This window comes from Nelumbo nucifera, chromosome 6, assembly GCF_055504915.1.
Source record: "Nelumbo nucifera cultivar China Antique chromosome 6, China Antique-T2T, whole genome shotgun sequence".
Classification (NCBI taxonomy): Eukaryota; Viridiplantae; Streptophyta; class Magnoliopsida; order Proteales; family Nelumbonaceae; genus Nelumbo; species Nelumbo nucifera.
The window spans coordinates 2,797,164-2,941,342 of record NC_142654.1 but is presented as its reverse complement, the minus strand read 5'-3'; the positions used below and the strand labels follow the sequence as shown (position 1 = coordinate 2,941,342).

Sequence of the window (144,179 nt, the reverse complement as noted above, 5' to 3'; positions counted from 1 at the left end):
ACATAGACTTCAGCGTTCCTCCCCATCTTATCCTTGAATACTTTATTAACAAGATGCTAGTAGGTAGCTCTTGCGTTTTTAAGCCCGAAGGGCATCACCTTGTAGCAATATGTACCATGTCCGGTGATGAACGAGGTCTTCTCTTCATCTTCGGGGTGCATCTTTATCTAATTGTATCCGGAGAAGGCATTCATAAAGCTAAGCAATTCATATCCTACAGTGGCATCAACAAGATGGTCTATTCTTGGCAAAGGAAAACTGTCCTTAGGGCAGGTTTGGTTAAGGTCTGTAAAGTCAATGCAGATTCGCTATTTCCCATTAGCTTTCTTAACCAAAACCACATTCAACAGCCAATTAGGATAGTATACCTCTTGGATGAATCCGGCGTCGAGTAGCTTGTCAACTTCCTCTCCTATGGCCTTTCATCGCTCCGATGCAAAGTTCCTCTTCTTCTGCCGAACCAGCCTAGAGCTCAGATCCACGCTCAGCTTGTGAGTAATTACCGAATGGTCAATTCCGGGATGTCAGCGGCGGACCAAGCAAAGACGTTGGCGTCAGTTTTGAGGAAACTTACCAATTCAAATAGGCTTTCTAGGGGAAGGTTGGACCCAACACAAATTGTCTTCTCAGGCTCGTCCTCGTCTAGCAGAACCGAGATGAGGTCTTCGGCTGGTTGGCCTTAGTTCGCCAGCTCCTCCCTGAGGTCGAGGCCCTCAAGCGGCAATGCTTCTTTGTTCTTGCCCTTTAGTGCCACCACATAGCACAAACGGGTGATATGTTGATCCCCCCCGAACGACTCCGATGCCATGCTCGGTTGGGAATTTGAGGGCGAGGTGGTAGGAGGACATGGTGGCTCACAGTGCGTGAAGGGTTGATCTCCCCATGATTGCATTGTAGGGGGAGCCGATCAACACGAAAATGAATTCCATCATCCTCGTCACCTGCCGAGGCTCGGTTCCTATCGTGATTGGTAGGGTGATCTTTCCTTCCGGCCTAACAACATTATCGGAGAAGCCGACAAGTGGGACGTCGGCAGGCTGAAGATGCTCTGGTGCTATCTTCATCTTTTCAAAGGCTTCGAAGAAGAGGATGTCTACCAAGGAGCCACTGTCGACAAGAATCCTCTTAACCAGAAAGTTAGCTACTACAACCAAAATCACCAGTGCGTCATCATGGGGGACTGTAATCCCATTAAGGTCTGCGTCCGTAAAGGAGAGGTCCTCATGCTTTTTTGGCCTCTTGGGGGCTGGCCCTCAGATGTTCAACCGCCTGGTGTAGGCCTTGCGGGCCGAAGCCGAGGCTCCACCCGAGGCTGAGTCCCCGTCGATGACTCCGACGACCTGTTGGTGTTGGTGCTGCTATTGTTGTTGCTGCTAGGAGGACAAAGTGTCAGCTTCACCTCCGACGAACTATTTCAAGTGTCCGCAGCGGATGAGGGACTCTATTTCGTTCTTCAACTCATAGCAGTCCTCAGTGTCGTGGTCGACGCTGCGGTGAAACTTGCAGTACTTTTTGGGGTTCTCCCTCTTGGGGTTCCTCTTCATCTTTTTTGGCCACTTCATGAACTTCTCCTCGCCTATTTGCATCAGGATCTAGGTCCGGGAGGAGTTGAGTGGCATATACTGTTTGTAAGCCGTGGTCAGGGGCCGATGGCTTCCTGTTATCTTTGTCGCCATCGTCGCGACGATCTTCATTCTTTCTTTTCTTTCCTGAGGGCCCATCGTTGCGTTCGGTCTCCTTCTCCTAGTGGTCCCCGGCCAAAGTCTTTCGGCCGCAATGTACTTCTGGGCCTTTTTGAGGAATTTTAGCTTCGTCTTTGGCGGGGTCTTGGCGACAGAGCACTTGAGGGTGGAGCCAGCTCCAGAGTCTGTTGATAACAGCATGCATTGAGACCATGGGGTCGAGGTTCCTGACCTCGATTTCTTCTTTTTTAAAGTGGACAATGTAAGACCACAAGCTCTCACCTGGCTTTTGTTTAATGGACATAAGCGAGACGACACTCTTCTAGTATCGTCTGTTGCTGATGAAGCAAGTGAGGAACATATTGGTGAACTGCTCCCACAAACTGATTGACCTCGGGGGAAGACTAGAGAACTAGCGGTGCGCTGCCCCCATGAAGGTGGCCTAGAAAGTTCGGCACATCAAGGCGTCGGAATACCTGTAGAGTATCATGAGTGCTTAGAAACTTTCCAAGTGGTCGTCAGGGTCCGAGGAACTGTCGTACATCTCCAAAGTAGGAGCCTTGAAGTGTGGAGGGAGAGGCTCCGAAATGATTTCCGGGGTGAATGCGTCCATGCGGCCGGCGGAGTTGTCGTGACTAGTTGAAGCATTGGCTCGGCTCTCCTTGACTTGGCGGAGCCGTCAAATCTTGGCTCGCAACTCGGCAAGCCCCGGATCAGTGGGGGTGTGGGCCCCGCTTCTATCTTCATGGACTCGGTGGATATTAGCTCGGATTCCCGAGTACTCTAAGACCAGGTCGTGTGCTCCTATGCGGGCGCAACAATCGTTCAGAACGTCTCGGAGATCCGAGATAGGAGGTGGAGTGGCGCGACGTCGGCTCTCGTCCCAGGAGCGAACTCTGGGGCGACCAAGGTGTACACCATCGTCCTTGGGAACCTCCCTTTGGCGGAGGTGGTGTTGCTTCGAAGGCTGGTGACTGTCTTCGAATCGAGCAGGCACTTCTTCCCTTCAGCTAGGAGGTCGAACATTCCTCCGAGGTGAATTGGGGGGTCGGTTATTGCCCGACTCAGATTGCTCGACCAGCAAGTTGTTGCCCTAGCCGAGGGCTAGGGGCTCGACGTGCTTGCGTCGGCCTTGATCCTTTGACACCCCAGCGGGGCGGTCGCCTTGAGAGGGACCTCCTGCTCGGGGGCAGACTTCTTCCACGCATTGAGTGAGGCGGTCCAAACAATCAAGGACAACCTGAAATTGCTCGTAGGTGACCAAGTTCTGGTTATTCTTGGTTCTTCGCACCATGGCTTTTGAACTTAGGAGGGCTTAGAAATTATATATATTTTTTGTTTTTTAAGGAATCATCTTAGCGACGTTTCCATAGACGGCGCCAAATGTTGTGGCTCGGATTGGCCAAGGGCAACGAGGTAAATTCACTCCCAAGTTCTGAAGGTTGGCCGAAGGCTTTGAGGACTCCGAAGGGAAGTAAGCTGAGGTCAAGGACTATAGGCCGAGGTGAGGTGCTCCCTTCTGAGTACGGTAGGAGCCGAAGACTATAGGTCATTGTCTCGGTAACAAGGTTCCTGAAGATCCAAGGTTCTGCAAAACAAGAGGTGTCAGAGGCCTCAGGTGGAGACTCGAGGCGACAACTCCAATGCTCAAGTTAGTACGAGGTGTGAGGTATGAGTAGGTGCAGACGAGGCCTCGACGGTAGTCCTCGGATGCACTGGGTCCCTAGGAGTAAATGCTAGGGAAGCAAGGTAGGTGCTGGGAGTAAATGAGAGAGTTGTATCAGAATTTTGGAATCTTAATCCCTTGTCAATGAAGAGTTACCTCATATTTATACTTGAACAAGCTGGAGGCAGGTGAAAATGAACGCACCAAATGAGGGTCGTACAGAGTCAGGCGACAGGTCCTTACAAGTACACCTAACTGCTCCACGGTTGGCTCCGTACGAAGGCAGTAGGGCTTCCCCCCTGCTGTGGCTGGCGCTGTCAGGTGTTAATGGGCTGGGCCTCCCAGTTCGTAATGGGCTGGGCCTGGCTAGCCCACATCAATGCTCATATCTATACAAAAATTAATATGGTTTTGGTGTTGAATGTTTAGTTGTTTGCTAGAGGTCGAAGGTTATTTTTGTGACTCATAGGTGGAAGTTTCATATAAGTTATTTTCCGGTCCTGTTTCATGTTATGAGGTCATTTTTGGTTTAGTTTATAAATAATGTATGGCACGGTTCTTTTATCATGAAGCCATTTACTGGGTAAGTGAATTTATTTGTATTTCTCAGGAAACACTTAGCTACGTAAGTCTTACCAGTGTTATTTTGATCGAAGCGTTTTCAAGGTATGTTAGACAAGGACCTTTTTTAGGAGATGACTATCACTTACCAACTTACTGTGAGATCCGCAGGAAATTGGAAAAGGAACATGAGATTATTGGTCAACGGGAACCACAATCCCATTAACCAACCCCCCCTCCTCCCCAGCAATGTTTTAATCAATATACGACAACTAGATGGAGGCCTTGCAACCAGTCAGGTAGATGCCTCACCAGCAAGCTATCAACTATGACTTCGTACATACTATTACGGCCCCGTGAAACTGAAAGTGTATATCATGTAGTTGCTGTTTTGAAAACCTTGCAAATGCAAATCATCGTTTATCATTATCACTAGTGCAAGCGAACGGTTTGAGATTCGGAATGAGTAGGGCTTCGCATTGAAGTGATTGGCTAACAAGACCAGGAGAGTAAGAATTTCACGAATCAAAAATTCAAAACGCCACTAATTTGGAGTCATCATGGCAACTAAATTGAATATAGATTCATTCAGATTTCCATGACACTGAAGCTCGCTGCAAATCAAATTTTCTCTAGGCGTGTACTGTGGAATCAACAGTGAGTTACATTTATCAACAACCTATGCTTTTGAACTCTGGGATTATATAACCATCAAAGGACACGAGCTATACTTTTGAACTCATGCAAACAAGACTGAAGTATCCTCTGGCGCTTGTGAAGGGATGTTTGTTCGTTCTGAAGGGTGTCAATTGCACCAGGTGCTACGAACATATCCATGAACTTCTCATCATTCACAGCAAATAAGTCTAAGCTGAGTGCCACCACGAGCCTATCTCGACTATGCCCCCACATGAAACATAAAAGAGAAGTATCAGACTGAAGTATTAGTTATAAACTTATTTGTGATGAATACAGCATGAAAATGACAAAAACATGGTGTAGAAAATTTGTATTGTGAAGTGCAGAACATTGCTATCCATCAGTTTCAACCTGGTGCTTAAGCTAAACCAGGAACTTTATATAAATTCTGGGGTACAAGTGTGCATATGCAAGTCCTAAAGTTTTCCAAAAATCTTACCAAGGAGTTAAAAATCCAGAATTCATAGTAGATGTCACACTTCGCTCAACAAGAATTTCTCGTATTTTGGCAAAATATTGTGCAGCTGCAGAACAAATATCTGAATAAGCTGAGCCTGCTCCAGAACCAATATCACCATTGACAACAAGGAGGCCTACACCACCACCATTTTGTGCCAGATGATTATCCTCCTTGCTTCTGTTGGGTACAAGTCGTTTTCTCCCTCCAACCTCTATGTGGTTTCCATGTCCTTTCTTCTTGTCTTTCTTTTTAACTCCTGCATGAACTACATCACATGGCTGATCAGGAGGTGTATCAGGAATAGTCATTTCAGTTTCCTGGAGAGCTTCTCTGGATAAGGTTCTTTTCCCTGGAGTTGTTTGCTGAGAGCCCCTTTCTGGAGGTATATTTTCCTGATCCCTGCCTGTTGTTTCATCTTGGAATATTGGCATGCCATCAGATGGTTCAAGATTAAAAGAAACAGCAGGAGTAGGATTGAATCTGTAGATAGAATATGGACCTGATCCATAACCACCTGAGAAGTCATTTTCATAGCAGGCCTGAGAATATGGGCTAGTAACTGAATCAAGGTGGTGGCGGACAAGTTGCTTGCATTGCTTGGCAACCTCCACTATGAAGTTATTGTAGGAGTGCCTCAAGGCAGCATGAAAACCAACATACCCATCCATATCTCTACGCTTCCTACCACCTGCTCTCAGGAAGACACACCCATTACATGAGCCAGTAGTTCCAAGAAAAGAAATGTAAAACAGGGACAAATTGTTGAATGAAGGACTGAAGTCATTTCCCATTTCCCATAGCCACCATCAAAAGGCTGAACAAGATTGTTGAAATTTTGCTGAAGATTGTTAGTTCTTAATAGATGGACCTAAGGTTCTACCAAAAAAAATAGATGGACCAAAGGTGGTAAATTTGCCTTACAAAATTGAATGTAAACCTGGAAGAGTATAGCTATTTGAAAATTTGCAATGAAGGAGAATTGGGATTTTAGCTCTAGCAATCTGACATTTAGCGTTGTGCAGTGGTTGGTCCAAAATTGAATGTACAGGGTTTTAAATCTCGAATACTAGGGTTTTAGTAAGCAGAAATTGAAGACCAAATTAAATCTAATAAGAATATGAAATTGGATTGAAAGAAATAGTATATATAGTGACTATAGTCTTTCACCTTTTATATATATAGAATTGGGATTTGGGCATCATGAGAGGTCTTAGGGAAGGGGAATTATTCACTGTCTCTGACCTTTTGTCCTTGCTCAATAATATTTTTCATGATCACTCCTGCTTAGAAAGTAGAATTTGGTCTCTCTCTCTCCCACCGGGTGTTTTCCTGTGCATCTTTTTCCCATACTCTTGTGCAGCATTCTAGCCCTGGCCTGTCCTTTCCTGCAAAGGAGGTGTGAAGCAAGCCTGTTCCTCCTAAAATAAGGGGTATTTTGCTGGGAAGTAGTCCTTAATAAGATCAATACTTGTGACATGCTGTAGAAGAGAAGGCCATCTCGGTATCTCTTCTTGTGGCGAAATATAGAGGGAGAGAAAAGAGAATTTTCTTTATTGATTATAAAAACATGTTGAGCATACAACTTAAATAAGAAAAGATAGGAAAGGTAGACCCCTAGAATCTCTCGCAATCAGGGATTGACTAAATCTTTCCCTTAATCCTAGGATATGACTTTCCTAAAATTATTCAAATCTAATCCTTCCTAAATTTATTCAAATCTCTTAATCAATCAAATCCTATCTTTCTTACTTTAACCGACACTCCCCCTCAAGTTGGTGCAAAGATATCTATCATGCCCAACTTGCTAACTTGAAGCTCAAATGGCTGTCTCAACAAGCCCTTAGTCAAGACATCTGCAACTTGTTGCGTGGTTGGCACAAACGGAGTGCAAATTATTCCTTCTTCAAGCTTCTCCTTTATAAAGTGTCTGTCAATCTCAACATGTTTAGTTCTGTCATGTAGAACCGGATTATGAGCAATGCTAATAGCTGCCTTGTTATCACAATACAATTTCATAGGAAAACTCATTGGTCTCTTAAGATCCGCTAGAACCCTCTTTAGCCAAAGAACCTCACACACTCCTTGAGCCATTGATCTGAAATCAGCCTCAGCACTACTTCTAGCAACTACACTTTGCTTCTTGCTTCTCCAAGTAACTAAATTGCCCCAAAGAAATGTGCAGGACCCCGAAGTTGACCTTCTATCAATAATCGAACCTGCCCAATCCGCATCTATATACACCTCAACCCCTGTCTTCTCATTTTTCTTGAAGAAGAGTCATTTTCCTGGTGTGCCTTTTAGATACTTAAGTATTCGATACACAGCTTCAAGATGTTCTTCGTACGGGGAGTGCATAAATTGACTCACCATGCTCACAGCGAAGGCAATATCAGGACGTGTATGTGACAAATAAATCAATCTTCCAACCAACCTTTGGTATCTACCCATATCTACTGGAACCCCATCTTTAACTTCTCCAAGCTTAGCATTAACTTCTATCGGAGTGTCTGAAGGTTTGCAACCACTCATTCCAGTTTCTTTCAAGAGATCTAGAATATACTTTCGTTGCGAAACCACAATGTCCTTCTTTGATCTTGCCACTTCCATTCCAAGAAAGTACCTTAGCTAGCCCAAGTCTTCAATCTCGAATTCCTTGGCTAAGCTCTGCTTCAGTCTGCTCATCTCTTCAATATCATCTCCAGTCAAGATTATGTCATCAACGTAGACAATCAGAACCGAAACCTTGTCTTTGGTGGATTTCTTTGTGAAAAGAGTATGATCAGATTGTCCTTGACTATATCCTTGACTTTTAACGAACCTTGTGAATCTTTCAAACCAGGTTCTGGGAGACTGTTTAAGTCCATATAGAGACTTTTTTAGCTTGCATACCTTAGTTCCAAACTTCTCAATAAAACCAGGTGGAGGCTCCATATATATTTCTTCCTCCAAGTCTCCATTCAAAAAGGCATTCTTCACATCCAGTTGATTCAATGGCCAGTCAAGATTAGCTGCAACAGATAAGAGTACTCGAACTGTATTTAGCTTCGCCACTAGAGAAAAGGTCTTAGAGTAGTCCACTCCATATGTCTGAGTAAAGCCTTTAGCTACTAGGCGAGCCTTGTATCTCTCCAAGGATCCATTTGAGTTGTACTTCAAAGTAAACACCCATTTACAACCAGCAATTGTCTTTCCATCCGGCAAATCCATTTTCTCCCAAGTAGCATTCTTTTCCAAAGCTCTCATCTCCTCAAAAATAGCTTATTTCTACTCAGGAACATTTAGAGCCTCCTGGATACTGTTAGGAATGGATACACTAGACACTTGTGAAATAAAGGCACAATATGAAGGTGAAATATTTTTGTAAAATACAAAATTTGACAGATGATGTTTTGTACAAGACCTAACACCTTTCCTAAGAGCAATGGGAAGATCAAGCTGACTAGAAGAATCAGAATTACCTGGAGGAATATTTTCAGGAATCTTTGAAGAATTATCATGAATTTCATGATCCAACCTCTGATCAGATTTTTGTTGATGTTGCGGAATAGTGCCTCTCCTTTACTATGCTAGATATTCCCTTGAATATACAAGGCCTTTATACTGTTTCGCACGCATCTCTGTTGTTTCAGCTTTTTCATTTTGATATGGCATTACCAAAGGTTGTTCATTGGTAAACTCAACATTTTCAATATTTAATTCATTTGTTTCCACTAATTTTGTATTTTCTGCTTCACTTTCTTTCGGTGACCTGTTGTGAGGAACATCATTATGGACAAATTCAAACATTAAATCAGATTAGTGGGATAGCCTACAAAAATACATTTATGTGCTTTTGGATCAAGTTTTGAACGTTTGGAATCATGGTTATGAACAAAGGCCACACTTCCAAAAATTTTTAAGAGAATGTTTGTCACTAGCCGAGAGTTTGGAAAACAGTCAGTGAAAACCTGTATGGGTGTTTTAAAATCCAAAATTCGTGTAGGAAGTCTGTTAATCAAATAAGTAGCTATTAAAACGGCTTCTCCCCAATGATACTTAGGAACTTAGTTTTAAAACTTAGAGCTCTAACAACTTCAAGGATATGTTTGTTTTTCCTTTCAACCACCCCATTTTGTTGAGGTGTATTATTACACAAACTTTGGTGTATAATTCCTTTCTCAGCAAAAAAATTCCGTAATACATTGTTAAAAAATTCCTTTCCATTATCACTTCGAAAAATTTTAATCTAAGTCTGAAATTGTGTTTGAACCATGCTGTAGAAATTTTTAAACACAGTTTCAGCATCATATTTCTCTTTTAAAAGGAAAACCCAAGTGACCCTAGTATGATCATCAATAAAAGTAATGAACCAACGTTTTCCAGAAAAGTTATCACTCTAGAAGGACCCCAAACATCACTATGAATCATGGTAAATGGTTTTGATATTTTATATGGTTGAGACAGAAAAACAGCACAATGATGTTTTGCTAATTCACGAGATTTACACAAAAAACTGAATGATTTTTATTCATGAATAACTTGGGAAATAGATGCCTTAAATATTGAAAGCTAGGATGTCCTAATCGATAATGCCATAACAAAATTTCACTGTCACTAGAAAGAGAGATAGAACTGAAACAAGTCTGTCGGTCTTGCCTTCCAAAGGTTGATCCTTTATTAAAGAGGTAGAGGCCACCATCCTGTTTAGCATCCCCAATCATCTCCCCCAAGGTTAAATCCTGAAATTCACAATGAGAAGACCAAAAATTAACTCGACAATTTTTGGTTTAGAGAACATCTTTAAGGTTTAGAGAAGGAGAAATATACATTGTTCCTTTCCCAACAACAGTAGCAAAGGAACCATCTGCAATTTTAACCTTTTGATTCCCTGCACAGGGTGTATATGAAGAAAAGAATTGCGAAGTGCCAGTCATATGATCAGTGGCACCTGAATCTAATATTCAGGAGCCATTAGATTTGGTACAAGCAATGGCTGCAGTGAAAAAATTACCTGACTGAGCTAGAGAACAGGATGGGTTAGAATTTCCTAACGATTGAGATTGAAACATTTTATATAAGTGCTCTATTTGTTCCTTTGTGAAAGGAAGAGACTCTGAGGATGTTTGCTGCCCTGGATCCGAATTGCTTACTTGAAACGCGTGGACATCTCCCCCTGACTTGTTGTCACTGCCTGATTTTTTCTTCCAACCCGCCAGTTTCCCATGCAGCTTCCAGTAGGTTTCCCGAGTATGCCATGGCTTTATACAATGATCACGCCAAGGCCTCTGCTTTCCTCCTCGTCTGTCTCCTTCTAAGTTTGCACCTCGGGCCACAAGAGCGGACCCTTCATTCTCTGTTTTTGTTTCACTAACATTCTTCAACATCACTTGCCGCCGTGCTTCTTCTCTACACACTTCTGAAAAAACTTCTCTTATAGTCGGCAAGGGCTTTCGCCCTAAGATACATCCTCGAACCTCATCAAGTTCTTTATTCAAACCAGCCAAGAAAACAAATATCTGGCCTCTCTCTATCTTCTTTTTGTATCGAGCACTGTCACTCGGACTTTCCCATTCTTTTTCTTCAAATAAATCCAACTCCTGCCAAACAGCCATCATCTCATTATAATAAGTTGTTACTTCACGTTCACCTTGTTGCATCTTCCACATTCGGGTATTCAGTTCGAACTGTTGTGAATGATTGTCCAAATCCGAATAGCTTTCCCTAACAACTTCCCACACATCGTGAGCCGTCGACAGGAACATGAATGGTTTTCCAACCTCCGGATCCATGGAGTTGATCAACCAGGCGATAACCATCGAACTTTTCAGAACGCCACTACCTGTACTTTGGATCATCAATGGCTGGCGGTTTCACTTCGCCGTTCAAATAGTCGAGTTTCCCTTTGCCGTCGATCACCAACCGCACGAACTAAGACCACTCAAGATAATTTTTTCCATTCAATTTGTGAATGGTAATTTGAAGAGAATTCTCAGAAATAGAAATAGCCGCTGACTGAAGACGTCACACCGCTGGTAGCATCCGAAGAGGCTGAACCAGAGCCAACCATGGCGGCCTTAAAATTCATGATCGAACCCTAAAGCTCTGATACCATGTGGCGAAATTTAGAGGGAGAGAAAAGAGAATTTTCTTTATTGATTATAAAAACATGTTGAGCATACAACTTAAATAAGAAAAGATAGGAAAGGCAGACCCCTAGAATCTCTCGCAATCAGGGATTGACTAAATCTTTCCCTTAATCCTAGGATATGACTTTCCTAAAATTATTCAAATCTAATCCTTCCTAAATTTATTCAAATCCTATCTTTCTTACTTTACCGACACTTCTCTTATATTTGTAACCTTTGAATTTCTAGTGGTGAGTCTGCATTCCATTTACTAATTGTTTGTGCTTATTTATCTAGTATTTTTTTACCCAATGGTGGCCCCAGTTATCTGGGGTCGTGGGAGGGATAGATTGGATATGATCCTAACCTTTGGCATTTTTTACACAAGTGGCTGCTCTCATACTCAAACCCGCTTTCTCACGCTTGCCAGCCTGTATATCTGGTATTTGGAAACACGCTTGCCAGCCTGTATATCTAAACATTTTTTCTTCTTTCTTTGGTTGCATGACACCTCCACAAAACTTTGTGGAACTTTTTTATCCTAGCTTCCTAAGACAGCCTACAAGAGGAAGAATTTCGTGGAGAGCTACTAGAGATGTTGTTCTTTGGATGTTTGAGAGGAAAGGAATAGTAGAAGTTCCCAAGACAAGGCAAAAACTGACAAGGGCATCATTAAAAACAATATGGTGAAAATTATGCATTGGGTGAAAACAATGAAGTTTTTCAAGGAGTATACCATGGACGATATTTTTAGGGGTTGGTCAGTGGTGGTAGCTTCATCCACACAGAGACCTCTCTATGAGGAATGGACTCCTCCAGCATATAATAGACTTAAACTAAATTTTGATAGCAGTTCCAATGGAAACCCGGGTCCATCAGGCATAAGTGGCATTTTTCGGAATCATGAAGGCAGATGTATAGCACTGTTTTTGGGACCAATTGGCCAGGGTGGTTCTTTGAGGGCAGAGATTTTTGCTTTGGGCAAGGGTTAAGGATTGCAAAACAGCTAGGCTACAAAGACTTAAGTGGAAGGTGATTCTTCGTTAGTTATTAATTGGATGATAGTAGAGAACTTGGGTGCAGATATGCTATGAGGGAGGTGAGACACCTAGAAATTGAATCGGTAGGTGGATCAGAAGATCAGAAAATGGCATGGCGGGTACACTTGCAAAACAGGGGGTGACTGGGCAGAATTGTTCTGGGCTCCTTTATAATGATTATAGTGTTTTATGCAATCTTGAACTTTGCGATTGTACTGTTTTTATATTAATTTAATAAAGTAACCAGTTTATTTATCAAAAAAAAAGTATGTTTAAACAACATAAGAAAATCCAGGGATTAAGAGATTAAAGTCTAAACCATGATTTAGAAAAGCGTGGGATCAGGTTCATAATGAATCATAAAAACAGCCATAGGTAGGAAAAACTGGGGTTTAGAGTAATTAGGGTTTGGAATAAAACATTGGATCACATTCAAAAGTAAATCTAAAAGCTAATCTAATGTGATGCTGAAATTAGTTCTAATATAGACTAAGATCAGAGATAAAGAAGTGAATAGATACTGCACTATGCAATAAAAACCAAGTTTGAAACATTAGGCTGAGTGATTGATTCAGAATTCTAAGCAGCTGGGTGCTCATTAGAATATGATCATGGTGGCAAGTTAGTTATCATACAAAGCACTCCTCAAAAAAACAAAAAAAAAAAACTCAAACAAGCAAACAATATTTAAATATCACACCAACCAAGCCTAGTAAATAGTGGAAATCACCACTATGAAGGGGAAGCAGCTTCTATAATTTCATGAATTTTATTTTTCTGAATTTACTAACCCAATACAAAGCATTTTACATGCATAAATGAGAGAGATAGATGGAAATCCAATTGTTTTGCTAAATAAAACTCTTGCAAAAACAAATCTATCAAATTCCAACATCTATTGGTGAGCATTGCACAACAGATAGTCCTATTTTAAAAAATAGCAAGATTCTGTTGTAGAAAAAAGTGGTGTATGGAATTTGGTATGTTTTGGGGAAATTCTGCCTTTTCTCTGATACATGAAATTTTCACACCAAGAGAAATGTAACGCAGTTGGTTTTTGACAGGGACAAATGGAGCTATGTGTAAACATGGATTTTAAAAGATTTAAATGATGCAAAATTGCATGTGGGGTGTGTGTGTGTGTGCGTGCGTGGGTTTTTTCAGTTATGATCAATTTTTAGCCTCCCTTGATCTAGGGATAGAAATAAAATTGCTTGAGGTTTTGGGAGCCAAAGAGGAATTCATGATGTGATTGAAAATTGAATCCTTGCTGACTTGTATAGCTGACCCAAATAGTTGGGACCACAACTTTGCTGAGAACCAATAGATATAAAAGTCATGTAGAACATATATTATATTGTGTTAAATATCTCCATACTCTCTGAGGATTCACGGTTGCGATGGCGTTCAACAGCAAGTTCAAAAAGGTTCCTCAAAACAAATGCAAGTCGATCACAGGCAGTTTCCAGAAGAGAGGCAAGCCATGATCGAGCAGTTGCGCGTGCTATATCTGCAGCTGCCTCCATTACTCCTCCACCACCACCCTTTACAGCATGGGCAAGTAGTATGTTCCCAACCTGCAATTGGAAAACAAATAAGTTTTCTACCCATCAGATGCTAAATTATATCATCTAATTTCCAGTTAGAGGAAAGCTACATTTTGGATAGCTTACCTTTTCCTTTGACACTGTTGGGCACATTATGGAATACGAAGCACAACGGAATTCATGCATGACCCTCTCAAATGCAGCTCCTCCATGGAGCCTTAGGGAAGAATTGGGAGGTTTTATATCTGCAATGACACCCGGCCAGCTCACAAGACCACTCTCCAACCTTTCTTCTTCTGTAGTTTTCCCCCATTGCTCTGGGGCAGGATCTGTTGCTCCATCAATCAATGCTCCCTTCACCAACAAAGGGAGACATTGTTCTATATTACTGTGAATATTCTACTGAAATGCTCAATCAAGGATAAAACAAATGATGAAAAATAGTGTGCATCATATTACAGACCACATGACTGCTGATTGAAGCTGCATGCAACATTGCAGACCTCCGGAGAGAGGCAACATCAGAAGTAGCCTGTATATCAGAGTTTATTCTCTCCAACTCAACAGTGACTTCACTGCAGCGTCGTTGAAGTAGTGCAAGAGTAGCTGGTGCAGCTTCTTTATACCTCTTCTGAAGCTCAGACTCCAGGTACTCCTTCAGACAGCCAAAACCAATGAAGGGCCTGAACTTTTCTTCATCAAATCCTCCATTGATGTTCTCACGCATATGCTGGAGGACTTCATTGTCGACCTGAGATATTTGCCTGCGGAATTCCTCATTTGTTACCATGCCCCTGTCCTTTGGCAGGGCCACAAAGAAAGGATGAGTGTTCTCCCCAAGGTAACCGCTAGCACTTAAATACTGATCTAATTCCCTCCGATCAGTAAACTCCTGCATGTGTTAAGCTTTCTTTTATCTTACCATCAACTATGACTATATATTCTCCACTTCATATCAAACTCAAAATTTGTTTATCTATTCCTCATAAAATAAATCACTTAGTTTACCTTGAGTCTATTATCAAACTTGGAGACAACAATGATTGTCCGCCTAAAGGTTGGATCAATTTCACGAATGGCATCTAACCAGAGTGATGAGCACCATTCCACACTACTTTGCTGAAGGAACAGGAGAAGACGATGAGGAGGACTTGCCAACGACTTCACCATTGACAGGATCTCATCGGGTGTATTCTCTGGTTCCCCCTTCTTTGCCTGCAAATAGATTTCAGCTTGTTAATCAGAGTGGAAATCACAGATGCCAAGTTATTAAGGGTCAAAAATGTTCAGAGAGAGAGAGAGAGAGAGAGAGAGAAAGAGAGAGAGCACCCTCCTTAAGGACAAAGCCAGGAGTATCTATAATGGCGAGATCAGGACAATGAGCATATTCTGCTCGCATGACAATTGGCTTAGAAGAAACCACAGTTTTGGTCTTCCTCAGATGTGCCTCTGTTCTGGACTTGATAAGATCTGCAACTGTAGATCCCAAAACAAGTAAACTTCCATATTCTTCCGAGTCCTCCTCCTGCATTCATTTGGTCAAGGTTTAACAGATACATATGAGGTAAATGATGAGGGAAAACATTGAACTACTGATCCAGGGAAAGAAATTCCAAAGAAAGAAAACAGAAGGAAGAGTAAATAGAGAAGAATCACACGGTCACTTTTGACCAAAGCACACAATTAAATTAAACAAGTGGCATACTGGCACCTACAGATCCATGACATCATTAGAGTTAAAATAACACTGTTAATATCCACACTAACAAACTAAAATAAAAATCTGAACAGCAAGAGAACTGACTGGATGTGACCAAATTTCAATATCCTCTAAGAAGGACCGGAGAAGGGATAAAAACAACTAAGAACCACAAGTTTAATGGAAATGAGTCAGTTTTATGACCAAGATATTAATGTTTTAGCATTAATGCCATTATGGCATAAACGAAAAAGAAAGTTGTAAAAAGTCAAATATTAACTGGATAAAGTTTGAAAATCCGGGGAAAAAACTTGAACATCTTCTTATGATAAGAAAAAATTAAAAAAAAAAATGAAACAGAAAACTAGGATTCTCAAAATCCAAAGTTCACACTTCAACAAAAGATTGAATAAAGCAAGCATTAACACCTAAAACATTATTATCGTATAGTTAACAATTGAACGAAGAAGAAAAACAGAACAAATATTTAAGTTCAAAATATCTTTAACACCTGAACGTTAACCATCCTCAAACTTCAAAGTCCACAGTTCAGGGGAAAAAACAGAACATGCATCAACTTATATCATTAATTCTGAAATGCAGGAAAAAGGAATAATCATCATCAATTACCATTGATGCAGATGAGATTGTAACATGATATCATGATGAAGTTAGCATCACGATCAACATCCGTGGCGTCATGAACAGTTCAGCACTAAAATAAATAGTTATGAAACTCAACAAAAAAAAAAAAAAATTAATGGAGTCTGGATCTAGATACATTCAAGTGCGAGATCCGGAGAAAAGAAACAACTAAGAACCATGAGATCCTTGAAATAAGATTATTCGAGAAACTCTCCGCATTCACGACCAAAACATTACTTTAACATTCATGACAGAACATAACAGTAAAACTAACATTTCGCAGCTCCGGAACATAGAAAACAAGAAAATAATCGATAAAGAACCGGTAAGAAAAGAAAATAAGGAAGAGAGGACCTGTAATCGGCAACGAGGCTCCACGGCGGAGGGATCGTGGAGCATCTGAATGATGAGAGGTCTACGAGTCCCCATCTCGACCTCGCGAACGTTGAATCTGAATCCGAGGAGAGCTTCAAGAAGGGAGCTCTTGCCATCGGACTGACCACCGAGGGCAACGATCTCCGGTATCGGGAGCTTCTCGCCGAAAGCCACGGCAACTGACTGCAGGCGATTGTAGGCCTCGAAGCGCGACTTGAACTCGAGAATCTTGGAAGTACTGGAAGAAGCTTCGACGGCGAGGGAATCCATGGTTGTGTGCGAACCGCGAAGCGGAAGTCGGAAGAGAGAAGGAGCAGTGAGAGTGAAACAGAATACTGGAGAGTGGAGATTGTGGTGTTGTGAAGAGAAATGGAACTTAGTTAGAGCTCGTCGATTTAAATGTAATAAGCGACGTTCTCGTTTTTCGCAGTAGTAGTAGACTAGTAGTAGTGATCGTTTGAGATTGTCGACATTCCGAAAGTTTGCTTGCATTGGAATTTTTGTTCTTTCGCTTCTTCCCGCCCGTATTGTGGACACAAAGAGCGCGGAACTGACGTGTTTACTCGTGATTGGTAAGGTATCCTGTTGTAGACAGTAGTGCGAGCAGCAAACCAGGAATGGATACGCTGCGCACTTTACATTCAATCGATTCACCACAAAAAATCGATTTTTCGGTTCATGTAAGTCGGTATTTTTACCAAACGTAGCTTTACAGCTTTCGAATTCGGAATTCCTCGGCTCATGTAACTTCAAAACTCAAAAGCGGTTGCATGAAAACCCTTCCGAACGGATACAAAAGGTGCTACACACTAAATTTAGGTCTACAAATGGATCTGATCGAATTGATTTTTTATTAAAAATCGATCGAATTGAATATATTTGCTTATATTCGAATATTGCCGATTTATGTTGATTTATGTCTACCCGTGTAATGCACGGGAAAATTTGAAAGATTTAATAATTTTATTTTTTATTTATTGTTGATTTATAAAAAATAATTATTTTTAATAAATTTAGTTTTATTAATAATTTGTATATATATTAAAATTGGTTCCACCAAGTGAGTAGCTCTCTCCTTGCTTCAAAACCCCTTTCCTAATTTTCTATTTTTTTGAATTTTTTATTTTTTTAATTTCACATAATTACCCATTTAACAACCATAAAGAAAGAGGGATTTGCTTTTCTAATGTTTAGCCAACTGGCACCACTTCCTCCTCAATTGTCTCTAATTCCTATTTATTTCCTAAATTATTTCTAACTCCTATTTATCTTTTAAATTATCGCTAATTTAGTAGAGAGATTCTCTCCTAAACTATCTCTAATTCCTATTTATCCTCTCCCCCACTTTTTATCTACATCCATCTAAAGAAAATTCCAATTAAAAAAATTCAGAACTATTTAAATATTACAATAAAATTATATACTGACTTTAAAATATTTATTCAAAACATAAAAAATAAATATAATAGATGTAATAATATTCATATTATTAATAATTCTATATTTTACAAATTCATCATGAAATTATGTAGTAACAATATAAATTATAATTTTATGAATTATTCAATTTAAATGTTATTCAAATAATAAAATTTAAAAAATAAAAAATTATTTAAATACTTAATAACTAAATATCTTAAATAACAAAACATTAAAAATATCTAAATAATTATATAACAAAACATTTAATATTATGTAAAAACATTAAAATAAATAAAATTCAAATAATAAGAACTTTTAAATTTTGTATATATTATTTAAATATTTAAATAACAAAATATAATATGACTAAATTTTAAATATTTAAATAACGAAATATAATATATTATTTAAATATCCTAGGAGTACTTCGAGGTAACCCTTCTCAAGGTTGCCTTTGGGCAGTTTTCCTGCCTAAGTGTTGGAACGAGCTGGTTATCCTAGCTCGCGAGCTGGGATAGACTTGTCTTGGAGTATTCCCTTTCAGTAGCTCGGGGGACCTCGAGCTCGCGTTGTAGCGAGCTCCCCTTATAGCGAGCTATGGTGTAGCGAGTTGCCCCTACAGCGAGCTATGACGTAGCGAGTTGTCCTGCAGGCTCGTTACTTAGTCGCAGTTAGACTGCGGTGCTGAGTTGTTTGCTCGTGCTGAGTCAGGTCCACGTGTCATCGTCTCAAGGGGTCGGGTCAAATCATCCTCCATCAATTGCCCCCCACTCCTCGGGCTAAGAGTGCTACCTTAGCGTGAGGAGTTCATGAAGTGGGACAGGTGGATTTGACTGAAGTTCAATCTTGATTGACTGTTCGCATTAAATGCGTGCGCAAAAGTCAGGAGATTTCTGACGCTTCGAATGCTGAGAAACACGCCGAAGCGGCTCTTAACTCTGGATGTCGTGTAGCCGTCATTACCTCAATCATGGGAGACGTGCAGCCAGTCACATTTCCATTTCAAAGGATGTGTGGTCAGCTTGACTGTGAACCGTCAGATCTACCTCAATCTAGGCTGTTGGTCTAGGGGCACAATGACTATAAATAGGAGGGCCCCCATGCCTCATTTTTCTTTCACGCTAACTTGTTGTCTTCAGATTCTGAGGTCGCGCATCCATCTAGTCTGCCCAAGCTCTTCTGTTCACACCGTTTCATCTTTTCGATGAGTCATTCATTTTGTCAATCATGTTTGAGTATTTGTACCATGTTTATCCCCGGGACGGTGACCAGGATGACGATGCACCCTCGAGCTCGGGGGGAGCAGGCTCAGGAGGCCTCCGGCAATGTGGCTTCTACCTCTCGGGGCAGAGAGCCCGACACCTTCGGTCCCTCCTCTATGACGATGGGGAGACTCAGATCTCTAGTCCGCCATTTTCACCTTCCCGGGGACCTTATCTCTCCCCTATGGTAACTTTCCTTGGGAGCATGGTCCCAATGATATAGTGATTTTCCAGGAATAGCTCGAGGATGTCCTGCGTCTTCCCCTGCACCCCCTAATAGTGGAGGTGTTGAATCATTTTAGCGTCACCATTGACCAGCTCCATCCCAACGCCATCCGGAATGTAGTTAGGACCATTTCCTTGTGCTATGAGTATTGCCTCCCCCTTGATCTCGATATCTTTTCTTCCATTCTCTGTATTAAGAATGCCACTCCCGGAGCACTTCTGGAAATACATTCTTATTACTTTTCTCCCCGTCGCTGCTTTAAACTTCTGCACGACCTGCCGAACAGGGTTCTCGCTTGGAAGCGTGACTATTTTGTGGTCCATAACCCCGAGGGGTGGCCCTTCCCAACTTCTTGGAGGGGCGCCATCCAGAACCCCGAGGCTAAGTTGGACTCTGAAACTCGGAAAACGCTGCTGTTCTAGGCAGTTGTAGGCCTTCTCTGTTCAGATTACTTGACCGAGGAGAAACTCGCGTAGTGCCTTGTGAAAAATATATCATGTGTATACATATATTTTCTTTTTTTACTGGACTAATACCTTGTGGTTTTTGGCAGCCATCATGGCTGGTGTTGACGCGCGCCGCCTTCTTTCCAGCAACCAAAAGCGTAAGGCTAAGAGGTCGCGTCCTGACCGAACTCCCACTTCTGGGGGCACTGAGCTCGGGTCTGCTGAGCCAAACTTTGTTTCTCCACCGCCTGAAGTTCCACTGGCCCCATCTGAAGGTGGCCTCAAAGAGGGCGAGCTCTCGAGGCAAGGGGTGATTCCTCCCGGTCCCTCGCGCCCATTCCCCTACCTGCAATTCCCAGTAGGGAACTGGGAGGGTGTCAACAACTACATCGTGGCTGGCCGAAAGAGCCGAAGGGCAATCTGCCACGAGGAGGTCGCTAGGTGGGGGGAGATGGAGCCCAAGGCGCTCGCCGCGTTTGCTGCCTCCCACTGTATGGTGGTAAGTAATCTTTTCTTTTTCTTTTCGTTCTTTCCCTTCTTTTGTTGTTCTCTAACCTTAGCCTCTTGTTGGCAGGTGAACACCGCCATCCACGCCATGGCCCTCCAAACCAACATCCACTCCAGCGACGCTCGCAATCAGAGGGCCATCGTCTAGAAGCTCCAGGGCGAGCTCGACCAGGCCCGAGGCGAGCTCCTTTAGACTCGCAAGAGGAGCAAGGCCCAGGAGCTACTCGCCCGTGACCAAGAGGCACAGATCGCTAGGCTTTCTGAGGAGAGCGCGCGCTACAGGGAGGAGTTGTCGAGGGTGGCAGCGGAGAGGGAGCTCCTTCGCTAACAAGTCCGGGACTTGGAGTCTACACTTCTGGACCGAACTTGAAACTTCGACACCATGGTGGAAGCCGAGCGGGCTAAGGCAGTCTAGCACTTCAAGGACTCCCATGAATACCACGACCTCCAAGTGGAATATGGCTCGAGCTTGTACCGCTCTATTCAAGCTCTGCCGCTGGTTAGTCCGAAAGAAGTTCTTTGGGTTCAACCTCAACGGCATCACAATGAAGGGCCTGGCTCCCGAGACGGCGGACCAGGCGGAGGAGGAGGAGCCCGACTCCCCGGAGGATGAGGACGAGGTGGAGGAGGTGGACTCTTGAGGCTGGCGGCTCTGTTTTTCTGCTTCTATGACTGACTTCTGATGGTTCCCGGGTGCCAGAACCCGGTTTTCAAAAAATCTTCTTCTTGGGCAGTTGTGCCATTTTATAAATATTGTTGAACTTTCCCGAGCTGTTTAGCTCGGGTTTTTTTTCTTTTTATGAAGTAGTAATGGAATTTTTCTTTTTTCTTCTAAGTATGGTATGCTCTTTTATTTTTTGCCAAAGCGATCTCATCACTCGAGCTATTAGAGCTACATGCCCGAAATAGGATTTTTCGGTAATCGTTATCCCGAGCTATTCCTTAGTGTTTTAGGCATCTTTATAGTATAGCGCGAAGTAATTACAATGCATGCCCGAACTGTATGTTTGTAGGTTGTACCTCATCTAGTCCAACTAATAGTCTACCCTTGGAGTTTGCCCATGCCATTGAGGCAACTGGGTCTCATTGCGCTGAGGTCATGTTAGCTTGGCATTTTGGCCCTTAGGCTTTGAGAGTGACGCATGGTCTACTCAATGGTTACAGGTAATACTGTCTTAGGTTGACAATATTCCATGCCCGAGGTACTTGTTTCCCTTAAAGGGTTTCGAGCTCGTGTGTTCCTTCCCCGAGCACCCGTTTCACTTGGTAGAGTCCCTCCCAATTCGGTCCGAGCTTGCCAACGCCGGGCTCAAGTACCATAACTTTACAAAGGACCAGGTCACCGACGTAGAGGTTCCGCTTCTTGACCTTGGTGTTATAGTATCAAACTACTCTTTGCTGGTAAGCTGCGGTCCTAATATATGCAAGGTCCCTTACCTCATCGAGTAGGTCGAGATTGGTACGTAGCTCATCTTCATTTGCCTTGTCATCATATGCTTCCAGTAGTAGCGAGGAAACCTCAATCTCAGCTGGGATGACTACCTCGATACCGTAGGTGAGGTTGAAGGGAGTCTCTCCTGTGGCGGTCTTCTCGGTGGTTCGGTAAGCCCACAGAACACTAGGTAGCTCGTCTGTCCATAGTCCTTTAGCTCAGTCTAACCGTGCCTTCAGTCCGCAGAGGATAGCTTTGTTTGTGACCTCTGCTTGACCGTTTGCTTGAGGGTGTGCAACCAAAGTGAAGTTCTGTCGGATCCCCATGTCTTGGCACCAATTTTGGAATTTGATGTCCTCGAACTGCTTACCGTTATCAGAAATCAATACCTGAGGTAACCCGAAGCGGCACACTATGTTCTTCCAAAAGAAGTTCTAGACGTTTCGGGCTGTCGCGAGCTCCTAGGAGTACTTCGAGGTGACCCTTCTCAAGGTTGTCTTTGGGGCAATTTTCCTGCCTAAGTGTTGGAGCGAGTTGGTTATCCTAGCTCGCGAGCTGGGATAGACTTGTCTTGGAGTAGTCCCTTTCAATAGCTCGGGGGACCTCGAGCTCGCGTTGTAGCGAGCTATGGTGTAGCGAGCTATGACGTAGCGAACTGTCCTACAGGCTCGTTACTTAGTCGCAGTTAGGCTGCGGTGCTGAGCTGTTTGCTTGTGCTGAGTCAGGTCCACGTGTCATCGTTTCAAGGGGTCGGGTCAAATCATCCTCCATCATATAGCAAATAATAATAATAATAATAATAATAATAATAACAACAATAATAATAATAATAATAATAATAATATTATTATTATTATTATTAAATTTTGTATTACATTTTTATCATAAATAAAAATAACCTTTATTTTAACAATTATGTTTATTTAATATGATGAATATATAACATCAGAAATGTTCTCGAATGTTTTCGACAAAATTCTATACATTTTCATTTTTTGTGTTCTATCTTGTTTTAAATATTTATTATTCAATTATGACATCATGGGTTTCTTTGAAAAGTTGGATTATTGATCCACCATCTAGATAAAAAATATATATTTGCTTTTGGATTAGTTTTAAATTAGGGAAAAATATAGTCAGAGGCACCTGTACATTTAAAATTAGGCTACAAGTTGGTCCTTAAACCAATAAAACTCTGACAACCAACTTTACCTTTCAAATTATAAAAACCCTTGTCATGTCATCAAAGGCTTATATGGTTGTTGCCAACATAAGACTCTTAATTCATATTGGACACAACAAAAAGCTTATACAAAAATTGCCCTTTAATGTTGGGTGATTGGAAAAATTAAAAAAAATGTTTTTAGTCACACTCTCTCTCTCAATCATCTTTATCTGCTCAACGACTTTGTGATTTGAAAATAAATAAAAATGGTTTTTGGTATCTATATTTATGTTCTCTATATCAATTTCTCTCATTCTCGCTCTACTTATTGTTCTCCCTTAATCTCTTTCATTCATTTTCTCAATTGATCTCTCCTTTTTTAATTTCTATCGTTCCTCCTCAGTTTCTCTCCCGCTCCCACTCTCATTGTTTTTTCTTCTTACACACTTATATAGTATTAATCAGATTGTATAAGAGATCATGAGACCAATATGGTATGGTTCAAAAATCATTACACCAATTTGATAAAAATTCAAAAGAAACTCTTGGCTATGAAATTTAAACCAATTGGAGAATGATAGAAATTGAGAAAGAGAGAGAGAGAGAGGTTTTGATTTGGCTACAGACCAAAGCTGAAAGAGTGGAAGAGATAAAGGGAGCGGAAGATCGAGATATGACTATGAGAGTGAGAAAGAAGGGAGGAAGATCAAGAGATAGATGAAGTGGGAGAGAAACTGAAAACCTATTTTCGGTATAGGTTTTTTGTTGTGTCCAACATGGACTAAGAGTCCCATGTTGGCAAAAACCACATAAGCTTCGATGACATGGTGGGGTTTTTTTATAATTTGAAACGTAGAGCTGGTTGTCAGAGTTTTGTTGGTTTTTGGACCAACCTGCAACATAATTTTAAATGTACAACCAACTTTGACTATAATTTTCCCTTTAAATTATATATTTCATTTACATTATATAAAATATTTTTATTTATCGCACTTAATTTTTCTTTGTTTGTGGTATCATTTGACTCAATACACTAACCCACCATCTAAAAAGAAAAATAGTTTGATTTTTAGGATGACATTAAATTTTGTATTACATTTCCATCATTGATAAAATTATTTTTTATGTATAAAACTTATTTTTGTTCAATATAATGAATGCATAATATTAGAGATGTACCCAATATTTTATTTTTTATAAATATATAACATTAGATATGTGCTCAAAATTTTCTTTAGCTTTTTTTTATTTCTGTGATTATTTGTATTTTCGATTATTAAAAAAATTATTATTTGACTATGACATCATTTCGTTTCTAGTTAGATTTTAAATTTAGAATTTCATTTTCATCATTAATAAAAATACTTCTTACATTTCATAGTTATTTATTTTAATTTCTTATTATTTAATTATGGCATTATTTATTAATCCATTTGACCCCAAATGGTCGAATTTCTTGCCCACCACCAGAGGAAAGAAAATGGTTTTGTTTTCAAATTACTTTTCAAAGTATTTATTTTTATACTATTAAAATTAATATTGTGGATTTAATTACAAGAGTTTAATGATGAGAAAAATATATCTTAAATATAGGATTTAATTAGTGGAATAGGAAAATGTTTTTATTTCTAATTGGTTTTAAATTTTACATTCCATTTTCATCATTAATAAAAACATTTCTTATTTATCATACTTATTATTGTTTAATATGTATGTTAAAAATGTTCCCAATTTTTGTTTAATTTCTATTTTTTTCCATTTTATCTATTTTTTAATTTTATTATTTAATCGTGGCAACATGGATTGACCCATTTGATCCAAAATGATTTAATTTCTTACCATCACCTTGATGGAAAGGCTATTTTTGTTAGGTAGGTTTTAAAAGTATAAACTTCTATGTTATTGGAATTATTAATTTATTAAGTATGAATTTAATTAATAAAAGTTAATGATGAGAAGAAATAAAAATGACTTAAATATATGATTCAATGAACATGAATGCAAGTTAATAACTTAAATATTGGATTTAATGAGAGAGATTTTAATGCATTGAATATCTTAAAATTACCTATTTTAAACTCATTTAATATCAAGAACCGATTATCCTATTTGCCCTCACTTTTTATCAATAAATGTAAATATAAAAGGGTAAATTTTGTCCTTAGAAAATTACAGAAATATTCTTGAGGCCATCAGTGCTTTCTAAAGTAGTATAGATTTGTTACACATTAAATCCAAGATTTCAATTTATTGTATTAAAGACCACACATAGTCTATTTATTTTTCATTTATTTACATTTTTTTCACAAGGTGCATTCACCATCAAGACCTTAACAATGTTAAAGATGTCGTTTGTGACATATCATTTTATCATTGATTCACATTTTTCACTTCATTATATAGTTCATGCACCAAAATTTGTCTTTGATTAGATTTTTTTTTTCACTTCTTCCATCTAAAACATCAAGACAACTGCCAGCAATCTATCCCCATTCTAACACAGACAACCAAATTTAGCTATGTGCAGGCTCAATGGGTGCAAATGGGGTCGGGTTAGCCCAAGCCCAACCAGAAAAAAAGTTGGGTTGAGCCATTGGGCAACCTGAACCTAACCCAACATATCTTTAACAAGAAAAGTGTGTTTATTGAAGCATTATATTCTCAAGTATTATTGTTCCACGAGCATGATCCTCCATTGATATCTTTGGAGCCATTAAGGCCCCGTTCGCTTTTTGGTAAGTTACTTATCTAGGTAAATGCACTTACCTAGGTAAGTGTTTTTTGGTAAGTGTATTTACCCATGTTCTTTTATTTTTTATGTAAATAAGGTAATGACCATTTTAGCCATAAAAATTAATTATTAAAAGGGGTCTTTTTGTCCCATTCAAGTGTTGGCAACCTTCCCCCTAGGTGGGAAAGTTATTTAACCACCTAGAGATGAGTATCGCTTACCTAGGAAAATAAACTTTCCTTGGTTCCCACATAAATCTAAAAAAAGAACATGGGATTCTTGGTCACTGGGAACCAAAATCCCATTGACCAACTTTCCCCCCTCAAAATCCCAAAAAAAAGGAATGCCCCCTAAATGGTGATATTATAATTTGGTTTTGATACTATTGCAATGTTTTATTGTTGGGAGTGGATCTGGCTTTCACAATGAAATGATTGAAACCATTAAATAGAAGGGATTGGGAAACAAGACAACTGATCCCATATAATTGGGATAAGGCCAAGGTTCAAAATATTGATACACCAATACGTCGATAGGGGCATATCGGGCAAATCGATACCTTTTTATTTTACATTTTTTTTTAATTTTTTTTCTAAACCAGTTCAAGGGGGCTGGTTTAGAGCTCATCCACCCCCCTAAACCGGTCAGGCCCCCGATACACTCACTGTAGGGGTGTGTGGGAGAGGTCCCAGAATAATACGTATCGGCCAATACAGGCCGATACATGTCAATAATTTGAACCTTGGATAAGGCATATGGATGGATGATGATTACTTAGAACATAGTTTTGAGTTTCAATTCTCGCACATAATATACCAGACTTACCAGTTTCCCAAGAAGGAAAGTAAAAGCTTATATTATGAAGCTGCATGAATTAATTTAAAGGAGGTTTTCTTAAGTTTTGCATGTATAATGTGCTTTGGCCCGTCTAGTTTGCATGACTAGGGGTTTAGAATCGAAATCTGAATAGATTATTCCGATTCCAACTATTTGGTTGGGCCGAATCGTATTCCTATTTTTGCTGAAATGGCATTATCCCATTTGAGAAAATGGTCATTCCTTACCCTTCCCTTACAAAGAAAACCTCATTCTTGCTTATTTTAATTTTCATTTCATTCCTATCTAAATCAAACAAATTATAGGAATAGACCATTCTAATTTCAATTAGAGTTACAAACCATATGGACCCTTAAATTCTTAGTGCCGGTTGGGAGGGATTCTTCATTTCTTGTGTTTCAAGATGTACTCCACATGAAAAACGCAGAAGCTATGTTCTGTAAAAATCCGGAACACAGACGTGTGTTTTGAATGCCATTTTTATGGCTATTGAGTGAAGTTACTCCAAAGTAGCATATCCAAAACAGGCATGCTCAACCACCACTGCTTTTCGGTAGGAGTTCAAATCAGCCCCCTACAAAATTGTCCCCCACAATGTCCCACAGCATATCCCCGCCGTGTATTGAGAACATCTCTCGATGATATACCAGAAATGATGATGTCTTCACTGGGAGATGTTACCAATACACCGCAGGGATGTACTGTGGAACGTTGTGGGGGGCAATCTTGTGGGTGGCTGATTTGATCTCTTTCGGTAGTGGCTCAATCAGCAGAAGCCCTCTTAAGTGGGCTCTTTGGCTATATTTGTTTGTGGTATAAACTCCGGACATGTGTTATATTGCACTCCGGTTAGATTTGACAAGTATTTGGTAGCGATGTTAACGTACAAATATAAAACTCCGTTCATTTAGCGTCTGTTTGGCATTAATGCCGTTGCTCCAGAAAACACGATACATCAGCATCATGTCTGAAAAAATAGTGCTCCATGAAACGCCTATTTGTTTGGAACCATTTTTTATAAAAAAACAATGTTCCAAGTCACACATTGGAAATCGAAAAGGCATGGTTTGGAGCAATGTCAAATTTGGCATTTTCTCATATTGCAACTTGTTGCTGCCAATGAGAACGTGATGTGGCAGTGACATGGACTTCCTATAATGGGTACCAATGCTGAAAAATATACATGGAGCATTGGTACCAAACAGGAAGTGTTGTTGCTGCTCCAGTAAAAGTCTTACCTGGCATCAATGTTTCCAAACAGAAAAAAACACCATTTTTTGAGAAAACGGTGCTTCCAACCCACACATTAGCAGCACCGTTTTCTTATATGAAGTATCAATGCCAAACATATACTTAAGTTTTTACATGAAATGTTTAACACTGATTTTTTATGTAAAATTTTTACCTTTTTGTCCCCATTTACACTCTCCTAAACTGGATCATGACTAGGGGAGTCCACGGTTCGGTTAACCAAACCATGGACATTTTTTACAAACCGTACCGGTCCTACCGGTTTTTTAATTTCTCCAAACCAAAACCGAACCAGTCCTATCAGTTTTTTAATTTCTCCAAACCAAAACCGAACCGGTACCACTGGTTAAGCGGTATGTTGGTTTCATTTTTTGACCAGTTCAGTTCTTCGATTTTTTATATTCATAATACATATTATATAAATATATGTATAATACTATATTATAAATATTATAAAAATATATAATATATTTATAAATACAATACATATATATTTATATATAATATATAGAAAATATGTGACATATATTTAAAATATATATATATATATATATATCAGTCGGTTCGATTAACCATCGGTTTTTTTAGGGTAACCAAAAACCAAATCAGTTCGATTTTTTAAAAATACCAAATCAAAACTAAACCAATTGATTTAATTAATCGCATTTTCCGATTCAGTTTTCTCGATTCGATTTGATTTTTCGGTTTTTCATGGACACCCTAATCATGACTATATTCCATAGTGTAGAATGGCATTTACACCGCAAGCAATTGCAGTTTTAGAATTCTCAATTTATTATCGACTTGAGTTTTCTTTCTTTGGTTGTATTTAATTACTGTTGGGGTTGTTTTTTAGTCCACGTTATGTGAACCCATGGGTTCACAGGATGTGTGAACCCGTCAACCAGAAATGGCCACGTCGTCGGGGCGAGTAAAAGGCAACATTAACGGCACTTTGGCCAAAATCAGAGTTTGCTTGCCTCATTTCGAACTCTCTCCCTCCATTTTTTTCATTTGCCTCCACCGAACTTAGCACAGCAGCATCCACAGGCGTCTGTAAATATGTAAGCCACTGACTGCGAGAGGGATATCATCCGGCGTCCGTTTTCAGGCCTTTCTTCTTCTTTTTCTTCTTCTTCTTCCAATTATCTTTTTCCTCTTCTTATTACAAAATTAATGTTGTTTTTTCCTTTCTATTTTCAACAGGTCGAAAAACCGCAGCTCACACCGGCTCCTGTTTCACTGAACGAAGAAGAAGAAGGGCTTGAAAACGGACGCCGGACGTCGAATGATATCCATCTCATTGCCGGTAGCTTCCGCATTTACGAACGCCGGTATGAAGTGAGGATGCCGGTGAATGCTGCTGTGGTAGGACCGGTGGAGGAGAACGAAAAAGTGGAGGGAGGGAGTTCGAAATGAGGACAGGCGAACTCTGATTTTTTTTGTCTTTTTGTATTACCTTTTACTCGCCCGATGACATGGCCGTTTCTGGTTGGCGGGTTTACTCATCCCGTGAACCCACGGTGCGAGCACGAACTTGGCCTGTCTGAAAGCTGATCAACGATCTGTCTCCGTCCAATCCACACGCTTCTGTGTCAGAGTATATTGTTTCAAGGGTATAGATTTCGGAGAAAGATCTGCTACGTCCGTTGGTGGGCTAAAGCCGTGAATCACAGCCGTTAGAGTTGAATGTGGGGCCCAAAATACATCCAAAGGCCGTGATTTCAGGTTTTAGCCCAAGGCTATGTCATCGGGCGTAGCTGATAATTTGAAAGGGATTTTCAAAGCGGGAAATATGCTGACGTGGTAGACCCAGAGAACCGATAACCTTATCAATGAAAACCGGGCGGAGAAGAAGCCACGTGGGACGAGCGTGATGAAATGGCAGCTAAGATCTCGAATTCCCACCTCTAATCAGAATCCTTCTATCTACTAAGGACTTTGCTTCCTCCCATCCTCTCAAAACAGAGTACACTCGCTACAAGCCTACGACAGCTTTTCCTACATCGAAGCCTCCTCCCTGTAAAAAATTGCAGAACACAGACAGAAAACAGAGATGGCATCCACATCCGCGGTTTCGATGGCGATGCCATTGACTTCTGCAAGCCACAAGAGGGTATCCATTGGTTCAGAGGCCTTCTTGAAGCCGTTGCCAGTGAGGCCATCAAAGGCCATGGCGACCACAACTTCAAGAGCCGGGTCCAAGCTTCAAGTCCGAGCGTCGCTGAAGGAGAAGGCTGTGACGGGATTGACAGCTGCCGCACTGACCGCTTCGATGGTGATCCCAGAGGTGGCCGAGGCTGCTGGATCTGGAATCACCCCATCTCTCAAGAACTTCTTACTCAGCATTGTTGCCGGTGGAGTTGTGCTTAGCGTTATAGTTGGCGCTGTCATTGGCGTCGCCAACTTCGACCCCGTCAAGCGGAGCTAAAAATTTAATCGAGAAAAACAGAGGAGCAAAGTGCGAGATTGTGAATTGCTGGTTCGTTTTTTTTTTCTATCTACATTCTTCTTGCACTGCAAGTTTAAGTAAAATCTCTGTATCTTCATCTTTTGTTCATGTTGGTAAAATATGTACTTTTCTAATTTGATGGTTAAAAGACATGATTTCAATAACCCATATCTCCAAATATCCAGAGAGACGGAAGGATCGTATTTTATCTATGAGTATCCTTTCCTGCGATTATTTATATTATTTATTTATCGGCATTGAGATCAAATCAGCCCACCGATTCAGAGGGATCGGTTTAACGCCCAATAACCCTATGAATCAGTGGCTGACACGATACAATCCCTGGGGCGTATCAGGAGGTTATCAGCACGATACATATCGATACTTTAAACCTTGTGTCCACCTACTGTAAATTTCCACATAAGCTAGATTTGGAGAGTAGAGCATTTTGCCATTTCATTTGTGTACATATATAATAAGGCATTACATGAATATGATTATTAGCCTATTAGGAATATTGAGAATGGAAATTAATGGGAAAGAAAGGCAAACTCTTCAGCATCTTGCTTTCTGAATGTGTTATGCAAATACAGCACAATTAGCAAATGTGGATAAATGAGAGTTATCATCATTAGAGTTAAAAAGATTTCAGTAGACATAAGAAAAAACTTGAGAAATGGTTATGAGAAAGGAAAGGAAAAGGAACTACATTCAAGCATTGAGGTGAGAGGTCTCTGGGTTGCAGCCACACATCTTTCATTTCATAATAGAGATGTGTAGTGATACAATTCGTAGAGCGTTAATAGGAAAAGTGAACAAGAAACCCGTTTTGTTGTTATTCAGCCATGAATCCAGAAACGCCAACCTTACAACTTCTTTGCTTTTCATAAAATAGCACCAGTTGCCTACTTTATTTGGTAGTAAATTCACAACCATGTAATAAGAAGGGACCGACTACCGAGGAGAGAGTACACTTAATTACAACTAATCGACCTGTGTGATACAAACATTGAGGCTCCACCCTTGCAATCCAACACATGCAAGCTTGCTATGCTTCTTGTGGTCCTTATTAAGCACAATATTTCCTCGAATAACGCTCCTTGTGTGTTCTTGCTAATTAAGCTCAATTTGGAAGGAATATAAATATAAATTTGTAGAGTATAAAATCTTACATTTTATATTATTTAGTATATATTTGTACTGTATATATTAATATTTATACTCTTTCTAAATTAAGCTTAAAATCCAGACTTTTTTTAAGTGTGAAAAGGGTTTGAATTCTGAAAATCCAATCCACTAGAAGGGATGCAGCTGTACTTAGGCAGGTTGCTCCCGCTCCATGAACTTGAGTAGACTTTCAAGAAGTAGAATTCTCTTTTATTTTCATTCTATTACACACAAAATACTCAGCTGTAATTGCAATTCTATTAAGAAAAAAAGCTTTCCTAAAAACCTGGAACTGTTGTATCTGTGATGCAGAGGAATTAAATGGTGGTCTAGCCCTGTTTTGGAAGATTGATGTAATAAGTAAGATTCTTTATGCTGATAAAAATATTATCCATGCAAAAAATAAAGGATGTAAGGGGCAGCTCTAGTCTTGTTCTTTTGTTTACGGGAAACTCAATAAACAGCAAAGGAAAACCTTCTTTTAAAGATGGAAGAAACTGGCAAGTTTAATTAAGGGTACCTGGATGTGTTGTGGTGACCTGAACCTAGTCTTCGATCCTCAAGAAAAGGAAGGGTGAAGGCCTTGTAGATTGCCTATGTGAGGACAAATAAAAATCTGCTGAATGATTGTGGTCTGATTGGAAATCTGTAGTCATAGCTGCAACCACACCTGATCAAATAAAAGGGAGGGAAATAGAAATATCAGAGTAAAATTTGACAGAGTCCTTTATAACCAACCTTGGAAAGATCTTTTTTGAAGATGCTCTTGTTAAAGTTCTAATAACCCTCATGTTAGATCATTTACCAATTTTGGTAAGTAATGAAAAACCTTCAAGTGGAGAAGAAGACCTATCAGAATGGGCGAGATGTGGCTAAACCTTGAGGATTTTGAAGAGACCATGGAGAGGAGTTGGACTAAGACTCAATCTGGATAAAACCAAGATCAACTTAAAAAAATAATTGATAATCTTCAGAAATGTTTAAAAGTTTGAAATAAAGAAGTCTTTGGAGATATAAGGAAAAATATTGAAAGGCTCAAATTGGAAATAGAGACAGAGCTAAAAATAAGGAAGTCCAAAATAGGGTAGAAACAAATTTAGGGATCTAGGTAAAAAGAGAAGAACAAATGTGGGCCAAAAAATCAAGAATAACTGGTTACAATATGGGGATAAAAATACAAAGTTCTTTCATGCCATAACAATGAAGAGGAGTAGGATTAGAATTACCCAATTGGAAAAGGAACCAAGTATCTGGGTGGACACTAAGGAGCAAATAAAGGAAACTTTTTATCAGCATTTTGGAGAAATTTTTATATCTTCAAACCCACACGATTGTGAAGAACTTTTAAGTAGCCTCAAGGAGTGTAGGAAACTGTGGACCCCACATTAAGAGTACTCGTGTGGCACCCTGAGATGTACTTAGATTTAATTGATTAGGATCAGTTTTCCTAGTAGGATAAGTTTTATCCTATCTTATCTAGGATTAGTTTTATTTTAATCTTATCTTTTATTGCCATGTAAGCATTAAAGTTCTTTTACAATTAGGAAACTATGCATATAAATTAAGGAGTGGGGCTGCTATTTAATACACACCAACCACTCTCTTTTCTAAAAACCTCTCTACAAATTTTCCTTCTCCATTTCTCTACTTCTCTTTTCCTCTCCTCTTATCTTTTCCTTTTCTTTTCTGTTCGAAACCCAAGGCTGATTGTAGTCTTATACGACTACTTGGTATCAGAGCACTCGATCTAGGAAATCTCATGTGGAATTAATTCAGTTGACCACATGAGAATTAATTAGGGCTGGAAGCTTAATTTTTTTTTTCCGGCTAATTCTTGGAGGTTACAAGGAGCCTTCAGCAACTGTCCGAAGATCGGAGGATGCTCCTTGTAATCAGGAAGAATCGGAGAAGAATTGGTGATCAAGATTAGGTCTTTGATCAAGATTGGAGGTGTTGATCAATTTGTTTCTGATCAAGATTGAAGTTTTTTAAAGAGGATTCTCTCAAGATTAGTTTGTTTTCAGAATTTTTTTCTGAGGTTGATCAGAATCAAGGTCAGTTCTTTGGAGCAAGATTGAAGGTGACGATCAGAATTTCTAGAAGATTTTTTTTGGATCAAGATCAGTTCTTCTTCAGAAACTTCTGGGTAAGATTTCATCCTTTTTTGAGGTCAGCAGTAAGGATAGCTTAATCTGAGAGGTACGGTTATATAGCTGAAATCCAGGACTGTTACTGTGTCTGGATAAGAGTTAGACTTGACTTTTGTGATTTAAGCTTGGTTGATATCAGATTTCTATTCTTTGTTATTCAAAGACCCAGTACTGCTGAATCTGGTTTCTGCTTCTAGATTTACTTGTTTCATACCCAATAAACTGATTGTTACAGTAATTAGAAGGTGGTTTTGATTAACTCCTAACCAAGAATGGAGTTTAAGAGCCAGGAGGAGGGTGTTTTTGGTTCAGGTAACATGACTGAGAACACTTTCCATATTACAACTATTAAGTTTGAGGGATCAAACTATTTAGAATGGGCCCAATCAGCCACAATGGTCATTAGGGGTAGAGGAAAACTAAACTATTTGTTGGGGGATATGAAGGAACCAACTAAGGAGGATCCCACTTATGCTAAGTGGATTCAAAAGAATTATTTGGTGATGACATGGCTATGCAACTCTATGCAGCCACACATCAGCCGAAACTACTTATGGGCAAAAACAACTAAGAAAATTTGGGATGTTGTGAAAGAAACGTACTTTCAGCCCCTTAATGTTGCTAGGGCTTATGAGTAGAAATGTGAGGTTAAAAATCTCAAGCAAGAAGAGAAACATGTCTCTATTTATTTTTCAACCTTAAAATCGCTGTGGTATGAAATTGACCACCTTGAAACAATTGAATGGGAGTCAGAATGATGCACAAACTTACAGAAAGCAAGTTGAAATTAATAGAGTGATTGAGTTCCTGGCTGGTCTAAATTCTGAATATGATATTGTGAAACAACAGTTGTTGACAAGAGACAGTGCAACTCTATCCCAGGCCTATTCCCTAGTGCACAATGAAGAGATTAGGAGAAAAGTTATGCTACAACAACAACCTTTCGAATCAGCCCTGGCAGCAGTTAAGCCCAAATCTGGGGGTAATAATGAAAGGGATATGAAGAAGGAAGCTAAGAAGGACCTAGTATGTGAGCATTGCAATAAATATAAACATACTAAAGACACTTATTAGAAGTTGCATCCACATCTAGTTCCAGCAAAAATCAAAAACAAAAAGGGGAATGCCAATATGGTTGTCAACATTGATAATACAACCTCAAGAGGCACTCCTCTACACACCCTAGCTGTTGTCCAAGATGCTCTAACACAATTGGAAAGTGAAGTTAGTAACTCAGTCTCATCTCCTCAGCCACCATCAGCTCCTTCAACCTCATCCTTTGCTCAATCAGGTAATCGGGCCTTAGCTTATCATGCTTCAGCTCTAGGTAAAACAGAATATTCTTGGATAATAGATTCAGGAGCATCTGACCATATGACTGGATTGCCATCACTTTTCTCTACCTATCATTTATCTTCTAGTAAATACAAAGTGTCCATTGCTGATGGATCCCTTGTTCCTACTTTTAGCAAAGAAGACATCAAGTTATCTAATGCCATTTCCCTATCCTCCGTCTTGCATGTTCCTAAGCTTAATACTAGCTTGCTCTCAGTTAGTAGCATTACAAAAAAAAAAACAGAATTGTTTAGTAACATTTTTTCTGGATCAATGTGTTTTTCAAGATCTGGAGACAAGCAAGGTGATTGAGACTGGCCGTGAGACAAATGAAATCTACCTACTTGGAAGAAGTGCTCATCAAGAAGATAGTGAAACTAAGAAATCCTTTGTTTCTCAGTTTGTTGATCAGGTGATGCTTTGGCATAATAGGCTGGGTCATTTATCCTTTCAGGCTTTGAAGAGTTTGTTTCCTAGTTTATTTGAATATGTTCAGATGTCTAGTTTGAAGTGTGAAAGTTGTGAGCTTGCAAAATATTACAGGACAACATATTCATTAAGTAATAACAGAAGCAATATTCCTTTTGAAATTGTGCAAACAGATGTTTGGAGACCCTATCATACCATAGCCATGGGGGGGTACAGATATTTCATGTTATTTGTTGATGATTATACTCGGTTTTCTTGGGTTTACCTTATACGTTCTCGAGATGACGTTCCTGCATTAACCCGGATTTTTCATCAAATGATTTTAACCCAATTTGGGGTTAAAATTAAAATTTTTAGATCCGATAATGGAAAAGAATATTTTGCAAACCCATTAGCCTCCTACATAATTGATCAAGGGATTATCCATCAAAGTACCTGCCCACATACACCACAGCAGAATGGGGTTCCTGAAAGAAAGAATAAACACATCTTGGAGGTAGCCAGAGGCATTATGTTTACCTCAAATGTGCCTATACGTTTCTAGGGGGATGTTGTTTTTACAGCTGTTACTTCATTAATCGGATTCCCTCATGGGTTCTTGACATGAAAACTCCATTTACCCTTTTATACCCTGATAAAGAATTGTTTACTATTCCCCCCAAAACCTTTGGGTGCACTTGTTTCGTTCAAATCCTTGGCCCTCATTATTCCAAATTTGATCTCAAGGCCTCCAAATGTATTTCCCATGGTTATTTCCAAACTCAAAAAGGACATTGCTACTATAAACCGACTTCTGGAAAAAAGATTGGTCTCAATGGATGTCACCTTCTTTGAGGATAAACCCTATTACCCAAGGGTTTCTACTCAGGGGGAGAATAGTGAAGCCGGGAGTAGCTCATTGGAAGTTCTTTTTCCAATCCCATTAAGTGAATAAGGATGTAATGGGGAAGGATGTCAAAGGTGCAAGGATGTGAGAGTCTATCATAGACAATGAACACAGGTCGATTTTGGACATCAGCAATGCAGGCCAGTCGCAGTCCCCTCTGTAAATCCAGATCCCGGTACCACAATAGCCCCAGTTCCTTCTATAGATTCAGATCCAGGTACCACAGTAACCGCAATTCTTTCTGTAGATCCAGATCCAAGTACCACAGATACTACAGATGAGAGACATCCAACCATGGAGCCTTCACCTTCATTTAGTGACCTTGATATCCCCATAGCAGCCCGTAAAGGCAAACGCTATTGCACCACAACTCACTACATTTCTCAGTTCCTATCCTATGATCATTTGTCTCCCTCCTACAAGTCTTTTCTTTCATCCATTGCTGATATTCACATTCCCAGAACAATATAGGAAGCATTGGAAGTACCGGAATGGAAAGATGCAAAAAAAGTAGAAATAGATGTCCTCATCATAAACAATACTTGAGAGATAGTTGATCAACCTAAAGGAAAGAAACCGATTGGATGTAGATGGGTATTCACTGTGAAACATAATGCTGATGGTTCTGTTGAAAGGTATAAGGCCCGATTAGTTGCAAAAGGATTTACTCAGACATATGGTATTGACTACTTAAAAACTTTTGCACCAGTAGCAAAGATGATCACTATCAGAGTACTATTATCTTTTGCAGCTAGTTACTCTTGGCCATTATATCAGATGGATGTTAAAAACGCCTTTCTCAATGGAGACTTGCAAGAAAAATTTTACATGCAGTTGCCTCTAGGATTTTATGGTACGGATACAAGAAATGTTTGTCGGTTTAACAAAGCTCTATATGGACTAAAACAGTCCCCTAGAGCATGGTTTGACATAGTTAGATGAGCCATTGATATGTTCGGATATGTGCAGGCTCAATCAAACCACACCTGTTTATTAAGAGAGTAAGTTCCTCCCTAACCTTGTTTGTCGTATATGCGGACGATATTGTAGTAACCGGGAGCGATACTAGTGAAAATGAGTTTCTTAAGCAATTGTTTCACCAAGAGTTTGAGGTAAAAGATCTGGGGGAACTGCGATACTTCTTGGGCATTGATGTAGTTAAATCCAAGCATGGGATTTTTGTCTCTCAACGAAAGTATGTTCTTGATCTGTTAGAAGAAACAAAAAAGTTGGGACTTAAGCCTACGGACACACCTATTAAACAAAACCACATGATTAGTGCAGAGGGTGGAGAGCCTATTAAAGATAAAGCTATGTTTCAACAGTAAGTTGGAAAGATTCTTTATCTTTGCCTCACAAGACCTCACCTCCTTGCGGTTGAAAGGATATTAGCATATTTGAAGAGGTCCCCAGGCAAAGGCATTTTGTTCAAGAAAAAGGACCACATGAAGATAGAAGTCTACACAGATGCTGATTGGGCTGGGTGTGTTGATGACCGAATATCTATCTCTGTATATTGTGCCTTTGTAGGAGGTAATCTGGTCTCCTGGAAGAGTAAAAAACAAAGTGTTGTTTCTCGTTCAATTGCTGAAACTGAATATAGGTCCATGGGAAATGGTGTGGCTGAGAGGAATTGGGTATTGTTTATGAGAAACCCTAATGTTGTACTATGATAATCAGGTTGCCATCAATTAGCCCGTAATCCAGTACAACATGACAGAACTAAGCATATCGAAGTGGATCGGCATTTTATCAGAAGAAAGGGTTAAATCTCAAGAAGTATGCTTTCCTTACACCACCTCCGACATGCAACTTGCAGACCTTCTCACCAAGGCTGTTTCAAGAAAGAAGTTAGAAGATCTATACAAGTTGGGAATGACAAATATCTACTACCCAACTTGAGGGGGAGTGTAGGAAACTGTGGACCCCACATCAAGAGTACTCATGTGGCACCCTGAGATGTACTTAGATTTAATTGATTAGGACCAGCTTTCCTAGTAGGATAAGTTTTATCCTATCTTATCTAGGATTAGTTGTATTTTAATCTTATCTTTATTACCTTGGAAGCATTAAAGTTCTTTTACAATTAGGAAACTATGTATATAAATTAAGGAGTGGGGCGGTTGTTTAATACACACCAACCACTCTCTCTTTTCTCAAAACCTCTCTACAAGTTCTCCTTCTCCATCTCTCTACTTCTCTTCTCCTCTCCTATTATATTTTCCTTTTATTTTCTGTTTGAAACCCAAGGCTAATTGTAGTCTTATACGACTACTAGGAGAAGATTTCAAAAGAGGATAAGAAGTATCTAGAAAAAGACATAAAGGAGGATGGAATCAAACCAGCTTTGTTTCAAATGGCTCCTCTAAAAGCTCCTCGACCTAATGGTTTTCAAAATCTCTTCTTTCAAAAGTACTGGAATGTGGTGGGCAATGACATATTCGGTGCTATTAAGGAGTTCTTCAAAGGAAACACATTTCTGGTGATTTCAACCATACTTACTTAGCCCTAATCCTTAAGCTCAAGAGCCCAACCTATCCAAGCCAATCCAGGCTCATTAGTCTCTGCAATACAACTTATAAAATCACAGCCAAGGTGCTGGTGAACCAAGCCAAACCTTTGCTCAATAAAATCATAAGTGAAAATCAGAGTGCTTTTACTCGAGGGAGATTAATCCAGGACATCTTAGTGGCTCATGAGATCATTGACTTCATGAAAAAATCAAAAGGAAAAAAAATCTTGGATGGCCATGAAGTTGGACATGAGTAAGGCTTATGATATAATAAAGTGGGCTTTTCTTGAAAAACTCATGGGAAAAGTAGGTTTTGGAAGTAAATGGAAGTGTAACTTCAATTTCCTATCAGATCCAAATAAATGGAGCACCATGAAGAAATATCTGACCAGAGAAGGGCCTTAGATAGGCAGACCCTTTATCTCCCTACCTATTCCTTTTTTTGCTTTGAAGCTTTATCTGCTCATCTAAACCATCTTGTTTTGCAAGAAGAAAAAAAAGGAATCAAGCTATACAGATTTTGCCCTGTGATTTTCCATATCTTCTTTGCAGATTATAGTCATTTCTTCACTAGGGCAACCCATGATGATAGTCAGGTTCTCCTTAAGCTTCCCATTGGCATGAGCTTCGATTATTAAGGGGGCAAATAAGTTTTAATAAAATCAGTCCTAACCACCATTCCAACCTATATGATGACTTGTTATCTATTGCCTAAACTGTTTCTAATGAGATGGACAAGGTTCAAAGGAAATTTTGGTGGGGTGTCTCCACGAACTAGAGGAAAATCAACTGGGTGAGTTGGAAAAAAATAAACAAAAACGAAAATAATGGGGGCTTAGGCTTCAGAGATCCATACAGTTTTTAACTTAACGCTCTCGTCCAAACAAGCGTGGAGGATAACAATCTACGGGTTAGAATCATTAGAGCAAAGTATCTGAGAGGGAAATTTACTAAACGACAATCAGTCAAAAAGAGGCTCCTCGGGTTGGCAAAGCCTACAAGATGGAAGAGAGATTCTTAGGCTAGGAGCGTGTTGGGATGTAAATACAAGTGTAGAAGTCAAAATATTGAAAGACCCCTAGTTGGAGGATATTCCAAACTTCAAGGTAATGGGTCCTAAACCCCCGAGTCCTGGCCCTTCCATGGTTAATGAGCTCATTCACCAAAACAGGAGGTGTTGGAAAGTGGATTTATTTAGAAATACATTCCCAGAGGCAATTGCGTGCCAAATTTTCAAGATTAATCTAACCCAAGGCAACAAGCCAAAAGTCAACTTGTACCACAAGCTCTCAAAATGGCCTAAACAAGAAAAGGTGCTCTCAAGTTTAGATCAAGAAAGAACTATTAAGCTTTTTTGCTCTGCTAATCTGAACAATTTGGAAAACTAGGAATACTTCTATTTTTGAAATTTCTAAACATTATCCTAGCATTACATTTGCAACTTGCAACAGGGCCCAGGAGGAGAGGACTAAAACTTTGCTACCAAGATGGCTAAATACTTTGCAAGCTCATGATAACCCAGATCAAAAATTTTTTTTGGCAAGCTCCCCTAGAGAGCATGTTAAAAGTTAATGTAGATGGCATTTTCAAAGGGCCTGGGGTAGCAAGTTACTGACTTGTGATCCCTTTTGGCGCTTCATCAAGTTCTACTCCTCTTCAAGCGAAAGCAATGGCCTGTTTAAAAGAATTTGACAGCTCGATTCTAATTAATGTTCTCAAGTCTAAGGATCCTTCTAGGCTTCTACTGTCAGGGAACCCTTTTTTATCTATAATGATATATTATCCTATTGTAAGAGGTCAGTCCCCTCTCTTATGTAAATAGGGAAGGTACGGGAGTAAAAGGAAGTTGGGGAATTTTCAGAGACGACGCCATTCTGGCTAGTCAACCGGTTAGAACCCAACAAACTCAATTGCAATCCTTTTGTGTCTGTTGGCAGTGAAATATAACGGTATAATTCATTGACACAACATTGACATAGAACGTGACATGGAGTAGAAAGTATCATCCAAATTTCAAATAGAACAGCATGCTTCCTGCATCGCTTCGTTGAACCGTAGTCGAGACAGGAGAAGAGCAATGAGCCAGGAGAAGAGCAAAGAACGATGAATGACATCAAGACGATTTACCAAATAGTCGAGACAACCGCATATAGGAAAAAGAACGGACACAAATTCCATGCTGCTAACGCATATTACTGTAAACAGAACCACAGGATAAGACGACAGATTAACGCTAATCCGCACCGTAGTGACTTGTTGCAAAGAAACTTACTATAGACAGACTGCAGAGTTTACACATGTAACAGGTTGGTGGGATGCTTCTAACTTCTCCATAATGAGATGCACATGCAGAAGAAAACACGTCTACCAAAACTGTACTCCATCAATCCATAATTACGACTTCCAAAAGTAAAATAGAATTACAATTCAGGAAACTTATGGTTTTGTGTTGTAGGGTGGCAAGTATCCAGAACTATTTCGAAGACTTACAAGCCATATCTTTTGAGTAACCTAGAAAAACAACTCTCCAAGTGCAGAAATTACAAGATATTTCCCTTGGTACAAGTAGTGCAGCCATAATGCATTTCAAGCAGCTGCAACCTCGATATCAGTTGCTAGCAGTGAAGGCTTAATGTACTCCTCTTCTTCCTTGGGGGTATGTATAGTAACAAGATCAGGCAAGGGTGTTGTAGGACCCTGCTTGCCCTTCGGATCCCAATCGAGCATAATTTTGACTTTAATACCAAGAACACCCTGCACCAAATAACTAAATATTTGGTCAAACCGATAGTCTCGGGTCCAAATATGAAGATAATTGTAATGATAATTTTCCTTCCTAAATTTAGATGCCAAAGAAAAATCACCTCTAGACAAGGGTATTGTCAATGAGAACGAAAAATTAATTGGGCTCAGTTTGGAAACAGTACAATTGCAAATATGTACAGCATAAATACATACAAAATACAAGGTTTTGCACTCTACATATTTGCATTTGTGTGTACTACTTCCAAACTCGGCCTTGGTGTATGTTTGATAACATATTCATTGTACTCCCCATATTCTATTTCTGAAATAAGCCCTTCCAGTTCACTTACAGTTTCTACCTTTCAAGCCATTTCTATTAGATTCTTCAATTATTAAATTTGATTTTTTCACACAAAGTATACAACAAGATAGGTTGTGTTGCTGGTGCACGCTAGCCACTCATCTGGGTACCAAAGACCAAACCCATAAACCCACAACAAAGACCATACTGACAAGTAACCTTTTAGAGTGTTCTGTAGTGTAGATGAGAAATTGATGGACAGTGGACTGATTCACTGTAACAGGGACCAATCCACACATCACAACAGCTGTTATGGACTGTAGACCAGACCAAACCACAGTAGCATTCTATAGGGCATCGTGTGGATCAATCAACACCACACTTTTTAATTTTGTTTTGATTTTACTTTATTCAGATTCATGTCTTAATTTACTTCATGCAATTAAACATTAAGCTAAAATTTGAAACAAAAATAAATAGGTCAGAATTTACACTCAAATCACTTGCAGTGATATGGTTCCTGCATCAATGCAAATTTATTTGCATTGCAACCAAACACAGCCTAAATGTCTAATTTTTACAATTTATACAATAAACAAATTGAAAAAAAAAGGCTTTGGCAATAGAATATTAACTAAAAAATATTGATTTCAACAGAAATGGTAATAATATAACTTAAAAAATAAAAATTATTATTTCATTATTGAAAATATTTAAAAAACAAAATAACAAATTATCGCAAAAAAGCACAAAATCAAAATATTTATGCAATCTAATAATCTATTGGTTCATGTACTAGTTGTGGGGAATGTCCATGCCCAGAAAAGAGCTTTAGCAAAGGAGACTTCCCTTTGAGGTGGAGCACAACAGCAAATGAGGTCTCTGGCGGTGGAGAATGTCCAGATAACGTTCAACAGTAAAATGCTGCAGGGTTTAAGCCAGTGTGTGATGCATAATATAAAAAGATGGAGTGTGGACAGACCACTTCCACGAGAAATTAGTGTTGCCAACATTTTTGGGTGTGGACAGGGCCAATCCACGATATAGTGTGTAGACTGGGACCATCCACGCCCAACCAAACCAGCAATGATCACCCAGTGGCAGGGACTGAAACAGTCCATCACTCCATCCACAAGATGTAAACACATCCAAACACAGCCTTAGTCCTGGTTGATGTGCAGACGATTTATTCATTTCAACTGATAGGTTGAGAAGTCTCAGAGGGAGTAGAAATGCATTCATGCACTTTAATTTCAGAATAAAAATAATTGTAGCAGCAACACTACTGAAAGCATAATACGGTCTGTTTTGGGAATGGTGCAATTAGTTGCATTGTTGGTAGGGAAAAGCTGTCATAATCCAAGGAGAAGACCAACCCCAAAATGCTGTTTTGATTGGTCAATAACATGGCTACACCCAATTCAACACTTCACCTAGGTACAATCTAATGCTAGCTACCTCGACTACTTTATTTTTGCTTTCCTTGGGAAGGAAGGTGAAGAAGAAACAAATGGCAGAGCTTGAAATTATTGCAAAACCAAGTATGAGCAATGAAAACGAAAGAAGAAAGTTGGCAAAGCTTACCTGTCTAAGAAGAACATGTCTAACAGCTGAATCAATATATTCATTGACAGGCTGACCAGAAGAAATCATGTATCCATCCTTAAACTTCATTGATTTGGCACGTTGAGCCCGAAGCTTTCCACTGACAATTACCTGAATGTAGTAGAGGATACCAAGTTCGGAATTGCAATTAGCATGACAAATAGCCAATATAAGAAACAGCTATTGAAGGTTTGAAGCACACCTCACATCCCTTCGCCCCACTTTCCATTATAAATCTCAGCACACCATAGCACGCCCTAGGCAATAAGAGAACAGAAGCGAATCAGTTTATGAAGAGAAAACTACATGTTAACAAAACATTGTGACCTCCATAAACCAGAATACAAATGTCTCAAGGACAACATAAGCACATTGCAATTCAGATGCGCTGTAAATATAGACCACGAGGAATTGAAAATGTAGTAAAAAGGAAGAAAATATAAATACAGAAGTACCTCTTTATAAAAAAAGAGAGAACTAAAAAGTTGTTTCAGAACCAACCATCCATGCACAGTGATAGGAAAAATGTTATCATAAGCACTAAAAATTTATGAAATGGCAGGCATATTACACAAGCCAGGAACTTGCCTACAAGGAAATGGTGACATACAAAACAACGCTTTAGTGAAACATAGATCTGTTCAAACATTATTTGAACAAATGTCTTAAAATTTATCAAACAATTAGTGGAGCAAGGTAGGCATAAGAGAAGTACAAGGTATGAAGTCTGCTAGTAGGAAAAAAAATTTACAAAGCACGACAAAAAAATTATTTTAAGGTAAAATTGCATAAAAAAAATGGTAAGATGCAGCAACATCTTCAACTGGAAGCATCTCCAAGAATAAAAAAATGAGACCATGCCAACACAAAAGGCTCCAAAATAGGAACTTTTGATACTACATAAATGAATAAACAATAGACAAGGAAACAAATAGAATAGATACTTAGATAGGGATATACATAGTGATGTAGGAATATAACCCATACTCCTTGTACTTGGTTACAGTGCAAGGAGCCTAACAAACCCCATTAGATACTCAATGTTCGCATTGATGTGATGCCTCCAGAGCCCATAAACAGACTGGAGAAAATAATCAATGCTAACACCACAGAAGGCAGGAAATTTTACAATGATTCAAGTGTTGTATTAATTAAACTTCATTTAGCCATTTCATAATAAACTAATATGTATTCAATTTTCTAAGTTAGTTTGCAATGAAGGATTACTTTTATTGTGCCACCAGGTTAACTCAAAAACCTCTAACGAATCAAGAAGTTTCAACCACCAAGTTCTTTGGGTCAAATGCAGCAAAACCTGCAACTCAGGATCACTGCATTGTGAAAGGAGTTGAGTTGGGGCGAGGGAAAAGTCTTGGAAGAAAAGCATAAAGGAGGCAAGAGTAGCACTAAATAGACAAAATTTACTAACATGTAGATAACTAAAGCCAGATAAAATGAACTGTGTGCTGACATTTCATTCATAATTAGCTTGTAGAAACTGTATTTATATAGTCATCTTCCGACACAAAATTGGTAGCAGAATAACCTATTTGCTTTATAGATGACCAAAGTGGTAATGGATATATAGCAAATAAAAGATTAAAAAGAACACAAGCAGCATTTCCAGATGGAAAGAGAATGGGCCAAATAAAGTAAATATACGTGTAATCATTTCATGTGCCCTCCCTATGGTAACTACATGAACAATTAGTCATTTCACGAGGATGATGATATGAAGGGACACCATTCGTGTAGTCATCTTCCGACACAAAGTTGGTACAAAAACAACCAATTTGCTTTGTGGATGACAAAATTAACGAAAACTGATTTTAGTAGACAAGATCCATGAACGGGAAGCAAAATTAGACAGGCAACAATGGTATCGTCTAATCTTTAGTAATGGTATTATGATCTTTAGATTGATAATGTCACAGACCACAACCTAACTAAAGGCTAAAAAATACGAGAATAACAGTTCATACCTAAATCACGCAAGTGACATGCATACACAACAGATTGTTTGGGGTTGGATACTTATAGTAACAGTACAGCATTGACAATATTACATATTTACATATTCAACGCAATAGCTAATGACAATTATGTACCACTGGGGGTGCAATTTGGCACATCCATCAGCATATTGAGCATTGCAAAGTGCATAGAATGTCAGATAATGATTCCTATCTATAGAATCGGCAGCAGGGAGATCTCCCATTCACGCTAACATCAATGGAACACTTAAGAATTATTCCTTGAAATTTGTAGCATGGATGGAAACACCAAATGTTGTCATCCTCAGACACGAGATGGATAATGGGATCCAACTCGCTGTAAAGATGACTTGGAGAGATGGAAAATGTGGGGTAGGAAACCAAAACACTCTAGAAGATAGTTTATGGAGTATTAACATCGACAGACTCCCTGATTAGTAAAGTAGTAATGGTATAGAACTGCATACAAAGGATAACATATACCTCCGAACGGCAAGGCCACCCAAAAGCTTGTAACGCAGAGATTCGGCCTGAGCAATGGCGCATAGACCTCTGTTATTAACCTTCTCAGCGTAAAGTTCCACACTATTCTCCGGGAACTTAAATCGCTTCTGCACGACGGAGGTAAGTTCCCTGATCCGTCTGCCCTTTTCACCTTGAAAACATTTGCCAAAACCCTTAACACCTAATCATAAAACTGAAATCATCAAAGCCAAGACAGAAAGTAACAGTCACGCAGTTACCGAGAACGTTCTGGGTCCGAGTGGCCCTGATAATGATCTCAGTGCGCATAGGCGTTACCCTGACCTCGACACCGGAGTAGCCGTCCTCAGCAAGCTCTCTGGTGAGAACCTCATTAAGCTCCGCGAAGAAAACTCCGTCAGCAACGAACTGCAGCAAGAAAACAAAACAGAAGTAGTCGACATCAGAAACACTGCAAGTCCCATTTAAAATAGCACAAAGAATTGAGATTCGGTGAAGAAATAGATCGAAGAGCAGAGATCTATGAGAGAATAAGTGAACAACCTTTCGCTTTTTGCTCATTTGAGTCGCCATTTTTTTGTAGAATTTAGAAGAAAAGCAACGCGAGTTGCTGAAAATTTGATCCGAACAATTGTTCACGTTGTTGCTCTGCAAAACCCTAATTTACTAAGAATTTATAGGGGAGTGGGAACCTAGTCTTATTTCTTATGACCATTGTACCCATGCATGATGTATGGAATCAGTCGTGTCCTTCTCGGCTTAAACCGTTGGATCGGGGCTTCCTAATACAGGATTGACCATTGCTGAGTAAGAGGATGCCTTTGAGTCATTACACACAGAGGGAAAATAGGTATTTCCAATTTTGATCTAAAATCTCAGCCAATCTAATAATTTTCCTCGGTTAGAGATTCCAATCCAACAGCGTTAGTACAAAGAACTCGAACTCGTAAACCATAGAAGACCAAATGCTAGGACGCCAGGTCGTGTCGCTCACGACTCCAGGATCTCCTGCGAGTGCCCACATGAATCCTACCATCTGCCCACATGACACTATTGTTGTATATTCAGAACATCTCCCATGAATTGTAATAGGTAAATACACGATCCTTGTCTCAAGAGAAGCTCGGCAAGAGAGCGGTCTCGGCAAAAGAGCAGTGATCAAATCTCAGGAACTGTGTATGCGTTTTTTTCCTTGGACTGAATAGAGAAGAGGAGGAATAAGTAATGGAGAGCTTGGAAGCTGGATCCATGGAGAATCAGCCAAGGATACTGATCAAAAACTCAGAATAGAAATGTGGACTCTATGCCAAGGTAATATCTGACAAACCTCTAAATGTCTCAAGATTTATAGAATAGATCAAGAGTTTGTGGTGGTGGGTTAAAGGAGTACCCACTCATCCTGAAAGAATATCTGGATGTGGTAGTACCCTCAAAAGTGGAGATGAATACCATGGATGTTTGAGTGAGAATCTTGAATATTCCAATGGGATACAAAACAAAAGAAACTAGAGCTATCCTAGCACAGTCTTCAGGGGAAGTTTTGGAGATAAACTTTGAGGAAGACAGAAGGAAGAATGGAATATGAGAACCGATTTGAATGGATATGGGCCATGGCTAAGAGCTAGAGTTGGGGAAGAGAATGATAGATTTCTGAATATTGATAACAGAAAAAAGAACAATGGAGAGAGAACAAGATCAAGCTGAGCTTAAAGCCTTTCAAAAGAGGTAAGTCGTGCCTCACACTCCAAGCTTTACCTAATTTAGCAGGTGAGAGAGAGGGTACCGAAAATCAGAAAGGAAAACAGGTTGCCAAAGACAGGAAGTCAGCAGAAGAAGAGTTGGAGGTGTCCTCAGAAGTAAATGCTCTTAATGAAGAAGAGACAGATGTCGACAGTCGAACTGATTTATGGGGAAAGGGGAATGATGAAGAATCTGATATGGGTTGGCAGCACGACCCAAATAAAAGGCACCTCAAACCTAGAATCAAACCCGGGTCTGGACTCAAATCTGGACCCAAACCCGTACTCTCTCCTGGATCCAAACCTGGACTCCCTTCTGGACTCAAACCCGGACTCCTTTTTGGACCCAAACCTGGATCCCTCTCTGGACCAAACAAATGCACATGAAAGAATAAAACCATCGATTGACGAGTTCAATAGAGAAAAAAGAGGGAGAACACCGAACCAGGAGGGAGAAGCAATAGAACAATCCAACCGAAGGAAGAGAAACCAAGAGAAAGAGGATCAAGGATTGGAAGGTATAGAAAGGGAGGTTCTTAGTTTTTTCAAGTGCGACATCAAGCAACAAATGTCAACCACATCTAACTGGATCTGGCAGGCAAATTGCGAACAGGTACTTCAAACTCATGATTTTAAACCTACTTTACTCCATGGTTTCTCTGATGAGCTAGCAATAGATAGTTATAAAAATACCAAATTTTTTCTGAACTCAATATAGCACATATTTAACTCCATGCCGTATGAATCGGTTCACAAAAGAAAGGGAGGAAAAAAACAAGACAAAAACAAAACACACTAAGAAATAAATGTTTAAGTACAGAGATCAAAGAAAGAGCTTGTTGTGGAGAGTAATTTTTAACAATCATTCCAAACTCCAAGAAAATGAACAAAAATGCAAAGTCAATAGATATGGGTGTAGGGGGGAAAAGAAATGGAGATGCCAAAGACCTATGCTTACTCACTTTCTACAGGAAAAAAATTGTAAACCCAAACTATGGAGGCAAAGATTAAAAAAAAAAAAAACACCCAAATCACATAGATTTTGATTGATCAAAAAATGTAGAAATTGTTGGGCTTGTGAGAATTAACCCAGAACAATTTCCATTGTGGAAATGAAAGCTCTCTACTAGAACTGTCAAGGTGTGGGATCCCCCTTGACAGTTTGTTCAGCAAAAGAGGCTTAGAGGAAAAGTAAAGCCCAAATTATCTTTCTGAGTGAAATTAAGTGTAGTCTCTTAGTGTGTAGGAAAATTTTCAAGTGCTGGAAGGATTGGAATTGTTGGGGTGTAGATGCTAGGGGTTTAGCAGGAGGTCTGGCCCTTTCTTGGGATGAAAGTTTGACCATTCAAGTTCTAGCAACAGATAAAAATCCAATTCACACCAAGATAACAAAAGCAAGTACTAATAAAGAATGGAATTGCACTTTTGTTTGTGGAGAGCCAAAAAAAAAGCAAAAGAATACAATTCATTCAAAAGTTAAATTACTTAACAGATAAAACTGTAGGATCTTGGTGCTGCATTAGTGACTTTAACATGCTTTTTAACTTGGATGACAAAATAGGGGGAAAATCAATAAAAATGAGGGAAATTAGGAGGAATAGGACTTTCATGCATAACTGTGACTTGGAAGAAATCCAGAGCCTAGGCCCAAAATATACATGGAACAACAAAAGGAACAAGGAAGCCAATGTTAAAGAAAAACTTGATAGGGGCCTATGTAATACAGAGTGGAGAGAAAATTTCCCTGATGCAAAAATCATAGTCCTCTCAAATCAAGGATCAGACCATCTTCCAATATGCCTGGACACAAGCCCAATAATTTTTAAAACTAGGAAACCATTCAGATTTGAAGAAATGCGGCTTACCCATAAAAATTGCGAAAAGGTTATTAAAAAAGGCTGGACTGAGAAACATGATGACCATTCAGATTTCATTGTCCCCAAAAAATGTGGAAATTTAAGTAGAATTCTGAAAAAATGAAACAAAAAAGAATTCGGGAAAGTTCAATTGTGCATGGAAAATCTGAGAGGGGAGCTCAATTTAGAGAGGGGGGAAAATGGTCCAATTATGATCAAGAAAAAGTAAACCAAATTGAAAAACAATTAGATGAGTGGATAAGAAGGGAAGAGATAATGTGGGCACAAAAAGCAAAGGTTAATTGGATTAAATTTGGGGAGAGTAATACAAGGTTTTTCCATAATCAAACAATTAGAAGGAGAGCAAAAAATAGAATTTTAAAGCTAAAAAATGAAACGAGAGAATGGATAGAGGGACAAGAAAATATCCAAAATATTATGGAAAATCATTTACAAAAAAAATTATTCAACTTCTTGTTCTACAGCTATGGAAATAGCTCTACAAGGCATCCAATCAATTATAAAATGAAGCAATCAATGAAAATCTATAAAAGGGTGTCACTAAAGAGGAGATCAAGGAAGCCTTGTTCCAAATGGCTCCCAGAAAAGCCCCGGGACTAGATGGTTTCCCCAATCTTTTTTTTTTCAATCCTTTTGGGAGATATTAAAGGAAGATGTAGTAAGGGATGTGAAATGTTTCTTTCACTAAGGAGAGATAAACAACAGTCTCAATTTAACCTTCATAGCCCCAAAAATCAAAAATCCAGAAAATGCATCATAGTTTAGGCCAATCAGTCTCTGTAATTTTGTGTACAAGATAATTGCAAAAATTTTAGTAAACAGAAAGAAACCAATTTTAAATGATATCATTTCAGAAAACCAATGTGCCTTTATCCTGGGGAGAGTCATTTCTGACAACATCTTAATTGCTCATGAAGTAATGCACTATATGATTCATACAAAAGCAAAAAAAGGCTTCATGGCAATTAAGTTGGACATGAACAAAGCCTATGATAGAATTGAATGGGATTTCTTGAAGTTAACTATGCAGAAAATGGGCTTTGGTAACAAATTTATTTCATGGATCATGAAGTGTGTATCTATAGTTACTTGTCAAGTCCTAGTAAATAGTTCCCCATCAAGAAAATTTTGCCCCCAAAGAGGTTTAAGACAAGGATATCCCCTATCTTCGTATCTTTTCCTCTTGTGCTCATGAGTATTCTCATCCATCATTAAGCAAAAAGAGGTCCAAAAAGACCTATCTGGAATCAAAATCTATAACCAAGCTCCAATAGTATCTCATTTGTTTTTTGCAAATGGCAGATACTTTTTCTCTAAGGCAAATCTTAAGGAAGTTAGTGCTCTGTTGGAAGCCATCTCCCTGTATGAAAGAGCCTCCGGGCAACAGGAGAATTATAAAAAAATTGAAGTTTTCTTTAGTAAAAACATGCATCCCAAATTTAAAAAGATGGTTTCAAATGTGCTTAAAGTTAAAAGAGTAAACAAGCCTTCTATATATTTGGGAGCTCACCCTCTTGTTCATAGGAAAAAAACCAAAATTTTCAACACCTTTTGGAGAGGGTGTCAAGCAAAGCCAAAGGTTGGAGGGGATCTTTGCTCTCTCAAGAAGAGAAAGAAGTCCTCCTGAAGTCTGTCTTGACTACAATTCCAATCACTATATGTCTTGTTTCTTACTCTCAAAGAGCATTTGTAATTATTTGACAAAAAGAAAAAAATCTTTCTATTGGGGAGATCAAGAAGGAAAGAGAAAAATAAGATGTGTAAATTGGAAGTAGATATGCAAAAACAAAACAAATGGGGGGTTAGGTTTCAGAGATCCCAGAGCTTTTAATCTTGCTCTTCTTTCCAAATTAGCATGGAGGCTTGTTTCTGATACTACAAGTTCATGGGCAAGAATTTTAAAGAAAAATATTACCCGGACCACCCCTTCATTCATGCAAAGCTAAGAAGCCAGCCCTCATGGGGGTGGAAGAGTGTCCTAGAAGGAAGAAAAATTCTAGAAAAAGGAATTTGTTGAAGAGTGGGTAGTGGAAGCAGTATCAAAGTCTAGGAGAATCCCTGGATACCAGACATAAGTGGGTTCAAACTAATAGGACCCAAGCAACAAAATAGTGAAAACCTCTGAGTGTCTGATCTAATAAACCAAGACAGTAGAAGATGAAATGTTGAATTGATAAATTCCATTATGCCTTCTGCCTTTGCCCAAAAAATCTTAGACATTGAGATTCCATCAAACCCCTGGGATGACAAATTAATTTGGATAGGTAGTAAAAATGGAAAATTCTCAGTCCGATCAATTTACTATCTAGCAAAGCAAATGCAAGAAGAAAATTCAGAGATCTCTGTAGAATCCATGCAAAATAAAAAAATTAAAGAATCTTGTGTGGAGACTTCTAATAGAACCAAGAATCAAACAATTCTTATGGAGATGCTGCTTAAATGCTTTAGCAGTCAAAGAAAGTCTTGTTAAAAGAAGTTTAGGAGATTCTAGTATTTGTAAAAGATGTGGAAAAGAACCTGAATCCATTCTTCATGCTTTGCTAATGTGTGATAAATCTAGATGCATCTGGATGGGCTTAGGGGTTGGTATCAACCCAAGCTATGGTCAAACCTTCCCAATATTCAAAGATTGGCTAATGCATATCTTCCTTTAATTAGGCAAAGACCAACTAGAAAAACTAGCAGATATTGCTCTAACTTTATGGAACATATGGAAAGACAGAAATTTGTTTTTATTTTGAAAATGAAAATTCAAATCCCTTTGTAGTTATCTCTCACATTTGTAGGTCAATAGCAGAGAGATATCATCTTTGGCAGCAAAGATCAGGAGGCTCTTCCAAGACTATTCAAGGAAAAAAAGAATTATTTTTGGATTCCACCAGATCAGGGGTTTATGAAAATTAATATTGATGGTGGTTTTTTGGAGTCATCTAGACAGGCTTCTTTTGGTTTCATCCTAAGGGATCATTTGGGTTGCTGTTGGGGAGCAGCTTATGGGCCATCTAAAGCTTCATCACCTTTGATTTCATAAGCTAAAGCTCTCTTAGAAGCAACTGATTTTGTAGACAAGCTAAAGAAATATGATCTTTGTATTGAATCGGACTATGAATATTTAGTAAATTTGATAAATGATCTTGAAGATTGTGAGGACCCGGATATCCTCTTCTATTGCAAGGACATTAAAAAATTACAACAAGAAGAAATTTCAAAGTTCAATTATGCCCGAGGGAAGCAAACCAAGCAGATCATTTTGCAGCCAAGTGTGGTTTCTCTAGATGTTTTGATTCTAGTTGTGCAAGTCCTTTTTGTCTTTCAAATGTTGTTAATTTGGATTTAAGTTTTTGTGGTCGTCTGTAGTAGCTGTGTTCTTGAGTAGCTTGGTTGTCTTTCTTTTTTGTTTTTTTTTTTGTTTTTAGTTTTCTTTGCTTGTCATAGATGTATCTCTCTTTCTCAGTTTTATTGAATTGTTCTAAGTTTATCACAAAAAGAAAAGTAATAGGTAAATACCGTAGTTGTATATTGAGAACATCTCCTATGAATTGTAATAGGTAAATACCGTAGATGTTCCCATTGTACAGCTGTAGTGTTATATGGGTAGATGTGTGTAGGATTTTCATGGGCAGGAGATGTGAGCTTGTCGCTCAATGGACCCTTCACCTAGGGGTGAGCATAGCTCGGTTGGAAAATCGAATAACCAAACCGAAATTTCGGTTTCGACTTGATCGGTTTGGTTAGTTCGGGTTAACGGTTTGGTTCAGTTTTATTAAGATCAGTTTTCGGTTTCGGGTATGCTCTTTAAAGGTTTGGTTAGCTGAACTAACCAAACTATTGGGGGTAAATAAATAATTAGCTAATTACATTAGGGATTAGGCGAAAACCCAAAACCCTCGGGTCTTTGTCTTCCTCTTCATTAGTTCTTCTTGTTATTGACTTCTCTTTGTCAGTTTGTCTTGAGTCTTCTCTAATCTCTTTGTCTTCCTTCCTCTAATCCTATCCTCTTCTCTAATCTCTACGTTTTTGGTTTTCCTCTTCACTTTTGAGTACTTACTGACTGAATTAGTGAACTGTCTTACTCTTCATTTTTTCATCCTCTCTTCGGTCTAGCATTGGCAGATTGGCAGTTTTAGTTTGGCACCACCGCACCACTTAGTAGCAACCGCAGCAGTGCCGACAAGTGATACTTCGACGGGTGGCAACGACGACTCTGCAACTCAGATACAATATTTTTTTTGTTTATTTTTCTTTTTCCCTTTTATTCATCATTAACCAATCCCCCTTGTTAAGTTTATATAGTTTTGTCTTCTCTTCGTCCTCCCTTCGGTCTGGTAGGTTGGTAGTTCTTTTTTTTTTTTTCTTTTTCCCCTTTGTTACCTACTCAGCTACCCCAATTGCATTGGTGACCAGTAGAGTAGATTACTGTTCGGTTACAACCGAACCAACCGAAATAACCAAAACAAAATTTCGGTTCGGTTTTAAATAAGTTTGGTTTCGGTTCAGTTTTCAAAAATAGTAATCAATTTTTAAAACTTCAGTTTGATTTTTAATCGAACAAACCAAATGCTCACCCCTACCTTCACCCTTACGGCATCATTCATTTGAGTTGGGATCTCCTGCCAACTGAACACATTCCAAGAACATGATCTTGCACCGCTTATCTCTCACTCACCTCGAGATGGAACGGGATCTGCTCCTCACACTTGGGCGCCTCACATGCACATCCATCGTGCATTGGGAACATCTCCCATGAATAATAACTTATAAGTACGGGAGGTGTTCTCAATGCATGATAGGATGTGCGTGTGAGGTGCTTTATGTGAGGAGCAGATCCGGTCTCCCTTGAGATTGGGCCACCATAAAAGTGGGATCCACTATGTATGAAATTTGTGGCGATGATGTTGGGAGGATGTTGGGAGGATGTTGGAAGGTGATTCCAACTCCATACATTTCTAACATCAGAAATTTATCTTAATTAGAAGTGCTTATTTTTTCTCCTTTTTTCCTTCTTCTATTTTCTTGGTTTAATCCAAGACAAATCTGGTTAGTATTTCCTTTAACGAAAAAATATGATCCAAATAAATTTATATTGTTTTGAATTAGTCTAGGGAATTTCAAAAAAAAAAGTCTAGGGTTGAGGCTATAAGTTAGATTGGTTAATTTGAAGAATTTCAATTTACATTGAGGTAGGTAAATTGTAATTCACGTTATAAAACTTGAAGAATTTCAATTTGAGGAGTTTTATAACTGTCTTCTTTTGAAGGGTAGTTTTGACATTTTCAATAGATAAATGATGGTCGGTTAACGACAAGTTTTGAATTAGTCTAGGGAATTTAAAAAAAAAAGTCTAGGGTTGAGGCTATAAGTTAGATTGGTTAATTTGAAGAATTTCAATTTACATTGAGGTAGGTAAATTGTAATTCACGTTATAAAACTTGAAGAATTTCAATTTGAGGAGTTTTATAACGTGTCTTCTTTTGAAGGGTAGTTTTGACATTTTCAATAGATAACTGATGGTCTGTTAACAACAAGTTTTGAATTAGTCTAGGGAATTAAAAAAAAAAGTCTAGGGTTGAGGCTATAAGTTAGATTGGTTAATTTGAAGAATTTCAATTTACATTGAGGTAGGTAAATTGTAATTCACGTTATAAAACTTGAAGAATTTCAATTTGAGGAGTTTTATAACGTGTCTTCTTTTGAAGGGTAGTTTTGACATTTTTAATAGATATGTTTTCAATAATTATTTATAAATCTATTTTTGTTTTGCTATTTAACGGTTAGTTGTCAATAATTATTGGAGATTAAACAACTATTATTTAACAATTGAAATTTAATTTATTGTATTTTTGTTAAAAATTTATTTTTAGTAATTATTTATTTTTATAATTTATTGACTAACATTTATTAGAGATTTGACTATTATTTGAGATTACACTATTTATTGAATAATTTAATATATTTTCTGCATTTATTATATTTTTATTAGATATCTATTGTATTTTAATTATAAATTTATTTTCAATAATTATGTATTTTTGTTATAATTTTTCAAAAATTTTTGGAGATTAAACTATTGTTATCTATTAGAGATCATACTATTAGTTTAGTCAAAATTAGGAGTGCTCAATGATTGGTTAAGTTCGGTTGCAGGCTTTGTTTTGCCAACCAAATCGACTTGGTCAGGTTAAGAGTTTATCACATGAAATTGAGTAACCGTTGGTGAAAACTTGCCAACTCAGGTTGTATCGGTTTGGGTCTTTTTTGGATGGGTTTGTTTGTTCAAAAGATTTGAACTTAAAAATTAAATTTAAATTTAATAAATTAAAAAAAAATTATGATATAAAATATTTTAGACTAAGAAATATAGGAATTTTCCACTTTTCCATATTAAAAAATTATATTTAAAATATAAAATATTAATATATATCAATGGTCGAGTTAGTTTACAAGTGGCCAAACCAAAACTGACTAACTTGGTCGGATTGGAAAATTGCTAAACCAAAGACAGTTGAAAATACTAGAAAATCAACCAACTTGGATTGAGTTCGGTCGAATTGGTTATTGAAAAGTTAAAATATAAAATAATTATATACTCTTATCTATTTATATTGTTTAGTTTTCGCTTAACAAAGCCCGTGCATTGCACGGGTCCCCGCTAGTAGCATATAAAACTTGTATATGTGGAAAAACACAAAGATACCATTAGGGATGGCAGTTTCCCCCATAAAACTGGGGCCTCACCCTGCTCTGTCCCGAATAGGGCAGGTTTTCCCCAACCCTAAACGGGGACAGGGAAAATGTTTTTGTCCTCGAACTAGGGATGGGGCAGGGACCGGTTTTGTATATTATTCCATGAACCCGCCCTAAACACGAAGATAGAATTAATAAAATATCTCTAGGTTTAATATTGATATTTAAAATATCTCTAAGTTTTTCCTAAATTCTTAAAATCCTAGAATCCCATAATTCCATTTTTGAAGTACCCCAAAGTATTATAATTCAATTCCTAAAATACCCCCAGATTCCTATATTTTATGTGTACATTGTCCACAAAATAAATAATTTTTAAAAAATTGCCTTGAAGCGAAGAAAATCCAGGAATTATCCATTCCCGATGGAGAGTGGATGCCCCGCCCCGAACCTACCCTACCACTAGAGACGGGGCAGGAACAAGACAAAGTATCTTAACACTATTGAAGGGGGTGCCCCATCCCAAACCCGCCCCATTACCACTCCTACATACCATATGCTAGACACTATTGATGTACATACTCTGCAACAAATAACTTTACCAGCAAAAAATAATCAGCTCCATGGCATTTCATTTCGGGTGGTCACATAAAATGGTGTAGAAGGAAAAGCACCTGTTAAATGAGAGAAAACCCAGCGGAGAAGAAATAGCAACGTTACATTTTATGTAAGGGACAATTCATCAATGTTGCATTTGTGAAAGCTTCCGTGGGTTATTGAACCCCAAAGTCTATACAAGATAAACAGATAATTTATTAGCCACCATAGCTCCTTCCATCATCCACCAATCAATGGGAGCCCCTTGACCTTGTGGAGAATCCCACACTCACACTCCCCAAATTTCAACCGGTATCATTGGCTATTTTTGTTGTTTGCAATCGAAGATGAGTTAGAGTCCAAAACCATCAATGTTGCATGTACAAATATGACCATATCAGTTTGGATATGCATCTATAATCCTTTTAAATCTCATGAGTTAAAAATGAAAAACTAAAAAGGATATTGGTATTTTTTAGGGTATATTACTGGTAAGTATACTGTACTTTTGAGATAGTAACACTTAAAATATTTTATACTTTCAAATGCAACACTTAGGTAAGTACCCCGAACTTTAAAAACAGACACTTACGTCTATTTATTAATATTCCGTCAATTAAACATTTTATAATATCAAAATTATCTTCCTCATATATTTTAGGATCATTTTGCCCTTCTAATGTATAAACCCCAATTTATAATTTTTCATTCTTAGCTATCAACTACAGCAAAAGTGGATGAACCATTATAATAGAGAAGGGGTTTCACTCTCAGGTATGATTTTTCTTAGTTTTGAAACCTTATTATCCTATTTTTTTTCCATGAAATCATACTTTTTAGATCAGTATATACTTAGATTTCAGGATTCATTCATTCTCATGTGATTAATATACTTAGATTTCAGATTTCTCACTTCAATTTACTATATTTCTTAGATTTTTTAAGAGAAGCTTCCAGAAATCAGTTCTCTCGCCTAAGAAAATTTGATTTCTTGGTTTCTCACTGCAATTCTCAGTCAGAATACTTTCTAAGAATATTTGCACATAGCTGCTCTTGCCCTTTTCCTGGTTTCAACTTCTCTGGACTAAGTCAACAGTCACGTGGTTTTCTTCTTCCCATGCAACACGAAAAGGGTGGAGAGGCGACACCTTGCTTTTTCTCATCTGGTGGTAATGGTTGATCTTCTTCTCAGGCGGCGGCAATGGTTTCTTCTCCCTGCGGTAGCAGTGGTATCTTCTCAGGCCGTGACAACGTTTCTTCTCAGTGACGGCAACAGTTTCTTCTCAGGCGGCGACAATGATGTTCTTCTCAGGAAGCGGCGACAAACGGTTTCTTCTCAGGCTGGGCTGCAATTTCTTCTCTGGATGAGCAACAATACTACAAAAAAATATATTTCATACTTATATATAGCGGCAGTCGTTTAAAACTGCAGCAAAAAACATTTTCGACTGATGAGTTAGGGCTCCTTTTCTCCTCCCCCACCTAAATAATTTTCTTCTCGCTCTCTCTGTGTTTCGCCCTCTCTCCCTCTCTCTCTTGCTCGCTTGTTTTTACCTATCACTTCAAGTCTCTGTTGCTACCTGCGTGAGTGAGTCGATCTTTTGGTGATGAAGGCTTGTTCAACCCGAAGAAAGTATTCAACTTGATAATCTGAAAATTGTAAGGTTTTTTCCTTTTTGTTATTCGTATTTTTTATTTTCTGTAGTTCTGATTAATTTTAATAACATTCTATGTTAAGAGTATGGTGTAATAAAGTAAAGTTTTAGTTCTTGCATTAAAGTTTCCTTTGTGCCTCCAACCTTGAACAAATTTAGGGCTTTTGGTTTTGATTGCGGCACTAGTTAAAGGAGAAACCCAATATCAAGAAATTTAGGTGATGTTCAGAATTGTGTATATCTCATGGACGGGATTGGTCATGTCCACACCTTAATATAGTTTGGACAGGTTTCATCCACACTCTAATTTCTCATCCATGGCAAAATCTCGTGGTTAGGGACTGTTCATACTTGATTTTTGATCCCTTATTTCACACTTTCTTTGAAAGGCTACCCTATTGTCTATTTCACATTATAATATTTTTGTCAATAAAATATTAATTATTTTACTTAATTTTTTATTTTTTTTTTTAATTTTATGTTTTATCAATAAAATTATATTTAAAATATTTAAAATATATTTTTTAAAATTTTAATTATTTTACTATTGTTTTTATAAAAAAATAACATTTTTGGCTAATATTAATTTATTGATGCATTTTTCAATATATTTATCATATAAAATGCAAAAATTAGATATTTATGATTAACTATGTAAATCAAGGTTTTCGAACCGCCGTTGACCTGGATGGTCAGACCGTTCAGCCTGGGAACCGTCTAGGCAAGCGGTTCCGTTTTACCCCAAACCCGGTTTTTGGCCAAAAACTGTTGAAAAAACAACCTGCTGACCTAAAAGGTTAAACTGTTGACCAATTCAATGGTTTTTTACCATTTTTTATTTTTAATTATTTTTATTCTTTTAACTTGTTTGTCAGAACGGGTCGTCTATTTGAATCGGATGGTCAGACTGTCAACCCAAAAATCGATGGCCATAACAGTTCCGTTTTTGAGTCGTTTTTTTCAAATGTTTGATACATAGAATCAAAAAGTGTGGTGTGGTGTGGACTGGTCCACACTACACCTACAAAACACCATTGTGGGTGTGGATTGTCCACAGTTAAGAACAAATGTAGACTGTGGTGTGGTGTGGACTAATCCCTGCCACAGGATGTGGTGTGGACCAATCCACACCCACCAATTTCTCATTTACACTATAGAACACCCCCTTAGGCCTCGTTTGTTTAGCGCTATCACACTTACCTGGGTAAATTCACTTACTAAAGTAAGTGTTTCCGGAAAGTTTATTTACCCATGTTCTTTTAATTGAAACTTACCCAGGTAAATTTCACACTCTAATTTACCCATGTTCTTTTGTCTCACCAACTTTATAGGGTAAGAGGTCAATATGTTACACTATTACCAAAATTACCCTTTTGGCCTAAATTAACAAAACCAGATAATAAAACCGCTGAGATGAAATTTTTATGAGCAAAACTAGATAATAGAAAGAGGGAAAAGCTCAAGAGGTTAAAATCTCATAAAATAAAACCTGACCCAACATCCAATCTCCAGACTTTCTCTTTGAATTGAAACCCAAAACTTCCCGAAACCGAATTAACACGGTACATGTACAAAAAAATGAAAGAAAAGAAACCATTACGGAGAAGCCAGCTCCTTAAAATCCATATAAACTCCTAAACCAAACCAAACAACTCGAAAACCTAACTGATCTAACAAAGTTTAATAAAAAAACAACATTCAGCCATCAATCGGATGGAAACTCGATAAATTAAACATCAAATACAAGAACATTTACTAGTTCTTACAAAAGCTATGAGATTTGCGATTTACCAAAAGCTAACTGATCGAGCTCGAAAATTCCAGGAATTGAAGAGAAAGTAAAGGCCTGGAGGTGGAGGGGACGCCGACCTTTGCTAGCAATGCAAATGCCCTAACTTGTTGACAATACAGGGGATATTTTCAATTAATTAAAGCACCCCACAATGGGTTTTTCCCATGTAAGTGGCCTTTAAACTTATTCGGTGTTTGAAATAAGACCTCTGTTAACGTTGTTCAATTGACCAGGCTCTGAGTTTGGCAGTGTCATGCTCTAAGGATTTGAATCTTGACTCCTTGATTTCTTTGTTGGGAAGCGGAGGCTTTAATCTAGATTTCCACAAATTGGAAAAGATTAAGAGAGGTTCTTGCAAGGGAGAAGGCGTGATTCAGATTGAATCAAAATTTGGAAAGATTGTTGTGGCCAAGGGTTGTTCTTTGGAAGTTGGGCCTGAGAAAGCTTGTAGGTGTTAAGGCAAAAAAAAAACAGCTATCAGCTCTGGTCTAATTGGTGGGGGAGGGCAGTGTGTCTATGCTTGGTTGGAGGGAAGAAGCAATGGAAGGACCAGTGGAGTCGGAAGCTTTGGAGGTCAAACTGGGGCAGACAGAGGATCGTAAAATCTTCTTTCATACTTGCACATTTATTTCTATCTAATATATTATAGCAACATTTTATCATGTGACCAGGGTCCTTCACTTTGTAAGTTTGTGCCAGAAACTATCTTGTATTGACATGTCAGACATACTTCAGCACTTTTATTTACAGAAATGACTGGTTTTTTAGAACTTGACTCGAGTTTGTTAGGATAGGGTAAGGCTCTAGGTTGGCTGAGAAAGATTTTTATAGACTTGGGTTCAAATTGCCTTGCTTTGCTATTACACCGTTTCTTCAATATGACCATTATCTAGGTTTATTGTGCACCATTGTTTGAGAATTTTATTTGTTGTCATATTTTAATTGCATGAGAATTTTTGTATCTTGGGACACCTGTTACAAAGACAGAACTAAAGCAAACAAATGTTGTCCAGTTCTAGAAGATAAACATGCCAGAACTTTCCTAATATCGTCTATTTCACACTTGTTAACAGTGTTTCTCTCTGAACTCAAGATTCTTCTTTCTAATATCTCTCACTCTATTTATTTTTTACACAATATTTTCATCATGTTTCAAGAAAAATATTGAAGTGTCAATCCAATCTTGGAAGAAGGTAACTAAGAGTTGCACCACGAAAACTTTGATTAAGAGAAGCCTCGGCTCCAATCATGGCATTCAATGTTGTTTCAGGTTATAAAATTAGATTTTGGATGGTTCATTTCAGGTTCAATGTTCATTTTTTTGGGTGATGAAATTCAAGTCTCTCTGGTCATTCTAAATATTTGTCTTTGGTTTTGTGAGGATTTGGTTCAGAACTAGTTGGAACTTGGTAAAAGTTACTCTTCATCAAAATCGAAATTTGAAAAAGTTGCAGTTACATTATCACGTAGGTATTAAGAAATTCCTTTCTTTCTTATCATTTCATACTATAAAAATCTATATTGTTAAGAGAGAGAATGCACTACTTGAGTGATGTGCTTTAATAGGCAATCTACTATGAAACGATTGGAATGGTGGAAGAAAATCAACATGCTATTTTCATGGCAAGGCTTAGAAGAATCCAAGATGTTCATGGTCTCTACCCCCAATTTGACTTGAAGATCTTGCATCAGGTTTCATCTCATTTGTTATTAATAATTTTAAAATGATATGGCAATGACATAAGTTGGTTTCATATATTTCAAAGTTTTAGAACAGGATTGAGATTTATGGAAAGGTCTATTAATGATAGAAGTGAATGAGTTAGCTTCACATCCATTAGACGTTCCTTTCTTTTTTGTTAATATTTGGTGCTAATCTGTGTTTAGAGTTTTATTTAGAGTACCCCATATTGGAGTAAAGACATCCAGGTCTCTATGTCTTTTCAACCCAAATTCAATAAGAAATACTAAATTAGGTTCATGTGTCTAAGTTTTCATTTGAAATTCCTAGGTGTGACAAATAATGCACTTTCCTTGAGTTCGACTAATGCAGCAAAACCTGAAGTTGGTGGAGTTCCAAATCATTTTCTTATGAAATTCCTGGGTATGTACTTTGCATATATCTCTAAGGTCTATTGATAAATCCTTCATTGTCAAAGTCAAGCATGTGGTTTCCTTTTAAATCTTTCCCTTTTGAAGTTAAACAGAATTGAGCTTGTAGATTAACAGTCAGCCAGTTTGATGATGTCTCAGACTTTTTTTTATTGTAGAAAATGTCTGAAATATCAAATATCACTTTCCCATGATATGAGATTGAGGGCTTGAAATATCAAAATGCAAAAGCTCTAATAGCTACAGGGTGCTGGTTGATAATAAATGAAAAAATTCATTAGGGAACAGGGGATTCCCATAAGCAAATCATAAAAGAAACTGTAATTCTTCATCAAGAATTTGAGGATGCGTAAACTCTAGCTCAAACTGAGGATTTTTTTGATACAAGGCTACAGATCTGGACTAAACCTCCACCAGGTTTCATTAAAATAAACACATACGCAACTTATAGCAATTCTTCGTCAAGAATTTGTTTCTAGACACTGAAAATGTTGAATTTAACTATTACACCCTGCTTTGAGCTGTTTTTGTCATACTTGAAAGTCACTTCATAGCAATTTAATATATTCTATATTCTGCCTCTACTTTTCATACAATATGATAAACTTACACGTGCCGCTATAAGTCTAAGCAGTCAATCCACATTTTAGTGGTAATCATTTGATTTTGCTAATAGTTGCAAAAACTGCCGCTAAAAAGACAGGGCATTTTGCCAACCGCTAGTACCATACTTCTTTTGGTGGCATATCTATATATTAAATTACATAAAATGTGTATAAACTTATTTTATACATTATATAATATAAAATATTATATATAATATAAATTATACATGTCATTTTATAATATTTATATATAAAATATATAATATAATGTAAAATAACATGTATACATATGTATGCATTATACACAAAATGTGTAAGTTTAAATATATGCGGGACAGGTCAGGCTCGGGCCGGGCTTGAAGTATTAAGCCCAAGTTTGGTCCTAAAATTTGCGGGCCTGATGTGGGCCTGGGCATGAACACAAAACCCAAGCCCAAGCCCAAAATTTCTGGGTCGTGTTGAAATGATCACCCCTACTTGACGAGTTAATTTGGTCCTGATGAGCTGACCTGACCTATACGAGTTGATTTGACACCAATTCATAACATGCATAAACAACACGAGGTCGAGCTAATCAAAACATATATGCGAGGTTCAAAGTATCGGAACGCCAAGTGTATCAGAAAGACAATTTTAAAAGACGTATCGAGATACGCATTAGATACACATGCGTATCAGAGAAAAACTAAGATACACATAGATATGCTTGGAAACACTATAAATACTATAATAAATTATAAAAATACATTAACAACACTAAATATAAGGCTTCAATGAGGTGTATATTAGTATATGCATTAAATTAATACATTTTAATGGTTTTATGAAGAAATATATTGTAGCTAATTATAATTTCATTAAAAATCCTATGCTTAACTATAATCTATAAATTATAATTCTTAAGTTTTAATGTTTTATGGGATGGGAAAAACCAAACTATTCGCCACCGGTTTCGAGTCGACGGTTCGACTGTTTGATTCAAATGAATGGTCCGTTCTGACAACAAAAATTACAAGTAAAAAATTATAGAACCGTTATGGCCACAGGTTTTCGGGTCGACAGTTTGATTGTCTGGTTCGAACGGATGACCCGTTCTGACAACAAAAATTACAAGGAAAAAATTGAGTGTATGAGGTCCATTAAGCACTATCATACGTGTTATATCATTCGAGTGCGTGACTCATACGACCTGAAAATGGAACCGTTCTGGCCATCGGTTTTTGGGTCGACGGTTTGACCATCTTGTTTGAATGGACGGATGACCCATTTTGATAACAAAAATTTAAAAAATAAAAAACGGCCAAAATCCATTGAATGGGTTTAGGTCGACGATTCGACCGTCTGGTTCAAATGGACGGATGACCCGTTTTGACAACAAAAATAATAAAAAAAAGGCCAAAAACCATTGAACGAGTCGACCAATGGGTCGTTGACCAATTCAACGGTTTTTGGCGAGGGACTAGGATTGGGGTAAAACATAATTGACTGCTTGGACGGTTCCCAATTAAAAAAATAAAAAAATGGCGGTTCGACCATCTAGTTCAACAGATGACCCGTTCTGACAACAAAAAATTACAGGAAAAAAATTGAGTGTATGAGGTCCACTAATCAAGATCATACGTATTATGTCATTCGAGCGTGTGACTCATACGAACCAAAAAATGGAACAATTTTAGCCACTGGTTTTCGGGTTGACTATTCGAACGGACGACCCATTTTGACAACAAAATTAAAAATAAAAAATAAAAAATGGCCAAAAACCATTGAATGGGTTAATGGGTCGACGGTTCGACTGCTTGGGTCAATGGGTCGTTGGTCGATTCAATGGTTTTTGGCCAGGGACCGGGTTTGGGGTAAAATGGAACCGGTTGTTTGGACGGTTCTCGGGTCAAAATGTCCATCCGTTCGGGTCAATGGCGATTCGAAAACCATGATTTTTTGTGTTTTTGGATTTTCACCATTCAAAGGTTTCTTCTATTGCTGGCTTTATTCGAGCGTGTGTGGTATGTTTTTTTTTTTTTTTTCATTTTCTGCTTTTTTGTGTTTGGTCTTCTTCTTCAAGATCCTCCAAAACGGTCTAGGGTTTACCACCATTTTATTTCTTCCCTTTTGTTTTTTCTTTGGGTTTTCTTGTGCAATATTTTTTTTCCTTACAAGACGATTTGCTTTGTCTCTTTCTTTGATTGCATGTATGTTTAGCTCCATTTTAAAGTGGAATTTTGAACATGATTTTCTAAGTTCTTTTCCTTGGGGTTTCTAGTTTGGTGGATTTACCATCAATTTTTTTTCTATGTTTAAGGTCACTTTGGATTTATCTTTCAAGGTTTTGGAATCCCTTGCAATGTCCACCCTTCCCATGACTATGACTACAAAGTTATTTTGTCTAATTATTGACATCTAGAGAAAATGACTTGAAAATTGAACCATTCTGTCCACCTGCTTCCAGGTCGACAGTTCGACTGCCCGATTCTAACGGATGGCCCATTCTGACAACAAAAATTAAAAAATTAAAAATAAAAAATGACAAAAAACCGTTGAACGGATCGACCGCCTGGGTCAACGGGTTGTTGACTGATTCAATGATTTTTGGCCAGGGACCAGGTTTGAGGTAAAACGGAACCGATTGCCTGGACGGTTCTCGGGCCGAATGGTCCTACTGTCCGGGTCAACTGGGAGTTCTCGATGTAAAACAAAGGACAACTATGAAGTAGAACTCAGAACTATCTCTATATGATTGTATTAATTCTTTTATATGAGGTGCTTTGCTGAAACAATATTTAAAAAACAAACACATGATGATCTCTTTTAAGTCTTTATATGAGTTCCAAGACTTTGATACTTCTAATTGCAAGTTTTTTATTAAAAAACCATTGTCTTTTTTAACATAGCAAATAACAATGTTACAATTCCAGCCCTTGCGAAGCAGGGGCCCCTCTGCTAGTTATTTATTATTATTCATTTCCAAAAATTATAAAAAATAAATAAACATTATATAACATATTAAAAAAATAGTTATTAAAGAAGAAATTTCAATTGCTTTGTGCATATGATGGATCATCCATAGAATTATAATATATTCAATCATTGTGATCAAATAATAAAATATAATTAATTAATTAATTTTTTAATTCTAAAAATATAAAAATAAAAATAATTATTAAAGAATAAATTTCAATTGTTCTGTGAATATGATAGATTATCCATAGAATTATAATATATTCAATTGTTTTGATCAAATGATAAAATATAATTAATTAATTTTTAATTCTAAAAATATAAAAATAAAAAAAAATATTAAATAAATTTCAATTGCTCTATGAATATGATAGATCTATATCAATATAAATATATTGAGCTGAAACGTGTACCTAAGAAGGCTTGAGGATGAGAAAAATGAAATCTAATAGTATTTTTTGCCTTTTTCATAGGAATTACAAGAATGCCACTCTCTCCTACCAACTCCATATCTCTCTTGCTTTTTTTTTTTCTTTCAAATTACAAGAATTCTACTCTCTTTCCTACCAACTCTCTCTTTTTTTTTTCTTACAAATTACAAGAATGCCATATTTCTCTCTCTCTCTCTCTTCTTATAAATTACAAGAATGCCACTCTCTCTCCAACTGAGGGAGACCTCAGCTCGACATCTTGGCTGCTAGGGAACCTTCAATAAAAGGTAGTTGAGTTCGAGCTGAGTCGAGCTCGAACTTCTGAGCTCAAGCTCAAGTCTCTAATTCGAATCGAGCTCGAGCTAGATGACACCTCGACCATTGAGGGAGACCTTGGCTCGGCACCTTGGTCACTGAGGGAGATCACGGCTCAACATCTCGACAACTGAGGGAGACCTCAACTCGACACCTTGTCAACTAATGGAGACCTTAGCTCGACACCTCGCTTGCTAGGGAAACCTCAGCTCGACACTTTAGCAGCTGAGGGAGACCTCGATTTTGCACCTCGACAATTGAGGGAGACCTCGGCTCGGCACCTTAGCTGCTTGAGAGACCTACAAACAAAGGTAGTCAAGCTCGAACTTTCGATCTTTTGACTCAATTCAAACTCGAGCTCGAGCTCAAGTCTCTAATTCGAATCGAGCTCGAGCCTGATAGTTTACAAGTGAGCCCCTGCAACGCAGGGCCCCCTCCGCTAGTAAATCTATAAATCTAAAACATATTTAGTTTGTATAGGCAGAGAAAAAAATTATATTTCCAAATTTTTTGTTAATTTATATTTTCCTTAAATATCTTCATGAAATTTCCATAAATCTACTAATAACACAAAAAAAATTATGATTTTGAATGTTAGAAATGTAGATCAACACAAATTTAAACATTCAAGAAAAAAAAAAGAAATCACAAGATATTATAAAAAATTGAAAAAATTACCTAGTTTTGCCATATTTTTTCAAATTTTAAAAAATCTTTAAAAAATTAACGATTAACACTTGTTTCTTGCAAACTTTTGCAAATCTAGCACTCTAGGAATGAAGTTTGGAGTTTTAGAGTCATTTGGGGGTGAAATAAGGCTTATTTCGGGGAAAAGAAGCTTGCTTTTCCCCCTTTAATTTTTTTTTTTAGTTTTTGGCCATATCTTTTTCATTGATACGCTACCGATACGCTCCCGATACACCTCCGATACGGGTCTGATACACATATCTATTTTTCAAAGATACGATACGATACGCCCCGTATCAGACGTATCATATCGAAATTTTAAACCATGCATACACGCCAGACACTTTAGCACATGGAGCTCTCTAGCTTTCCTTACAAATTTTCCAACTCATCACATGGAGCTCTCCAACTCTCCTTACAAGTTCTTCGGCTCATCACATGGAGCCCTCCAATTCTCCACCAAACTCTTATGCTCTCCTTACAAGCTCTCTTGCTCTCTTCACGAGCTCTCCTACTCTCCACACAAGCTCTCACCTCATCTTACTAAGTTCTCCGGCTCACCTTTTCTTCCCTTGGTGTTACTAACTTAATCATCAGAGTCCACGCCCTTGGGATACCACGTGGGGCCTATGACGTTTCTTTTGGTTGCAGGTCTCCCTTAGCAACAAAGGTCACACCCTACGCCAACAACTTTCCATCTTCGCCCTTATCACCAATTTAACATCAACAATTATAATGGATAATACCGTTATAGATAGTAGAAAATTGTTTGGCTCACAAAAACAAGGATTTAGAATTGACATCGAAATGAGAATTCCAATTCCAATTGTTTGATTGAGCGAATTCAGAATCCCATCCCTATTCCCGATGGAATGGCATTTCCCCATACGATGGAATTGCCATTTCCTCCCCCTCCATTGGGAATGAAATCCCATTCTAGTTGATTCTCGCCACAATCTGCCAGTGCTTGGCACATAAACATGACCATCTTTAACATACAACACCCCTTCTTCCACTCAAAATCTCCACACCATGCCCTCCTGGAACTATAGCAACGGTTTGCGTGATAGGATCATTCGTTGCCACCTAGGCATGTGTTTAAAGGTCACATCAAACTCAGCCAATGGTCCATATCTGCTCAGCATCCTTATCTGAACAACAAATATCTAGGCCATGACAATCCACACCTGTGGTCTATGTATGGCCCAAACGACTGCATGCACATCCAACTCCCAGCTTGCCTGTCACCTCGTCCACAACCATACCAAGGACAAATTTAGTTCCTAGTTCGCCGATTGCCTTGGTCGAACACCTACAACTAGGGGTGATCATGGGCCGGGTTGGGCCCGGAGTTTCGGGCCTGAAACATAAGCCCTAGCCCATGTCTATAAGGCTCGGGCCGGGCCGGGCCTGATTCCGGGCCAATATCACTCATATATAAAACATTAAATATCTATATATGTAATATATTAAAATATTACATATAATATAAATTATACATGTCATGTTATAATATTTATATATAAAATATATAATATAATATAAAATAACATATATACATGTATACATTATACACAAAATGTATAAATTTAAATATATATGGGCCGAATCGGGCTTGAAATATTAAGACTAAGCACAACCCTAAAATTTGCGGACCTAAGCCCGGATTGAACTTGAACACAAAACCCAGGCTCAAACCTAAAATTTCCAGGCCGGACTGGGCCGGGCTGAAATGATCACCCCCACCTACAACCTATCTATATGCACACTTGATCAATTGTCTCGCCACTAAGTGTATGTGGCCATTACCTAAGGCATTTCTTAATAAGCCTAATAACATCATAATATTGACCTGTCCATTTTTTTTCATATTTTATTTTACTTCATTTTCTCTCCTATGTCATTTATAGGCTATTTAATACATTCGTATACTCTTAGTCCGTCCATGATACATAAATTGCATGATACCTAGAAAGTTAACTAATTACTAATCAAACATTACCACCAGCGGTAAGCAATTTGTTATTTATCAAAATTCATGGGAGATTCTAATTGGTCAGAGTTCTTAGGATACCGAACTCTTTTTAATTGGTCAATGGTGCTCTTCGGGTACCGTACCCTTTCAACATCACAAAAGTTGTTAACTCCTAATCTATTTCAAGGGATTTAAACTCCACAACAATGTTTTAAAAATTGGACCAAACACAGAACCATTAACTTAAAAAATAAAAATAAATAAAATAAAAATGGCAAAAATTTATTGTATGGGTCAATGGTTTGACGACCCTGGTTAGCAGATTATTGGCCAAATCAACTATTTTTAATGGTTTTAGGGTGAAACAGAACCAATTATTAAAACAAGATAGAGGTGTTCTATGCAATTTTTATTCCAAAATAACTACTTCAGATTTCATTTTGATAGAAATGCCAATGTTTTATACTCTTCCAAAACTTACCCGTTCTCTCAGTCACAAATATTTGTATCTAGTGGTGTCAATGGACTGGTTTTGGGTTGGACCTCATCCAAATCAAAATCAATTTAGACTGATTTGAGGGACCAATAAGACATATTGAATTGGACTAGTCCAGACTTAATGGTCCAAAGCATTTATTGAATTGGATTGGACATGGTCCATCCATAATAGGTTTATATTGAATTGGGTCAGATTGAATAAATATCTAATCTATTGATAGAAAATAAAAATACAAGTGTCAGTGGGCCCAGTTTGGCTTAGAACAAATCTAAATTAAAACCAATTTGAATGGATTAGATAGTCTAGACATTGAATTGGACTAGCCTAAAATGGTCCAAAGTATTAATCGGATTGAATGGATCCATTTCATTTGTAATGGGTTCAAATTGGATTGGATCAAATCCGATCCAATTGGCACCCCTATTTGGTGCAGAATGACTGCTTCAACTAGTAAGTCATTATCCTCAATTTTTTTTATTATCCACGGTTTCAATGTGCAGATGAATTCTAACATCTCTCTACTCTTTCTTCTTTAAGGTATGTTGAATTTTATTTGCTGTTACTTTTTTTTTTTCTTGTTTTTTTGTTGTGTTGGTTTGTGATGATGATAAACTGTCGATGGTGTGCATGGGACGTTATACCCTACATGGTTGATGGTTGATTTGTTTGATTTGTTCTATCATTCTATTTTTGTGCATCTTCTTGTTCTATCAGTCTATTCTGTGCTCCTTTTTGTTATATCACTCTATTTTGTGAGTAAATTCAAGTAGTAAATTTCAAATTTCATCTTGAAATTGAATTAGTGGAAATAAGGTTATATTTGGTTTGAAGGAAAAGGTAAGAAAAGGAAGGAAAAAGTAAAGAAATCTATACAAGATTAAAGATTTATAAAAATTTTCTTACCTTTTTCCTACTTTTTTCCTTGAAACCAAACATAGCCTAAAATCTCTTCCTTGAAGTATTCAAAGGAGTCCAAGCAATATTATTGTAGTCATTCTGCACCTGGTTGGATTTGGTTATCATGGAGTGTGCACCTCATACGGACCTCAATCATAGGCATATCCTATATGTATAGGGTACGGGGAACATCTCCCCGTAAATAAAGAGATGTTTTTGATGTATGTATGAAGCGTATTGCTGTAAGGTTGGTGTGAGGGAATGCTATGCGAGTAACAGATCCCGACTTAGAAAATGCATGACAAAAATCAGTTATAGGCTCGGCCAATCAAAACCCATTGAAGTCTGATCAACAACATCATAGAGTGGGACATCATCAAAGAGAGAAGGAGATCAGTTTTTTTTTTTTTTTGGGGGGGGGGTGCAATTGAAACATCACATGTGATTAAGTTAGTACATGTCCAATCAACTACACGAGTATTAATGTATTATATAAAAAACGGAGAAGTACAGATACACTTTATAAAAATGTCAAATTTCATGGTATGTGGAACATTATAGCAATGACACGACACGACACTACACTTTACCAATAAAGCCAGCTTTGCACCTGAACCCCCGCATACATAATACAACCACTAATTTTATTGCTCTAACAGATCACAAGTAGTGAAATCAAATCAGATGTTCTCATAATTTCAGGTTGGTCCATGTTTTCATAATTTCATGGACAATACAAATACAACAACTTTGAGGCCTTGCTTTTGCAGGAAACGGTTCATTATATTCCTAAGTATCGATGGAAAAAGGTTCGTCCTCATTGATCACTGATCCTTTTTTCCTATTTTTTTCATGTAGTTGTGGTTCAAACAGAATCCTTAACGTTGATCAGTGATTGAGTTCACAAGTAGGTTCGTTCTAATCTTGGGGAAAAAGAAAAAAACAAAAAAGCACTCTCGTCTCTCACTCAACATTCCGGTGTTTATGTAATAACTCTTGACTCTTCAGGCACCGGGGGCGGTGTTCCATTCTTCTGTCGTGCTGGAACTAATAACTGAGCATTACATTGTTGGCCACCATGTTCTCTTTTTTTCAGATTTTACATCTGCACCTCATAATACATCTCAACCGTGTATTAAAAATATCTTTCAGAATTCACATCTAGTACATTTCAATCATGTATTAAGAATATCCTCCAACATTCTCATACACGCTGAGATGTGCATGCATGAGAGGTGCCCTACGGGTGGGGCACGCTATGGGCACTGATGTGAACTCCTTTTCTCATGCAACCGTGGCTGACATATCTACCGCAAGAAATACAAGGTAATGGTAAATCACTAATTTTAATTTCAAATTGCAATCCAAATACCAGAGTAACTATTAACCAAGTGATTTCTCGTAATGATAGCATGGACCTAAATGGAATTGGGCTCTTGTCCCTGGTTTATAAGAATCGATGGGCCACTGGACCAAGCCTGTCGCCTTCATTAAGCTTAGGCCACACTAAATGCAGCCCACAAATAGCTTGGTCACAGATGAGTTATATTCTTGGATGCTTACTGATATAACCGTTTTTGGTCACGTACAATTGTGATGTATCAATTTTTTTTGGCTAAGTATCTCATCATTTGACCTAGTGGTGAAGTGCCTGGTGACGAACTGCCTGGAGGTGAGCTACTTGGTGACGAACTCCCTGGTGATGAGCTCCCTAGTGGTGAGCTATCTGGTGGCGAGCTACCTGTGAGGTGGCGAGCTGCCTGTGAGGTGGCGAGCTGCTTGGTGACGAGCTCCCTAGCGGCGAGCTGCAAGTGAGGTGGCGAGCTGCTTGGTAACAAGCTCCTTGGTGGTGAGCTGCCTAGTGACGAGCTCCCTGGTGGCGAGCTCCCTACTATGCGGCCTGTGACCCAGAGAATGGTGGAGCTCCCTGGTGCAGTGCAATCCGACTGCCCTCTGCATGAGGTGACATTCTTTCCTTTGTAGGCAGTGGGAGCTGAGGGACCTGCGAGAACTCCATCTTTTCCTCCTCTTTGTAGGCGGCGGGAGCTGAGGGACCTGCGAGAACTGAATTAGAGGACCCGGGGGTATTTTACCGGCAGGGACTCTCCAACGCCTAAGTTAGCACTCTGATTGTAGAGAGCTTGAAGATGATTTTGGAGAAATGAGAGAGCTAGAGAGGAGGGATTACCTTCATTCTTCATCCCCCCCTTGGCTTTGGGGGTCGGAGTCCTTATATAGTGGTGTCCTCGCGGGTTAGGTGGGTGAAAAGCCTTCAAACGGTAAGACTCGTCACATCCCGTCAGAACCGGGGTACGGTGGTGAACTCCTCGAGGTTGTCAGGCTGGCGCTTGTGTCAGGCGGCCAAGTCGGCGCCTGGGCCAGGTTGTCAGGTCGGCGCCTGTGTCAGTCGGCGGGTCGGTGTTTGGGCCAGGTTGTCAGGTCGGCGAGTCGGTGTCTGGGCCAGGTTGTCAGGCAGGAGATCTTCCTGCGATACGCTATACTCTTCTGTACCGAGCTACCCTACAAGTGGCGAGCTGCCCGGGGGAGCTATGCCGAGCTGCTTGTGGCGAACTCTGCCGAGCTGCCTGGCTCCTTGGCGAGCTCTTTGGCGAGCTCCCTGGTGAGCTACCGAGCTCGTTGGCGAGCTCCTTGGTAAGCTACCGAGCCCCTTGGCGAGCTACCGAGCTCGTGGGGTATGCATGCCGTTATAGTCCATCGGTGGGCGTCTTATGGGTTGCCAGGTCGCGCAGGCCGCGCCAGGCAGTGCATAGGCCGTGTGCAGGCCGCGCGCCAGGCCTCTTCAGGCTGGCCAGGCCGGTGCCCCGGTGGGACACCAACTTGGTAAGTTGTGCCTGGGTGTCGCCTAGTTGTCACAAGGTGCCACGTGTCACAATTTCACTGGAGGGCCAAATCTGCCCTCATCATTTGCCCCTCACTCCCGAGCTGAGAGTAACTCAGCGAAGGAAGTAGATTTCTTCTTTTGGCCCGTAAGTCGACGAGCTAGTAACTGCTGATCCAATTCCTTAGGCTTTGGGAGTTGCCTGTATGTGGTGAGCTGCCTGTAAGGTGAGGAGGTCTTTGCCAGTTCAGTAGTGTAGCCCTTAGGCTATGGGGGCAACTTATAGTTCACTTTTGTTGATTTTGCTCATGCCGAGGAAGCGACTGGGTATTTAGCAATAGTGTGGCCCGTAGGCTTTGGGAGCGACTCGTAGTCCACTCTTCTTGCCCATGCCGAAGAGGCGACTAGGTCTTAAGCAGTAATGCGGCCCGTAGGCTTTGGGAGCAACTCGTAGTCCACTCTTCTTGACTCTGCCCATGCCGAAGAGGCGACTGAGTATTAAGCAGTAATGTGGTCCGTAGGCTTTGGGAGCGACTCGTAGTCCACTCTTCTTTGACTTTGCCCGTGCCGAAGAGGCGATTGGGTCTTAAGTAGTAATGTGGCCCGTAGGCTTTGAGAGCGACTCGTAGTCCACTCTTCTTTACTTTGCCCATGCCGAAGAGGCGACTGGGTCTTAAGCAGTAATGTGGCCTGTAGGCTTTGCCTGTGAGGTGCCAAGACAACCAGGTGCCGAGCTACCTGTGAGGTGCCAGACTGACCAGGTGCTGAGCTGCCTGTGGTGTGCCGAGACAACCAGGTGCCGAGCTACCTGAGGTGTCAGGCTGACCAGGTACCAAGCTACCTGTGAGGTGCCGAACTGACCAGGTGCTGAGCTGCCTGCGAGGTGCCGGGCTGACCAGGCGCCGAGCTACCTGCAAGGTGCCGAGCTGACCAGGTGGGTGCCTTAGAGCTATGATTGCGCTGCATCAGCTTCGTAATGCCGGTCACCCACTCCTACAAGAATCTACTAGGAGCTTGACCTTCGGGGGCAGCACTACTAACTTTAGGTCGCCAGCTCACACGGGAGCCTTAGAAGGCTCGACCAGTGAGGGCGCCCATGTAGTCTGTTGGCCGCCAACTCCCGCGGAAGCCACGAAGAGCTCATCTTTGTAGGGGGGACCTTGCGAAGAGGGCTGATGAGGCTTTAACTGAATTGAAAGCAAACTTAGTTTGTTAGCTACCTGTGTAGTCTTTGAGTTCATAAAAAATGTAAACTATAAAGCGATAGCTTCAATTTCTAAAAAGTGAGGACTTAGCTTTGGTAAGATGAGAACTTAGCTTTTGTAGGATGAGAATTTAGCTTTTTGTAGCGTGTTCCCACAGACGACGCCAATTGATGTAACCGTTTTTGGTCACGTACCAATTTTTTGTGATGTATAAATTTTTTTTTGGCTAAGTACCTCGTCATTTGACCTAGTGGTGAAGTGCCTGGTGACGAACTGCCTGGAGGTGAGTTACTTGGTGACGAACTCCCCGGTGGTGAGCTACCTGGTGATGAGCTCCCTGGTGGTGAGCTATCTGGTGGCGAGCTACCTGTGAGGTGGCGAGCTGCTTGGTGTTGAGCTGCCTAGTGGCGAGCTACCTAGTGGCGAGCTGCCTGTGAGGTGGCGAGTTGCTTGGTGATGAGCTCCTTAGCGGTGAGTTACCTAGTGGTGAGCTGCCTAGTGGCGAGCTGCCTGTGAGGTGGCGAGCTACTTGGTGACGAGCTCCCTGGTGGTGAGCTGCCTAGTGACGAGCTCCCTGGTGGCGAGCTCCCTACTATGCGGCCTGTGACTCAGAGAATGGTGGAGCTCCCTGGTGCAGCGGAACCCGACTGCCCTCTGCATGAGGTGACCTTCCTTCCTTTGTAGGCAGTGGGAGCTGAGGGACCTGTGAGAACTCCATCTTTTCCTCCTCTTTGTAGGCGGCGGGAGCTGAGGGACCTGCGAGAACTGAATAAGAGGACCCGAGGGTATTTTCCTAGCGGGGACTCTCCGACGCCTAAGTTAGCACTCTGATTGTAGAGAGCTTGAAGATGATTTTGGAGAAATGAGAGAGCTAGAGAGCAGGGATTACCTTCATTCTTCATCCCCCCTTGGCTTTGGGGGTCGGAGTCCTTATATAGTGGTGTCCTCGCGGGTTAGGTGGGTGAAAAGCCTTCAAACGGTAAGACTCGTCACATCCCGTCAGAACCGGGGTACGGTGGTGAACTCTTCGAGGTTGTCAGGCTGGTGCTTGTGTCAGGCGGCCAAGTCGGCGCCTGGGCCAGGTTGTCAGGTTGGCGCCTGTGTCAGTCGGCGAGTCGGTGTCTGGGCCAGGTTGTCAGGCAGGAGATCTTCCTGCGATACGCCATACTCTTCTATACCGAGCTACACTACAAGTGGCGAGCTGCCCGGGGGAGCTATGCCGAGCTGCTTGTGGCGAACTCTACCGAGCTGCCTGGCTCCTTGGCGAGCTCCCTGGTGAGCTACCGAGCTCATTGGCAAGCTCCTTGGTGAGCTACTGAGCTCGTGGGGTATGCATGCCGTTATAGTCCTTCGGTGGGTGTCTTATGGGTTGCCAGGTCGCGTAGGCCGCGCCAGGCAGTGCGTAGGCCGCACGCAGGACGCGTGCAGGCCGCACGCCAGGCAGCGCGCAGGCCGCGTGTAGGTCGCGCACCAGGCAGCGCACAGGCTGCGTGTAGGCCACGCGCCAGGCCTCGCCAAACGGGCCAGGCCGGTGCCCCGGTGGGACACCAACTTGATAAGTTATTACCTGGGTATTGCCTATTTATCACGAGATGCCACATGTCACAGTTTCACTGGAGGGCCAAATCTGCCCACATCACTTATTTTCGTCTCTTATATATTTAGAGCCAAAACAACATGGTTACGTTCAGTGGGGATAACGTTCGATGTTATATATGCGCGGCTCGAACCAATGACAGACTCTGCCAAAGACATTGAAGCAGCACAGAGATCTCAAGAGTTATGTGAGAAAAATATTGGTTCACTAAATTAAATAATCTAAATTTAGCAATTATTTCTTACTCGTGAGGTATATGCATGGAACCACTGTTTTTTTGGGATATCCAAGATGAGGAGTAGAGTTGGAAGCCGGTTGCCAATCTTACTTCTGAAAATTCATTTTTTCAGAAGTCTGGTAATACCAATTACCAAACACCATCTGGGTCTAGTCAAAGTCTGGTAATACCGATCGACGATTATATATGATGGAACACTAGTTTAAAGGAAAGGCCCACCGCCATCATAGTCATTTGACAATTGTGCATGGTGTACATCAAGGACTTGTGAGACTTGAATTTATGCAACTCTTAGATTTCTCTGCTCCAGAGACAAATGAAGACCTAGCTATGATAAGGTATATTTAGTTTTGTCTTGTAGTATGTTTTTCATAAATCTCAAAATGCCATTAGGACGAGGTATTTGTGCAATTCTTTGGCAGCCAAAAAAAAAAAGTGCAACTCTTGGATACCTCACCATACATAGCCCATGAATGAAATTATGTATGCACTATAAAACAAAATTAGGTATGTGGGAGAAATATCCAAGAGTTGCATAAACTACAAACCGGTTGTTTTCTGAGTTGTCTTTCCCATTTCTTCATACCTACCAATGAGATAATACCACCTCATCCACGTCAGATTAAGGGAAAATTTGAACCATGAACCAGAAATAGTCCTTGTCACTTGTCAGTGTTGAAGGTTGGATTCAACCCTAACTTTGATGGAGATTTTATTTATTTTTTAATTATTTACCTTTATAATATTTTGTTTATAATTTTGACACGGACCACCTTTGACGCAGAATCATCTCACAAGTCACAAGTCACAAGTCACAACACAACACACATACCGATCAAGAACTCTGGTTGTTTTCTGGCATTCCTTAAATAGGAGCGAAAGAGAGACGCAGACGCTGTCACGCTGATGAATGATGATAATATTCGAACTACATGGCATAAAATGTGTCGGATCTGAACAGTATCCACCTGAATCCATATCTACATTACCTTAGAGGAAACGGATTCGGGTGCTGGTTAGGATCTAGCTGGATCCCGTGGGTCGGTAGGTTCTGGTTATGTCTTTTCATAAATCCTTTTAATTCGAATTAACCCGCTCCATTTGTATGCCCTGACTATACAGTTCTAAGTTGTTTAATACAAATCCAAGGGCATTTCAAAGATCTCTAATTCATTTTTCTTAAATTAAGATAAGATTTAAGAGGACGATGATTAACATTTATACTAAATCAGACAGGAAAATTGAAAAGTCAATAATAATTAATGGACGAATATATGACGAAGAAGATCCATACACAGGGGGAGAGAGAGAGTAAAAGAGGAGGAGAGAGAAATCATTATAGAGAGGGAGGGGTTGGAGCGTGACTGTCAAATCTATTATATATTAAGTATTTTTTTCTGACCACCTCTCTCCTAAGTCGCTACCCTCCCCCTCTCTCTCTCTTTCCGTCGTTTCTGATTTCAGGGCCTCTGCGTACAATCTCCGGAGATTCGATTTAACCACTCATCTGGAATTCCTCGTCGCTCTCTGCTGCCTTCTTTACTCGGGAAAATGTTCCAGATTTTCAAGGTAAGAAAAAAAGAAAAAAAAATAAGTAGAGAGAGAAGATAAAGTATGGCCCTGTTTCTTTTTTCTCACTCTTTCAGCTAATATTGTTTCTTTTTAATATTATGTTGAAAGATGCAGTTCGAATATTTTTCTAATCTTTTCATTTTGAGCTGAATCGAGTTCTTGGAGATTTGATTTATTTTTATTTTATTTCTTTCGAATTCCGACGATATCTGCAATTTCTTTATTTCTTCAGAGGAGATCTTCATATAGTTCTACTAAACAAGATCCTGATTTTCATTTTTCTTCCTTGTTGTTTTTTCTTTTCTATCTGTTGAGTATGCTTTTTATCGATTTGTTTGCTTTTCCCGTTTCGGGTATTTTTTCCTGAACTACAAGCTTTTATGTACGGTGTAAACGTTTGGTTTACCGATTTTAGTCCATATTTTCTGCAACAAATTCAAAGCACATTTCATATGTCCTCTTTTCTCTATTTCTTTTAAACTCTTGTTTTGTTTTCCTTTTAAGCTTTTTAGTCCTCTTTTTAGGTTCATATGGTTTGGTTTCTTCCGAGGAACTTCTGTTTTGCAGTTGTACCCCTTTCTCCTCTGTTGTGTGGCATTGACTAGTTATAGGAGAGTCCTAGTCCATGTGTGTTGAAGAAGATTTTCCATTGAAAATCAGAGCTTTAGAAGTTTAGATTTTTCTTTTGATAGAACAAAGAGAAAAGAAAAGACAAGAAAAGAAAAGGTTCCCTTTTATAGAAATGGGATCTGCTCTTACATTTTATCATACAAAACCCATGTTTATTACCGGTTCCCTCTTGTTTTATTTGTTAAATCTTTTGTGAAAGAAGAAATGGAAGCCATAATTTCTACTTCAGACCTTGTCCATCATGCACAAATGCCTTAAATAAATCCATGTTTTCTCATCTTTTGTCTGCTTTTTTTCTTCTCGTTTTCTGTTTCCACTAGCAAGTAAGATGAGTTAAGGTTGTGGGTATCCAATAAATAAATGCTATTTGGTAGAGCTTGCTATTTGGTAGAACTTGTTCTTAGTTGTGTTCTTTCTTCATTCTTTCCTCTGTTTCTTGATGCAGGAGGGGTTTTAATTGGATTGAATTTTGACCGAAAATGGATGGGGATGCATTTACAGGCATTGGCAACGGTATGCAAGCAGATAACAAGGTGTTGCAGACGTTCCAGAAGAGCTTTGTTCAAGTCCAGAACATCCTAGATCAGAACAGGTTGCTCATCAACGAGATAAACCAGAACCACGAGTCGAAGATCCCGGACAATTTGAGCCGAAATGTAGGTCTGATCCGGGAGCTTAACAACAACATCAGGAGGGTTGTTGATCTCTATGCTGATCTTTCGAGCTCCTTAGTTGAAGCTTCATCCGATGGGGATTCAGGTGGGACATTGAAATCGGACGGGAAGCCAGGACACAAAAGAATTAGGCCCGGCTAGTTGCTGGAATCTTGGGCACGCCGCATGCCCCTTCGCAAACTCTCTGTACCAATTCTTTTACACCGTGGGAATGAAGAAATTTTCAATATCAACGCAAGTAGATCGGGTTATGTAACTCCTGTATCTGTATTGGGATTTACTTGACATAGTTCTCATTAGAAATAACACTTAATCTCTCTTTCTCTCTCTCTGCCTTCTGTAATCCTGTGTAACTGTCTTATCCCATTGATACTGAGTATGTCTGCTTTCCAACAAATCTCCAATTTTGATGCCACTTCTGTTCTAGACTAGCTGAAGATCAATGGTTGAATAATTTCTTTCTCATTGTTGATGAGTAATTTCTTTTGACTGATTGGTAGCTCATAGATGTGCTGTACTTCATGCAATCAATATATGTTCTGATGAAACCAAATTTCTAAATTCTTTGATTTCATTAAAAGTTGATTAACAGCTTTTACTGGTATTGACCTTTTTGATTGTGAAAAAGGTTATCCGATCTGAGTCTCTATCATTTTTTTTTTGCACTGTATGATTCCTCATTGATGGAGTTCTGTTTCTTTCATCCTCTACTTTTGGCAGAAACTCCACAATCTCCCTTTACTTCCCATCTGAGTCTAAATTCGATTCCCTCTCTGGACCCCCGTTGAGGGCTGAAGTGGGGAAGGGGGTAGATACTGTTTTAAGTTCCGTCCCATAAAATCAATACATCTTATTCTTGTCACTTATTCCACTGTTCATGATTCTGTCACTTGCGTGGGTAGGAGAGAACAAATGCATTTCTGTAAAGATTTGCAAAGTCTTTTGTTTTTTTTCTTTTCAATTTTTTTTTTTTTTTTTTTGGGGGGGGGGGATGAAAAGATGCTTTGGGCAATTGGAAGAAAGCAGTTTGGATAATATTTTGATTCCTAATCACACACCACAAAACCGGAATCTCAGATAAGACTTAAGAGATGATGTGCTTTCTGGTCACTGTCTTGTTCTTTTTGTTAAGCGACCACTGTTTTTGTTCTAACCAATGGCATCTCTTCTCTTGGATGCTTTAGATAGTAGAAACAAATGAAGAAATGCTTTTAACTTGAGACAATTAATAAAAGAAGAAAATCAGCTTAGGTAGTTTAAAACAAAGCACTGGAGTTCCAAGAGAGGGACAGATACTGATAAACAGTGACCCCCAACAGCAGGACAAGGGCCCCAGAGGCTCTTTTTGGAGATGCAACTAATCATGCTTATCCTTTCCACTAAAATGAAGTTCTTCTCTCTACTCTCTTCCACTTCCCCTTGTTTATTGTCTTCTATTTCTGTAATAATTAGCACTATCTTTTTAAGCTGGCTTCTTGTTTGGTGATTCATCTCTCTCTCTGAAATTGATTGAGATTGAGCAAGTGAATTTGCTGATGGACCCAGGTTTTTTCCTTCCTTTTTCTCCTCAGTGAGGACTAAGGTGCAATGGAACATAGCTTGGTCTCCTGAAATAGGAGAAAGATTCACATGGTTGTTTCTGAAAATAGCCTGGTCCCTGCTTTAGGATTTGAAATTATAAATGGTGGTACATTTATAGTTGCCATTTACTGTGAAATGTACCGGATCAAACAAGGAGGCTTCAAGTGTTCAACCAGATATTAATATGACAAACCATGAACATAAGGAAGATGGAACCTCAAGTGGGACCCTTGCTGACAATGGGGAAGATGGCGATTGACACTGGCCTTAAGCGAGGTCATTTATTAAACATGCTTTAATCAAGATGATATCAAAAGATTAGAATATTAAATCAGTTCTGTTGAAACTAGACCAAGACAAAAACAATAAATAAAGTATTATTAACATGTGAAGGGGGAATCTGCTTTTGCTTCACTTCTTTTTGCTCCTTGTATTCCAGCAGATAGGTCTTAGGCTCTTATAGCTTAGGACCTTAGGTGGGCGAAGGAACCAAGTAACGCCTCTCAACTCTCAGGCTCTCAGGTCAGGACCTCAAATTAATTGGGTTTTTAGGTTAATAATATATTAGCAGGGCCCTCATCTAAAATGAGTCCCAGAAGGGCAATATGGGCTTGACGAGATTCCAATGTGACGTCAAAAGAGATCATTAAATGAAAATCCTTTTCTTACCGCCCCCTCCCCTGGTCCTGGGTGGTTGCTCTGGTGCCCTGGCTGGCAATGGCATTTTACCTTTTAGCTACAGCCTAAAGCAGCTTTGGAGACTGACCTGTTTCCTTTGCACGATGCCACGATCTGAGTAATCTGTCTGACAGGTGGAATAAGATGGTGTTGCAGCTAAAGATGTACAACATTTTGCCACGTACCGTTGCTAGCGTCTTAGGCGGTGTACATTTGCACACCGCCGTACCTTTTGCATTGCTAACGAGTAACGCCCGAGCTCGGTCTCCTCCTTCCACTGCTCCACACCTGACACCATTTCACCACTCACCACAATAATATTGCCAAAATTTTACACCCTATAACACCGCCGTACACACATTTATACAAAATTGTTAATACTATTCAACGCTGGTCTTTTTGTAATTTTAAAATTACCTAAAACTCCAAGGGCCGTAGCCGAGTGGCCGTGGCGGCAGGCAGTCGCAGTTCTATACTTCTCGATCAGCTTCAGCCGAACAACCACACATGATTTTTTTTAATTAATAGCTGCAGCATACGTGGAGTGATGTGAGGACATCTTATTCACCGGCCAATATAAATTTGAGTGACACGTGTATATATACGTGTAAGAGGACGAAGAAGGAGAGAAACAAATTGATGAAAATTTTTGGATGGTAATCGTTTTTATTTAGACCTGTTGGGCCGGTCCGGCCTGTTCTTTATCGGGTTCGGAAAAAGTTTTTTACCCGCGAGCTCGGGCTCATGCCATGCGTGATGCGTTAAGCATCATTCCCATTCACCCCGTAATACGTTATCTTTCTGCTTCAGCTAGACAGCTAGTAGAACCCTGTCTCAGAGCACCCCACAGTCGTCAACAGCTTAGATGGCTTTTGGTAACTTCACCTCACCTGGAACTCTTTTTGGAGATTTATATATATATATGCCTCCTCGGGTACACCTCTTTGTTTGGCGTTGCATTCATCGTAGTTTACCAGTCAAAAGAAGCTCTGGTTCGAAGACATATAAAACATAGGCACTTCCTTAGTATGTGTTGGAACTTGGAAAAGGTGTTGAGACCCTAAACATTTACTATTCTATTTTGAGATGTTTGGGCAGCTTCACCTTTGGGTTTACATGTGGGTTCTCACCCAGATTGGTTGATTACTGATTGGCTTTATTATGGGGCTACATTAGATGACCCCTGTTCCAAAGGTCATGTTCCTATTTTTGCTCGATGTGCCATTAATATGTAGATGCTTTGGAAAGCTCGTTGTCGTCTTGTTATGGATATTAAGCAAATGATCATTAATGAAATTTATGTTCAGTTGGGAGGTGTAGATGTGATGGTTGATGCTCTAAACCAAGATTCGACACGACCCATCACTCATCCTTTTGAATCTGTTAATGATAAGTGGATGAAGCCTCCTATGTTTGAAACTCAACTTTCATGGATCCTTTTCCAGATCAAGGGCGGATGCAGGATTGGTTATTAGGGATCACCATGGATTTTTTGTAATTGTTCGTGCTATAAAGCTCAAACTGTGCTCAGCTATTGAAAGTGAAGTCCTCACTCTTTTTAGAAGCACTTAGATTCATTTAATCTCTTCAGCTCCAGCATGTCCAGGTTGAGGGAGACGCTCTGTTAGAGGAATCCTCGAATCCTCTTTGGCGAATCTCTAATATTATTGCAACTTGCAGAGCTATTTTTCATCTTCTCCCTCACTGCTCAGTTAATTTTTCTCCTCAGTGCTGCAACCAAGGCTGCCCATTTGACTGCTCAGAAAGCTGTGTCAGTGAATCGTGCTCACACTTAGTCAATTGTGCCTACTTTTCTAGTCGAAGCTCTTCACTCGTATCTGTGACTGAGCATTTTTCTTGCCCGATCCCGATGATATTATATTTTAATAAAAGATATAATATAATATCATAATTATGATAAATTTCTTAAACTACTTTTAGCGTACCTTTATTGATAAATTTCTTACCGTTAGCCCTTCTTAATATTCTTTTAATAAAAGGATAAAAAGACTATTTTTCAAAATAAAACAGCAGTTTCCCATATCACTGACTCAGAACACCTAGTGTTTCAAAAATTTGGGTCGAGCTAAAGCATAACCACAAACGCTAGCATGCATCTGCTTGTGGGGTGCATCTACGGTTAACCACCGACATGCCAAAACCCTCTATCCTCTGTCTCTGCCCCTGACAGATTTTTTTTTCCTACGTTTCTTATACTTGAAGATGTTAAAGAGATTGCGGGAAAATGAAAGATGGATTTGAGAGAATCACCACCATTTTCTTATTTTTATTAGTTTCCGCCCTTTGCTTTCAACACTCCATGCCAATGCCAGTTTTTTCCAGAACTAATGGTAGCTGGAAGTTGATCCACCAGCGTAAGAAATCAGACTCATATATATTTTAAAATTTTGAAGAAGAATAAAGGGTAAAAATTGTCTTGTTAGTCATTTTTTAAACAGTAATAATATACTTAATCAATTAGTTAAACCATATGAAATTCATACTACCTTAGGAATAATGACACTTTGAGAGTTTTTAATCAAAACATAGATCATTAATATAAAGTAGTAGTAAAGATCGATACATCCATGCCAAGACTGGTATCTAACCCCAAGTTTTTTTTTTTCGCAACCGGTTCAGGGGGCCGGTTTAGGTCTCTTCTACCCTCTGAATTGGTTAGACCTCTGGCACACCCACTATAGGGGCGTATCGGAGGGGTCCCGGAATGATATGTATCGGCCGATACATGTTGATACTTTGAACCTTGATATTAAGTATATTTATTAGTAATTTAGCACTAGAAAAGAGAATAACATTTTTCATGCCTCGGTCTTGTGCCATAATTAATCCTGGTTGGATGATCTTTCGACTATTCATTTGCATTAATTGCCCCTTTGGCCTTGAACCAAGGTTCAAAGTATCGGTTGATACGTATCGTGCCGATGGCTTCCCAATAGGTCAATACACTTCTATAGGGGTTGTATTGGGTCAGTCACTGGTTCAGAGGGTAGCCGGGCTTTAAATTGGGCCCTCTGAATCGATTTCAGAAAAAAAGTAAAACTAAAAAAAAGCACCAACACAGCCGGCGTATCAGCCAGTGTCGATATTTTAAACCTTGCCTTGAACTACTAGTATTTTGCCATTGTGAGATGTTATGATTATTTCATAAAACTGCTCTATTCAGTTGAATAGGGGTGGATTTGAGCTGAATTGAATGAAACATCTAGCTATTTGAGCTTGGTTCGTCAAAAGAACATGAGGCTTGATCTTAAGTTCGGTTTGAGCTAAAAACTTGAACTCAAATTAGGTTGAACTCAGAAGCTGAATCGATGCTTAGATATTTGAATTTAATTGTGTTGTAAATAAACTTGATTACGCTCGTAAGACTCACAAGCTTGAGTTTGAGTCTCAATTTAGACTGAGCCAAATCAAGTTTTTCATGAGCTTAACTCAAATAGCTTGTGAAAAACTAGATTCGTGTTCATCCCTACGGTTGAACAATGCATAGACCATCAACAAATATATTAGTTATTTAGTTGCATTTTCCTTCAGCTGAATTGCCATTGGACCGTCAATTGTGGACGCTTGAGTATAAACTGAAGTAGAAGTGTAAGTATAGACCTTGGCAATTAGGCTCTCGCTTGTATTACATTATTTTCATGCACTTTTAAGATTTCTGGCATCCCAAATCAACCCAAGAGTAATTGCTAGTTTCTCCACCTGACCTCTTAACTCTATGGGAGTCAATGATGTTGCTAGGCGATCCTTCCAGCAACAGATAAGTTGATGGAGCATCAAATTAGTAATATCTTGTTCTGTTAATCCCATGCTCTCGCCATTACCATTCTGTAAATTTTGAATTTTTATGAGACTCTTCTTTATTACATCTCCAAAACCCAAGTTTTGGACTTTTTTATCCGTTCTTTTTATAACACTGTTTTGCCCTGTCCTCTATTGTTGACTAAGCAAAAGGAGAGGAATGGGGTGTAATCGTCTTTTACCATCCTTTGGAATTATAGCTAATTCCTTGTGGTCATGTTTGTTTGAGTTGAAATCCTCGCTTTTTTGTTTAAACATTCTCTATAATTTACAATACAATTATAGTTTCAACTTCTAAGTTTTAAGAACACTGTCCTCTCTCTCTCTCTCTCTCTCTCTCTCTCTCTCTCTCTCTCTTCCCCAATCTCAAGTTAATGTAAAAATATATCAGAGAAGATCGTAAAGAAATAATCTTGATTCTTGAAGCAGCCTCGAAGATTCTCAACTCGACTCAATTAGGCCTCATCTCAATTATAGGAGGGCGAAGCAGCCTCAAAGATCTGATCGAACAACAGTCTAGAATGAAAATTTCATCAAAAGCTGTTCTTTAAGAGATGAAATTACAATTATCAACCAGGGAACTTGCATAGGCAGGGAACTAGGCCCAAGAATCAGAATGCAGTTGTAATGTATTAGTAAAAACCTTTGCACGCCCCTTCTTCCCCATCTCTTTGCAGGGCGGGGAATTTGTTTTTTCACATATCTTTTCACATTTCATCAATAAAATGATAAAATCATTTTTCACTGTTGTTGATCAAAAGAAAAATGCTTAAATAGAAGTTTACAATGAAATCTTCATCAAAAGAAAAATGTTTAACATGTGGAATGGACTTTCTCACAGACGATATCAATTGGAGACTAGCGGTGCCAAGGCTTAGATGAGCAACTCATATTCAGGGATTTGTTTGTGTGTGGTCACTGAAGTGGTTGCTGCTCAGCTTTTTCGATCAGAGTGGCAAAGCACTGTTTCCAGTCTGAAACCTTTTCTTCTCCATTTGCCACCTATTGTCACAATTCACGCACAGCACATGCTGATAAATCCTTTGGTGAAAACTTTTACATTAGAGTGATTGTAAAACGAAGATTATATAAAAAACAAGTTACAAAGAATAAATACTAGAATTCTCCATGGTGCTCTAATACCCCAAGAACAGGCCAAACACCAGAAACACAAAAATCAGTTGACTTTATGATTAGGTGGGTCAGAGTCATATTGGTCACGTCTCTCTTTAATGACCTTCCCCTGTTGAATGGTGTCTAAGCTTCATGAAAGTGCACCATGAATGTGTATGCCATTTGACATACTGTAATGCAATTAAGCTATCCAATGGCTTTAGATTTTCTATAGAAGTATACTACTTTATAATCAGGTAATGATAATTAATTAAGGAAACAATCTGTTTGACCAACCTCAAAGATGAGTCCTCTCTGTGGGACTGCATCAAGAGCCTCCACACAAATAAAGGCAGCATCTTCTTTACTTAATCTTCCTTGTGCTGCACTACCCTAACATAGAACAACATAAGCAAATTTAAGTCAGTCCTAGGCTTCTAGCTGATTGAAAAAAGAGCACAAAGAAGTAACAAACATCCAGCCAAAGACTAATGCCCTCGTGGATTTACCCCAACAAGTTGAAGAAAGCAACCCCAGTGTGGGCTGTCGGCAATGACACACATAACAAATGATCCTCAACCATGATTATTGTTCACTTTCCTTTGGAAGGTTGGTCGAAGTATGTGCAATATCCATGAAGAAAAATCTCACTAATGTCTAGTGGGTTCATTCAATCAGTGAAAACTTTGGGCTTGTTATCCATTAAAAAGCAGCCTTCAGATTCCATTAAGCTTATTTTATTACACAGTAAATCATAAAAAAACATATAGCATAAAAAATGATTGAACCCATAAAGCACATAAAAATCTATTTAATCATATGCATCAGAAAAACAAAATAAGAAAATGTAAAGTTGAAGAAGGAGATTTTTAACTCCTCTTGATTAAGCATCATAGCCTTTAGCCTTCCACGAGACTGAATCTCCTGAAAGCATAGGCTCTGTGCACACAGCATCCAGCCACACATCGGGAATATCTCTTGCACATGTATGTTAAATTCATAAGGAGATGTTCCCAATGTGGGGATGGATGCCCGTGCTTTCAGAGTGTTTGCAGAGTTTTGTGCTTTCAGGATATCTTGTCTCGCTTTCCACATCCACCATCAAACGATAAAAGAAAGAACTGTTATGAGGATACCTCTTTAAAACTAAAACCTTGTACACCACCAGGAGAATTTTGCAACAAGCCTGCTCTGATGATGGTGTACGGGATGCCTGAAGCAACAACCACTGATTCATCTTGCTCAGCCAATTTTCTCATGTTACCAGTCATGAGAGCTTGGATACCACTGCTACTCCTATAAGCAGCCAACTGCAACTCTTATTAAAACCTCAATATATAAGGCTGTTTTCTAGGTTATCAGTGAAGATAGAGACTGAAAAACCTGAGATAATAGAACTATATGTTCTACCCCTTTCACGCTCCCAACATTAGATAAGAAACCATCCTGCAGAAAAAAAAAAGATCATTGATTTTCAAGAAAAGTTGATTCCAATATGTTTCCCATTTGATGGAATTCAATGTAGGGTGAGATTAACAGTCATAAAAAGGTAGTAGAAAGTTAGCAACCAACCAAGACAGAAATTGTGTTCATTTTCACAGAATCAAAATAGTTCAGATTTAAAAGAATTGCTGCAACAATCTAAATCAAGTTTACTCTGAAGAGTTACAATTTCATCTATGTGAATTTCAGATGTTGCATGGATAAAATCTCAAAGTCCCATTCAAATTTAAACAATTTAGTGCAGAGATGCAAAATTGGTATTCCAAACTTCATTCAATGATAATCCAGAGCAATAGCCAGGAGCAAAATCTGAAAACAAGTAAAAAAATAATATATTTATCTCTAAGGGGAGAAAAATCAGAAGTATATGAGACTAAAACCAGTATTTAAACTATTAAACTATTTAAATTATAGTATGAAAGGGAAACATAAAAAACCAGTAAGTGAATGGATCCTTTTGTCCATACATTTGGGCATATTATTGCACGAACACCTCTCAAAGCCTTCTTGAAGACTGCCTTGTTACTTGCATCTCCGGATATTGACTTTGCATAGAACAGCACGATCAAGTTAGTATTTATCATCAATTCTAGGGTAGAGAGTGGTTGCTGGTTTAAAGATAAATGCCCACATAGCAATGATCCAGATAATTTTCACCTCAACATATGTTCCAAAAGCTTCAATAGCTGCCCGCTTATCCTTCACAAGGGCCTTGACTCGAACCCTTTTGACAATTAATGACAGTATTACCATCTATACAGGCAAAAGTTAGAAGTTAAAATAGCTTATCCACCAGATTCCATACCCCAAGCACTAGATATAACATGCAAGTCATATAGTATTTTAACCAACATTAAATCATCATACTTCATGACTACATATACATTGGATTGAACTGAATCATATAGAATACAAGTTGGCATACTGAGTTTCTGAAGCCATGATATTCCTGTAACGAATAAGGGTCATTGACCCCTTTATAAGATGATGATAGGAGAGAATTTTTTTCTTTCTTTATTTAGTTGCCAGTCGGTCTCTTTTAATGGCATATTGCAAAAAAGATGTAGCAAAAAACAATAGCAGTGGTAAAAAAAAAGGTTAGAACATACTTGGCCAATTTCGCTATCTCCATCTGTCACCAAGACTGCATCTCTAGTTTCTTCTACTCCTGTGCTTCAAAAGGAGAGAAAGAAATCTAATTCTACAGAGAAATTTCAAATGAAAAAAAAAAATCTTGAACTGCATAGGTATGACTACCTGCATATTCATCCTCCTCATCCGCAAGGACCCCATCTTTGGGGAGTAGATCAGGTGCTCCATACCACTTCCTTAACTTGGGTCCTCCTATAATTGAACCCCTCATGTTAAGAAACTTAAATAGTTTAATTGCTAGGTCCTCTTTGGCTCTTTGGGAGTAATTCATATTTAAGTAAACGTTTTAATTGGAAAAGGTGTGAGCCTAAAAAGATGCTTGTTCAGATTTTCTTTTTTTGTTTACTTCTTACTGAATTTTGTGTGGATTGCAAAAGAAACCTGCAAAAGTGCGGCATGAACCAATTTCAATTTGAAGCATTTTGGACTGACATTTAAGACGTGTAAATAATGAATTCGAGCAATAAGCAAGGTGCTCACAGCTCAGTATATAAAGAGTCCTATTAACATGGTAGTACAACATCAATCAAACAAAGAAACAAATAAATACAACGAAAGAATTAAAAACAAAGAAATTCTTGTAATTAGGAATGATGAACTTGGGAGAAATCGAGAAGGGTCATGGAAAACAAAACGGGCATAACTCGAGTTAGGTTCCATTTTTGGCAGCACTGCTGAAAGAGAGAGAGAGAGAGAGAGAGAGAGTACCTTCGATGTAATCTAGAATTTGATCTATGAAGCTGGTTTTCTTCTTAGAGGAACAGCAAAGGAGAGATGGTTTACTGTCGAGCTTGACTAGGATAGAGGAATTTGCAGTCTTCCATGGGGTGTGATGAGGAGAAAGAGTCGAAGAATAAATGGGAACAGTTGAGGAGAAAGAAGGCGCCATTGAATCTCGATGTTTGGAGTCTGGCCCTTTGTTTATTGCCTTCCGTCCAACCATTTTTGGCCCGCCTATCGGATAGCGGTTTGATACATGCTATCTCAATAGACCAGAGTTTTGGTCAGTGTTGGCATTGCTGATGTATTCATGTACAATATCTCTATTTTTTGGTCATTTTACTATGGTAGTTTTGTATATTTACTAAAATGCCCCTAATCAACTTGGTCAGCGTTTCTCAGCTCTTTGCCTCGAATTTTGAAATTCAATGGCTTCTATGTTTATGATTAGGGATGGCAATTTCTACGCCCTCTCCATCGGGTGATTTTTTTTTTTTAAATGATGGGTTTTAGGGTGGATATGCTTTTTAGGATTCTACAACCCACATTTATAGATAAGGTAGGGTGTTATCTTAAACCCGACCTTTCTTGACCTTATATTGTTTGAAAACATTTAAATTTTATATATTAGATGTTGAATTTAATAATATTTTAAATTTTATGTGAATGATAATTAATAATTTATATATTTTTACTTTTCTTAATTAAATAATTAGAAATTTTGATGTTTATTTATGTTATTTTACTTATTTATTGATTATATATGACAAGAAATAATAAAAAAATAGATGCGAGTTTTAAACCCAATCCACCCCTACCTTTTAATATGGGGAGGGTTTTTCACTTTTATGTGTGAAGAGGGTTTGGATTCTCAAAATCCAACCCATATGGGTTGAGAAATTTAGGAAAGTGAAAATGATCTAAAATTTATAAAACCCTTCCCAAACCTGCCCCACTGCAATCCGTATCCCTGTTCTTTCCAAATCGAAGATGTTGGGGTCTACAGTAACTAGAGTCGTGACGATTTTGATTTTTGACGGAGATGATACGTTGTTTTCCAGCTCCGAAGTCCAAACCATACCTCAATGTTATAAAGCGCAAGGTTTTCAGCTTAGAGGATCACAATGTTCTTTCTTTTCTTTAGATTAATTTTGATCAAACGGCCGTTAGTGTCAAAATTGTCATTTTACTTAAAAAGCCAAAAAACAGTTGCAAAGTAGAGGGCTGTCTCAGAAAAATGCAAATAATAAGGTGGGATGCCTCCTTTTAAGGTTGTAAACTCGTAATGGATGCATGGTTGAGAACAGGAAGTGGAATGCCTCCGCTTAAGGTGGGGAGACAAGGATCACCGAAAACTGAGATGTTCGATCCATCCTTAATAATCAGCCATATAGGAAATGTTAGGTTTTAGTTGGTTTAGAAGTTTATGAGCATGGAGAGGTGTTGTTTCTTTTCTGTGATGTAAAGAGGCCATGTTTGGGATAGTATTTGCATTTCATTTGGCTGCTCTACAGACAGGCTAGCTGTTGGGAAATTAAGTTAAGCAATTTCCAGATTTGTTTGGAGAAGAGCGACTTGTTCATACGGCTGCTGTCTCTGAACTCTGAAGCCTAAACCTCCTCGAAAGACTTGGGGAGACATAATTTATGCCAAGAGATGGTGTACTTAGAGTGTCTCTCTGTCTGGCTTAGGTTCCACCAGAAATCCCTTACTGCTTTGTCCAGAGATGTGTGTAATTTCTCTGCTAGGATGGTAGATCTTCCATTTGATAAATGGGAATAGATTGTGCTACTGATTTAATGATGGTGCGGCCTGCTTCTGAAAGTAGCCTTGCCCTCCAAGATTGGAACTTTGAGATGATTTTGTCTTTCAACTCATTGAATATACCCACTACCCAGAATTTTCTCTTGTAGCCCAATTTTGACACCCAGGTATTTGGAGCCCCTTAGTGGTTATTTTACTTTTTGGAGGTGGCAAATGAATTTCCTGTGATGTTAGGGGATATTGCAACTGAAAGCTATTGTAGATTTGCTGGTGTTTATCCTTTATCCTGAAAGGGATTCAGATTGTTGTAGGACCTTATTGAGTTCTTTTATTTGTCTGGGTACGACCTTGTAGAAGAGGATGCAGTCATCGGGGAGGGAATAAGAGGTGTGTGATTGGAGGGCTGTTTCTTGTGAGCTGAAAACTTTGGATGTGCTGGCTGTTCATGGCTTTTGAGAGTAGCTGTAAAAACACCTCCATACCCATTATAAAGAGGTAGGGGGACAGAGGGTCCCCTGTCTAAAACTGCAGTTAAGATGAAAAAGGCCATGGGTTTCTCCATTCATCTTGATAGAGAATGATGCAGTGGAGATGCATTGAAATTTACACCATTTTGTGGAAAAATTCATGTTTTTGATTGAGCACACTAATAATGAATTTCCTTCCCATGCTGTCTGTCAAAGGCTCAAGGCTTTTCACATATCTAATTTTAGAGCTAACATAGGTGTCTTAATAAATATTGAAAACTATAGGGTGTCTTATTAATTCTAAAAATTGACTAGCACTACTTTTATTGTTTCTGACGATTGTCTAAATCTTTCAAGGTTCATTAAACATGGATGAAAAAAGTCAAATATCCGTTTTACCTTTTAACTCAAACACTCTTACCAATCTACGAAGTTACATTTGTATCCCTCGTTTTAACTTAATTCTAAGGTAATTCAGACACTCGATTCATTTGCTGAACAGGACACTTGAAAGGGGATGGAGCGCCATCCATTGGCAACGATGGTCGCTGCAACTACCGAATGACGGAGGTCTGGTGATAAACCTTAATCAAAACGGTGAGAGTTTTGTATATTGATCACTCGTTTGTTTTTTTTTTTATTTTTTTTAGCGTTAATAAACCCTAATCAAAATGGCGAGGGTTTTGTATACTACTGATTCATGTACAAATTTTGATCACTGTAGGGGTTATTTTCTTTTGCGGGCAGGGTGGGCGTGCGCGGGGCCGGACGAGGTGTGCGATTGTGCAGCTAGGCATTTCTACGAACATGTGGCACATATATCTGAGTTTGTGTTAATACGAACTCAGATATGCACAGTCGCCATGCGAGAGTCTTCAAACCTGAGTACCATCTCTCATGCTTACCCCGTGTAGATACGGATTCAGATATGTCGATGAAGACCACGGTGCCGTTCCCTCCCCTTCTCCTCTCGATCTGATAGCAGTGAGGCAGACTTGAAGGATTACATGATGGGATTTTTGAAAGGGCATTTTCCAACACAAAAAGATAATTTTGGAATTTTTCAAAGTTATTTTGAACGATTTATGACGGGACGTTAACGGCGAAGGAAGGTTTAGACAATTGTCGTAAGGGTACTTAATCGATTACCCAATAAATAAATGCCACACAATTCAGACACAATGTAATTCCGGCTCCGTGCTCGGATTGGATTGGATTGGAGGAGAGATGCTGTGCGTGAGTGCACGTCCATTCGTCTCAACTCCTGCATCTCTCTCCCCACCTAACCTTGTTCGACACCCAAAACCCTCCTTCCCTTTCAAATCCCCCTGTTTCTGTTGTTCGTCTCCTCCTCTTCCCGCCAAAATGCAAACAGTAGAACATGTAGTCCTCTTCAAGGTCAAAGACAACACAGAGCCTTCGAAGGTCAACGCCATGATCTCTCGGTTGAACGGCCTGACCTCTCTCGACCAGGTTCTTCATCTCTCCGCCGGTCCTATTTACAGAAACCGATCTTCAGCTTTTAGCTTCACGCATTTGTTGCACAGTAGGTATAGAACCAAGGAGGATCTGAGCGTCTATTCTGCACATCCAAACCATTTGAGTGTCGTAGAAGACTCTGTTCTGCCGATATGTGAAGACATCATGGCCATTGACTGGGTGGCCGATGATCTCCATGGCCCCCTTGTTCCCCGCTCCGGCGCCGCAATGCGAGTGACGTTTCTAAAGCTGAAAGAGGGATTGGGGAACGGAGTGAAAGGAGAGGTTTTAAGAGTACTCGGAGGTATTAGGAATTCTTTTGCTTCGATTGATCAAATTAGTTTTGGGGAGAATTTTTCCCTGGCCAGGGCCAAGGGTTTCTCCATAGCTTCTCTTGCCATCTTTCCTGGATTGACCGAATTGCACGCTTTGGATTCCAATGTGGAGGCTGTAAAAGCTCAGAAGGAGAAAGTCAAGGATTCATTGGAGAGTGTGATCGTGGTTGATTACGTTTTCCCGCCCCCAAAAGCTGCTAACCTTTGATCAGAGCTCTCGACGAGGTTGAAAGTTGAAACTGTTTATTCTACCTTTTCTGCCGAATCTCATTTTCCTACCCTTCCGTTCCGTTTCTTTGCTCTTCAGATTTGTAGTTCAGTTTATTTTATTTTATTTTTCTGTTTTGCTTTATTTCGATGTAATCAATATGGAAGAAGGTAGAGGGACGAATTGTGGCTTTGAAAGGAAAAAGTCAAAAAACACCAAGTGCAAATTCAGGCACGTTGCTACGAATTGCAAATCGGAGAGAATATGTGAAGAACGAATTGAATTTACGATCATTAATCGCGAAGTGGGGAGATTATGTTCGAATTGCAAAATGGTGAGAAGCTAAGAACTGGCTCTGCAAATCAAGAACAATGCGAAAATAGGTCAATAGATGAATAGAATTAAGTAGAGATCACACAAAGGAATGAATGTAAATAATAAATAAAAAAAGAAATAATAAATTGTCAATGCCGAGCGTAACCACTTTACAATGTCTTCTATGCTGAAGTGGATAATCATCTAATGGCTTGTCCCAAAAGAAAAATCTTTCGTATCAATAAAATGACAAATAGTAAATTTAATTTTTTATTTTACAAGAAGGAAGATAAAATTTATAAAGGGCAATATTGTTTTATTTCAAACTTTTTATCCATCCCGTCATTCTTGCATGCAGAGCTTTCTTAGCTCTCAAGTTTACTAAAGAGTCTCTAGATTTTTAAGGTCCCACAAACCATAGCCGGTAGTTCACACTAGAAATCGAAGTATTAACTAGAAATTGGTCTGTGAGACTTTGAAAGTCTAGAGAGCTTGAGCAAGTTGAGAGTAGAGGAAGTTCTGAAGTTCTGAGTGCAAGAATGGCGGGTTCGGGTTGGATAGAATATCTTGAATAAAACAAAGTTTTCTTTTATATAATTGATTTTCCATTTTGTTAGAAAACGAGCTTTCCTTCTTCGGACAATTTTTTGATATAGAAGAGTTTTCTTGAGGCAAGTTGTTGGATGATCATATCAACCCAGCACAAGTTGTTAGTTCACTTGTTAAATGGTTATACATGATGTTGATGATTTATTATTTATTTTTGTTTATGTGTGTGCTCCTTAGTTATTTCTCTTGACCTATTTTCGCATTATTTCTAATTCACACTCATTGCCAATGTTGTCATTTCATAATTTGAACCTAATCCCCTCATTTCACAACTTGCAGTTCTAAACTCTTTTGCTACCTATGCACCCATCACAATTCGTAATTCACATATTCTCTCCAATTTACTATTCAAGCCCATGCTCTAATTTCTACATTGTGTTTTTTCTCTATTCCAATCCATGATTCACGCCTCTACCCTCTTACACAATAAAATGTGGATGTAGAAGCTACATTATGATGGTTCTAGAGTGCGTCTTGAAGAATTTATCATTTTGTGATGATAAATACCACTTGGCTTCCTTTGTGTGAGGAAACATGGATAACACATGGAGTTCATTTCTTTGCCATTCAATTACTTTGTTTGTTATGGAAGTTCACTTCCCATCTTGACCTTAATGTTTGAATGTTTTGGCATGAACTAATGTTTTTTTTAAGTGATTTTAGTTCCACTCATTTACGTTTCTCCTTTTATTCTAGTATCTTTTTAGTGTTCTTAACTGATTTTAATTTCTAATTGATAACTTTTCCAGTGCTTTTGATTTTATCTGTTGTAATACAAGGCTAATGCTGCTTATCCTTGATCTCATCCTTGTTCTGATACATGCTGATACTGTTCATAATTGATTTACTGCTCTTGTTTTGGTTATCTGATTTTATCAATGAGTAGGCTATTTGTTAATGAAGAGTTGATAAGCAGGCTGTTTGCCATTGTTATTCTTAATCACTCTATGCCTCACATGCTTAGTAGGCTAACAAAAAGTATTAGAAACATGTTTAACACAAACAAGTGGACCTTCAACTGATCACCAAGGTTGAGTTTTATATTTTTTAAGAAATTATGTATGGTGATCATTTAACAATGAAGGCTCTTCCATTTAAAATTATTGGAGGAAATTTGGTTTCTTATAATTCTATTCTATCTTTTTAGGCTTGTGTTTGGTAAAAGTATAAATGCTGAATCAAAGCAAATTTGTAATCTGGTTCAGTTTTGTAGGCATTTGGTAAGAATATGCTTTTATACTGAAAATACAAGCAAGTTTGTTTTTATCTTTTGTTTTTGCATTCGAAGTGGGAGCAAATTGCTTCCAAAAAGTGGAAGCAAACTTTGCACTCAAAGTTGGTCAGTGTAAAAAGGGTAGATTCTAGCCTTGAAATTTGCGTTTGTACCCATCACAACCAACCACAATACAAAACCAAAACAAGTTTGCATTTTCATGAACTGAACATATTTGCATTTGCACTCTTATCAAACATATCCTTGGTTTCTTTGGAAATACCTTTTTTTTGGTAGAAAGAGTGCCTTTACCTAAAAACAACTAGAAGCTGAGAAGCTTTGGTAAGTAGAAATATGGTGGAAATAGGGGAAGGTACATGAAGATTGGACTTAATGGAAACTTGAATAGAAGTTGGGAAAGTTCCTCAGGCCACCTCTATCAGAAATGGAGCTTTTGTATACCCATTTTTCTTTTTGTTTGTATGTTTCTCTCCATCTTTTAATTTTTTTTTTATTAGTCTCCACCTTTTATATTTTTAATACAAAGATAATGACAACAGAAGAAAGATAGATATATCTTCTGTTGATTTGAGGTTCCTGTAGTTGGATGAAAAACTGTAGCCACCGCCTCCTCCACCCTCTTCCTCTCTCATGACGAATCACAATGTGGATTCCTCCATGCAGAAGCCTTTGTTTGCCTCTATTCTCTCGAAACTCTTGCCTCTTGCAAAGCCCTTGTTGCAGGTTCTTGTGATCACTGCAACCCTAAAGTAGGGCAAGCCTGTAGTTGTTTCCTAGAGGACTCCAATCTTATGTTCTTTTTAAGTGGGCTTTGATTGGCAAATGTATGTATGGCCAACCTTCACTGGAGTTGAAGGAGTTTATTTGTAAATCATTTTCTCTGAAGAATGAAATCTGGTTTACAACATTGGATTCAAGCATATTTTGATCCATTTTGCGGAGGGGGATGACTATTTGAAACTATGGCTGTGGAAAGCTTTCGAGGTAAAATCTTTTATTGTTCAATTATTTAAATGGATCCCCGATTTTGAACCAGGCTGGGAACTTTCCATTGTTCCAGTTTGGATTAGTTTTCCATATCTACCCATTAATTTTTATGCGGAAGGTCTGCTTAGATTGATTGCTCAAGTAGTCAGACCAGTTTTGAAGTTTGACCAAGCCTCTATAACCCTATCAAGAACTATGGAGGCGCAGGAGTGTGTTGAATTGGATTTTTTGAAACTGCGCCCCCACAGGGTTTGTTGAAGAGATGTGTTTTGGCAACAGGTTGTCTATGAAAACCTGCTGCCTTATTATGAAGTCTGCTACAAAATCGGCCATGTTGCGACAGAGTTTAGGAAAAACAAAGAGAAAGGTCAGGGTTCCTCGAAGAAGGTTGATGATGTAGGAAAGACGACTAATGAGAAGAAATCTGAAGATAGGGGGAAGAAACTTATGATGTTCATGTGTTCATGCAAGAGATTGCTAAGAATGATAAGCAGGAGAAAACGAGACAATTCTTGTAAACCCTGATACTACCTATCAGTGTTTAGTATGCCTCAAGCGATCGTTAAGAAGTTAGAGAAAATTATGCATGATTTCTTGTGGGAACCTGGTGAGGCAAAGAAGGATCATTTAATCAGGTGGGAAGTAGTTTGCCAAAGGAAGGAATGTGGAGGATTGGGCTTAGGGAAGCTGAAAGAAAGAAAAGGTTATTTTAGGAAGTGGTTGTGGAGATTCCCAACAGACAGGTTATGGCATAAAGTGGTTGCTAGTATTCATGGGCTCTTAGAGAATGGATGGGATGCTGGAACCTCTAGTAGGGCCTCTTGCTCTTCACCTTGGAAAGCGATTCAGAAGTGTTTCTGAATTTTCCTCAATCATACCAGACTTGATATTAATTTAGGTAACAAAATCAAATTCTGGGAAGACCTTTGGGTGGGTGAAGTCCCTTTTAAGGATTCCTTTCCTTCTTTGTTTGCCCTATCTTCATTCAAGGGAAAACCGATTTCTTAGTTTTTGCTCCCTTCTCCTTCAGTTAATGGGTTTGGGTGGAACCTAGGCTTTCACAGAAATGTGAGGGACTCGCAACTGGGCCTTGTTTCAAACCTACTACACATTCTTGAAGGGGTTTTCCTTGACCTTAACAAACAGAATGCTAGAAGTTGGACTCTACATCCTTCTGGGGTTTTCAACTGTGTTTCTTTCTTCAAGTCGTTGTCCTTGCCTCCTCAACCAGTTGTTCCCTTTCCATAAAGAGATTTGGTTTCACCCGATTCCCCCCAAAGTGAGTGCTTTTTGTTGGGAGGTCTTCCATGGTGCAATTAACACTTGCGACATACTACAGAGAAAGAGACCTGGGTGGTGCCTTTCCCCAAATTGGTGCTGTTTCTGTGAATCTAATGGTGAATCTGTTCATCACATTTTCATTTCCTGCTCGTTTGCTTGTGGTATATGGGATTGTTTTTTCTCTCTCTTTTGGTGCAGGTGAAACACCTAGGACAGATTGGACAGGTTGTTTGATGTCTCTACCTTCATCTGGCCAAAAAGAAGGGGAAGACTGATGTGGAGGTGTACAAGGGCAGCAGTGATCTGGACTTTATGGGAGGAAATAAATAAGCATATCTTTGAGGAATAGAAAAGGAGCAAGGAAGCCTTAATTGAAGGGATTATGGCAAAAGTGGCTTTCTGGGTTAAGACATTGGAGTTATTTTCAGCCTTCTCCTTTGATGACATAATAAGGAACTGGAGAACAATTGCAGCCTTAACTTCAGCCAAGAAGAAGGTACTAAAGTTTTGGGACCCCCTGGAGTTAGGCTTCCTGAAATTAAACCTTGATGGAAGCAGCTTTGGGAATCAGGGTCCGTCTGGAATTGGAGGGGTTTTAAGAAGTGAAAGTGGAGTGATTGTGGGTCCATCTGGAATTGTGTGATTCTGTAACAGCAGAACTGAATGCAGTGCTCTATGGGATGCAGAAAGCTATGGAGATGGGGATGAGAAAGAAAGTAGTTGAAGGTGACTCCAAAATAGTGATAAGCTGGCTGAAACAGAATGAGAAGACTCTTTGGTTTTTCAGAAACTAATAAACAATTCAGGATGTTCTCAAGGGACATGCCGCTGATAATTCTATGGACTCCAAGGTCAGAAACTGGTCTAGCTGACCAATTAGCAAAACAAGGGGTAAATAGGGCACTGTGTTTTTGGGCTCAGTTATAAGGTCAGCAAATGGTCTGCCTATGATTTGTATATTCCTCTTTCTTTAAGTAATGAATTTTGATTTTGGTGCTGATCAAAAAAAAAAAAAAAAAACCCAAGGTTGTCGCCTCCGGTATTCTTCTTAAGTTTTTGCATTTTGTTTAGTTTTGGATTTTTGTATCAAGCTTCAGCTCCTAGTTTTGTTTTGAGGGTAAGGTCTCATGTCCCCCCTTCTTTTGATCCTTAATAAAGCTTTTCTTTTCCTTTGAAAAAAACACAGCCTTAGTTATTTTTTGTATTAACTTCATTATCTCATCTTGGGAGTTGGGACATCAAGTTGTGGTTCCCTAGAGGATTTCTAGTTATTGCTTAAGTTATATTACCTTTTTGATGCAGGATTGTAGATGCAAGTTATGAATTATTTGGACCTTAATTTCAAACCAGAGATAGGTCCCGAGGAAGTTAAGGAGTGCATCTTGACAAGGACTATCCTTTGGCTGAAAATTTCAGAATTGTTTGTGGATTACTCCTGTGACGATATTCAGAGGAGTTGGGCAGTGGTGGCATCCATAGTCTCCAAAAAGACCAGAATACAAGTAAGGTGGACCTCCTCCAGAAGGGGTTGTAAAGCTGAATTTTGATGGTAGTAGTAGTCAAGGAAACCTAGGGCTTTCGGGTATTGGAGGGATCTTGAGGGATAAGGACAGCAACATTATCTCTTTATTCTCCGCTCTAGTGGGAGTTGGAGACTCAACAAGGGCTGAAATACTAGCAGTTGTACAAGGCCTATAAATTGCCAGCCAACTTAAGTGGAGGATTTGTTGGTTGAAGGAGATTCCATGGTGGTAGTGGGTTGGCTGCTGAATCTGGAAACTGTTATTTGGGGCTATAGAGATCTTCTAAAATAGTAAAATGGCTCACAAGGAATATATTAGTCAGTTTCCGGTGGGTTAGCAGGTTCTTTGGCTAAACAAGGGGTTTCTCGGGTTTCTTTGTATTGGGCTAACTTATAGTTTTGTTTATTGATAAGAGTTGGGTCTGTACTCATCCCAATGGGGAGGTAGCATCTCATGCCTCCTCCAAGACTGATTGTAATCTCATTTTTTCTTTATAATAAAATTGTTTACTCATTCATCAAAAAAATTTTTTGCCTAAAAATTTGAGGGGTCAAGGCTTGTAGGTTTGGCTTGATTTTTGTTAACATTAGATAATTTATTCTACTACCTATTTTAAGAAGTTCAAGATTTTAATATTGTTTTGAAAGAGTATTGCAAAATTTGTAATAAAACCTTTTCTTTTGGTTTCTTTTTCCTCCTTTATCTATCTTCTTCTGTCTTATTTTCTAAATTTAATTTTCACTTATTATCTTCCAACATATGTAAGAGATTTGATGGTCCTCACATAAATTAGGTATCAAAGTCATATATCATTCTTTTTGATCAATAGCTCAACCTTTTATTAATTAATATAAAGGAAGGTACAATACACTAAATACAGTTGGACTGTGAGAGATAAAACCTCTTATCTCTCCCCCTACAATCAGATCCCTTACAGTTGTGCCCAGAAAAGTGAACCTCTCTCCACCCCTTGTTTAGCTAAGGCATCTGCTACAGAATTAGCAGATCTCTTAACCCACCCAACCACTATTTCCATATCTCTGGTTAGCCACCTGATCTTCTTCCTTTCATTCTTGAAAAGCCACAGTTCTGATTCCCCATCTTGTAACCAGCTAATCACCAGTTTGGAATCTCTTTCCACAAAAAGCTTTTGAATGTTCATTTGCTTTGCTTTTTGAATGGCTTCCACTACTGCTAACACTTCTGCTCTCAAGGAGTCTCCTTCTCCAACTGGCTTCGAGAACATGGCGATGAAATTGCCCTCCTCATCTATAAAAAATAAAAATACCTCCAATTCCTGAAGGTTCAGGATTCCCCAAGCTGCTACCTTCAAAGTTAAGCTTGATAAAACCTCTGTTTGGAGGTGACCAAGTGTGATTGATAATTGTCTTATGGGCTGTATAATTTGCTACTTCCTTCCAACTTCTCATTAGATCATTTGTTGACACATGAGAGAAGGCTGTCAAGGATTTCAGCCAATGCACCACTTTAACCTTGATTGTTTCAAAGATATCACTTTTGCTCCTTTCTTTTGTTGATAGATAACAAAATATTTACTAACAAGAATAAAAGGGGAAGACATACAAAGGTATATATCTAAGGTGATAAGGCCACTCAATATTGTAAAAGAAGGATCAGTGTTTTTTGAGCAGAAATAATACATTTCATGATAAACCAGTCTTAGGTAAGTGCAAAAACATAAATGACTCAAAGAAGTATAAGCAAAAAAGTGCCACCTCCCACCAAGGAAAACCACAATCAGAAAGGAAGAAATGAATATATAACCCTATTGTTCCACATCCTGCTGTCCTCTCCCTACACTAAAAATGTCCATTGCTGGAAGCCTGGACCTAAACAAGAAACTTCATATTGATTTCCATGCCTTTAGGCTGCCATCCCACTGTTGAAGAATGAAGACAACATCATTAAACAATCAAAGGAGCAAAAGTTCTCTTCTCTAAGTGCAAAACAACCATTGTTTTCTTCCTTTTCCACTTCTACGACACTTCCTCTGCTTCTATAAAGTGAAAGTCCCTTTTCAATCTTCTTTCTGTCTTTCCTCTGGCTACCTATGAAGCTGATATGATAACTCTAATGAGTTCTCAAATTCTCTTGGAGTTCCTTGGTCATCATTATATTACTTTGATCATAATTCATAAATAGCTCATCAAGATTACTTTTAGGAAGTCAAAATTCAAAAATACCAAGGGTTGAAAATTTCTTCATTTTTCGATCAGTAACAGATCACATTAGAAGATTTTGATCTGAAAGATTATAAACATCAAAATCAAAATCTTCTTTCTTTCCCTTCCCCCTTTTGATGGTCATGTGGAGGCATGTTGACATGTTCATCATTGATGCACTTAACTTGTTTTGGTTATTTAAAAAAAATTAGTGAGTAGGTTATTTATTAATGTACAATTGGCAAGTAGGATGTTTGCCATATTATTTTAACTTTATGCTTTACAAATTTACTACTTTTTAAGTCAAAGAAAAATATTAAAAGTATATTAAACACAAAAGGCTGGTCTCCTTCTGAGAAGATAAAACCGAGTTTAATGTTCATGATAATGACACATGATTGATTTTAATATTTACACCAACAACAGATGGTGCTAAAATAGAAGAGAAGATTTCATTCCACTATTCATTCCTTTTCAGAATGTCATACCATATGATTATGACAATCAGAGATTATCATTAGGATCAAACTTTAGTGGCTGAACTGTCCAAACAACTCTTACTAAGTCTCCCAATCAAAATACTACAATTGTATATTTCTTTTTTTTGAAAATTTATTACTTACATCCTTAGGAGATCACCCTGGGCAAAAAAAAAAAAAAAACTAGAAAAATCTAAGTGGGGCTATTTTTCTTGTCATATTCTGGATTGTCAGTTTCTTCTTAAGTCGTATGGTTTCTATCACATGGACTTTCAAAAGAAGATCATCCCAGCATCCATGTGGCTAGATCGAGCTCTGAAACCAACTAGAGAGAAATGAGAAAAATGAACTGGAAACAATTCGGAATAATGGTATGAAAAGAGGGAGATTAGAGAAGAGAATGGAGAGTAGAGAGAGATGAAGATTATGAAGAGAATAAAAGAATACAGCCATTGGCTATCTCTTTCTATCTATATACAATGAAGTGACTAACTGCCTTCCACAAATTATGACACATAAAAGACAAAACTGCCCTTAACATCTAAAGGACATAATTGACCCAACTGAAACTGACTTATTTCCTACAACTTTAGTTTTGTTTTTTTGCGGTCTCTCTTGGACACTTTCTAGATGAAAGCAATGTGATTTTTTGGTTTTATTACTCCCTTAATCTTTCTATTTTTCCATTTTAATTTTTAAAGAACTTAAGCTTAGTTGACAGATGCAGAAGCAGGCACCTTGCATATACATGTTTATCTGTGAATTATGGATTTAGAGTTAATGGGGAGTTGGGTTTCCAGAGAAAATTTGGTAGAAGTGACACCATCAAATATCCTCCTTATTGTTTATTTTCCTTTCACTTGATTGACCATATTTATGTTGGAGAAGAGATATTATTTCCTTGAATCATCCCTTCAATTCTCATTGTTGTTGATCATGTCCTTTTGCATCAGTAGTATATTCTTTTTCAGAACAGGGATCTTATCTGTAATCCAACCAAAAGGAGCAGATGAGTTCTATATGCCAATATTTTCAAGAGAATTCAGTTGAGTGAGTAATCATCTCTCTGGTTAGCTGAAGAATTTGAAAACATAAGGAAGCAACAATTTTTGTATTTTGTCCTATTCTTTTTTAGGGATTTAGGAAGACAAGAACTCCATAAATTTAATGGAGGATGTACAACTAGCAAAAAGGGGAGAAAAAACTTTGCTGCCTGGGAACAGAAATTCCAGGAACATAATGTTTCCCAGTTATGCTACTATTTTAGAGGTTCTCTAACCCATTTTCAGAAAAGAACAAATGGTTTTGAAACAACAAATAGCAACCAGAGGTCCAGAGCAACTATCTCCCTGCCAAAGAGTTCTTGTTGCACTAAGAAATCCTTTAGATCAACTGTTAAGTGTTAACCAACACCTTAGTCCGACAATTTTTCTGGATCATATTAACCTAAAATTAAGGGAACCCAAGTTTTGTTATGGCTTTGAGAGGAAAATTGAACCTAATTCAATCTTTAAAGGGAAAAAAAGTTCATTAAATCCTATCATGATTTCATTATGCCTGGATTTAAAATAACATTCCGTCTGCAACTCATTTTTCAATTTCATTAAAAAGATGCAAGGGTAAGGAAATGCTTCCAGAGGTTTGTCTCCCTTACGAATGTGCTCATCTCCTTGAACACAATCTATTCAATTTCCCCAATCTTCTAATCGGCAAGAGTTTGGTATAATTTTAAGTCCAATCTTCTAGGGATAAGGGCAATCACAGAGGGTTTAAAAGCCTAGGGATGAGAAATTGAAGGGTGAGGTAGCTGAGGCTTTCCTGGGTCTCTAGGGCTGTTGGCAAACTTTCTTCTACACTAATCCTTTATTTATCATTATTAATAAAATGTGAAGTTAATAGACGAAACAAAAGCTTGAGGATTTAAAGCTTTATTTGGGGTTTCTTCTATGCATTATTTTTTGGAGTTTGTCTCTTTTGCCATTTTATGGGACTTGGAGAGAGAAACAGAAGTGTTCCTTAGAAAGAAGAGAAGGGTAGAAAGGATTTATGGTGATATTGGCAATCTCATTGTGGATTGAATCTTGGGTTTACCAGAATTTGTAGAGATTTCTAGACTCTTTTGGATCCAACTTTTGGTCTACCCTTGAATTGGACTGAGTTTGTAATTGTATTTTTTTTTTGTTTTTGTCTGCAGTTGTTGTATTGTCTTTATTCTGTTGTGGTTATACTCGTGGTGTTTGAAGAGGTGCTAGCTCATCATCTTTTCATCTGATGTACTTGTTTTCCATTTAAATATATATATTTTTTTGGTTTACCATAAAAAAAGAGGAAAAAAAAGCTCCACGAAATTAGAGGTGTGGTTGTAAATTGATGATGGCCTAACAGGTTTAGAAGAACAATTAAGTCCATCATCAGAAGACAGACCAAAATTGCCTTCATCAGGGAGTTTAGCAAGTTATACATTCATGTCAATGGCAATCAATTCTGGAACAGAATTCAATATATCATCCTCAATATAACTATAAAAAAAATCCTCAATATTGTTGCCTTCAAATGTGATGATATTTTGAACAAATTCTATAGTTCTTGACCCAATTTGCTTAGCCTTCTTGGCTCTCTCCTTTTTCTTATTTTTCAGAATTTTCTAGTGTAATATTCTTTTTTTCTTTGTTATCTTATTTATCACTGCATTGGGCAGAAAGAACAATTATTGCAGTATTCTTCCTTGGCTTTCTTCAGTTCACTTTCTGTAACTATGGGTCAACCTTGTTTAAGAGTTGAAACCATTTTAGAGAAGTTTGTCTTCTGCATCATTCATTATCCAAAATACTTTCTACAACTTCACCACCTCAAGCCAATTGATTGGGTTGGATAGATTTTTTTTTTTTTTTTTTTTTTTGAGAAAGGTAAAGTATAATGTATTATCTAAAAAGAACGTATACATGTATGGTCCTCTGTACAAAGAGTTTCTGTACAATACCATTCCTTTAAGGACCCTCAAAAAATCTATATTCAAAAAAAGAGGAAGAAAAGTCATCACCACTGAAACACATGAGAGTAGATAACCAAGTTCTTATTCTGTTGACTGCACAATTGATTGCCACCTCCTCCAGATCAGACTTCTGATAAAAAAATTTTACCATTCCTTTCAGACCAGAGTGCCCACAAGACTGCTAGAGGCACCACAGCCCAGCAAGATCTTCCTTTATTGGACTTCCCTTGCACCTGCCACCCATCTAGCAAGATCTTCACTGAAGCAGGAAAGCAACCATAAACTGGAACAGCTTTTCTAAATCAGTTGGGTTGGGTAGAATGAATAAAGGAGAGGTAAAGAAGTCAACCCAAAGAAAGTTGAAAAGCTTATTGAAATAGTATGAAAATTGGGTTATTTTATATGGGTGGAAGTTCCCAAGCAGAAGGCATTTTCATACTTGAACAAAGGAATTTTGCAAGAAGGAAATTGGTTGGGAGGGAGAAGTAGACGAGGTCACCATCTATCATCTAGCTTGGAAAGGTGAGGTTGAGGATCTCCATATAGGAGAAGGATAGCCTGTAGTGGCAATTGCTCTATGATATGATTTTTGTGGCATTTGCGAAGTGATGTAGGCAAGCTGGGTTTTGCAGGTTTCTTTCATGTTTATTGTTCTGTCATATGGGTTTGCTGGTGGGTATGGTGAAGCCACTTGGCAAGCTTGTCCACTAGTCTGTGAATGGGAAGTTTGATTCTTTTGTGGGGTGGGTGGGTGGGGGGGGCTGTGTATGGTAGCAATGTCTTTTATGGACAGAGCCACAGAGGGGATGCATAATTTCCTTTGGTGCTGTGTTCTACATCTTGTATGCGATGGTGGGCTTGTTGAAGGTTCTTTGTTTCTGATTGAAGCATGGTACTCTTTTGTCCTTCTTACTTTTTGTAAAGGCTGCTCCTTTATAACTCAGATTAGCTGAACATGATGGTTGTATGGCAGGCTGTGGAACCAATGATAACACCCCGATGAAGAAATAAAAGAGGATTGCTAAGAAAAACAAATAGGTTTCTCTCTAAGCTGCTGAAGTTATTGGGTGATAGAGTTTTGTTTCTGATAGTGAGGTTTAGCGGCTTTGGTGCAGTAAAGATAAGTTTTTGTTGGGTTGAGTATTTTCTTGCAAGGGATGGTGGGTTGCACAGCATGTATATTTTTGGGTTTTGTTTCTGAAAAGCGTTGAGATTTGTGTTGATTCATTGAGCATTTTAGGGTTTCTTGGGAGGGGATGACTGGTTTTAATCTTGGTTATGTTTTCTTTTTCTTTCTTTTTTTTCCCTTGTGGATGGTGATTCCTTATCACCTTTATCTGTATTTTCTCTCTTATGAACCATATTTTTTTTTTCATTCATATTAAAAAAAAAAGCACCAATCCAGTCATAAATACACTGTTATTAGTGTTTGGAAGCCCTTTGAGCAATCTTTTTCATTTTTTAACTGGTAAATTTGGCCAACTTGTATTTTGAGTGAAACACCTTTTAACTTTTTAATTGAGTAAAGGTGACACTATTGCAGCTGAAATTGGTTTGTAGAAGTCTGTTAACAGCTGTTATTTTTCCTATGTATAGTACCGCAGGGGTACTATTGTACTTTTACTCTTTTTTATTTTAGTTGCTGTCGCCCTAGTATATATATTAAAAAAGCTGCACCACCAGCGGTATCTTTTGCTCTCAGTTCTCTCTTCTCTCTTCTTCTCTCTCTCTTTTCTCTCTTCTTCCATTCTTCTCTCCTGCATAACATGGTATTAGAGCGGGACTATCAGATCTGAAAGGAGAAGTTGAGTGAACAGTTTTTTTCTTCTTTGCACCAGATTTCCAGATCTGCCGCCCTCATTTGCTGTTCGACTGATTGAAGATCTCACACACTGAAGTAACTTTTCTCTCTCTCTCTCTTACCTTTTTTTTTTCTGGTTGTGTGCCAGGGCAGAGCCTGTACTAGGTCTTCCGATTGGATGTTGAGGTGATCAGCACCTCTTTCTTTCCTTTTTTGTGGGGTCGACTGATCCCTATGAAACTGTAGGTCGTGAGGACCTTTTGTGTGCTGCAACAACAGTTTTTATGGTGAACTAAGGGTCAGAAAGTGACCAGTACCTCTTGTGTGCTGCAACAACAGCTTTTATGGTGAACTGAAGGTCAGAAAGTGACTAGTTAGTGCTGTATGCACTGTGACAACACTTGTGTTGAGCTTGTAAGTCAAGGGATGACCTGTTAGTGCTGTAACAGCACCTGTGTTTTTACAAAAGGAGGTGTGTTTCTGAAGAAGATTTTTTTTTTCGTTCCCCCTCAGTGTTGAGTTTCTTTAAGGCTGTGTACCCCATTTAAGAGTTGTTTTTGAATCTGAAATCATGAATGGTGAAGATTTTGCTCCATCTGGTGTTTCCTCAATGCTGAATGGAATGAGTGGGGGTGTGGACCTATCCTTTCCCATGGCTGTTATTCCTCTTGATGGTTTAAATTATTTAGAGTGGTCAAGAGGGATCAATCTGTACATCACTGCAAGGGGAAAGATAGGTTATATTAATGGGAGAATCAAAGAACCACATTCTGGGAGTGCTGAATATGACAGATGGTACCAGGAAAACAGCATGGTCATGTTTTGGCTTTTAGTTTCTATGCAACCTCAAATAAGAAGGAATTTCATGTGGGCTGAAACGACAAATGAGATTTGGGAATAAGCAAAATCAACATATTCGGAACTGCGACACTATGCAAAAATCTACTAGCTACAGGCAGAATCGTCTACTTGTAAACAAGGGGAGAGGTGTCTATCTGTGTACTACTCAGACTTGGCCTCTGTCTGGAAGGACTTAGATCATTATCAGAGTGTGGACTGGAAGTGTGATGAAGATGCAAAACTGTACAAAAAACTTGTCTTCCAATAGAGAGTGTTTGCTTTCTTACATGGTTTGAACCCTACATATGAATCTATTAGAGTCCAGATCCTAGGTAGCAAAGATCTTCCATCAATTTAGGAAGTTTATGTTCTTGTACAATGGTTTGAACCCTACATATAAATATATCAGAGTCCAAATCCTAGGTAGCAAAGATCTTCCATCAGTTCAGGAAGTTTATGCTCTTGTACAATAAGAAGAAAGCAGAAGGAATTTGATGAACAGTTCTGGAGGAGATGCAGTTGTGTTGGCAGCGAAAGGGAGTGTTACTACCGGTGGGGGAAATACTTCTAAGAAGGGGGATCTTCATAAAACGATGGATGACAAGGACAAATTGTGGTGTACTCATTGCCAGAAACCCCGACACACCCGAGACACATGCTAGGAATGGGAAGCCGAAATGGGCTCAAGATCTGAATAAGAAGCAAGGTTCAAATATGAATAAAAAGTCAGGACAACAAAGTACAAGAAAACCCACTATGGAAAACATGGCTACTCAGGAGAATCAGCCCCCCCATTCATACTGTGACTCGGACACATTCATCTGGATCTGACCCAAGGGAGGATATTATAAATTCCTTCCGTGACCATTTAGAGCTCTATGGTAGAGCAATTCGTCAGATGGATGCTCCTCCCTCAACTTCATTTGCATCTACATCAAGTAACTCTGCCACAGCTTTCCATGTTGCGTCTCATAACCCTGACACTCCCTGGATCATTGATTCTGGAGCGTCAAAGCACATGATTGGTACGTCCTCTTACTTCCAAACCTATCACCTTCTTTCTGGAAGGGATAAGGTGAGACTAGCTGATGGATCATACACTACCATAGCTGGTCAAGGAACCATTTCTCTCCTTCTCGGCCTTACCCTCTCTGATGTTTTACATGTTTCGAAATTTCCCATTAATTTGTTCTCTGTTAGTAGTATTACTAATTCCTTAAACTCCTCAGTGACCTTTTTTCCTTCTTACTGTGTGATCCAGGATCTGGCCTTGGGGAGGACGATTGGTAGATGATGTATGGTTGATGGACTTTACTTGCTGGAGAATAAGGCTAGTCTTCAAGTCACAGAGTCTAAGAGTCAGTCCTGTAAGAGTCAAGTTTATTTATGGCATTGTCGTCTTGGTCATTTATCTTTTGAGTCTTTGAAAGTGGTGTTTCCAGAATTGTTTAAGTCAGTGTCCGTTTCGGATTTCTCTTGTCAAACTTGTCAATTGAGTAAGCAGTGTAGAATTTATTTTCTTTCAAAAAATAATAAATCTGAATTTCCTTTTCACATTGTTCATTCTGATGTGTGGGGCCCTGTTACTTTACCATATGAGAGTGGCTACAAGTATTTTGTTACCATTATCGATGATTATTCTAGATATATATGGGTAATATCCCATTCGGACCAGGGATGAAGTACCAAAAATTATCCAAGAATTTCAGCGGATGGTCTTCACCCAATTTCAAACTGAAATCCAAATTTTTCAGTCAGATAATTGGACCCTCGTGCTATTCCTTGCATATTCCTGGGGTACTCCTTCACTCAGAAGGGATACCGTTGTTTTGATCATATTTCTCGGAAATTCTATGTTTCCATGGATCTCTTTTTCTTTGAGAGTGAGCCTTTTTTCCCTGTTTATCCTCAGGGGGAGAGTAGGAATGAGGAGAAATTGGTTCATCTTCCTCCTCTTCTTGATCCTCCTTCTTTTCATGTCTTCTTCTGTCGTCACAAAGGCCAACCAAATTCAAGAGCTGTGGAGAATCCAGAAGCTATACCTCCAATGCCATTAAACTCTTCGGGGGCAGATCATACTCATTCAGGTATCTTGGTTCCCATTGATGTCCCTGACCCCATTGCAATTGATACCTCTGTTGCTAATGACCTTGACCTTCCTATTGCTCATAGGAAAGGTGTTAGATCGTGCACCACTATACACCCCATTTCCCACTTTGTTTCCTATGAAAACATTTCACCCTCTTTTTGAGCCTTTCTCACATCCATTGACAGTGTCCCTATCCCTAAGAATGTGGCAGAAGCTCTTTCAGTACTTGAATGGACAAATGCTATGAATGAAGAAATTAATTCCCTTCATAAAAATGGCACATGGGAACTTGTAGATCTTCCTAAGGGAAAGGATCTAGTTGGATGTAAATGGGTGTTCACAATCAAACATAGGGCTGATGGCATGATGGAGAGGTATAAAGCTCGTTTAGTGGCAAAGGGGTTTACACAAGTGTACGGAGTTGATTATGTAGAGACCTTTGCACCTGTTGCCAAGATGAAACCCATTAGAGTTCTATTCTCTCTTGCTGCTGATCTTGACTGGGATCTACATCAGCTTGATATCAAGAATGCATTCTTGAATGGTGACCTTGAAGAGGAAGTTTACATGATACAATCCCCTGGTTTTCAGGCTCAAGGCAATGAACAAAAGGTGTGCAGGTTGAAGAAGTCTTTATACGGGCTGAAACAATCACCGAGAGCCTGGTTCAGCAGATTCCATGCTGCGGTTTAGCATAAAGGATACAAGCAATGTCAATCTGATCACACATTGTTTGTGAAAAGAGGAGAAGGTAAAATTGCTGCTTTGATAGTATATGTTGATGATATAATTATCACTGGCGACTGGAAGGATGAAATCCAAAAGTTGAAGAGTTTTCTTGCCACACAGTTTGAAGTAAAGGATCTAGGTCCTCTAAGATACTTTCTAGGAACTAAAGTTGCCCGCTCAAAAAGGGATATCTTCATTTCCCAAAGGAAGTATGTCCTAGATTTACTCCAGGATACAGGAAAAATGGGAGTGAAGCCAGTTGATTCCCCTATTGATCCTCATCATAAATTAGGTGACAGCCAAGGTGAACCTATCGAGGATGTGAAACAGTTTCAGAGACTTATAGGGAGATTGTTATATCTTTCTATGACCCGCCTAGACATTGCTTATGCAGTTGGTGTCCTTAGTCAGTTCATGCATGCCCCTAGACATTGCTTATATCTTTCCAGGTGCTGGCTTGTTGTTTCAAAGGCACGAACATTTGAAAGTTGAAGTGTATACTGATGTAGGTTGGGCAGGATCCTTAAATGACAGAAAGTCAACTAGTGGCTACTGTACCTTCATAGGAGGAAATCTAGTTACCTGAAGAAGCAAAAAACAAAGTGTGGTAGCTATATTCAGTGCTGAAGTTGAATATCGAGCAATGGATAGACTTATGACCCTATTCTGTGATAACAAAGTAGCCATAAGCATTGCTGTTAACCCTGTGCTACATGATAGAACTAAACACATCGAAGTTGACAAGCATTTTATCAGAGAGAAGGTTATCACAGGGGAAGTGTGTACTCTCTATGTCAGTTTTGAGGATCAACTTGCAGACATCTTTATAAAAGGACTACACCACTCACGGCATCATGATTTATGTAACAAGTTGGGCATATTGACATTTATGTCCCAACTCCCAACTTGAGGGGGAGTGTTAACATCTGTTATTTTTCCTATGTATAGTACCGCAGGGGTACTATTGTACTTTTACTCTTTTTTATTTTAGTTGTTGTCGCCCTAGTATATATATTAAAAAAGCTGCATCGCCAGCAGTATCTTTTGCTCTTAGTCCTCTCTTCTCTCTTCTTCTCTCTCTCTTTTCTCTCTTGCATAACAAAGTCTATAATGCGTTGTCTTTGTAGAATTCACAGCTTTTGGCACTACTCATTACTCAATTCCTAGAAGTGTCTATTTCAATAGTTCAGGTTTTAAAATTTAATAGTAAATTTCCCTATTCTGGGACTAGATGCCATGTTTCTAAAGGTGTTTGAGGCACACTCAAAATTCCCTTAGGCATATGCTAGAGGCGTGGATGCCTTTGAGGCCCCGTTTGCTTTTTGGTAAGTTACTTACCCGGGTAAGTTTTTCCTAGGAAACACTTACTCGGGTAAGTGCATTTACCCATGTTCTTTTATTTCTCAGGTAAATAAGGTAATGACCATTTTAGTCATAAAAATCCATTATTAAAAGGGGCATTTTTGTCCCATTCAAGTGTTAACAACTTTCCTCCTAGGTGGGAAAGTTATTTACCTACCTAGGAGATGGGTATCACTTACCTGGGTAAGAGATACCTAGGAAAATAAACTTTCCCTGTTCCCCACATTAATCTGAAAAATGAACATGGGATTCTTGGTCAATGGGAACTAAAATCCCATTGACCAACTTTCCCCCCTCTCAAAATCCAAAAAAAAAGAACTCCCCCTGAGTAGTATGCCTCAGGTGCTTGAGATGCATGCTTCAAATGCCTTTCTAAAGGTGTATGCTTCAAATGCTTCAAAGACCTCTTCCTTCATTTCTTGTCGTTGTCGTCGTCGTCCTCCTCTTGTGGAGGTTTACACCATGTGCTTGGGAGGCTTGCACTTATTGCATTTTGAACTACACCTCATGCATTCAGGTAGTGGAACACCTCTAAGCATGCCTCCACATTTTAAAATATTGTTGGATGCTTAAATTGCTATTGGTAGCCAAATAGAATATTATACTTAGAGAATGTGTAGTATGTAATTTAGGAAAATAATGTTAAAAATGAGTTTAATTTTAATTATTTTCATCACTACAATTCTAAATCTAACCTATGTCTTAAAAGGGGAGGGGAAAAATGTCATAGGTTTCTCCTTTAGACTTATTTAAAGATAATCCATTGACAGGGGCTGTAAGAGGCAATAAACTGGCAATTGTTGTGAGTTCTTTGTGAATTGTTCTTTTCAGCAAACAAAAGGGAAGATTGTATCATGTGAAAAGAAAATGATCAGGGAGTTAATTGCACATTGGAGAAAGCAAGTATATAAATATCTTTGTGCATGTGTATAATCTGATGAATAGATGAATAGATGTCTAACCTATGAATAGATGTCTTCAGCATCCATGTTTGTCTCTCCATGAATTTCACTTTCATGTTGTCTCAAGATTCTAGTGGTACACCTACTGAAAAGATGTTGTATTGCTAGTCATCAAGGCTTAGTAGATACGGGTTTGGGTCTTCTACTGAAAACAAGACATACCAAAAGTAACAAGGTAATGCCATTTTCCTTGTATAGGTGTAGTTGATGTGATCTACGTGTTGACCAGGTGACCAAATAGGAGCCATTTGATAACAGCTGAAGTGGCTAAACTGAGTGGCTTATTGCTTTGTCTTTTAGTGAATAAATTATTAAGGAGGTTGTGAACTCCTTGATGGCTGAAGCTGAAATTTGGTTGATTACTATACGTTTGAATATTTATTATTTAATTAATTTTATTTACTAAAAGACAAAGTAATAAGACATTCAGTTCAGCTACTTCAGCTATTATCAAATGGCCCATAGATGTTTTGAAGGCCTAATACCTAGGTGACCAACTAGGTAGGTGGTATAGATATAAGGAACTTTGGACAAGTAGGCAATCATGCCCCTTATATATTGAAGTGGGAGTTTATAACTCATTTGGGACGAGTGTAATTGTATGTAGCCCTAAAAGTTAGTGCTCTAGTTTACTATGAAATAGGAAGGTTATTTAAAGGGAAAAATCCTTAAACCCCCCTGAGGTTTCTTGTAAATATTAAAACATCCCCTCACCTTTCTAGGACATTGACCTCTCCTGTTGACTAACATGACAGGACAAAAACCACCCTTCACTTATTCCACCATTAGTTGCTTTCAGTATGTGATTACACATCACATTACAATTCTGTTTAAATCCCAACTATCCCCCTTATTGGCTTGACTTTAAATCAAATTCACTAGAATGCCTATTGTGGCTTAATTTTAATATTTGTAAATTTCATTAAAAGATCTACCTTCTCAAGTCAAAAGAAAGAAATCTTGTACATACCTCACCTCTTTTTTATACGTCACCTGCGTGACCTGTTTTGTAAAAGTACTTAAAGTAGCCATCAAACTTTGTATTATATTGAGAGATGTGACTCAATATGGATTATTTTGATCTGTCATAAAGCCACTAATTTGGCCATGTCAAAAACCAGGTGACTTACCTACAAGTAGGGCATTTTTGGTATTTGATTCAAACATCCGAAACCCTGTAAGAGCATTATTGATATTTCTCCCACTATCAAAGTTAACAGAAGAATCAATCAATAGGGGATGCTTAAGGCTTAGGATACAACTTATGGGAGATTTTAGTATTTAGTTAAGGATTTTCCCTTATTTAAAATAGTCTCTTTGTCCTTTACCTAAAAGTCAGGTTTACCCTGGTGGTTACTTCATAGAGATTTAAGTTGTAGCTTAATAGTTTATAATTAACATGTAATTGGATAATACTTGTGTATAACTATATTCCAGAATATATTATTTATTTTTATAGCCTAGCCGCCTAGGTTTTGTCTTGCCTTTTCTAGGTCAACATGCTCCGTTTCTTTCAGCTTGAGATTGTTGATCTTATAAAAGTTTGGATTTTTTTTACTTGAATTTAGATCTTAGTTATTTTTTCTTGTACATTAAATTCCAGAAGATACTTTATCTTAGTGATATTGAAATTAAGGGAAATGAGCATTAGATCCCTGGTTATATAGTTTAGCTCTTCACTCTGTTATAGCTAGAAATAACTTGGAAACCCTTTTCTTTGGTCTTTCATTAATTAATTTACCAAAATATTTTTTTTTTTGTTCTTAATTTATCTTCAGTGTGCAAAAAAGATAAAAAGAAGTTGGTCATGGAGAGGCTTAGTGATTGGTCTTTTATTCAGAAAAGTTAAATGAGATAGGTAACAGTTTTCTGTTTTCCTTTGCTTCCATAATGAAACAACTGATGTTTGCTTTTGCTGCATTCATTTGTTTATTTATTTTTGTTGATAGCTCAATCTTATTAGATTTTTGAGGTTCTTTTTTTTTTTTTTTTTTTGAGAAAAGGTGAAGTATAATTGTGTTAAAGCAGAAGGTCTTTTATACAATGAGAAGCTGTACAAAATGCTATCAAGGACCTCAAAAAAAGGCCATCCTCAAAAAGGTGCAGTCAGACGTATCATCTTTAAAAACAGTGTTTATGGAAAACCAACTCCTAATAAACCCTATAGCCGTATTGATGACCTCAGCTTCAGAGGAAGCTTTATGTTCAAAAGTCCTGTTGTTTCTTTCCAGTCACACAGCCCATAGAATTGCCAAAGGGATGGAGGACCAGAAGAAGACTTTCCCTTTCTAGTCGACCCGGATATGTGCCATTCCTCCGACATGGCTTTAACTGAGACAGACATGCACCAACTTAAATTCAGGGACTTCAAAAAGTAGCTCCAAATTTCTGAAACAAACTTGCAATGCAGAAACAATATGTGCCAAAGGGAATGAGGCTCTATTTTTTTCTCTTCAACTTTTTCTGGTACTTATATTCAACCATGTGTATTTACTTATTTAGTTGTAAGTTATTTCAAATTGTCATTTAAGCAATTGGGAGGATTGGCAGTCATCTATTTTTCTACTGGGCTACAGAAATACTAAATCTCTAGTTCAGAAAGGGGTGGGGAAAGGAAGAATATTAGGAACCTCGTGATACTTGGAAAGTTCAACAACCTGTACACTTGTTCTTAGTGATTTTGATGGCGACATTGTTTTGGTATCATGTTTGGTCTCTTCCTCTTTCAATTATTTAATAAAACATAGAAAGTATTGCAAGGAAGTTTTTTTTTTTTTTTTTCCTTTTATCTCGTCCTCTTTTGTCCTCTTTTTTTTTTTCAATAAAATTCTCTTTAGATTTGTTATAAAAAATAGTATCTTTTTCTTCCAAAGAAATAATTCTAAAACAGCGATACGTAAAGAGCTCAGCACCATGTGCTTTTGTTGTTTATGATCTGCATATTACTTAAACAATTGAAAATCAGTTTTTTTTTTTTTTGTTACTGTTTGAATAATTTTTGGCAAATAATCATGTTTGGGGAGTTTTTCTTGCATAGAGACAATTGATTATTTGAACTCAATGATCCTAGATTCCTAATCAGAGTGTGTTGGTAATTTGGTAGCTTTCATAATTAGTAGTTTGTGAATCTGCAACTGCAACTACTAGTCTGTTAATCCCATCCACCAAGACTATGTAGTAGGTTAAAGAAAGACCGTTTCTCCTTTTCCTTTTTTATGGTTTGTGGATGGATAGCTTTCCTCAAATAGTTAGGATCCAAATATATCATATGTAATTGATGCCATGCCGTACGTGATTTGGCATGGCAAGAATATAATTTTATTGTAAACCCTAGTACCCTACTCCATGTTTTCCTCAAAAGAAAGTCCTCCTGGGAGGTGATGATGATAGAAACTTGCACCTAATAAGTTAGTTAAAGCAGCTCTAATGGCATAAGAGCGACATTAACATTATTACTACATAGTACATACTTTTGAATAGAAAAAGTGAAAAGAAAGGCAACAAAATTTGTATAAAACTATTTTGCTTTATATTATCACTTCTTCCCAACTTTATGGGGTGGGGGTGGAAATACTACTCCGCCATGTGCTGTTACGTGTTAGAATGTAGAAATAATGATATGTTTCTTGGTCAGCATCTGTGTTTCCTTTTCACAATGGCTGGCCGGTGATCCTGAAAGCTTTCTTCTTCTTAGACATCAAGCCAAGAAAGGTTTCTTAGTTGAGAGGATAACGTCTCTGTCATGCTCTTACATTTCATTAATCATAAAGCTACATTAGAGATTCTTTGTTTTTTTCATTGATTTCAGGATATTTTAATTAAGGAGTCGTTTCTTCTTTCTTTCTTTTTTGGATACAATAATTGGGGAGTTGTTTCTAAGCCTCTTTTGTCGTCATTTATGAGCTCTTAAATAACAAGGGAACAAATTGTAGAGAAGATGGGCCGAATGGCCCATAGGTTGTTTATTCTTTCTTGTTATTTATGCTTCTTTTCTGTAATGGGCCTTATTCTGGGCCCATACTGTCAATACTAAGTTCTTTGTAAATTCTTGCCCAACTAAGGGCCTCCTTGTAATTATTCAAATATATCTAATAAAACAGTGTTAGGGGGGCTGAGAGAGCAAGAGTTCGAAACCCTCTTCTCAGACCCTCATTGTCGAACCCTTAACTCTCTTCTCTTCAGTTTTCTTCATGGTATCAGAGCATATTTGAACTTCAATATCCTAGGGCTGGAAGCTTGACTCGTGTTGCCTGATTCTTGGAGGTCATTGGAAGTGCCCAAGACTCGAATCTCTTAGAGAAGTGGTTCGGTGGCCAGGAAGAGTCAGAGAAAAGAAAAAGGGGAAGAGGAACTGTTTGGTTCTGTTGAAGCTCGAAATTGTAAGTTGTACTCAGATTTCTGGGTTCAGTTTTCTTCTGGTTGTTCTGTATTGCTTTCGAATGTGTTTGGACTGTTGAACTGTCTGAAAAACTTTGGTTGTTCTGTACTACCTTCGGTTGCCATTGAATCTGGTTTAACCCAGAAATTTCTGGGCTGTTTTTTCACTCCTTATTGGACTGTCAAACTGCTAAAACATCCCTGTAACAAGGCTGTGGATTGTTACTTATACTTGACTGTTTTTGAGGGGCTGTACGAACTGTTCTTGAGGCCTTTTCTCTTTTGACAGTGGGGTTGTCTCTATTGACCACACTCTGTTTGTGAAAAGGGTACTTCGGCTGAGTGCCTAGAAGTTTCTGTTTACTTCTTGAAGGCTGAACTCAGTGTATTGCCTTCTTGTGGTCGGCTGAACTCTGTTATTGCTTGTCCTTATTCAGTATACTTGTAGAAGTCATCTGAAATCATATTTGGAGTGTTTACATGATGTATTCCTCAGAGTTTGAAAACAAAAGTGGTGCTGAATATGGACTGGTTTAGGGAACTCCAAGTGATTCCTTATTGACTGTGACCACAGTTAAACTAGATGGAACTAATTATCTGGCATGGTCACAATCAGTAAAGATTCATGTATGTAGTAGAGGAAAGTGGGGGTTCATTTTTGAGAGTAAGAAGGCTCCCCCAGAAGATGATCCATCATACGAGAAATGGATGCAAGAAAATTACATTGTCATCGGGTGGCTTGTGAACTCAATGCAGCCACAAATCAGTCAACACTACCTATGGATGAATTCAACAAAAGAAATTTGGGACAGTATTGCAGAAACCTATTCCCAAAAACTTAATGTGGCCCGGGCATATAAACTGAAGTGATGTAAAGAATTTAAGGCAAGGAGAAAAACCTCTTGCTGTATATTTCTCAACCCTGAAGTCCCTATGGCAAGAGATTGACCTAATAGAAATTGTAACTTGGGACACCACCAATGATGCAGAGACCTACAGAAAATTGGTTGAAAGGAACAGGGTTTTTGAGTTCTTAACTAGACTAAACCCAGAATATGATATCACAAAACAGAATATTCTTTTCAAGGAGTGTGTCTCTTTGTCACAAGCTTATGCATTGGTGAGTAGTGAAGAGAGCAGAAGGGCTGTCTAGGTTCAAGGGGCTGATATTAATAATCACTTTGCCAATATGGGGATTAAACCTAAAGGGAATGCTGGAACTTCTAGTGGCACAGGAAATAAAGAAGTTTTATGTGAGTACTGCAAGAAACCGAAGCACACCAAAGACAAGTGTTGGAAGTTACATCCTAATTTTGTTCCCATTCGAGGGTTTTTCTATCTTTAGTTGCTCACTTTGACTAGACCCTCTATCAATTGGATGTGAAGAATGCATTTCTGAATGGTGAATTATATGAGGAAGTTTACATGTCTCTTCCTCTAGGGATGTATAGAACTGATATGAAAGGGAAGGTATGCAGGCTGAAGAAATCTCTTTATGAACTAAAACAGTCCCCTAGAGCATGGTTTGAGAGATTTAGAACAACACTTGTTAATTTTGGTTATGTGCAGACACAGTCCAATCATACTCTTTTTGTGAAGAGGAGTGGACCTCTGGTAGTATACCTCATTGTGTAAGTAGATGATATTGTAGTGATTGGTAATGATGCCTCAGGAATTCATGATCTAAAATTTTTTCTCCATACAGAGTTTGAGATTAAAGATTTGGGGGAATTGAGATACTTTATTGGCATAGAAGTGGCTCGATCCAAGGATGAGATTCTTATCTCCCAAAGGAAGTATGTTCTTGACTTGCTCTCTGAAACTGGAAAGATGGGTGTTAGACTAGTTGCTACTCCTATTGATATGAGTCATAAACTCTCAGCCTCAGAAGGGTCATTGTTAGAAGACAAAGGAATCTTTCAGAGACTTCTTGGGAAACTTTTGTACTTATGCATGACTCGACCAGATATTGCATATGCAGTCAGTTGCATTAGCCAATCTTTCAGAGACTTCTTGGGAAACTTTTGTACCTATGCATGACTCGGCCAGATATTGCATATGTAGTCAGTTGCATTAGCCAATTCATGCATGCTCCCCGAGACACTCATATGGCAGCTGCAGAGAGATCCTATGTTATTTGAAGGGCTCCCCAGGAAAGGGTATTCTGTTTGCCAAGTATGGTCATATGAAACTTGAAGCCTACACCGATGTTGACTGGGCCGGGAACATTGATGACAGAAGATCTACCTCTGGGTATTGTAGCTTGGTAGCTAGTAATGTTGTTTCTTGGAGAAGCAAGAAACAATCGATTGTTGCTCGGTCTTCTGCTGAAGCAGAATACAGGGCCATGACACATGAGGTTTCTGAATTATTATGGCTAAAACCTTTGATGGAAGAACTTGGAGTTGAATATGACAAGCCAATGATGTTGTACTGTGATAATCAGGCTGCCATCAACATTTCTCACAACCCAGTGCAACATGATAGAACCAAGCATATTGAAGTTGATCGACACTTCATTAGGGAAAGAGTCTCTTCGGGTGAAGTGTGTCTTCCTTTCATCACATCTGAAGGACAGTTGGTAGATTTTCTCACCAAAAGCATTCCCAAGGCAAAACTTCAGCATGATACCAGTAAGCTTGGCATGATTGACATCTATGCTCAGCTTGAGGGGGAGTGTAGAGAAGATGGGCCGAATGGCCCATAGGTTGTTTATTCTTTCTTGTTATTTATATTTTCTTTTCTGTAATGGGTCTTATTCTGGGCCTATCCTGTCAATACTAAATTCTTTGTAAATTCTTGCCCAACTAAGGGCCTCCTTGTAATTATTCAAATATATCTAATAAAACAGTGTTAGGGGGGTTGAGAGAGCAAGAGTTCAAAACCCTCTTCTCAGACCCTCATTGCCGAACCCTCAACTCTCTTCTCTTCAGTTTTCTTCACAAACAAATCATGAAATCATGAACACGCAATTTCATGTAAAATACAAGGATTTAGGCCTTGTCCTTTTGTGATCAGAGGTCTTTGTGACGCTAGCAATGGCCTCTTTCTTGTTTAAATCTCAACTTTTATGATGGCTTTTTTTTATTAGATATGTTTTTCTTTTTCTTTAGAAAAAAAAAAAAGAAACCAGATTTGGCTTTCTCAGAATCAAGGTTCAAAATATTAATACGCCCGATATGCTGGTATAGGCGTATCGAGCAAATCAATACTCCTTTTGGTGGGTTTTTTTTTTTTTTCGTCAACTGATTCAGGGGAGATGGTTTAGGTCTTCGCCACACCCTGAACCAGTCATAAAGTGGCATGCATGTCTACATGGGTGGGGGGTTGTATGGTTATAATTTGATTTTCATAGCATAAATCTCGAAATGTTAGCATTTGCCATCATCCTTCTATGCTCTTGAGAAATTTGGCAAAGTTTTGAGAAATCAATGAGTAGATGGTTAACGATATTTTCACCAATTCCCTTTGATTTAAGGAAACATAGGATCAATGATATATGTTATTGGGTGTAATAATAGTGCGCAATGATACATGTTTATAACAAGGGGAAGCAGCATTTTTTTGGGGGGTAGAACGTAGAACCATAAAAGACGCTTATGGGGAAGACTGTAAAAAGTATTTGGAGAATTGGAGCTTTAGTTTTACTTTTTCTTTTTCTACATTGCATCTTGTATTGCCACTAAAACTAAAAGAATTCTTCCTGTAAAAGAATGGAAAGGATTTAACCCTTTACAAGCATTGAAAGGTTGGTGACACTAAGACCGTCAAACAGAGCATGCGTGATTTATGGGTTGTTTTACAAGAAGTGAAAAAGATGCTTTGAGCTTCAAAAATTTGTAATCTTTTTTTTTTTTTTTTTTTAATTTATTGTGCTTTGAGGTTCTATTTAACCAGTTACGACAAATTAAGTCATAAGGGTGAATGTTGAATCTTCATTTCATAATTGAATGCTAGATACATTGAACATAAAAAACTATAAGGTCTATGTCGAAGCCATGAGGAAGAGCGGAGCTCAGGTCTGGTCCAGGTGTAATTAAATTGCATGCAGTAGTAGTAGTACGCCATGAGCTTGACAATTAAATTTTCCATTATTATAATGCAATGAAGCTGGAGAGTGGACAAAGCGCTTTCACATCAAATTAAATATGAATAAGTGGGCCCGTAGTCCTTCTATTCTACTTGGACCCATGAGTAGTAACACATCAAATCTGATACTCGGGCCCATGACACAGATGTCTCTTCCACGAGAACCACGAGTGAAGAGAGCGAATAGAACGTTTGGTTGTAGCAGCTATTGGTTTTGGTTCTGGTTCTGTCCCTTTCAAGCGAGCATCTCAAGCTGGTGTCACCACATACTAAAACAGTGTCCATGTGAATGGGGAATCTTATGACAATTTCATTTTTTCTGTTTGGACTTGTTTCAAAGGGGAGAGGTGGGTGGGGTTTGGTTGGAGCGTGAGAGGTGAGGATGGTAGGCAGGGCGTGATGGAGATGGAGGAATATCAAGTTTTCTCTTTTACAGGCAACAACGTTAAAATTCCTTCAGAAAGTTTGAGATTTTGGTCATTTATTTTTCACAGATTTTAGAATTATTATTAAAATATAACATAATAATAAATAAAATATGCTCTAAAAACATTAAAAGAAAATAACTAACTAGAATTTACCGAAAAGTTTCCAAATTGTTAAAAAGATATTAGGGGTTGGACCTTGTCAGCCCTTTTGCGAGAGACAAGTACGAAAATTGAGATGAATCTCAAGAAGGTTAAGGTCCTCCCCTCTTCTTGCAAATCCAAAATACGTGGCAATGAGTTGAGTTCTTTACGAGTTATTTGAGTTTGGCTTGTAAAAAGCTTGGTTCGATTCGGTTTCAACCGAGCTTCGAGCTGAGTTCGAGCCCAATTCATAGTCTTGATTAAGAAACGAGCCAAGTTCAAGTCTAATAGAGCTCGGCTCGTGAGCTGGTTCAAATAATATATAATAAAAATATTATAATTCTTAATTTTTTAAATATCAAATAAAAAATATTTTATATATAATTTTTTATTTTTATAAAACATTTTTTCTCAAAATCGAGCTCGAGCCAAGCCAACCTCGAGCTTATGAGTTTTTGACTCTAGTCGAGCTCAAGCTCGAGCTCGAGCCTTGTAGAACAATCTCAAACCAAGTTCGAACTTGAATCCACCCGTGAGTACAAGTCATGTGTAGCTTAACTGTTAGGCAAATAATGATCGAGTAACTAACTTTGGGTTTCATGGTAACTCAATTTTTTCATGAGACCCAAACCGTTCTTTTATAAATAAAATTGGTCAGTTATTTAATTTATCTAAATAAAATTCATAATCAAAAGATCATGGATAAATGATTTATCAAAAACAAACAGGACCTTGATAGCAAATTGTGTAAAAGCTAATTGCGAACTTACGGTGTCTCCTAATCAGTTCGTAGGATATTTCAAAACTTTTAGGTCTTGTTCGCTTTTCGGTAAGTTATTTACCCAAGTAAATGCAGTTACCTGGGTAAGTTATTTACCCAAGTAAATAAGGCAATAACCATTTTAGCCATAAAAATCCATTATTAAAAGGGGCATATTTGTCCCATTCAAGTGTTGGCAACTTTCTCCCTTGGTGGGAAAGTTATTTACCCACCTAGGAGATGGGTAAGTGATACCTAGGACAATAAATTTTCCTTGGTCCCCACATAAATTTGAAAAAAGAACATGAGATTCTTGGTCAATGAGAACTAAAATCTCTTTGACCAACTTTCCCCCCTCTCAAAATTGGAAAAAGAACGCCCCCTTGGAAGAAAAAAAAATTAGTTTGATGGCTGACATCATTTGGGTATAGTCAATTTGTTTTATATTGTTTGTAAAAATTTTGATTTACTTTTGCTTCAAATTTGATATTGTCTTGTTTGTTTGTAAAAATTGAAAAGCAAGATACGAAATAAAATAGTTTGGACCCACTTTATATGCAAGAGAATGGAGTAGCAAGAGGATCAATTCATTATTTGTTTGCCACTTGTGAGGTAGGAAGCAAGAAGGTGGGCTTTGATGCAATGGTTGGGTTGCTCCATAACAATCTGGGTGACCAAGGTTCAAATATTGGAAACAGCTTTTTTGTATGTAAAGGGGTAAGGTTACCCTGCATTGACGAGAACCTCCTCCACATTGTTAGCAGGTACATAAGGCAAAAAGTAAAAAAAAATTGTGTCTAAAATCACATGATTACAAACAAATAAATGCAAAGCTGAACTGGGTGCAAAATTTATATCAGCTACGCAACGGGAAACAAAATTTAAGTCCTTTTCGATGAAAATAAATTCCTAAACAGCATAGCATTAGCATGGTCGATGGTTACAAGTATCAGAGAATATAACAATGATGCCAATACTCACTTTATGTAAACGACAATGCAACCTTCCATACGGCAACATGATGATTGGAGGCTTGGAGTTTACTAGGGGTATCAATTGGACTGGATTTGGTCCAATCCCATCTAGTTTAACGTGAATCCATTACAAATGGATCAGATCCAATCCAATCCAATGAATATTTTAGACCATTTTGGACAGTTTAATATGTTTAGATTTGTTTTAATTTAGATTGGTTCCAATCCAAACCTGGTCCATTGACACTTGTATTCTTATCTTCTATCAATGAATCGGATATTGACTCAATCCAACCCAGTCCAATATAAATTCATTATGGATGGACCAGGTCCAACCCAATACAATCCAATAAATATTTTGAACCATTAAGTCTGGACTGGTCCAATTCAATATGTCTTGTTGATCCGTCCAACCCAATCCAATATGAATTGATTTTAGTTTGGACGGGGTCCAACCCAAAACTGGTCCATTGACAGTTTGACACCCTAGGAGCGACCAGTGTTCAATGAAAACGAAATGGGCTTACATATGGCCCCCTCCACTCCACAAGACCTCATCACATGTTGAAAATAAGTCAGCGTCTGCTTACGTTTATATATAATAGAAAATTAAAAGGGTAAATTGCTGAAACCATCCCTGAAGTTTGGTAATTGCAATCAACTTCCTTGAATTTTCCAACATAGTTGAAAGTAGACCCCCTCTACTAGAATCATTTAATAGGAGGCATGAAAATGTCCAAAATACTCATGCGGTTACTTCTCACAAAATGTTTATTTTCCAAATTTTCTCTTCATATAAATTGTTACTCCAAACCCTTCCAATCTCTTTTTCCATATTGATTTATTTTCCAAATTTGCTCTTCATATCAATCACTCAAAGGTAAAACAGCAACTTTAAATTCTCCTGTTTTTTGTTATTCATAAATTAAGTTTGTATTGTTTTTTCTATAGAGACGGGCCTCAATGGTAATTATATGGGTATTTTGGATATTTTCATGTCTCTTATTAGAAGATTCTAATTACAACTGTATCAAAAAGTTGGGAGGTGATTGCAATAATGCAATTACCAAACTTTAGAGAAGTTTCATCAATGGTCAGAAACTTAACTTTAGGGAGGTTGTAACAATTTACCCAAATTTAAAATACAATAAGTAGCTATTTATTATTGATTGGGCAATAATAGATTTCCATGCAATGCTGTGATTGAAGTAGTAGAGAACAGTCAAAAAGAAAAATGAATATCTCAAACTCAAAGACCCATCATCAGCAACTATTTATCAAAAAAAAAAAAGAAAAAAAGAAGAAGACATGTCTTCCCTCCATTAATGATCTAATCTAATCAAGCGTAATTAACTTGGGTGAGGATGATCCCCACTGATCACACCAACCTGGTATTTCTACGGCTAATCATATATTGTACAAATTAAAGAAAGGGAGAAGTATATAATATCCTTTGAACACATATTCAATTCCCCTCATGGCCATTCATCAGTATCAAGAAATGAAGCTATGGATCCGAGATCCATGGCAAAATTCTGTTGAAGACAACCATTTGCATTTAACTCCTCGGGCAGCATGGGTTCATCCAACAGTAGTAGAGAACAGTCAGAAGTCCCCGACAAGGTGTTATTGTCCCTTGTCAAATTTAAATTATGGCCAACTTGAAGATCACGCAGAAAATCAGATTCATGATGATGAGAGTAAGGTGCACAGAAGTCTCCAGATCCATCGGTAGTGTTGGTCGTCAGATTAAGGTTATCCTGGTGTGGAGCTGTCACCGAGTGGGTCTGATGGGGATGAATCAATGGGATCATTGGCATTGAGTCCTTCACTTGGTTATTTTGTAGAGAAGATGAGAATGCAGCGGCGGCCTGACTCGGTGGGGGCATAAGGACTTTGGTGCATTTCATTGCCTTGGTTCGGATTACATGTGGTTTAGTCCTCAGGGGGCCCGGCGGCGGCCTGACCGGAGTTGGCTTTTCCTTGGGCTTGGTGCTTATTGTTCGTCTTTGATTTGGATTTGATGGTGACAAACATGATTTGGCTTGAGCCTTCTTTCCTAAAGTTGTGTTCCAGTAGTTTTTGATTTCATTGTCTGTTCGCCCTGGTAATCTTCCTGCTATTAGGGACCATCTACAGATTACAGAGAAATTAATCCGTCAATTATATTATATATCAAAAGTCGCATATATAGACAGATGGAGGAGGAAAATTAAACCAAGGTACCTGTTCCCAAGAAGATTATGAAGTCTGATGATGAGCTCTTCTTCATCCTCTGATATATTTCCTCTTTTGATATCTGGTCTCAAATAATTCAACCATCTAAGTCTACAACTTTTGCCACATCGTTTTAAGCCTGCACTTGGAAAGAAATCTCTTAGTTATTGGATCAAGTAGTAATTAAGAGGAAAGGGGGGGGCTAACTTCTTATGAAAATTAATGCATACTTAATTAATTAGAAGGAGATATATAGTTTAAATTAGATTTAATGGCCAGTACGTAGTTGAGGGGAGAGAAAACAATTAAACAAGCAAGAAAGGAGAAGAAGATGAAATGTAGAAGAATAGAGAGAGAACCCAGAAAATAAGAAAAGCTGAAGAAACGTACCAGCTCTCTTGGGAAGGCTCCTCCATTTGCCTTCTCCATGAGCTTTAATGTAAGCTATAAGGATTTTATCTTCTAAGGCAGTCCAGGCTCCTCTGTTCAGTCCTTCCTTGGAGCAACACGGACTTCTTCCCATCTTTGTTTCTGTGCCTCAAATTGTTATGAATTTCTCTGTATGTACAAATATAAATAGACGGAGAAACCCGTGAGCCCTTTTATAATCACACGATTCACACCCTGGAGGCTGCAGCCACCGGTCTGCGGTCTTCTTTCTTTGAAAATAGTAGAAAAGGACAAACTTTAATAATAATAGGCGCTTTCTCGCCTATTGGCTAAAGCTTGTCTGGACCTGCTTTGCCTTTGAGAAAACAAGAAACCATCTGCTCCTCACACGCACATCCTATCATATATTGGAAACATTTCCTATATTTATATAGGAAATATAAATATATTGAAACGCCCATTCGTGAGGAGCACGATCCTGTGTAATGATCTGGTGGGTAAAAGACTTAAACATACCCACTCTTTATATAAATTGACCTGCATACCCTAAGTTTGTAAGATGGACTTAAAATACCCTCTATCTTAATGTTACATCACATCCAAATTCATTTAAACTTTTTTAAATTCCTATTTTGTCCTATACCTTCCATTCTGGGACTTTGTGGCTGCCAGATAATCAATCCTGTGTTGCTGATCATAATTAAGGAAAGGAAATCGTCAGTCTCCTTCTGCTAAAATTAGGGGAGAACATTTTCCTAATTAACCATGCATTGTTGTTTTGATGATCTCGTGATTCATCTATTTATCAAGCAATGTAGATTGAAACTTGTTCCTCTTTCTCAGATAAAAATAAACAATAACCTTGGAGTGCAATTCAAAAAGGAATTAACCGTTTTGTTTCTTCTAATAATAAGATGAAATCTTCCAGCAGTCACAAAATCCAAAAACAAGTGCTTGAGGTTAGTTTGTATTCTTCTAATCTAAAAAAACTTCATGGTCCTGCTACCAATGACTTCTATAAATCCAGTGGCTGGGTTAAATCTACGAATGAGTTGACGAGTTTAGACATTAGAGACACCAAAATGAAGTATCTGAGGTGTTCTGAACGAGGACATAATCAGATAGTCCTGTCAATTGGATGAGGCCGAGGTGGAAGGACGAAGTCGTGCACCGAAATCTGCAACTAAGAGAAAGGTCAGAGGCTCAAGGAGTTGTTTCCTGGGTAGGTATTCTGACACTCACTTCGCAGCTCCTCACCTTGGGAGCCCCAGCATCAGGCCACGTCGACACCACGCATAACGAAAGAGCATGAATAAAGAGTGTCCTACACAAACAAGGAAGTGGACTTTGTTAGGGAAGATGAAACCTCCCGAAAACCTCAGCGGACGCCCTCATCTCAACAATCCCATAAGCCCTATCCATTTGGGACACAAACACCCAACTATAAATAGGTATTCCTCGCTCGAGATAAGGGACTTTTGGAAGAACACTTTTTGAATACCTCTTTGCATTATCTCTTCGGCTATGACCAATGGTATTTCAACTTGCTCATCCCGACCACATCTTTCTCTACCCTACTGACTTGAGCAATGGAGTACCTACTTGGGGAACAACTCCTCGGGCCTCTAACCATTCTCCTAGTTGTAGATCTTGGTGCACGGCTTCGTCCCTCCACCTCGGCCTCGTTTAGTTGGTAGGACTAGCTGATTGTATCCTCGGTTCGGAACACCTTGGATCGGACAACATCAGATTGGCACTGTCTATGGGAAATGAACAAAAAGTCTTTTCTCAAACCCCTCCCCCTGCACTAAAAGCAATCATGCCTAAGAATACATCCAACCACTTTGGAACCCGTTCCCCATCTCGGGAATCCCGCTTATTTTGCAGCTCTCCACCTCGGAAGCCCCAACATAAGGCCATGTTAATGCCACGCGTAACGGAAGAGCATGACTAAGAAGGAATGTCCTACATGAACAAGGAAGCGGACTTCGTTGGGGAAGAGGAAACCTCCCGAAGACCTTGACGGACGCCTTCATCTTGACAACCTCAGAAGCCCTATCCATCTAGGACACAGACACCCAATTATAAATAGGTATTTGCCGCTTGAGATAATGAACTTTTGGAAGAACACTCTTTGAATACCTCTTTGCATTATCTCTTTGGCTTAGACCAATGGTATTTCAACTTGCTTGTTTCGACCACATCTTTTTCTACCTTACTGACTTAAGCGTCGTAGTACCTACTCGGGGAACAATTTCTCGGGCCTCTGACCTTTCTTCTGGTTGTAGATCTCGATACACGGCTATCTTTCCATCTCGACCTCGTCTAGTTGATAGAACTATCTGATTGTGTTCACGATTCAAAACACCTTGAATCAGACAACAAGTATGTTTAAGTGTGATGATGATGAAGACAATATATCGCACCATAACGTTTTTCTATCTTGATAAGATGATGAGAATGATAGGAAGTGGGGAGTAACTAATGAAATTCTGTTTGGTTGCATGCATACATATATGTGGAAGATTTTTCCCACCATGCCTAACTTTGTCTTATATAATTAGTAAATAATCAGCACTACTACATGCTCATCATTTTTTGGCAAAATATATAATAAAAGCTATGTTCAAAAGATTACTTGTGAATCCTAACCACATTATATATGTTGAGTGGGAGCGATTAGTTAGGGCACAAACCTGATGAAAAGACAAAGAAATTAAAGCAACCACTTATTTTTCTTTTTGTTATATATTATATTGCACTTAATTCTTTTTGACAGAGAGATCAACTATCACATTCTATATGGTAGTAGACTAATAGTGTGATAATCATATTCTATATAACTAATTAAGTGTGATAATATATAACGGGATGCTGCTGCTACTGTTGCTACTAATGAGGTAATAGGATGCTTCTATAAGTGTGATTTTTAAATTTTAATTACTGTGCTTGGGTTATTTTCTTTCGTTTCATAGATGCTTTCGCTTAATGAATGAGTGGGAATGGATCACATGATCGAGCTCCTTTGTGGGTCTTAATTTTCAGTAGCATTAATAAATTCCTGTTCAGGGAGCTCATCACACGAGTTCCATATTCCATCCAAGACATCATAGTTGTCCAATGGAGGTTGGGTGGAGGCATACAGTAAATAAGTTGATAACAATGAAATGACAACAAAAGCAGAGCAGAAGGGTCCAAGAAAGGATCACTTTTGCTGTTTGGAAAAAAATAAACAGCCTGAAAGTGAAGGGAAGGGCGGAAGGGCCGTTAAAGTCATTTTCGTGCGAAAGTTAGAAAGATGAGCCCCTGGGCCCTGGCAAGCGAGAAGTATCACCTCATCGGCTCCTCCAACAATCCTTTCTGTTTTTCAAATAAGGCTATGTTTGTTTTATGTGTAAATTCAAATTTACACCAATAAAAAAATATGAACCAATTTAGTGATAGATGAAAATTGGAATAAGTTGTTTTTGAACATTTACACCAATCATATTTGGTTGTCAAGATGTATATTTTGATGATTTTTTTTTTTTTTTTTTTGTCAGCATTTGAAATAGAGGTTGGTGTAAAAATCTTGTGGATATGGAAGTGGGAAAAATCTGTGGGTAGGAAATCTAGAGTATTCTAAACTTTGATGGAGGGAGTCCAAATCACTTGCCAACAAAATACATTCCACCAATATGATCTGATACCACACATCTCATACTGGCAGGTCCCACTTTTATAGTGGGTTTCAGTCTCATAGTAAGGTGTGTGGTGTTAGATCAAGTTGATAGGGGGAACGTGTTTTGTTGGCAGGACATATCCCTGCATGGATGGAGGGCGGCTTAGTCCTAGCTAGCACGGAATCCATGATGTTGTTGGGCATGTGTGGCTGGAATTTGCCGTACTCTATTGAATTAGGCTAGCTGGTAGTTAAGGGTGGCAATAGGGCAGGTTTGGGAAGAGTTTTGTAAATTCTAGGCCCTATATGTCTTATTAGGCCTCCCAACCTGTACCCCCGCCCCCCGCCCTCTCTACACGTGAAAACGCAAAACCCTCCCCAACCCTATCCTTCTTGCAATTGAGAGCGGGGTGGGTTAGATTGACTGTTTGGGTCAAGAACCCACATCTAATTCCCATTATTTCCTGTTATATGTAAACAATAAATAAGTAAAATAACATAAACAAACATCCCAATTTCCAATTATTTGATTAAAACATGCAAATAATAAAAACTAACAATTATTCTTTATATAAAATTCAATATATTATTAAATATGATACTTAATACATAAATTCAAATGCCTTAACATTACCCTACCAGTACTGATATGAGTTCTAAAATCTCATAACCCGTTCCTGCTCCAAAATCCTATTTTAAAGCAAAAGAAAAAAAAAAAAATCCACCCTAGCATGACGAGTAGTAAGGGCGGATTCCCAGCAGATAGATAGGATAGAAATTCACATTGTCTCATACCATGATGCAGTGGAGCTGGGGGTTTGACGTAATTTACATAAATCATAGAATCATATATAGGAGGTGAAGCCGTGAATGGGGGCTACTCACTCTTTCAGTTTGTTTGCAACGCAATTTAATATACTTCAATTGGTCCAGAAGTATGGAAATGCAAAATAGTTGAATGGCATATATATATTTTTTTTGTTTTAAATTTTACTTTTTCTTGTTTATTTATGGTGTACATGAAGCAATATAAAACCTAAAATAAAGTAAAATAAAGCCATAAGTAAAAATACTGGATTTTAATTATACGTTTTGATGATTTGCACTCTCATGCATTTGTATTATTAATATTGCAAATGAAATTGCATTGCAAACAAATGGATACCTCATAATAATCAAATTAAATGCGGCCCTTATTCATTTAACAAATTATATTCAAATACATAGTTGAAAACTCAAGATAAATTCCCCCGCTTTTAGCATAGGAATCCGAACTGCCAGTCTAAGTCCATTTGGCCACCGGCCTGTAGCTTGTTTATGGCTAAGCCGGCAGTTGCATGACCGTTGGCTTTGATATTTCTTTTATTTTTATACTAGTTTAATTTCATAACAAAAATCTCAATTTAATACCTGTTTAATACAAATCTCATAACAATTGATACATAAAAAACAATTTAAATAAAAATGCAATTAAAAACAAAATCTATTAATTGAATTTTTAATTATTATAATATCCAAAATAAATTGTCTAAATACAATATCCAACTGACATATAAAAGTAAAAGGAATTAAACAAAAAACAAATTCTTGGATAATTTAACATGTCTTCCAATGCAAATCCACTTAACATAATGGTTGAACCTGCAAATCGTATCATATAAATTATTAGGGAATGGAATATGTTTATCATTAAAAGATTGGTCAATGCTCAAAATACAAGAACAAGTAAAATGAAGTGAAAATCTTTAAAAAATATTGTCTTCTCACTTTGTAAGGGCTGACTTTGGCCAACTTGGACGTCTGACATTTAAGCTGCAAAAGAATGTCGGTTTAAATTATTTATAAGATCAAAATTTTGCAATTGATGACAATTCAAAAAAATGCAACTGATAAAAAAATTAAAAAATGCAATGTAGGCAAAGAATGGAAAAAAATTCTTGGAGGTTTAAGTAACACACCATTAAGAAAGCGAACTAATATTTAAGAAGGTATAGAAGAAAATTGTTTTCCTATAATGTGAGGGCTGATTTTGCTCTTCAACTTAGACATTAATCTCAATTATTTGACACTTGAATCACAGATAATCTTCACTATAGCAATTAAGAAGGGGAAGGTCTTTGCTAATGGCACAGAACTATTTTTGACTAGGATGAATAAGGAGAGCAGATTGAATGGAATCCTTCCAACCCCACAGCCTAAGAGTTGCTATGGGTCACTGATGACAACCTTGACATAACAACCTTGCCAAAGCAAAGCACCCTAAGAGACGTATGCATGTCTCTTTGGACCCCTTTTCCCTCAAAAAGACATGCATGTGGTCTAGGTTGGATTCTTTCAATTAACGAGCTAGCTGTTTGGATTCAATTGCATAAAAATGAATTGGATTAGATTCTTTGCCCATTATATTTGGGTTGGATCAGACTTGGACAATTTTTCTTATGGGCCCATATTGTATTGAGTTAGATTGGGCCATAAATCGGTCCATTGACACCCCTATTGATAATAGTCCATATAGTCAATTAAGGTATTGACAACAATTAAGAATGAATTGGTTGTAATAGGAGTTTCACGTTTCATTACAAATGACAACTCAAATTGGGTTACAGTTGGCCCAACAGATATCCCCTACCTATACCCATGCAAGAATCATGTTTTGGCATAGGAACTTAGGGGTAGAAGTGAAGGATCCAGGTATTACCCATGCAAGGATCAAGTTTTAACATCGATCGTAAAGAAAACGATAGAACATAGGTAAAGAGACTCTCTTAGATTTTCCCCATTAATAAATTTCTGGTTCAAATGTTTTATTTGAAGCAAAATTAAGTATATGAAACAAATATAGGAAAAGAACATAATGATCAAACAACAGTTGCTTACCTAGCTAGCCTTTAGACTATAGTTTGATGATGCCCCACCGGCCATTTGCAATTATCCATTTTGGAGGAGAATGAGATGGCATGCATCCCAAAACTGGCCTTCAATTAATTATTGTACCTGAAAGTGGATATTAAGGAATTAGGGTATATATGCCTATCATTTGCATGCCTCATAACAACAAGAAATCCACACAAGACCATAGATGGTCATCCTCTCATCAAGTAAAGCGTTACCCTTTACAAAGTAATTAACTAAATAGAAAGAAACACACCTTAGAAGCAGTTGCATAGGTTATGACATCGATATCACCACTTCTATCAGATATTGGACCAATTCAAACCAATTCGATCTGAATCTGTGTTTAATACTTGTCAGCTATCAAACAGTATACGTTGCTACACTTACACACTAATAGAAAGTACTGTTTCATAGCAAAACTTTAGATTTATATTCAAAGGTTGATTGTGGAAGACAAATTAAAGTTGGCTTGCCATGCATGCTTCTGAGTTCTGCTGCTGGCTAGCTACCTATTTGACACATTGGGCTCCATACCGACGGCCTATTGCTATTGCTATAGTTTGTAAAAATTCTGGAGAGCCCAAATTGGATGTGAGCGAGACACCAACGTTAAAGGACACTCCGTTTTGGTTTCTTAATTTTGATCAATAATTTATCAGAATCATATCGGATGATCAAAGCAATCAAACCGGGCTCAGTGTTGTTGGTCTCAAATGAAAGAGAGGCCGAATATGGGTCCACAGGAAGAGCTAGCACGGCTGGAAAAGTCGTAAGCTGACTCTCCGTATAATCCATCTTTAATTTGTCCTTGAAGCTGGAACAACTAATGTACTCAGAAATAAATAATCATCGCTCATATTCGCTGAAATCACTGTGCTTTGTTTCTCATACCGTCATACGGCAGTCGGCAGTCAAGTGAACACGAGAAAGCGATTTCACATGACATGGGTAGTCTGAATTAGTTGAGCCCGGTCGGTTCTCCTGTCGTAAGTTCCAAAACACCTCCAGCGTGCATGATTTAACACTGCTCGTGCTCGTGCTCGTCTCCTCATTTCACTACTTGCAAGTTCCAACAAATTGATTTTATCAGGACGTACAAAAATAAAAAAACAAAATTATTAATGACATTTAGAAACCAATGCTGCTGCTCCTCACAAATGGGCGCCTCACATGTACGTACATCCACCGTGCATTGAAAATATTTCCCATGAATAATAACTAATAAGACGGGAGATGTGCGTGTGAGGCGCCTGTGATCCGGTGGTATTCCCTGTACGTAGTTTGGTGGGATAAGTGTATTTGTCTGAAAATACAGGTGAGTTAAAAATAATTACTATAGTAGTTTACCCTTCAAAAAAAGGCTTGAAAATTAATATATAATTTTTCTAATATATTTTATAGATACATATGCACATGCTGGACCGATTCTGAAGGCCTGCTGGTTTATATTGGATGATCAATTAAGTTCCGCACAGGCATAGGAACAGCACGTTGTTGAGTACTTGAGTTAATTGAGTTTGAGTTTGGGCCCAGCCCTCAGATGCATATATAGAACGTTTGCAATTGATCAGTTCGATCCTGAGCCGGGCCGTAGCCAGTCTAGAAATTAAGGCTGAGGCCAGGGCTCATCCCTAATTCACAGCATCAGCATGTCTCTTTTGTCCATATCTATGTACTTTTCATTGTGAGACTGATCAGACTAGTCTTTTTATTTTATTATATATATATATATATATATATATTTCTAGCCCAAGAAAACTGGAAAAGGTAGCCACTAGCCATCATCTCAAAAGTGATATTGGCTCTAGCTAATGGTTTATTCCTTAGGGTGGTTAGCTAGCCTAAAAACAAATTAGCTAGCTAGGGTAGCTTGATCACCTTTAAGGCCGAGTCTGATCTGAATTTCGAAACAGTTTTACAGTGCTAATGCCACACCCACCCACACAACAATCAGCTTAAAGCGTAGGCCAAAGCCAAGTAAAGTTCAATCATCAAATCTTTTCAACTAGACTAGACAAACTAGGTTGACCTAGCCTTGAGGATATATATATCACGAGTCAGCTTCATTCATTTGTAAATTGTAACCCTAGCTAATTAACACCAAGAGCTCGATCCATTGACTTGGATTGGCTAATTAGCTAGGTTGAGAGTCTAGAGTCATTTCCATGCATGCATTTGTTCATGTGGATATCTCTGGGGATCTTCAAATCTGGACATTTCCTCAGCTCCCTTGGTTTTTAAATGAAGCTAATATATAATTACGACCCAGATGAAAGGAGTGTAAACGACATTTTGTGATTGGTGGCCATTTGGACTTATCCAGATGACCTCTTAATTTTCATACCTCAGTTTCTGAGAAAGTGCCCCCGGCCGGTCCCCCCTAGCTACTTTATAGTCATAATTAAACTTGGAAGCCGGATTTCAAATATTCCCTTTGAAAATGAGTAGGCCTGCAATTATGATTTCCACATGGAATGCAAGTAATGTTTTCTTGTATCGTTTTTGAAGAATAATACAAAGTTTTTAGTTTTTACCAATTATTAATTGAAGTAAGAAAAAAAGTTCAAAACAGAAAGTGGATATTAAAGTAGGTGATTTTATATTTATCAATAAAGCTCAACTGATCCTTCTATCACGTATACTGAAACCGATTACAACAAATCCAATACGTATCAATATCAATATATACAAGTCGAAAGTGATTTATGTTGTAGCAATGACATCATCAATTAATGAGGTGGAGGTGAAGAGTTGTAATAAAAATGTTTAGTTGGTAAGACTAAAACACATGCTCCATGCGAGTATTATTATTTACATATTAATTTTTATAAATTAGCAGCTGGGACCTAAAAGAGGCTGCTGCGCATGCGCAATTCCATGATCAGAATCAAATCCCATCACACCCTTCATGAAGGAAACCCCTTGTGCGTGCGTACGCATATACTAGCTAATTCGGATATCACTGAAAACACATCAGGTTTTCAAGGTCTTCCTTTCCTCTTCATGAGTTTAAGAATTTCTTAAAGGAAGATTAATTATATGACTCTTCCCGTTTAATTAATTATATTGATGATGATGGCTTCTATTTATGCTTACCTTTTGTTGGGGATTATTTATAATTTTATTCTTAATGCTGTTGGGCATGCAGGGTTGAGTGGGATAAGAAGTACCGATTTTGTGTCCCTTGTATTTATTTATCTTTGATTTCCTTGATTAAAAAAAAATTTAAGATGGACACCCCTCCACCCACACCAAGAGCAAAATTTGAAATTTGGGGTTAAAAAAAGTTGAAGTAATTTTATATATGTAATTAATTATTTCGAATTTTACCAGACAAGATAAACTCGACCGTTTTAGACGATGAAATTCTTGCCGGTGTGCCGTGTTATATTTATATAGAAGAAGTTTGTAGTAATTAATGAGGTAGCCAGACCTCAGGTTATGAATTATGCAAAATTCCTCCAATTGATAACAAATATACATATATAATTACTCATAAAGTCTTTGGTTCGATGAAGTGTAAATCCTAATAAAACAAAACTTCCTCAAACTGAGTTCTCACTAGCAGCTGCAATTACCTTTGAGGAAGTTTATGCCTAAACATTGGCTTTGTCTTTGAAAATTAATTCATGTCATGATGTCATAGAGGAGGAGGGATGGCAATAATTCAACAATTTTTTGTTGTTCTCCCTCTTTCTTTCGATCAGTTCTGGATTGATCGAAACATGTGCTTGGCTTTTCATCAACCATCAGCCTTATCTTCTCACTGGCTTTTCAATGGCAACATATGATATATATAAACGAATTCTTTTTTCTTTTTACTTGTTCTTGTTACTTTCTGGTTGTTGTTTTCCTCCTATGCTATATACATACAAGCAGGCGCGATTAACTCTAGGCTTTCGTGCTACCTTTCTGTGTTATTTTAATCGCTATATATATGTTTGTCTGTGTCAAAGCTCTTTATTTAATTAATTTCCCGCACCTTGGTGAACACGTTTTAATTGAGAATGTGATTTTAGTAGGTACGAGTCTACATCCCCCAGATGTATGTGCATTTAAGGAGGATTACTCTGGTTACCATTTCACTGTATATACAGCATGTGGAAGTGGAACTACTACCTAAAGAACCAACACCAACCCATTTCCAAAATTTCATATACAGCAAGACAAAATTAAAAGAAAATAAAACTTACTCAGTAAGCAAAGCAGCAGCACAGTAAACACTGCATGGGTTGGATGATTTGGTGTTGTTATATTTTAAAAAGTAAAATGCTAATTAATTAATTGCTACCACAGTGTCCTAACGCAGGGCTAGAACACAAAATCAAGTTATTTGATTTATATCTATGGCTTTATTATGATATCATTTCATTTAATTCAAGGCGGGGCTTATTATTGCTTGCACCACAATTGTTTGTGGAATATTGACTGTAGGGACCAGACAGATTTCGAATGACATAACGTATTCTTAACAAGGTTCAAAGTATTGTTATATTTTAGTTTCATTTATTTTTTTTCAATACCGATTCGGAGTAAGTGGTGACTATCCTCTAAAACCAGGTCCTGACCCAATACTATTGGAAAGGGGCCGATACGTAATAATTTTTTGAATTTTGATTGGGTGTAGGGTACGATGCATTTTTATGGCATGGGAAAATATCAAGGAAAAGAAAAGCAATTTTGATTGCTCAGAATGCTCTGATGGTGCACATTCACCATTGCAACTCCTAAGTAGTCGACATCCTTTTTTTAATCTTTTCTTATTTGTTTTTTTCTTTTCTTGCAAATTTGGGAGTTAAAGACATGAACGGATACAATCAGTTGAGGAAATTGTCTTTTCACACAGAAGTTCTAACCTGTTTCAAGGAAATCCATCTAAACTCAAAGTAGTAGTATGTGGAGTGGAAGACCATTTTTCGAATTATGTACATCAAATTTCACCTGTATCTGTTTTTTATTTGTCTTATTTTCAGCTGACATTTTGCGTGTTCCGTTCAGAAATTCAGCGGTGATGCCATAAGATAGAGTAGGTGTGTGAGCTGACTTTATGATCTGTTTGCTTCCAACAAATTTCTGTTCGGGACTTCGGGTTATTAAAAGGAAAAGGAATACCAACTGAGGGATGAATTGTCCTAATGGTGGTGGTGCGATTTTGAATCTAGCTATTATATCTCTATAAGAAAAAAAAAGCTGTTAATGTAATGTTGTACAATTCATTTTTCATTTAAAAGAGTAATGACTCCTATACAAGTTTCAAGCAATAATAAATATTCGAAAAAATAAAAAAGAAAAGGAATGAAACAAAAGTATTTTATTAAAAAGGTATCTTAAGACGCAAAGAGGTAGATATTAGGAGTGTTAGAAGCAAATTAATATTTGCTCCAAGGTAAAAGTAATGAGAATGCATCATATATAGATCAAATTAAGTAGCAACGTCGTTATGCCTGCTTATGTTTTGTTCGTGGTTTTGAAAACTGGACTGGACCAGTCGGTTGGACCGGAAAAATCAAGAACCAGTCACCTGATCGGTTCTGTTTTTTTCCAAAACCGTAGATTTTGTTCAGCAAACCGCTGAATCGGCCGGTTAATCATTCAAATGGTTTTGACCATTTTTTAATTTTTTTTATTAGAATGGGCCAACTGTTTAGGTAAAACGGTCAGACTGTTCGAATCGGTAACCAGACCCTTGACTGATTCAGTCACTGAGTCGGTTTTAAAAATCATGGTTTTGTTGTCTTTTGTTCAGATTTCAGCATTTCCTGCTTCATACACTAACACAATCTGTTGTTTTTTTTTCATATTTTTTTGACCCGCATGCATTAATTCATAAATATATAAATTTCATGCACTTGTTCAAAGCATCAGATACTTTTGGCATATTAGGAAAGAAATTTCAATATAACATGCATAAAAATATATCAATAACACTGAATATAAAGGTTTTAATAAGATATATACATTAACTTTATATTATGAGGAGTCACATCATAGTCAAACATACATGAACATCTAAACAATATTTATTAAAATTATAATCACAACAATATTCAATAATTCAATTCAACACATATAATATAATCCAACACAAGATATTAATGTCTAATAATTAAAAAGTATTTGTTTTTAATTCTGAAAATTACAAAAAAAAAATCATATTTGAAGAAAAAAATATTAACTGATGTATGGATATGATAGATCAGCCAAATATTAAGAATATATTCAACCCTAATGGGCAAATTACAATAAAAAATAATTAATTAATATTTATTTTTAATTCTGAAAATTACAAAAAAAAATCAACAAAAACATCATATTTGAAGAAAAATATCAAATTATCTATATATATGATAGATCAGCCATATATTAAGAATATATTCAATCATTATAGGCAAATTACGGTAAAAGTAAATAATTAATATTTGTTTTTAATTCTGAAAATTACAAAAAATCAACAAAAAAGCATATTTAAGGAAAAATATCAAATGATATATGGATATGATAGATCAGACATATATTAACAATATATTCAATCCTTATGGGAAAATTACAATAAAGATAATTAATTAGTATTTTTTTAAGTCTGAAAATTACAAAAAATCATATTTGAAGAAAAAAGATCAAATGATCAATGAATATGATAGATCGGTCATATATTAAGAATATATGCAGTTCTTATGGACAAATCACAATAAAAGATAAATATTGAATATTTAATTCCAAAAATGACAAAAAGTTCAAACAAAAAATACTAGACAAAAAATTTCAAATATTACATGGATATGGTAGATCATCCATAGGTTTCTAAAAAAATCCATTGTAAATATTGGAAATATTGTGATTTTCTTTCCATATATCTACACATATAATAAAAAAAATTGTGATTTTTGACATGGGAAATTTAGATCATCCAAGATTATAACACATTCAAGTATTCAAACAGAAAAACAACAAATCAAAAGGATTAAATGAAAAAAAAAGTTGAAAAATTCACCTATTTTCGAAATATTTCCCAAAACTTGAAAAATCTTCTCTTTTGATGTGTTTTTGTTGTTTTGTAGATCTTGCAACGTAGACAAATTTTTCAAAGATTTGGAGTGGTTTGGGGGGGGGGGGGGTTGAAAAACCCATTTGTCATTTTAAGTTTCTGTCCATATCGTTTTGGTATTGTATCGATAGATACACCTCCATATCAACCGATACAATATCGAAATGCCCAAAACACTACTATTCTGTGTCTCTTTTTCTAAGATACGATACAATATGCCCCGAATCATACTATGCTATCTACCTTGTAAATCCTAATTCATTGTAGCAATTTGGACTGTGAGTACTGGAGTATTCCATTATCTGATTCAATGGGCTCGTGTTTTTGGACTGCTGATCATATATTAATTAATTATCTGATTCGTCCACAGTTGTACAGAGTATTCTTATCTACTACCATTACTAATTAAGCTACCACAAAATGCATGCATGCAGCAGTCTTTCGTAGATGAAATTAATTAGTGGATTAATGCATGGTTTTTTGTTTCTGGTAAAGTTATGACTCATCATCTTGATTCCAAAAAGCCCATTAGAGTTAGAGGCAATCCTCCTTCCTGACTCCAGAATCCGGAATTATTTATTGTAAACACTAATTTAAGGGTGAAAGAAATCTGATCAAAAGATAAGGGGATGTTTGGAATCATGATGGTTTTTCAAAAAAATGGTGCTATGTCAGATTTATATAGGCGTTTCAATAAATGTTCATGTATCTCATTGTTTGGTTCAGCCAATTATTAAAAAATTAGGTATGCCTCAAAAATTGGGACTCCACCGATGCGGCGTTTCATGCATCGGTGAACTAATTCTTCTAACGATTGATTGATGTGTATTCTATGTGGTGCTTATCTATCAACACATACATGAAAAATGGTGATAAAAATCGTCTTACCAAACAACATAGTATTATTCATTGTCTACATGGCAGAAGCGTTTTTTTGTAAAAATGGATCTTGAAAACATGAACATTTTTTCTTAAGAATCGATCCCAAAAAGCACCTATGCTTCCAAACATCACGAAGATTGGTTGAGTTTATTCATTGGATATACATAGTCAAGGATATGTACAATTTGAAATTTAAATGATACAAGAATTATCTGTAGCAAAACCTATATCCAATAGATAGTAGATATCCACGAGGATCAGTCCTAAAGACTAGGCCCTAAGGGACGTGTTTCAAACACGTGCATGCATCATCATCATTTTAAAAGAATATTGGATGGTAAAATACTATTTGTCAAAAAAAGGAAACAAACATAATTAAATTAAAATAAACACAAATCTAAATCTGTGTTAGGTCTTTGGGTTGGGCAATAATGGTGGCATCTTCTTGTCCATTTCATATTAATTAACTATTCAACTGTTTTCTCTAATTACAAATTAGAACCAGTTGCACGAAGTTAACTAATTGAAAACTTAAATATATCTTTAGCATTCATAAATTAATTTAAACATGTTTTTCAAAAATATTTAAATATACTTTGTGGCCCTTTCATCCTTTATTTTCTTTCATATTTTTAAAATATACTTTAAATTTTTCGAATTCATGTGGGTGGTGAGCAACAAGTCAACAACGTATACCAGAATCTCTCTCTCCACCCCCACATGGCCATGCATGTACGAACAATAACCTAGAGAAGATTGTAAGCCCATCCAATATGGTAATAAAATCAATAACAATACAGATCTCAATTCTACAAACAATATCCAACTTTTCCAAAATGGAAGACATATATAAATATCAAGCTTCCCAAGGTCATATATTATTAAAGCAAATACCTCCTCCACATGGAAAATCCAGAAAACCCATTCCTCTCAACCTAGAATCCATGATGAGAACCCAACTTCATAAAAACTACCAGCTTCAATGTGAAATAAGAAGCTTTAAAATTTAAAATGTTTAGATGAAAGGGATTCTCAAAAGACTGATGATAAGATCAAATTATGAAGTTTGATATTGACCAATCAAATTCTGATATCTATGGGCGTGAGTTCCTCAAATTGAACCAGTCCATGGTTTGGGACGTATATGGATAGAAAAGCATTCTCTACGATCCCAAGACTCCGATAGCATATTCTGTAATTTATTTGCATCTACACGTAAAAATATACCACAATTAAATGAATGGAGAGCATATGATCTCTCTCTCTTCTCTTTTTCTCTTAACCCTAAGTATGTATTGGTGTCAGTTTTTTCTTTTACGTTCCTTCTCCTTGTCCAAAGCATAAAATAGGAGTTTTAAACTTTTAAATGACTTTACAAGTGATTTCTCATTAATGGAGGATATATTTAAGTGAACTCAGGGTATGTTTAAGTCATTTTGAAAAGCTCAAGCTCAGGATGCCGCTTAAGTAACTTTATGAAATGTTAGAGTAGGTTCTTTTGACCTTTTCTCGTTTCTCTTTACGGAAAACCAAGCAAAACCGTGTTTTATTTCCATTGGTGATTGGTTGAGCAGCAGATACATACATTATACAATTGAAAGTTTGAAACTGAGTAATAAATGCATAATTAGACTAATAGCTTAGTTCCCGTAGAAGCTATTTGGTACAGTGTGGTTTATTTAACAGTTAGACACCATTCATTAGAAGATGTCATTACAAGGTATATAAACTGAATAATAAATAAATGCATTGGTGTTAAAAAGAAATATTAAAATAAAATTTTAACGAAGGATTGAATTATACATACCGAAACAAACATTTATTTAATAGATGTTCTACCAAACAACGTTTTAAAATAAACATCATCAAGAACAAAACACCATCATTGTTGCAGAGTAGCATCTGGCAGTAAAGTATAATTATATTATTTATATTGAAAACAAGTGAAAGGTGTATGTGTTAGTAGCTCTTCATTTCCAACCAATAAAACTCAGGCCAGCAATGGTAGATTCTTTCTAACAAAGTTATAATTAGGCAATTAATTAATACCAGAAAAACATGGGTAAGCGGTTAACACAAGCGTACCGTCTTCCTTTAATCGCGTTTTAGGTTATAACAAGTTTTAACTAATAAATTGTGCCGTGATTAATTGCCTAATCAAGGCACGTGCGTTTATAATGCTAATACAAGTTATATCCTCAACTTGAAGTCGGGCTCTCCGTCCCTTTACCGTTTACTAGCCCGCCACCCTCAGTTATTTAATTAGCGTTTAATAAACTAATTAAGACATAAGAATGCCGCGGCTTACTCTTTCAAGTCTTAACCACATCGGTAATTAATCAATAATCAGCATCAATCACTTGAATAATGACATTTTAATAATACAGTATCAGGGCTCCGAGTTGCAATATCCACCTGTTTAATTAATTAATTACTTGGTTCGGTCCCAGCACACGATGTATGTGTTTTATGTATCATCACATTCGCATGTACCAACCAGCCACCAAATTAAGCAAATAATATATAATACATTGATTAAGAAAGCAGCAATCGGGTTATCGGATCAAGGACGTGCATTTTTTGGGTTCTTACTAGTTTAATTTCGTTTGTAGTCTGCAGATACGTCCGGTCTCGGCCGGACTTGAACCCATTGGAACGATAATTTCTGCATCCAATGAAGAGTTAAAAAGTGTGTTATTGTACCTGCATTTGCAACTTGAAACC

The 144,179-nt window shown here is 38.1% G+C and overlaps 6 protein-coding genes, 1 long non-coding RNA gene and 1 pseudogene across 11 annotated transcripts; 4 read left to right on the top strand and 4 right to left on the bottom strand.

Annotated features, from left to right (window-relative positions):
- Window positions 1–4,520: 4,520 nt before the first annotated feature.
- Window positions 4,521–17,161, bottom strand: LOC104609346 (dynamin-related protein 5A-like). Its single transcript, XM_088889299.1, has 8 exons — window positions 16,458–17,161; window positions 15,095–15,284; window positions 14,768–14,976; window positions 14,223–14,651; window positions 13,886–14,113; window positions 13,591–13,789; window positions 5,048–5,756; window positions 4,521–4,807 (listed from the first exon to the last, which is right to left on the bottom strand). Exons 1-8 carry the CDS (start codon window positions 16,968–16,970, stop codon window positions 4,621–4,623), a joined length of 2,664 nt encoding a protein of 887 aa, XP_088745425.1. The 5' UTR covers window positions 16,971–17,161; the 3' UTR covers window positions 4,521–4,620.
- Window positions 17,162–28,973: 11,812 nt separating this feature from the next.
- PSBX (photosystem II subunit X) lies at window positions 28,974–30,373 on the top strand. Its single transcript, XM_010275635.2, has one exon. It carries the CDS (start codon window positions 29,814–29,816, stop codon window positions 30,186–30,188), a length of 375 nt encoding a protein of 124 aa, XP_010273937.1. The 5' UTR covers window positions 28,974–29,813; the 3' UTR covers window positions 30,189–30,373.
- Window positions 30,374–41,051: 10,678 nt separating this feature from the next.
- Window positions 41,052–47,491, bottom strand: LOC104609344 (small ribosomal subunit protein uS3x-like). Its single transcript, XM_010275633.3, has 6 exons — window positions 46,360–47,491; window positions 46,077–46,224; window positions 45,817–45,988; window positions 43,542–43,596; window positions 43,319–43,450; window positions 41,052–41,442 (listed from the first exon to the last, which is right to left on the bottom strand). The coding sequence occupies exons 1-6, from the start codon at window positions 46,387–46,389 to the stop codon at window positions 41,275–41,277; spliced, it is 705 nt and encodes a 234-aa protein (XP_010273935.1). The 5' UTR covers window positions 46,390–47,491; the 3' UTR covers window positions 41,052–41,274.
- A 13,248-nt stretch (window positions 47,492–60,739) lies between these two features.
- Window positions 60,740–61,991, top strand: LOC148790551 (uncharacterized). Of its 2 annotated transcripts, none has more exons than XR_016077072.1 (3): window positions 60,740–61,430; window positions 61,542–61,630; window positions 61,727–61,991. It is a non-coding gene; the product is annotated as an uncharacterized LOC148790551 (long non-coding RNA). The 2 variants fall into 2 exon arrangements; XR_016077071.1 differs by having other exon boundaries at window positions 60,743–61,430; window positions 61,554–61,630.
- Window positions 61,992–77,943: 15,952 nt separating this feature from the next.
- On the top strand, window positions 77,944–79,890 carry LOC104609343 (protein ELF4-LIKE 4 pseudogene; annotated as a pseudogene). The gene is made up of 2 exons (XR_016077202.1): window positions 77,944–78,084; window positions 79,163–79,890. The product of XR_016077202.1 is annotated as a protein ELF4-LIKE 4 pseudogene (transcript).
- A 6,196-nt stretch (window positions 79,891–86,086) lies between these two features.
- LOC104609342 (NAD(P)-binding Rossmann-fold superfamily protein) lies at window positions 86,087–90,234 on the bottom strand. 3 transcript variants are annotated; one of them, XM_010275628.3, is made up of 9 exons: window positions 89,946–90,228; window positions 89,343–89,429; window positions 89,195–89,253; window positions 88,743–88,838; window positions 88,553–88,630; window positions 87,966–88,028; window positions 87,719–87,892; window positions 86,880–86,975; window positions 86,087–86,471 (listed from the first exon to the last, which is right to left on the bottom strand). In XM_010275628.3, exons 1-9 carry the CDS (start codon window positions 90,178–90,180, stop codon window positions 86,385–86,387), a joined length of 975 nt encoding a protein of 324 aa, XP_010273930.1. In that variant the 5' UTR covers window positions 90,181–90,228; the 3' UTR covers window positions 86,087–86,384. The 3 variants fall into 3 exon arrangements, with proteins under 3 accessions (XP_010273930.1, XP_010273932.1, XP_088745400.1); XM_088889274.1 differs by lacking the exons at window positions 86,087–86,471; window positions 86,880–86,975 and adding an exon at window positions 87,133–87,296 and having other exon boundaries at window positions 89,946–90,234; XM_010275630.3 differs by lacking the exons at window positions 88,553–88,630; window positions 88,743–88,838 and having other exon boundaries at window positions 89,946–90,229.
- Window positions 90,235–92,669: 2,435 nt separating this feature from the next.
- Window positions 92,670–94,456, top strand: LOC104609340 (stress-response A/B barrel domain-containing protein UP3-like). Its single transcript, XM_010275627.3, has 2 exons — window positions 92,670–92,785; window positions 92,913–94,456. Exon 2 carries the CDS (start codon window positions 93,416–93,418, stop codon window positions 94,208–94,210), a length of 795 nt encoding a protein of 264 aa, XP_010273929.1. The 5' UTR covers window positions 92,670–92,785; window positions 92,913–93,415; the 3' UTR covers window positions 94,211–94,456.
- A 31,112-nt stretch (window positions 94,457–125,568) lies between these two features.
- Window positions 125,569–127,166, bottom strand: LOC104609339 (transcription factor MYB1-like). Its single transcript, XM_010275626.3, has 3 exons — window positions 126,973–127,166; window positions 126,592–126,721; window positions 125,569–126,498 (listed from the first exon to the last, which is right to left on the bottom strand). Exons 1-3 carry the CDS (start codon window positions 127,103–127,105, stop codon window positions 125,841–125,843), a joined length of 921 nt encoding a protein of 306 aa, XP_010273928.1. The 5' UTR covers window positions 127,106–127,166; the 3' UTR covers window positions 125,569–125,840.
- Between the last annotated feature and the right edge of the window lie 17,013 nt (window positions 127,167–144,179).

Coding starts and splice junctions, on each gene's coding strand:
- LOC104609346 (XM_088889299.1), bottom strand. CDS start 16,970: ATGCAAGCAAACTTTCGGAATGTCGACAATCTCAAACGATCACTACTA. Junction 14,652..14,767: donor AGTTTGATAATAGACTCAAG/GTAAACTAAGTG, acceptor TAACACATGCAG/GAGTTTACTGATCGGAGGGA. Junction 5,757..13,590: donor CAACCGTGAATCCTCAGAGA/GTATGGAGATAT, acceptor TCCTGAGAGCAG/GTGGTAGGAAGCGTAGAGAT.
- PSBX (XM_010275635.2), top strand. CDS start 29,814: ATGGCATCCACATCCGCGGTTTCGATGGCGATGCCATTGACTTCTGCA.
- LOC104609344 (XM_010275633.3), bottom strand. CDS start 46,389: ATGGCGACTCAAATGAGCAAAAAGCGAAAG. Junction 43,597..45,816: donor GGTGGCCTTGCCGTTCGGAG/GTATATGTTATC, acceptor CTTATTGCCTAG/GGCGTGCTATGGTGTGCTGA. Junction 43,451..43,541: donor GTGGGGCGAAGGGATGTGAG/GTGTGCTTCAAA, acceptor TACTACATTCAG/GTAATTGTCAGTGGAAAGCT.
- LOC104609342 (XM_010275628.3), bottom strand. CDS start 90,180: ATGGTTGGACGGAAGGCAATAAACAAAGGGCCAGACTCCAAACATCGA. Junction 89,254..89,342: donor TGAGGAGGATGAATATGCAG/GTAGTCATACCT, acceptor TTTGAAGCACAG/GAGTAGAAGAAACTAGAGAT. Junction 86,976..87,718: donor AAGGTTTTAGTTTTAAAGAG/GTATCCTCATAA, acceptor GTTCTATGTTAG/GGTAGTGCAGCACAAGGAAG.
- LOC104609340 (XM_010275627.3), top strand. CDS start 93,416: ATGCTGTGCGTGAGTGCACGTCCATTCGTCTCAACTCCTGCATCTCTC.
- LOC104609339 (XM_010275626.3), bottom strand. CDS start 127,105: ATGGGAAGAAGTCCGTGTTGCTCCAAGGAAGGACTGAACAGAGGAGCC. Junction 126,722..126,972: donor GAGCCTTCCCAAGAGAGCTG/GTACGTTTCTTC, acceptor TTCCAAGTGCAG/GCTTAAAACGATGTGGCAAA. Junction 126,499..126,591: donor CATAATCTTCTTGGGAACAG/GTACCTTGGTTT, acceptor TGTAATCTGTAG/ATGGTCCCTAATAGCAGGAA.